Source organism: Pelophylax lessonae (genome assembly GCF_965119305.1).
Source record: "Pelophylax lessonae genome assembly, chromosome: 7".
In the NCBI taxonomy this organism is placed as follows: domain Eukaryota; kingdom Metazoa; phylum Chordata; class Amphibia; order Anura; family Ranidae; genus Pelophylax; species Pelophylax lessonae.
Genome location: NC_138774.1, coordinates 65579646 through 65699860, shown reverse-complemented (window position 1 = coordinate 65699860; position 120215 = coordinate 65579646). Strand labels below are relative to the sequence as shown.

The 120215-nt window shown below is 42.8% G+C and overlaps 2 protein-coding genes across 2 annotated transcripts; both read left to right on the top strand.

Annotated features, from left to right (window-relative positions):
- Positions 1-567: 567 nt before the first annotated feature.
- Positions 568-47843, top strand: LOC309560464 (cytochrome P450 2G1-like; the record flags this gene model as incomplete). Its single annotated transcript, XM_082264097.1, has 4 exons — positions 568-771; positions 11192-11354; positions 46024-46173; positions 47830-47843. Coding segments are annotated over exons 1-4 (498 nt in total), but the record flags the coding sequence as incomplete, so codon positions are not given.
- A 4-nt stretch (positions 47844-47847) lies between these two features.
- On the top strand, positions 47848-118315 carry LOC309559491 (cytochrome P450 2A13-like). Its single transcript, XM_082262765.1, has 6 exons — positions 47848-47991; positions 51757-51933; positions 74077-74218; positions 110446-110633; positions 115600-115741; positions 117918-118315. Exons 1-6 carry the CDS (start codon positions 47881-47883, stop codon positions 118097-118099), a joined length of 942 nt encoding a protein of 313 aa, XP_082118891.1. The 5' UTR covers positions 47848-47880; the 3' UTR covers positions 118100-118315.
- Positions 118316-120215: the final 1900 nt, after the last annotated feature.

Genomic DNA, 120215 nt, shown 5'->3' with positions numbered 1-120215 from the left:
TAGCACAGATATACTGTATATGTGCCCCTCCCCCATCAGCACAGCTATACTGTATATGTGCCCCTCCTCCAGCACAGCTATACTGTACATGTGCCCCCCCCCCCCCCGTGTCCTGTGTGGATGGGTCATTTTTTTATTTCTTAATTTTCTCCTGAATTACGATGTACAATGCATCCTTACTGATGGGAGAACACTGGGCGGGAACCTATGATCAGCCAGACTGTACACACCCACTGGCTACACAGGAAAAGTGCCCCTCCCTGGAAGTGATGTCACTGGCTTTCAGTAACCACACCCATTTGTGGCTCTTGGGCTCAGAAGGAATTGAAGTCATGTGACAGCACTGAAAACTGCAAAATAAAGGTAGAAAAACTGGGATTTTTTCATTTTGACACATAAGGCTAAACTCCGCTCACATTAATGATTGCAGGGGAGAATTTATGGTATTAGGCTGTACTTCCACTTTAAGTATGTTAACCAATCCTTTTGTCTAAATAGCTTTAGGGAAGTTTAATTATAAAAAAATAATTACATGCAGGATCTATTTCATCACCGTCACAAGACATTCACTGCACAGATCAGCAGTCTCATCGACTCAGGATGGAGCTTCTCACTCTGTTCCTGGTATTCTTGGTCTCTGCCATCCTGTGTCTTTACCCATGGAGGCACATGTACAAGAAAAGCAACCTACCTCCTGGACCTACCCCACTGCCTTTCTTTGGGAATCTTCTTCAACTTAAACCAGGGAAACTGATGGACTCCTTTAAGGAGGTAAGTGAAAGAAGCAAACAAACCATATGTTACCATCACAAACATTTATCTGTATCAAGCAGCATTTATTCCACAATAAAAGGTATGTAGCCCTGTTATGGGGGGGGGGGGTTATATGAAGTTGTCCTCTTCACACAGGCTATGGCGCTAACCTGAAGGTAACCAAATGAGCCAGAGCCTTCGCTAAGGGAAGAGTGGACTATGAATATATAATTGGCAGCGCCTCCACTTAGAACAGGGCTCCAACGTATGTAGAAGGGATCCCTTTCTAGGACTATAACTGTAATGAAAATACAGCGCAATCTCAACGGGGAGCACTAGATTTATTGTTTTTGTTCCCTATGGTGGACCATTATATATGAGGAAAAACTGGGATTCTGATACATCCATCCATTCAGAGTTTGATCATCCTTAATGGGGAACAGTGTTCTGTGACTGGTGAAACAGGAGTCAAAGCTGGAGGAAAAACTGGGATCCTGATACATCCAGAGACATTCATCCATTCATCCATCCATTCAGAGTTTCACCATCCCTAATGGGGAACAGCTGGAGGTGAGCAGCTAGGAATCACTGGTGGTGGAGTCTTTTTGAGGACCCATTTTTTAGTTGATGATCTCACACAGAGGTGGAAGGATTATCCGTTGATCCTTTGGACTGATTACGTTTATTATTCCTCACTAGGGATGATCGAAGGGTTCGGGTCGACCATCGGTTCGACCCGAACATTGGGTGTTCGAGGTTCGGCCGAATTTAGAACTTTTTGCTGAAAAAGTTTGGAATTCGGCAACCAGAACCGACCAAACTGCAATGGTTCAGGAAATGGGCTTTAAAAGCCCGTGATTGGACCAGAACCATTCGCAAAAGCCAATTGAGGGGGCAGGAGAATGCTAGGAATGTGATTGGAGTGACTAGGGGGTCCATAGTCCAATCATTAGTGAATACGCCCCCCAGTATATAAGATAGCCCCCGCCAAATTCCTAGCATTGTTATACAGGGACATGGAAGAGAGTGGAAGCAGTTCTGTTAATTTTACTTTAAAAGTGTAATTTAGCATTTATTAGTGTGAGGAAAGGGATATCTAGTGTAGTTAGGGTGCTCTTTTACACTTTAGTTAGATGCAAAAATTTAGTTTCTGTAGGGAAAGTGTGAAGTGTCAGGGTGACCGTAATGTAGTGTAGGGTGAACTGACTGCTATGGCAGAGTGACCAAACCCTTCCATTTCAGGGTGACCGTAATGTAGTGTAGGGTGAACTGACAGTGACTGCTATGGCAGGGTGACCAAACCCTTCCATATCACGGTGACCGCTATAGAGAAAAGATAGTTTCTCTCAAGTCACTTTCACTGCAGTAATATGGCTTCTCCCCTGTCAGCTTGCTTTTTGGCTGCAGGCGTCTATAGGGATTTTTTGAGCACATGTTTGGAGTCAGGCATGACATCTGAACATGTGTATAGGGGGTATATATACACACCCATGTATGTATATATACACCTGCACATATATAGGTGTGAAAGGAGCAGAAAACACTACTTGCGCTAATAAAATAATTAACACCAATATAGTTACGCTCCTATCACACCTATATATGTCTAGGTGTATATATACATATAAGTATGTGTGTATATATACCACTATACACAAGTTCAGATGTTTTGCCTGCCTCCAAAGAACCCAAGAAAATGCCCAAAAAAACGCTAGCGTCAAAATAAAAAAACGCCCAGGTGTGTGGTTGCAGGCATTTTTGGGGGGTTTTTGGAGGCAGGCAAAACATCTGAACTTGTGTATAGTGGTATATATACACACATACTTATATGTATTTTACACTTAGACATATATAGGTGTTATAGGAGCGGCGCCATATTAGTGTAAATGATTTCATTAGCGCAAGCATATATTTCTGCTACTATCACACCTATATATGTCTAGGTGTATATATACATATAAGTATGTGTGTATATATACCCGTATACACAAGTTCAGATGTTTTGCCTGCCTCAAAAAACCCCCAAAAAATGCCTGCAACAACACACCTGGGCGTTTTTTTTTTTGGCGCTAGCGTTTTTTTGACATTTTTTTGGGTTCTTTGAAGGAAGGCAAAACATCTGAACTTGTGTATACGGGTATATATACACACAAACTTATATATATATATATACACCTAGACATATATAGGTGTGATAGTAGCAGAAATATATGCTTGCGCTAATGAAATCATTTACACTAATATGGCTCCGCTCCTATAACACCTATATATGTCTAAGTGTAAAATACATATAAGTATGTGGGTATATATACCACTATACACAAGTTCAGATGTTTTGCCTGCCTCCAAAAACCCCCAAAAAAGGCCTGCAACAACACACCTGGGCGTTTTTTTTTTTTTTTTTTTTGGCGCTAGCGTTTTTTTGGGCATTTTTTTGGGTTCTTCACAGAGGTGGCAGGATTCATTTGTTTATTTATTTTTTGGATTGATTGAATATCACTGAAGCCTTTTTTCCTTTGAACATGTTGTAATAGATATGTTGCGTGTTCATTTAAATTGGATTTTTTTTGTATTTAGTCATTTTGTATCAATCCTTAGTGCTGGTTAACATATATGCGAGGCAGGAACTCAGCGAATCCACTGTGGGATCCCGCATCATATTCAAATCGCAGGCAGTTCACACTGCCATATGCAAATCGCTGGGGGTGTCAAAACAAAGTTAACGACACCCCCCGATCAGTTTGCTTATCGCAGTGTGAACTGTCAGTTCGGACAAGAATCGGATTGCATAGCTGTGAACACCCATGCGATCAGATTCTGCTGTGGACTCAAAAAAGGGTTCTGTGCTTGTTGTGTCCGAATGTGATGCAAATTCAGCCATACAATGTGTATGGCTGAATTCGCATCGCACAGACATGGCATCTGATTTGCAGAGCAGTGCGCTCCGATTCACATGCGATGTCTGTCATCACACTAATGTGAACCAGGACTGACTCACAATACTAAAAGTAATTTTTATGTAGAAACAATGTTGGTTATACACAGATGAGTTGAGATTGTGCTGTATTTTCATTATTTATATTTATTGGAGTGAAGTGAAAGCACTTTTTAATACGGTCGGCAACGAATTATTAATAATAATTTTTGCACTTGTGCACTAATATTGGGGTAGAGGATATTGTGTGGTTTATATTTTTTGGGTACGGTATTGCGCTGATTAAAAATTATTATAAAATAAGTAGTAACTCACCCAAAATAACTGACAGCAGTAGTACTAATACACCCAGCATAGATTTCTAACACATGCTGTCCGTTTGTCCGTTCTTCATCCATCCGTTGACGGATGAAAAACGGACACCAATGTATCTCTATGAAAAAATGGATGATCATCCGTTAACATCCGTTTTCATCCGCTTCTGTCAATGTCCGTTTTTTTTGAACACATGAATGCCCTATTTTTCATCCTTCAAAAAACGGATCGGATGAAAAACGGATGACAACGGATGAAAAACAGATAACAACTGATGAAAAACGGATGAAAAATGGATGACAATGGATAAAAAACAGATGACAACGGATGAAAAACAGATAACAACTGATGAAAAATGGATGAAAAATGGATGAAAAACGGATGGAAAACGGATACATTTTGACATGAGTCACGTGACTGAACTGATGAACTGAACGGACCGTATGTGTGAAAGGGGCCTAAAGATATGCAGACATACCAGCATGTGATTAGTGTAACTTTATACAGTATATGATGAGGTGAGGGCATTACATACAACCAAAGCAATAACAGGAAAAATGTACATATGTGTGAGAAGAACAGTGTGTGTGTGTGTATATATATATATATATATATATATATATATATATATATCCCCCTAAAGGCAATTAACACCAATACCTCCAATTAGGCACTGTGGCACAGTGCAGTTGCAGGGGCCCCTGATGAGCAGCTCACTTGTAAAGTGTAACATAATCCGGCTTGAGAGAACAAACACGGACTTATCTGTTGAGTTATGGCTTCCTGGGGACGCCTGTACAGATGAACACACCGATAGGGAAGAAGTCTGGAATGCACCACCCGCATGGCAAATCTCCTGGTCCCTAACCTGACTATAGGCTATCAATGCTACCAGGCGTTTACCCATCTAAATGGCCGCCGGAAGCCTATCCTGTCATTACACTGAGCTAAAAAGAGCTAGGACCCCCCCCCCCCCCCCCCAGAACAAAAAGGGACACTGTTGCTTTAACCACTTGCCGACCGCTTACTTTTTACATACGGCCGCAGAGTGGCTCCTACAGGCAAAACCACGTATCGGTACGCTGGTTGCCTGGTGGCAGCTAGGAGGCAAGCATGCGCCACTGCCGGCACGCTCCCGCCCCCGATCGTCAGCGGGGAAGCTGATGCGTGTGTCAGGTGGCTCTCTCACTCCCCACTGAGAGAAAGGGACGGTCGGCTGTTGTAAACACAGCCGACCGTCCTTCTCCCTGAAATGATCACAGAGCTTATGTGATCCTGCTATATAGGATCACATGTCTCTATGGTCATTTCAGAAGCCCCCCCCCACAGTTAGAATCACTCCCCTAGGGTCACATTTAACTCCTTGATCACCTATACTGTTAACCCCTTCCCTGCCAGTGTCATTATTACAGTAACAGTGCATATTTTTAGCACTGATTACTGTAGTAATGTCACTGGTCCCCCCAGAAGTGTCAAAAATGTCAGTTAGGGATCCGATCTGTCTGCCACAATGTCGCAGTCCCACTAAAAATCCCAGATCGCCGCCGTTACTAGCAAAAAAAAACAATAAAAATGACATAAATCTTTCCCGTAGTTAGTCCCGTAGTTAGTAGACGTGATAACTTTTGCGCAAACCGATCAAAATATGCTTATTGCAATTCTTTTTTACTAAATGTATGTAGCAGAAAACAAATTGGCCTAAAATGTTAAAAAAAATTGACTTTTTAATTTTTTTTTTTTGGACAATGTCATATAGCAGAATGTGAACAGCGTTGGGTTCAGCATTGCACGACCGCACAATTGTCCATTAAAGTAATGCAGTGCCGAATCACAAAATATGGCCTGGTCATTAAGGGGGCAAATCCTTCCGGTCTTAAAAGTGGTTAAATAATGAAGTGGCAGATATACACTTCAACACAAACCAGTCACTTGATGGGCTATTCTCAGGTATATGAGACCAAAGCTCATGTGATTATAACCTAAGTCTATTGCAGTATGCAAATAGAAAGAGAAGCCTGAGTCTAACAGATATCTCTGATTCCCACACAGGAGTGGTCACATGGGAGTGACAGTAATAAATCAATCAGTGAGCTACACAGTGCAGTAACACTTGTCTCTTTTCAATCTGGATGCATACAACACAAAATCAGCCTTCGGCACTTCTGGCTTGCACAGCATGGGGCTGCTCACACTCTCCTATCCACTCTCCTTATCGTAGATTCAATATTCGATATCGTAGTTAGAATCACATGGAGTAAAAAGTACTGTATCTGAAAGTCATAAGCATCATATAAAATGGAGCAGAATTACATAAAAGTAACAAAGCAGTGTAAACATAATAAATATATCCTCACTTTCTATTGGAAAAGGGTCAGAACAGAAAAGATTATTGTGTGGTAACCCATGTATCCCAGTTATTAGAGAAATTAGGCATTTTTTTGTGTAAAGTATAGAGAAGTCTTTCCATTAACATGATAGTGTCTATTAATAAATACAGAAAAAGAGATAACCGAAGATTACCAGTGTAAGGGTCCTTTCACACGAACGATCCAATCAGATCCGCCTGTCAGTTTTTTAGGCGGACCTGATCGGATCCTCCATGCATCCCTATGGGGCAGCGGATGTCAGCGGAGACACCTCCGCTGACACCCGCTGATATCCGATCCGATCCTGTCCGTGAAATCCGGAGGGATGGAAACATGCTAAGCAGATCCCCACTGAGCAGGCGGATGGCAGCTCCATCTCGACTCTGTGTGCGGAGATGGAGCTGACAGATCCCCGCTGTTCTCTATGGGGGAATCGGATGAGAATGGACCGACTGTCCGTTCTCATCAGATCCGATCTGATCCGATCCGCTGAATGGATGGAAAATAGGGTTTCCATCCATCCTGATTTCACGGACAGGATCGGATTGGATAGAAGCGGGTGTCAGCGGAGATGTTTCCGCTGACATCCGCTGCTCCATAGGGATGCATGGAGCATCCATCCCGGTCCGCCTAAAAAACTGACAGGCGGATCTGATCGGATCGTTCATTTGAAAGGACCCTTAGGCTATGGCCCTAAAGCCCCGTACACACACGCAGATCGTCGTCATACAAACGTCGGCGGACGAAAGATCTGCCGATTGTATGCGTGTTAGTATGGTGCCTCCGACAGCTGTCTGCACACAATCTGCGGACAAGAGTCTTTCTTGCAAACATGAAAATTTTTGTCTGCGGACACCAGAACTGACAATTGTTTGCCTGTCAGTACAGAAATCAGTCGACAGACCGCAGATTTGCAAGACTGGGCATGCTCAGAAAATAAAAAACACAGGGAAAGTTAACCATTACATGACATCACTTCTGCAGTCAGCTGAAGTCTGCGGACAAAATTCTTGTGCTGTCCTTGTGCTGTCTTTGCACTTTTCAACAGACACCGACATCCCGGGGAGAAAAGACGAACATTTGTATGACGACGATCTGCGTGTGTGTATGGGGCTTAAGAGTAGCAGTGCATATGTATGGATGAGTATGGTATGGATGAGTTTTTCTTCAGGACACAAAACCCCTAGAAAGGGTGCATATAAAAGGTACTTCAGAAGAATCAATTGCAGGAAACCACCTGATTTGTTTGAGGCAATATTGGAAATTTTCGTTTCAGTCTTTTTTTTTTTTTTAATCAAACGGTTCTTTATTGAACAAATAAGTGCAACAACCGTATCAGGGTAATGCAATAAGTCAGAAACAGTTAAGCAATCGATAAACAGTACAACTGAGCAAAAGGACATATTCGCAGAGACATTGTAATATACAACCTGAGCAAGCGTCATTGGCATGGAACAATTATGGATGTAACAGGTAGTTAGAGGATATCTCCCAAATAAGGAGAATTCCTGAGTGTTGCTAGATTCACTCACCCAAGGCACATGCCCCAGGTCTTCTCTTGGGTGCCCTGGATCTTCTTTGAGACATGGAGTTAATAGGACCGATCTATGCAGGTATACAGTTGAGACTCTGGTTGCTATAGGGTGGCCAAAAGTCACAGGACCCACTGTGCACTCTGCCATTGCTCAGCAGGGGAGAGACATGGTTGAACTATCTGTCCCTCTAATTTCCTGGGTTTTGGTTTTATATAATTATAAGGATAGGGTAAGGAAGTATTGAAACCCCTGGCAGTTTATTTTTTGCTGTGCTTTTTGTATACCATTGGGGAAATGTTCTTTTACTTCCAATCATATGGATGTAACAGGTAGTTAGAGGATATCTCCCAAATAAGGAGAATTCTCAAGTGTTGCTACATTCACTCACCCAAGGCACATGCCCCAGGTCTTCTCTTGGGTGCCCTGGATCTTCGTTGAGACATGGAGTTAATAGGATCTATGCAGGTATACAGTTTTGGCACATTGTATATGTTATCTATTTTTCAATCAATTATTTACTTTCCCATCGCATTATACCATCACATGTTTTAGACTATTTCATTTTTGTTCAGTTAAAAAAAATGTTGTTGTCTTGTATTTGATCCAAAGTATCCTATCAGCCCATCAACTTTTTAATCTGTGTGCCCAAAGATGCCCCTGGTCTATTTAGGACCCAAGAATTACCCCTGGATTTCCGCTGTTTGACAGTTGGCCCTGAAACAGGTGTTCCCACTGGAAGATTTTTCTTTTATCTCTTCTTCTGGAAACAAATTTTGGATTTCCCACTGCTTTCTTTCTCAGTGACCAGGACAAATAAAATGTTGAATCTCCAATGGACATAGACAGCAATGGGCTAATCTTTTCCTACCTTATCCAAAACTAAAATAAAAGGTTTTGCCAAGAGGCACACTTTCAATTTCACAATCTATCTAGTATTTTCAGTCACATAAAATTACTTTTATTTTAGATTATGCTTTTCATTAAATTTTTACATTGGAGAAAGAAATAGCATCCGTTATGGAACAGCGTAGATCAAAGATTCCATATAGAACACTTTACAAATTAAAAGTACATTTCATCAAAACAAAGGGAAACTTAAAGCGGAGTTCCGGCCTATTTTGCAACTTGCAAAATGCTTATCAACAATTGGGCATTTTCAATTTTTTTCGGGGGTCCCTTATCTTATTTTCAGGGCATTTTTGATTGTACTTCCTACTTCTCCCCCCTCTGTGGCCACGGCCACCGACATCACTTCCGCCTTTGCATTGCATCCTGGGAGCTGTTTGTCATCACTCCCAGGAGGCTGGAATCAGGAAGAACTCCCAGAACACTCCCTGGAATCAGGAAGAACTCCCAGAACACTCCCTGGAATCAGGAAGAAGGATGCAGCAGATTACACTGCGGCTTCAGATGCCCACATGCAACATGGCCGCGCCCAGACAGCGTAAGATTTTGAATAAAATCCAATACTGTACACCTTGTAAGTATGAGAATAACGCTTCTGTAAAGTGCGATGGATTAGTATTATAGAGGTATTTTTAGTTAAAAAAGGTATTTGAGGCCCGAACTCCACTTTCATACTTGAAATCTGTCACAAAAAAATGTTTTCCCTTGGGAAGAAATCCCTTTACCTCATATGCTGGTGATCGCAAAAAGGGCCCTTAGGCTGAAATCAGTAACCTGTACCTTTTCCAGAAGTGGCAACATTTCTAATAGCAGCAACAGCCTCAGTAAGTCTCTTAATGAGTTCCCATACTCTTTGTGAGTTCCTTGTCCTCAGGATCCCCAACAGCAGAGTCACCTCTGGTTCTCTATCCAGAGCATCATTTTTCCTCCTTAAAGGCTCATGCCCTCTGCAAACAAGGCTTTGAACCAAACACATACAAAGGACTCCTAGGCCCCAGGACTAGTCAAGTAGTCAAAGGAGAGGGGAGGGGGGAGATCAAAAGAGAGACGCACAAGGTCAACCCCATATAATCATGCTTTTCCCCCAATATGCACCACTGGCAATAAACCTAGTTGACCAGGGGTATAAAATATTCATAACCCAGCATTACAATGGCCTTTCCTTCCTAGAGGTACCAGTGACTCCTGTCTCTTTATTTCTAGAGGTACTAATGACACTATTCCTAGAGGTACCAGTGACACCTGTTTTAGATGGGCATCTTATTGAACGCAATATATAGGGATATGGTAAGTGGTAGAGACATAATACACACACACCCACACCTGTTGAACAAGATTGACCTTCTCAACTATGGACTGTAACTATGTAACCTACTGGCAGAAAGCAGACCCAATAGCAATACTGAGCTTATGGGAAGACCAACTGAGTACAGACTACAAATTACCTTGGGCTGTTTTCCAGTCAGCAAAACTAAATTTAGGGCTTAGGGCAGGGTAGCTACACATGGTTTCTGTAACAAAAAAGAATACAGTAATTTCAAGTGATTGCAGGGAAACAGGTTCTTCGTCTTGGTAGTCTCTCTGTCTTGTAAGGTTTTTAGTGTTCTCCCTTGGTAGAGTCCTTTTAGCTAGTGCTGCTTATTTATTACCTTGGAGAACTTAGTTCCATTTACCATTCCCACATGAGCGTACACCTTTCAAATTGGGTTTAAGCATCAGTTTCTATGAGGAATGCATTTCTGCCTACAAAACTCTAGATGGTAGTGTATTAACCTAAATACCATAAGTCAAAAGTCATATGTCAAAAGGTCAGGCGTCTGTTGATTCTTATTGACAGAACTACACTTAAGCTTGGGTCCAATGTTTGACAAGAGCTTCTCTAATAAAATGCTGAAAATGTGTACTTTCTATGTCAGTTGTTTATATTGCCCACATATACCATATTAGTATATATGTTCCCCATTGCATTAGAGGACAGAAAAACTAGTCTTGCCCAAACTCAATGTCATGTGACTGTTGGCAGAGAGATGCAAAGGAAGTCAAGACTGGAGGAATACAAAATTGTAAAATGTGTTTTGCTCATTTGATAAAGAAAGCTGAACAATATAGATTAATTGTGGTATGTTAGTGTTTTATATATTTTTTTTAGCATATTCATGTATACAATATATATGGTCCAATATACAATACATCCATGACACCAGTCATTGCAGCACCACAGCAGACTTTATGTAGCGCACTCTTATTAGCCCACATGAAATTGCCCCTACCATGAAAAGGCCATTCGGTTGCATTTGCTTTACAGGACAAAAGTTCTGTGTCCTCCCCTGATTTCACAATAAAATATCCAATTGGTATACTGTCACATTTTTGTGTTTTAGATCAAAGAGAAGTATGGTGACGTATATACCATATATCTTGGTCCACGGAGAGTCATTGTCCTGTGTGGCTACGATGCTGTAAAAGAAGCTCTAGTTGACCAAAGTGATGTGTTTGGAATGAGAGGACTAATGCCATCTGTAGAGCAATATTTCAAAAGTCAGGGTAAGTCATGTCACGGCTACTTTCAGCACTAACTGTTATGCCTTTTAGGTTAGACCATTTTATCAATTGTTTTTTTGAACAAAAGGTCTCATGACTAAGACACAACATATGTCATCAACCCCACATGATAACCACTATGCATACTTAACTACAATAAACACTAGGACACCATTTTGGAGTAACATTGGCCATAGTGGCCATTTAATAACAAATAACCAAATATAACAAAACATTCCTTTAAAACAGAAACATTAATAATAATACAGTAACCATAAGGCTAAGTTCACATGTAGGTGCCAGTGGTGCATATTTGGGGAGTTTTTCAGCTCTAGGATCAGCTCAAAAAACGCCCAACAAGACAAATCCTATTCATTTCAATGGCCCCTGTTCACATCTTAGCGTTTTGATGTTTTAAGCAAAACGCCCAACACTCAAAAAAGTACATGAGCTTCTTTTTGGGCAGATTACAGGCGTTTTTATTTTTTTCCATTGGTTACTAGTCAACCTAAAAACGCCTGCGTAAAAACGCCTGTAAAACGCCTGAAAAAATGCCCATAAAAACGCCTGAAAAAACGCCTAAAAAAAACCTTTAAATAGAAACGCCAAGATGTGAACGTAGCCTAAACAAAAGGTTGCCGATCGTTGGAGGCACACAGTATGAAACATCCACATTGTATCTGCGTAACTACTTACACGGTCCCCAGCCGCACCACACCGGCTCGGAGACAACCCCAACTCTCTGCAGATACCTCACAGTTCAACCTACCAGTTAAAACACCATTAACTGGTATTCCACATGGGACTCCATACCCTAGATGGGTCCCAATTATGATAATCACAGCAGATTTTACAATGCCTCCAAAGACCCCAACCGCCAAGCAACAAAAAGGGGGAGAAATCCAGAGTAGGGGTGGGAGGGTGGGAACTTTCTTCATCCACATTCTTCCTCCAATGCCTGAACTTTGATATCCTGCCTTGATGACCTCTTGGAGTCCCTCCTTCCACCATGTACCCTCCTATTACTGTACATGTATCCTTCTATCTTCATCTTATGACATTAATCCTTTCTATTACTGATTACCATGTTTGCTCAGTCATGTTAGCCCTTCACTCATTTTTTTTTTGTTTGCTTCGGGCTTCTCTTTATGATTAAAAAGCTCTACAAACCAATATTTTTTGGAGTAACCAGATTTTCCAAATGTTCAGATACAGATCCCTAGTTTAGGTCTGGTATCAAAATTGAGCATTTCATTCATTATAGTGTTTGTAAACCCAAAGAAGGAACTTCTCTTTTTTGGTTTCTTTTGGGTCTGGTAAATATATAATGGAAAATGTTCTATTATAATAGTTTGATAAGTTCAAAAAATGTTGATCTTGCTGGAGACTTTGGTAGCAGTGTTTTTATTCCTTTATTCTCTGCCTGTGCTGACTTTTATCAATTTAATTGTTCTTTGAGGAGTACAGAACCATGCCCCTCTATGCTATGGACAAAAGGGGAGGGGTGGGGTGGGTTTTCATAGTCCTATATTGTTTTTGTTGCCTTTATACAAAAGGGAGAGGGGACTTTGTTATCCTAGCACTGGGAGTATACTACGGGCCAGATCACTGGCTGAAGATAAAGTAAAATTGCTCTATCAAAGGAAAAAAAATGCAGACAGCACATCTAAGAACAGATTGGCTGCAATATATTATTTTTGGGTTAGATATGCTTTAAAGAATGTTAAGGAAACATTCAGAAACATGCTGAGATCTCAGTCCAGATTAAAAGCATGGGCTTACCACTTAGGAGGTGACCCAGGTGAATGAGTCACTCAGAGAATGATTATTGTTTTGTTTATGTTTTTTCTTTGGATAGTAGAAAAGGGTTAGACCATGGGTGCTCAACCTGTGGCCCTCCAGTTGTTGCAGAATTACAAGTCCTATGAGACATTGCAAAGCTGATTTATACAAGCATGACTCCCAAAGGCGGAGGCATGATGGAAATTGTAGTTTGGCAACATCTGGAGGGCCACAGGTTAATCACCCATAGGTTAAACTCTTCATCGGGTTTTCGTTGGTGTTTTTGTGCCCACTAGGTAGACTGACTTTTCTATTTGTCCTGATGACCACTGTCACCGAGACAGAAGGTACAAGGAAATCCAACATTTTACAACTGTTACCAGAGCAGGAAATGAGGTAAAATCCTCCAACTGTAAGATCTGCTCTTGTAAAAACTCTCCAAGATGGGATTTCTGTTCACTTTTGACAAATTTCTTGGTAATTTGTAATTTACCATTACACCTCCAGGACAGGAAGTGAAGGAAAATTTCCCCACTGGCACAGACAACACAAGAAATAACCTTCAAAGGGGTTGATAATTTAACTATTCATTGCCTTGCCTAAAACAAAACAAAAAAAAAGTGGGGAGGAGACCACGCTGTGTTGCTTAACTGTAGTTGAGAAAAATCTTCCTAGTAAGGCTGTAAATCTCAGGAATGGCTAGGCAGAAAAATATATTCTTTGGCACATAAAACAGGTCTTATATATGGATTGAAATACCTCCTTTAGACCTTGGTCCATAGTTTTATTTGTTAAAATGCAGAACATGGATGTTTGCTGGTCGAATCAAAATGTACGAGCCAATGATCTTAAATCCTTGTGCCATTTATAAAGGCTGGTAACTAACTGAGGCATAATGAGGAAGAAGGCAGGGGTGTATATAAGGACTAAACCAACTAGCCCCAACATACAGGTCAACTGGAATATGCCATTACAAACATAACATTCAGAGGTTGTAGTGAATTGACACTAAGGGGTAGATTTACTAAAACTGGTGCACTCAGAATCTGATGCAGCTGTGAGCCAATCAGTTTCTAACTACAGCTTGTTCAATTGAGCTTTGGCAATAAAACCTGGAAGCTGATTGGTTTCTATGCAAAAGTGAGCCGGATTTTGCACTCTCCAGCTTTAGTAAATAAACCCCTATATGTCAGCTAAAATATATTTATAGAGTACTGTACATAATTAAATGCAATGCAAAGGTGATGGGTACAGGATAAGTGTTCCATTACAGTGTATTTAGCTGCTTGCCTGTAGTTTGGCTTTTAAAAAAGAGCAATATTCCCAATGCACATGTTCCTGAGAGTGGCAGAAGAGTAGGTGGGTGCTGTAGCGACCACTGGCTGGAAATCGGAATGACTCACAGCAAGATATGTCACCAGAACACCAGGGACTCTATAAAAGGGTCCAATGCTTTACTAAATGATCATGTCAGAGCAAAGGATAGTGAGTGATGTTTCGGAGCCACCAGGACTTCATCACATGCCTGATGAAGGGGTCCTGCGTGACTCTGTAACAATGCTATCATTTGTTGTTATGTAATCATTCAGTAAAGTGTTGGACCCTTTAATGGAGTCCCTGGTGTGTTGCTGACATATATCTTGCTCTGGCTTTTAAAATAAATTCAAAAGTAAGGAAATGTGGTAGAAGCAGCAGCAAGCAAAGTTCACTAGACTGAACAGACAAATGAGCACAGTTTGTCCAACTTAATTTTGGGTGTGTGCTAAATTGAAAAATGAAATTTTAATTTAAAACATTTGGAAACAGTGCATTTAATTTTCAAAGCATGTTGTTTTTCGGCTATAAATCATAATACATATAATTATTTCTGTATGATGCAATATTTAATATGATGCAATATGTAATAATAATGTAATACAATTATTCCTCTAGCAATATAGAGCTTATATTTTGAAATTGTAAATTGGTAAGCCCGGTCTTTAACAGAAACCTAAAAAAAAATTGCTTTGCAGTCTTTCTTCTTTATCTATCTGCATATAATAGGGTTTGGCCTTTACTAGGGGGCAGGTGTATTTCTTTATAAAACATTGTGTGAGACATGAAATAGTAGTGACCTACTGTAAGTGTAGATTGGCCATTCTCAACCAGGGTTCTATAAAAGCCTAGGGTTCCTCCAGAGGATGCTATGGGTTTTGTGAGCTGTGGCTGATAAACTTCCTATCTTATGATGCCTGGATAGTTCCATGTCCAATGCCACTTGGCAGAGCCTGCAGCATGACACCAACAATCTTTTTAGCTTTAGGAAATTGGACATTGTGACCACAACTGTAAGGAGGGTCTTCTCCTCACTGACTACCAATGGAAGGGACATTCTTACCACTGTCCCCCAGTAAAAAGATTTTAGAAGGGGACCTCTGGGGTAAAAAGGTTGAGAAATCATGGTGTAAAAATTTTCTGTCGCAGAATACTGCAACATATTAACCACTTACGGACCGCCCACCATGTATTTCTTTTGATACTTTGAGGTTAAATAGCGGGGTTATGGCAGCAGATAGCTGCCATAATCCCAGTATTTTTTTTAAAGAGGGGGCAGTCCGCTTTAACATAAGGGTGGTACCAGCAGTGGATTCGCCGCGGGCAATGCTGTATCCTGGCCTAGGCCAACAAGGCCCAGGCCTAGGGAGGCACTTTTCAGGGGGGCAGAAAAAAAAATATTTCATTATTTGTATAATGACTATGGACTTCCTATTTATTATACAAATAAGTGAAATAATCCTATAATTACAATCAGTGGCAGCAAACACAAGTCCAAATATCCTAAAAGATCAATCTTACTAATCTTGTGACATATGGCTGTACTAATGGGCACTGATAAGACTGCACTGGTGGCCACTGATGAGGCCACACTGATATGCAGCACTGATAGGCAGAAAGAGGCGGCACTGATGAGGCTGAACTTATGGGAACGATGAAGCTATGCTGATGGACACTGATAGACTGTGGTTATGGTCTGTGGTTTACAGGTGACAGGGTGGGTCGTAAACAGGAAGGGGTGTGGCCTTTACAGGAAGGGGTGGGTCATATTTAAATTAGGGGGTGCACAAGTTTAGTCAGGCCTAGGGCAGCACAAAACCTAATTACACCACTGGCCGCGGGATCACCCTTATAGGCGGCAGGAGAGGTGCCCCCCCCTCAAGCCGCTTCCCAGTTGTTTTCCCCGCTTACCAGACCCGTTGGTAGCGGGGAAAACAATCCGGTCCGTTGTCCCCTGAGGCAGGAAGTCGAGTGGGGGCAAGATGGCCCTCACTCAACTCTATGGCCTTGGAGGACCAGAGCGACATCATACATCACTTCCTAACAACGGATTTAAAGAGCCCTTTTTTTTCATCATGAAAAAAAATAATCTTTTTTTTTAGATGTGAGTGTAGGGGTCTTTTTGACCCCAGATCTCCCATTAAGGAGGTCCTGTCATGCTTATTTCTATTACAAGGGATGTTTACATTCCATGTAATAGGAATAAAAGTGATCAAAAAATGAAAAAAAAAAAAAAAAACAGTGTAAAAATAAAAGATAAAATAAATAGTAAAAAAAAAAAATTAAAGCGCCCCATCCCTGTTAGCTCGTGCGCAGAAGCGAAAGCATACGCAAGTTGCGCCAAAATATATAAATGGTGTTCAAACCAAACATGTGAGGTATCTTGTGATCATTAGAGCAAGAGTAATAATTTGAGTCCTAGACCTCCTCTGTAACTCTAAACTGGTAACCTGTAGAAAATTGTCACCTATGGGGATTTTTAAGTACCAATGTTTGTCGCCATTCCACGAGCGTGCGCAATTTTGAAGTATGACATGTTGGGTATCTATTTACTCTGCGTAAAATTATTTTTCACATTATAGAAAAAAATTGGGCTAACTTTACTGTTTTTTTTTTCCAAAAAGTTTATTGAAGAATAATGAAGTATACAATTATTCAGTCAAACATTGAACATAATGTAACAGAATAACGTAGGTTTAGGGAACAAATCGACATTAATCGGTTGAGACAACAGTAATGTGAATTGTTAAATACATATAGTATTATCTAAGAAAAGATGTAAACGTTTAATTGGTCAGTAACATGAAGCGACATATGAATGTGGGATAGTTATCCGGTAGATGGTTGCAATCAAAGTAGAGTGAAGCCAGTGTCATTAGATAAATATAGTTGTATATATACCAATTATACTGGTGTAATAGGGGATTAATCATTATAAACCTAATGCTAAAGTGTTGATCGGGGTAGAGGGGGGTCCCTATGGCCAGCATGAGGACCAAGAAAGGAAGAAAGAGAGAAGAGACGAAAAGAGGAAGAGAGGATTGGGAAGGGGGGGAGAGGAGTCCGAGGGTAAAAGGGGTAAAGGGGGGGATCACCTGGTATAGGCGGTAGTAGTACGTGACAGGTAATCTGATGTATTCTATCGTCTAATCCTCGTTCCTGTTGGTGATATTGTTGTACTCTTGTGAGTATTTGAAGATTATCCAATCTTTCCAAATTTTTGTGTATCTGATTGGGGAATCATGTACTGTGGATATGAGCTCTTCCATCATTGAGATTTTGTCAATTTGGGTAAGCCAAGCACGGAGGGATGGGGTTTTAGAGGTGCCCCATAGCCTTGGTATGCAAAGTTTGGTTTTATCATGATCATAGGAAGAAATTTGAAATATCTGGGTGGAGAATTGGGGTGGTAATGGAGCAAAAATTGAGCTGGATGTAATTGTAGATCATGTGATGGGACTTTGAGTATATATTCTTTGACCACATTCCAAAAAGGCCATATCTGTGGGCATGACCACCATAGATGCAGCATGTCAGCCTAAGGTTGTTTGCACCTCCAACATTCATCTGGGATACATTTATTAAATTTGCTCAGCAATGAAGGGGTACGGTACCATTTGGTAAGTATTTTGTAGTTATTTTCTTGAATAGAAACATTAACTGATTCCTTCAAGACATTACGGAATATTTTTTCCCACTGAGGATCTCTTAAGGGGATTTCGGTGTCAGAGGACCAATCATCGGACAGTTTGTCCTATTTTTATTGGGCAATTTTCCCATAACAGGGAGTGTAACGTGGATAGCATGTGCTGTTTTGGTTGCTGGAGTGCACAAATTTGCTCAAATGTAGAGAGTAGGGTATTTTTAGAGTTCTTTTTCAAACGGGAAGAGACAAAATAATGGTGTTGAGTGTATTCCCATCTGGTCAAAGAGGAGGTATTTAGTTTTGTTTTTAGATCCTCAAAGTTGAGTAGTTTCCCGTTTTGAAGAAGGTGGAAGATGTGTAATCCTATTTCGTTATGTACTGTTTGTAAGGAGTGAGAAGATTGACCGGGAGGAAATTTAGGATTGTCTAGTATAGGTGTGAGAAGGCTGTTTTCTCTGATTAGCTCATGTTTAGCATTAGTGGCGTGAAAGCAACGGATAGTGGGGCCAATCAAGGGATGCTTTTTTAGAGAATCCTGTAGATTGGCGTATGTAAGCCAAGGGATACATTGGATAAGCCCATAGTGCATTATCTCCAAACCAGTTTATTGAAAATAAAAGACACAGATGTGCACTCACCCTTAAGGTGCTACAAACAAGCATGTAGTATCACAAATAGCAGCAAGCCAGAGATTGCCCAGCAGTGGTGTTCATTCCGCATAACCAACCAGAAAGATGGCCGCGCTCGGATGTCCGGGTGTGACGTATGATGCTCGGCTAGCTCCTCCTGACGTGTTTCGTCATTACAACGTTCTCAAAGGAGGGGGCGTAGCCGAGTGCCAGCGTCATCACCCTTAAATAGTCCATCTCAGCCCAATCCAGCTGAAACAAATGAATAATCAGTCCCGGCGCGACCGCCCCGGAACCGGAAATGACCCGTGCGTTCCACTACATGGAACCAGGAAGTCATCCAGTATCCGATCGGAACAGGAAATGTAGATTTACATAACGGGTTCACAGGGGACACAACCCCAAATGCCTAATGAGGCTAATTATAGACCAGACCTTATTTAAAAATAGATTTGATTAAAAAACACCACACTCGGATATCCAAGGGGAACACCGCTGCAAGCAAACCGTCATGCTTACCATAAAAAACACTAAATCCTTGTATGACAAAAAAAATAAAATAAAAATAGAAACCATACACAACAATACATACATGAAGCCATAAATACCATAAACTCTTTCCAAATCATTAAATGAGCTAAAGACATAGTGGAAGATCTAACTGTTATTGATGAACGTATTGACATCCCATTCCATGTTAAGGCCAAATGGTCTGTACACCTTTAACTGAAAAATCCATCTCGTCTCTAACCTCGATATCTCCCTCCTTATGTGACAGCCTCTCCAATAAGGTTGGAGGATGTCTATCACCATAAAGGAGGTACCCCTTGGATCCCTGTTATGCTTTTCATCATAATGTTTAGACAGGGAATGTTTAGGGAAGCCCTTTCTTATATTCACTACGTGCTCATTCATTCTTGTCTGGAAGGCACGAATGGTGCTGCCCATGTAATGTAGGCCGCAAGGGCAAGTAATGAGGTAAACTACATTTTTTGTGCAACATGTAGAAAAGTGCTCCACCTCATACCTTCTATTGGTAACATTAGATGAGAACTCAGTATATTTTCTGTTTTTAAGCTGGTTCAATTTACAAATCGAGCATTTTCTACATGGATAAAAGCCTTTCATTTGAAAGAAGGGACCAGGTTTCTTAGGGGGTTCAACAATATTTGGAGCAACAGTCAACCTTAACGGAGGAAGGCCCCTAAAGGTGACAGGGGGAACCTCAGGAAGGAGTGCTCCTAAAAGTCTATCACTCCTAAGGATCCCCCAATGTTTATTAAAGAGCTTCTTCACCAGATAATGTTGGGAAGAATATCCAGTGAAAAAAGTAAACTTAGGAGGAACCTTGGGGGTCCTCGTGGTCACCTCCAACGATAAAAGGTCTGCTGGAAGGGTCTAAGATTTGTTCCCTATCATAAGAGCCTACTTCCTCAGCGATCTTATCCAGTTCCTCCAAATTGTATCCCTTGGAGACAAATTTTTGTTTCAACATATCAGCCTCCGCCTGATAGTCCTCCAAATGGGAACAATTTCTCCTTAATCATCTGAACTGACTCTTGGGCACTCCCTTGAGCCAGGGACGGTGGTGACAGCTACTCGAATGGATATATCCATTACGGTCCGTCTCTTTGAAGTATGTAGATGTTATTAATTCACCCCCTTCCACTCTAATCTTTAGATCCAGGAAGTTGATTACAGAGTCACTAGCAACATATTTCAGTTCAATACCCCTGTCATTGGCATTTAGGGTCACCATAAAGGCATCCAACGATGTCCTATCGCCCTTCCATAGGAGGATGACGTCGTCTATATAGTGCCTCCATAGGAGGAGCTCCAGAACAGAGTCCGTATAGATGACGTCATCCTCCCACTTGGCCATAAACTAATTCACCATGGAGGGTGCAAATTTCGCGCCCATGGCGACTCCGCGTTGCTGAAGGTAATAGTTTCCACTATACCAAAAGTAATTATGCTCCATTGAAAATTCCAGGAGATTAAGAATAAATTCCTGTTGTCTCATATGTAAAGAGGAATCTTTGGCCAAAAGGAATTCCACTGCTTCCATACCATGAGAATGTGAAATTATCGTGTAGAGTGAGGTGACGTCCGCTGTAACCAGCAGACATCCCTCCTCCCACACGACATTTCTCAAGATATTAATGATTACCTGCGTGGTATCTTTGAGGTAAGAAGGTGTTGTGGACACAATCGGTTGCAGGAAGTTATCCACGTACTTTCCCACCCGAGACGTCACAGAGTCCAATCCACTAATAATTGGTCTCCCAGGGGGCCGAACCGGATCCTTGTGGATCTTTGGTAAAAAATAAATGATCAGAACCCTGGGAGCCACTGGAATCAGAAAGGATCTCTCCTTCTTACTCTAAATCCCTTTGCCATATCCATCCTCAATCAGTCTGGAGAGCAATTTTTTATACTTATTCGTGGGGTTACCCGATAGGAGACTATATGTACCAGCATCCGAAAGGATGTTCATCATTTCTTGGTCATATGCCTCCTTACTCAAGACTACAATGCCCCCGCCTTTATCGGCGGGGCGCACGACTATATCGTGACATCTTTTGAGTGCTTCCAATCCTTTCTTAAATTGATGATCCCGTGGGGCCCTAGGGATCTTCAATCTCTCCAATTCAGATGTCATGACCTCCTTGAACACACTCAAAGAGGGAGCCATGGTCCCTGGTGGATTGAAAAGAGAGAGATATTGGCTAGCGATGTGCGTTGGACTTCATTCGAATTAGGGAGTATATTACGAACAGGGTTTGAAATGAGGTATCTCTGGACATTAAACTTCCTCACAAATTTCTGAACGTCCATAAATACCTCAAACTTACTTAACCACTTGCCGACTGCCTAACGCAGATCTACGTCGGCAGTCAGCCCCTCACAGGCAAATCGACGTAGGTCTACGTCGCTAGCCTGTGAGGGTCTAGGGAGCGAGCGCGCGCCCCCGGAGGCGCGCTCCCGCTCCCGCGCGGTCATGCACCCCCCCGCGCATGTGACCGGCAGACCCGATGTCCGCCGGTCACTCTGCGATCGTCGGGGGAGAGGGAGAAAGTCAGGCGGCTTGTGTAAACAAGCTGCCTGTCATTCTCCCCAGTGTATGAAGGATGATCATACGGTTCTACTATGTAGAACCGTTGATCACTCTTCATACATCTGAAGCCACAGCCAATCACAGTAGAAAGCACGCCCCTAGGGACACACACAGCCCCTCCCTCTCAAATAAAGTTAACCCCTTCACTACCAGTGTATTTGTATAGCACTGATTACTGTAGTAATGTCACTGGTAACCCCAAAAGTGTCAAAAATGTCAGTCAAGGGTCCGATCTGTCCGCCGCAATGTCGCAGTACCGCAAAAAAAATCGCAGATCGCCGCCATTACGCGTTAAAAAAAAAAAAAAAATTACAAAAATCTTTCCCTTTGTTAGTAAACGCGATAACTTTTGTGCAAACCAATCAAAATACGCTTTTTGCGATTTTTTTTACCAAACATAGGTAGCATAAAACAAATTGGCCGAAAATGTTAAAAAATTTTGATTTTTACATTTTTTTGGGGGGGAATTTCATATAAAAAAATGTGAAAAATATTGCTATTTTTGCAAAATTGACGCTCTTTTTTTGTTTATAGCGCGTGATCAAAAAATAGCACAGGTGATCAAATACCACCAAAAGAAAGCTCTGTTTGTGGGGAAAAAAGGACGCCAAATTCGTTTAGATACAGCGTCGCACGACCACGCAATTGTCCATTAAAGTCACGCAGTGCCGAATCGCAAAATACCCCCTGGTCAGGAAGGGGGTAAAATCTTCCGGGGCTTAAGTGGTTAATGGACGAGGTGGAACATATTTGAGACCCTTGCTCAAAACCAACTTCTCCTCGTTGGAGAGGGGAGCACTGCTCAAATTGAAAATTCCCCCATCATCTACATTTTCTTTCTCCTTTTTAGATCGAGATTTCCTCCCCCCTCGGGACCCTCGTTTGGTTCGATAGCCCTTTTTGGTCTTGATTGGTCCCTTGGAAAAAAATGTCCATCCCCATTATTCTGACCATTCCTCATGGTACCCTCAACAGGGACCGGACCCCTATAGTCCCAGTGTGGGGAGTCCTGATATTCTGAATCTCTTCTAGAATGAGAAGTATTATTGTACCCTAGAGGAATGCTCTCTTGGGTGCTGTGTGATATACCTGCTTTCTTCATAATCCTCATAATCATACAAAGATTCATAATGATTATGAGTAGGCGGGTATGTTCTCTGGGGTTTACGACCCTCACCCCGCCTTCCCCATCCAGCCCTACCTCTACCAGACTTCCCCCTACCTCGGGGTCTAATATCTTGAAAAGCCCCAGGGTGGGTTACAAGGTTGTTAGGTCTGGGGGTTGGTGGGTGGGTATTATTCAAGTTTGGAAGGGCATGTTCATTGGCGGAGGGAGGTATACTCCTCGCTGCCTCCAATTTAGTCTGCCAATTAAAAACTTTCTGGGACTTGTAGTCCTTAAGATCCCTTAAAAATTTCTTTCGTTTTTTATTTCTTTGATCTGCTTCCTCTTTTTCCAGATTTTCTTTCAAATCCTCTGATTTGATCTTGTAGTTCTCTTGTTTGTTAAATGGTTCTAATTTGGTTTTGAGGGAATTAAACTCTCCATCTATGGTTTCAAGTTTCCTCTTTTTCTTTGAGGATAGAAATTTTAAAAGGGAAATACCGGCTTCATTAAAAAATGTGTACCATTCCCCCGTATCTGGGTCCTCATTATAGGGCGCCAATTCCCAACGGAGACTCCTAGGAACCATTTTTTCAGACATGTACTTTTCTAATAAAATCAGATCCCACTTTAAATGCATCTCCGTGGTCAGGACATTTTTCAGTCTAAGAAAGATGCCCTCCATGTTGTTCCTAGGTTCGCTAGTACTATAAATATGTCATCCGTTAAAATACTATGGGAGGCTCTGTACTCAAATATGTCCATGTTAAAAAACACAGACTCCCAGAGATATTAAATATTAAATATATAAATTCTATAAGTACCAAAAGGTAAGAATGGTAGATCATTTATTTTTTACCAAAGATCCACAAGGATCCGGTTCGGCCCCCTGGGAGACCAATTATTAGTGGATTGGACTCTGTGACGTCTCGGGTAGGAAAGTACGTGGATAACTTCCTGCAACCGATTGTGTCCACAACACCTTCTTACCTCAAAGACACCACGCAGGCAATCAATATCTTGAGAAATGTCATGTGGGAGGAGGGATGTCTGCTGGTTACAGCGGACGTCACCTCAATCTACACGATAATTTCACATTCTCATGGTATGGAAGCAGTGGAATTCTTTTTGGCCAAAGATTCCTCTTTACATAGGAGACAACAGGAATGTATTCTTAATCTCCTGGAATTTTCAATGGAGCATAATTACTTTTGGTATAGTGGAAACTATTACCTTCAGCAACGCGGAGTCGCCATGGGCGCGAAAGTTGCGCCCTCCATGGCAAATTTGTATATGGCCAAGTGGGAGGATGGCGTCGTCTATACGGACTCTGTTCCGGAGCTCCTCCTATGGAGGCGCTATTTAGACGACGTCATCCTCCTATGGAAGGGCGATAGGACATCGTTGGATGCCTTTATGGTGACCCTAAATGCCAATGACAGGGGTATTGAACTGAAATATGTTGCTAGTGACTCTGAAATCAACTTCCTGGATCTAAAGATTAGAGTGGAAGGGGGTGAATTAATAACATCTAGATACTTCAAAGAGACGGACCGTAATGGATATAACCATTTGAGTAGCTGTCACCACCGTCCCTGGCTCAAGGGAGTGCCCAAGAGTCAGTTAAGACGATTAAGGAGAAATTGTTCCCATTTGGAGGACTATCAGGTGGAGGCTAATATGTTGAAACAAAAATTTGTCTCCAAGGGATACAATTTGGAGGAACTGGATAAGATCGCTGAGGAAGTAGGCTCTTATGATAGGGAACAAATCTTAGACCCTTCCAGCAGACCTTTATCGTTGGAGGTGACCTCGAGGACCCCCAAGGTTCCTCCTAAGTTTACTTTTTTCACTGGATATTCTTCCCAACATTATCTGGTGAAGAAGCTCCTTAATAAACATTGGGGGATCCTTAGGTGTGATAGACTTTTGGGACCACTCCTTCCTGAGGTTCCCCCTGTCACCTTTAGGGGCCTTCCTCCGTTAAGGTTGACTGTTGCTCCAAATATTGTTGAACCCCCTAAGAAATCTGATCCCTTCTTTAAAATGAAAGGCTTTTATCCATGTAGAAAATGCTCGATTTGTAAATTGAACCAGCTTAAAAACAGAAAATATACTGAGTTCTCATCTAATGTTACCAATAGAAGGTATGAGGTGGAGCACTTTTCTACATGTTGCACAAAAAATGTAGTTTACCTCATTACTTGCCCTTGTGGCCTACATTACATGGGCAGCACCATTCGTGCCTTCCAGACAAGAATGAATGAGCACGTAGCGAATATAAGAAAGGGCTTCCCTAAACATTCCCTGTCTAAACATTATGATGAAAAGCATAACAGGGATCCAAGGGGTACCTCCTTTATGGTGATAGACGTCCTCCAACCTTATTGGAGAGGCTGTCACATAAGGAGGGAGATATTGAGGTTAGAGACGAGATGGATTTTTCAGTTAAAGGTGTACAGACCATTCGGCCTTAACATAGAATAGGGCGTCAATGCATTCATCAATAACAGTTAGATCTTCCACTATGTCTTTAGCTCATTTAATGATTTGGAAAGAGTTTTAAAATTTTAAAATCTTAAAAATAATTTTTTGTAATATTTTATCCTCTATTTTTTCCTCTGCTTATTCATTTATGGTATTTATGGCTTCATGTATGTATTGTTGTGTATGGTTTTTATTTTTTTTTTATTTTTTCGTCATACAAGGATTTTGTGTTTTTTATGGTAAGCATGGCGGTTTGCTTGCAGCGGTGTTTCCCTCGGATATCCGAGTGTGGTGTTTTTTAATCGAATCTATTTTTGAATAAGGTCCGGTCTATAATTAGCCTCATTAGGCATTCGGGGTTGTGTCCCCTGTGAACCCGTTATGTAAATCTACATTTCCTGTTCCGATCGGATACTGGATGACTTCCTAATTCCATGTAGTGGAACGCACAGGTCATTTCCGGTTCCGGGGCGGTCACGCCGGGACTGATTATTCATTTGTTTCAGCTGGATTGGGCTGAGATGGACTATTTAAGGGTGATGACGCTGGCACTTGGCTACGCCCCCTCCTTTGAGAATGTCGTAATGACGAAACGCGCCAGAGGTAGCTAGCCGAGTGTCATACGTCACACCCGGACATCCAAGCACGGCCATCTTTCTGGTTGGTTATGCGGAATGAACACCACTGCTGGGCAATCTCTGGCTTGCTGCTATTTGTGATACTACATGCTTGTTTGTAGCACCTTAAGGGTGAGTGGGCATTTTATCTTTTATAAGGGCGCGCGTTATTTATTGTGTTTTATATACATTGGATAGGTATAGAGGAGAATGATTCCTCTAATGCTACCCAATCCTTCCTGTGTTTTTGGGAATGCCAGTCTGGGATACGCAATAAGTGAGAAGCTTCGTAATGACGAAACGCGCCAGAGGTAGCTAGCCGAGTGTCATACGTCACACCAGGACATCCAAGTGCGGCCATCTTTCTGGTTGGTTATGCGGAATGAACACCACTGCTGGGCAATCTCTGGCTTGCTGCTATTTGTGATACTACATGCTTGTTTGTAGCACCTTAAGGGTGAGTGGGCATTTTATCTTTTATAAGGGCGCGTGTTATTTATTGTGTTTTATATACATTGGATAGGTATAGAGGAGAATGATTCCTCTAATGCTACCCAATCCTTCCTGTGTTTTTGGGAATGCCAGTCTGGGATACGCAATAAGTGAGAAACTTGGTAATATAGGTAAATATCTGGTATGCCCATGCCCCCCTTGGATTTGGGTCTCGAGAGTGTAGAGAACTTGATGCGTGGTGCTTTATGTTGCCAAACAAATAATTGAATCGCTTTCTTGAGTGAGGAGAAAAAGTGTTGCGGTAATTGTATTGGGAGTGTTTGAAGAAGATACAGTAGACATGGAAGAACATTCATTTTTATAATTGCTGCCCTGCCGAACCAAGAGAAATGGGCCTTGTTCCACTTCTTGAGATCTTGAAAAATTTTCTGGGATATGGGAAGGTAGTTTTTTGTGAAAATATCTTTGAGGTTAGTTAGGATTTAGATACCTAGATATGTAATGGCGTCAGGTTTCCATTCATAAGGGAAGGCTTGTTTACACTGCTCGACTATATTGTTGGGCAGTGATATGTTAAGTGCTTCTGATTTAGTTCTGTTGATTTTATAATTTGCGATATATTGAAATACCTTTAATTCTTTTTGCAAGTTGGTTAAGGAAATTAAGGGGTTGGAGATAAAGAGCAGAACATCGTCTGCATACGCCACTATTTTGTATTGTTTGGTGGCAGAAGAGACTCCAGTTATGTCTGGGTTCAGTCTAATACTTTTAAGGAGAGGTTCGAGTGTCAAGATAAATAGGAGAGGGGATAGGGGACAACCTTGGCGGGTCCCGTTACTGATGGAGAAGGCATTTGACAGGGAGCCATTGATGCGCTCCCTAATGGAAGGACTACAGTAAAGTTCTAATATGAAGGCCATTAGTCGTGGGCCCAAGCCTATCGAGTGTAGGACTGCTCACAGGTAGTCCCAGGCTAACCTGTCGAATGCCTTCTGAGCATCCAAAGACAACAATAGACCAGTTTGGGGTGTAGAGGACAGAATATGATGTATATTGATTGCTTTTAGCGTGTTGTCCTTGGCTTCCCTGACAGGTACAAAGCCGACTTGGCTTGAATGTTAAGAGACGGTTGGCCAGATTTTGGCAAAGATTTTGACGTCAACATTTAGTAAAGAGATTGGCCTATAATTTTGAACTTGTGTTGGGTCCTTACCTGGTTTCGATATAACCGATATGTGAGCTTCTAGTAGTTTGGAGTGATTGGAACTGGGATTATTGAGGCTGTTAAAGGTTTTCAAGAAGGGTGCTACTAAGATATCAGTAAAGGTTCTGTAGTAGGCCAGGGAAAATCCATCTGGGCCGGGACTTTTACCGGATTTCATTTGTTTAAGTACTAGTTTGAATTGGTCTAAAGTTAGTGGGACGTCAATGTTATCAGCTTGTTGTTTGTTGAGTGGTTTGAAACCATTTTGTTGAAGGTATTCTCTGATAATGTCTGTTCGTTGTCCATGCATTGTTTGTGGTTTTTGCTCAGGAGGTAGGTTGTATAAAGATGTGTAGTATTGAGTGAAAGCTTGGGCTATGTCTGTGTTAGAGTGCCTTTTTTTGCCTGTAGCATCCACTATAAGGTGGATAGTGTTCTGAGCTCTCTTCGCCGCCAAGGCCCTCGCAAGATATTTACTACTTTTGTTGCTAAATTCATAGACTAGTTTCTGTGATAATATAAAACGCTTTTTAATTTTAATGTTGAAAACATCTTTGATTTTGTCCCTTATCTTTTCTAGATCTTCAAGGTGGTTTAATGCGTGTTAGCGTTTATGAGAGAGCTTGAGTTTCCTGGCTTGCGAGAAGAGCTCAGATATGTTTTTCTGGGCCATTTTCTTCCTATGTGCTGCCATTTTTAGAAGAGTGCCTCTGATCACGCACTTGTGCGCTTCCCAAATTCTGGATGTTTCCACGTCAGGAGTGTCATTTATCTCAAAATAATTTTTGATTTGATTTCTAACTATTTCAGCGTTCTCGGAATGCATAATGATTGATTGATCTAGCTGCCAGATTTTTCCCTATCTATTGGCCTGGGGGATCGCCAGTGTTACTGAAACGGCACAATGGTCAGAGACACACATTGGCTCAATGGAAGTTTTCTTAATTAGGTGAATATCTTTTTTAGTAATGAAAAGGTAGTCTAACCTGGAGTACCTGTTGTGTGGGGAGGAAAAAAAGGAGTAATCCCTAATGGTGGGGTTTAATAGACGCCAAGAATCATGCAGTGTGAGGTCTTGCAATTGAATCCTAACCTGTTTAAGAGCCCTATAGGGAAGGGAAGAAGTCCCGGTGGATGTGTCCTCCACAGGCTTGAGGGCAAGGTTAAAATCTCCTCCGTAGATAACACAACCTTCTTGAAAGGATGTGATGACCGAGGTCATTTCCCTGAAGAAAGTGACCTGGGCAACGTTGGGGGCGTAGACGTTAACTAGAGTTATGGGCATATTCCAAATAGAGCCCTTAATGCAAACATATCTACCATTCTTATGAATCAAAGGGTCCGTGATCTCAAGAGGAACATGTTTTGCAATTAAAATTGAGGCTCCTTTGGTTTTGGCAAAACTGTTTGTGGCATGGAGCATTGTCGGGTAGTCTCTAGTGTGCCATCTAGGAATGTGGTCAGTCTTAAAGTGGGTTTCCTGAATGAATGCTATATCGGATTTAAGTGAGTGCAGGTATAGGAGTAGTTTAGATCTCCTTTCAGGAATATTCAAACCTTTGGCGTTTAATGAAACAATTTTCAGATTTTGGAGTGAAGGAGGAGGTGTGGGAGTATCCATATTGATCTTAAGGTTAAAGGATGGGAGGGGTTGAGGGAGAGAGTAGGGAGAGTAGGTTGAGGGGGGGGGGGGCAGAATGTGAGAAATAGAAGTGAGAAGAAAGAAGGAGAGAGAAGAAAAAACAAAACAAAAAAAAAAACTCCCTCTTTAGGGAATCGGGAGGTAAAACCAACTACAGTAAAAAGTCCTGCTTTTAACTGTTATGGGAGTGGGAGAAGTTGTTGTTGTCAGCTCAGAAATTGAGCTGTTTGGGGTAGTGGTAAGAAGTCTAAACTGTACTAAAAATACTAAGAAAAAGAAAAAAAACGTTAATCCAGAAATCGTGGTGAGGACCAAAATGCCTCCATCCATCCGCACAAATATAGATTTAGTATATGTACAAGAGGTAATATCTCATTATATGAGGTAAAGTCAATGGGGAAAATTCATGTAATCTAGGTTGTATAATGCAATAATTTTGAGAATGCACTGCATAACTCAGCGCCAGCCTAGAAAACATTAATCTGTACTCAATGTGGAGTGAGGTGAAAGTGAACCCAAACAAAAAGAGTCAGAAATCTCAGAATCTCAAAAATAGCAGATAAAAGAGAGAAATCTTGTAGATTTTAAAAACATACCTGAATCCCGAGGTGAATTCTGGAGCAGACCATATTCATACTTGAAAACATGTTCTGATTGCATAGGAAAGAATTAGTTTAGTGAAGAAAATACACCACGTCAGTATCAATGAAAGAGCACAGTCACATAAAAGGGGGAACATCGCCATCTAGTGACTTTTTTTGGGAGTGCTGAAACAGATTTTTTGTGGAATAAATTTAGTATAGGTGGACTTTGTGTGCTCCCAAATTCCCCCTCAGAACAAAACAAATAATCAATTTAATCTAGAGTGTGTTGCAAATTAATAAGGATATGTTCCAGAAAACACTTATTTTGTCTCCAGTCTCCAGCAGGCATATGATATTGAGGATATATATCAAAGCAGATCTGAGAGGAAATGTAAAGACTCATATATAGGTTATATGTAGGCAGTACTTTGAAAGACAAATAACAACTATTCAAAAGCTGATATAATAAAGCGTCATCTTTCAAGCGCATTTTGAGGCCAGGACAAAAATCCTTTGCCGCCAAGATGAGCTGGTCACAAAAAGGACAGAACAAGTGTTGTAGAGGTCTGAGGAAAGACTATTCACGGTCAGTTATCTGTTAAAAACTGTGTTCTTGCGAAGAATGCAATTCCTGAAAGACATCTATCAGAAAGGATCAGGGTTGGATGTGGTTGCTAGCAGTGTAGTCAGGGCCTTCTGATCTGAGAGTTGGCAGTCTTTAGCCTGTTCAGTATCTACGTGCTCTCCTGTGGGCAGGGGATGAGGGGACGCTACCCTGGCCAGGGTTGCGCCTGTGCGTGGGTGAAGTAGATGGATTTGGTGACAGCCGACGTCTCTTAAGAAAGGCTGAATCCTCACGATGTAGAGTGTCCATGTCCTCAGGTTGTTGATTAAAGTGTGGTCCACTCACATGTGACCATCCAGGGATTTCTATCTGGGGAATGCCTAGGGTGATGCAAAAATTTGCAGTGTCTTCAGGGTGCCTGAGTGATGCGAAGCATCCTCTGGAACCGGCGAATAGGAAAAATGGAAATTTCCATTTATATGGAATTTCTCTTTCCCGCAGGATGTTTAATAGTGGCCTTAAGTCTTTGCATTTTTGCAAAGTAATTGGGGAGAGGTCAGCTTTATTTCAGAGCCCTGAAAAGGTATGCGACCTCTAATCCTGGCATTGTGAAGTATCTCCTCTTTTAGTTTGAATTGGGCTAGACATCCAATTATGTCCCTTGGTGGGTCAGACTCCCTTCCCTTGGTTCTCAAAGCCCTATGAAGGCGCTCGATCTCTATTGGGGTGTCCGGTGGTCTTCCCAAAAGATCATTAAAGATTGTAAGGGCCACCTGTGTTATTTGTGCAGGTTCAACAGATTCTGGGAGCCCCCGAATACGGATGTTGTTCCGGCGCCCTCTATTCTCAAGATCCTCCAGGTGTCTGTGCAGGTCTCTGAGTTGTGTGGAGTGGTCTGATAAATCTCTCTGTGCACTTAGGATGTCTGTATCATGTCTGTCTGTTGTTTCTTCAACTTCCTCAGAGATGTTTTCTATTTCCTTCTTAAGATCAGCTATGGCTGCTGATAAAGTGGATTTGATGTCATCAGCTATGATTTTAAGTTCTTGTAAGGAAACGCAGTGTGAGGATGCTGAGTGTCCAGGGGTGTCAGAGGGCTTGCTGAGGGCAGGAGAGAGGAGTGTGGGGTCACTTGAGGTGGTGGGTTTTGTCCCCTGGGGGCTGTGTGTCTCACTCACCTCAATGCCGGCAGATGCGGCCTGTGCTGCAGCATGTGAGGCCTCTCCTGCCGGCCTCTTGAAAATGTCCAGAATCTGGACCCCTGATCGCAGATCTTGATCCCTGGGGGATTGAGAGCGTGTGAAGGATGATGATCGATCAATCATCCCCATTTTGGTGCTGAAGAAAGCCTAGGATTGAAGCGGATTCTGCAGATGGATGGCAGGAGCTCTCCCCTCACACGTCTGCTGCCATAGACGTCCAGGCCGCGCCCCCTGTTTTATTTTTTTATTCGAAAAAGTATATTTTTTCCCCAAAAATTGCGTTTGTAAGACTGCTGCGCAAATACGGTGTGATAAAAAAAAAATATTGCAACGATCTCCATTTTATTCTCTAGGATCTCTGCTAAATTATATATATATATATATATATATATATAAATATAAATGTTTGAGGGTACTAAGTAGTTTTCTAGCAAAAAAAACAACTGATTTTAACTTGTAAACGACAAGTGTTAGAAAAAGGCCCGGTCCAGAAGTGGTTAACAAATACCTAGCACATGCTGAGGATTGTATGACACACACCTACATATTGTTTCTATCAAAGCAAAGCTTGTGTTTTCCACAAATTAGAGAGCTCTGATTTAGCAGGGGTGTGTTGGATTCCTGCAGAGAGACCACTGCTTTTACACGGAGAGCAAGGTTTCTGCTCTACAGCATGCTGGCAAGGGACAGGCTTTTCTACCTAAAATGTAACCACTTTCTAAAGAAAGCAAACTGTAGATCCTTTTGCCTTGAGGCACTGGAATTTAATTTAGCTGATTTAAACTGATTTCAAAATGGGTTATTTTCATCTAGCAAACGACAAAATTACAGTTAAGTGCACATAATTTTAGACAGTGGTTAAAATAGGTAAATCGCAAAAAAAACTTTACAACAATAGTCCATAGGACCACAGGAAAAAGTTTCTAGCAGTCAGATTGCTTAACCACTTCAATACCGGGCACTTTTTTATTATGTTCCTGCCCAGGCCAATTTTAAGCTTTCAGTGCTTTCTCAATTTGAGTGACAATTGCGCAGTCATGCAACAGTGTACCCATATGACATTTTTATCATTTATTTGATACAGATAGAGATTTCTTTTTGTTGTATTTAATCACCACAAGGTTTTTTTTTTATTTTTTTGCTAAACAAACAAACAAAAAAAAATGTTTTTCTTCATTTCTGTTTTCAAATTTTGCAAATTAGTAATTTTTCTTCTTTACAGATGTGTGCTGATGAGGCTGCACTGATGAGCACTGCTAGGCTGCACTGATGGGCACTGCTAGGCTGCACTGATGGGCACTGATGATGTTGCACTAATGAACACGGATAGGCACTGATGAGGCTGCAGTGATGAGGCAATGATGGCCACTGATGGTCAATGATGAAGCAGTTCTGATGGGCACTGATGAGGCTGCACTTATGAGGTGGCATTGATAGGTAGCACTGTTGGGCACTGATGGTAAATTATAGGTGGCACTGATAGGCACTGATGGGGCTGCACTGATAATCAAGGCAAACAACATACACAATTCTCCTTAAAGCACTTAGGGTGTGGGCATTGCCCACAATGTCCTTTATAATTAAGTGTAACGCTCCTGCGTTTCTTATATGGTGTGGATTTTCAGCTGCAGAAATAGTTCCACGTCAGTAGTCATGTAAGAGATCTGCTGAGATACCATTCCCAACCTCAATGACTCATCATGTGTGGAAGGTCTTATTTCAGCCAGTAAATACACACAATTAGCAAGCTGGTTCCTAGGGTGACTTTATGTATGTGGTAACACAATGATGAAGGTTGAGGGATAGGTTGAGTGGAGGTGGTAGGTGATAGACACTTGAAGGTGAGACAGTAGCAGATGGATGCAGGAAGGTTTAGCAATGTTGTATGGTAGCAGATGACAGAATAGCAGGTGGACATACAAAAGAGATCAACCCAGTGCAGAAAAGTAGCAGTAGTCTCAAGAGCTAGCAATCTAGTTATGCAGATGTGATAAACAGTCTTTACTATGCAGAGCTAGATAGTGTAAGCTTAGTATAAGTTTATAGAGAATTCCCCTGCGGGGTACTTAGCACTATTAGCGATACAGCCGAAGGGTGGTTCAGGAGAGGCGGATGATCCAGTAGCGGGATACAGGGATCAGCGCAGCGAGGTTCCGTCAGCGAGGTAAGCTTGCAAGCATGGAAGCTTCAAGCAAGGTTAGCATCCAGGTAAGGGTGTTTGAACGAACACATGTGAGTGAGAACCGGCGATTTAAATAGCCATCTAGTCCAGCGCTGGGTGATGACAGCTCCAGTCTTAAAGGTGTATGCGCACCTTTCCAAAAGTAAATGGTGGGGCGCATACACTTGTGGAAAGTGTAATTTAGGGTACCAAAGGTACCGGAACATTACAATACCCCCCCCCCCTTAAGGCCTGCTCCTGAAGGCCTCTGAAGCTGGTTTGTCTGGGTATCTCGCATGAAAATTGCGGATTAATCTAGGGGCATGTATGTCAGAGGTGTTTAGCCAGGTGTCGTCTTGGGGCCCATAGTTCTTCCATCTAACCAAGTACTGAAGTCTTCTTCTGTAGATACGAGAATCCAGAATCTCTTTTATCTCATATTCTTCTCCACCTTCAACTTGTACAGGAGGGGGAGGTGGAATATTAGGCCTTATTCCTTGGTCCGGAACATGAGGTTTCAGTAGCGACACATGGAAAATGGGATGGATTTTTAGGTCCATTGGCAATGTAAGCTGCACTGCAGCTTTTCCAATAAGTTTCTTGATTGGGAAAGGTCCCAAGAACAGAGGTCCAAGCTTTTTGCTAGGGATCTTCAGTCTCAAGTTTTTTGTTGAGAGCCAAACGAGGTCCCCGATAGTATACTGTGGAGAAGGTCTTCTACGAAGATCATAGTACTTCTTTTGTTGACTGTGAGCGTGTGCAATGGTAGTATTTAGTAAACCCAGAGAATCCTTTATTTGGGTAAGATAGTCTGAGGCTACTGGGTTATTTGAAGGAAGGATGCGTGGAGGGAGAATAGAGGGATGGAACCCATAGTTCAAGTAGAACGGACTCTGCTTGGTCGTACTGTGGGTTGCGTTGTTGTAGGCAAATTCTGCCAGGGGGAGAAGATCCAACCAATCATCCTGTTGGTAAGAAGTGTAACAACGTAAATACTGCTCGATGCATTGGTTGACTCTTTCAGTCTGTCCGTTGGTCTGCGGATGGTAAGGAGAAGTGAGCTTCCGCTCAATCCGTAGTATGTGACATAGTTCTTGCCAGAATTTAGAAATAAATTGGGATCCACGGTCAGACAGAAGAGTTTTTGGGATACCATGTAATCTGAAGACATGTTTCATCAGGAGTTCTGCCGTTTGTTTGGACGAAGGTAGTCTGCGAATAGCAATGAAATGTGCCATCTTTGTCAGATGGTCCACTGACACCAAGATGGTATTAAATCCTTTGGAAGGAGGCAATTCTACGATGAAGTCCAATGACAAAACCTCCCATGGAGTTTGGGGTATTGGTAGACTGCATAGTAGACCGGATGGTCTCGTAGTGTCAATTTTGGACCTGGCACAGACATTGCATGAAGAGACGAATTTTTGTATAGATGTTTTCATGTCAGGCCACCAGAATTGCCGAGAAATCAAATTGAAAGTCTTTGTCATACCCATATGTCCTGCCATAGGCACATCATGCGATAATTCCAAGATCTTGGTGCGTAGGGTAGGTGGTATGTAAAGTTTGTCGTTGTAGTAGAGGAAGCCTTCTGCATCAGTATTTAGTTGTGGTGGGGGTGAATCCAAACTTATACCATGCAGAACCTCTTCCTTCAAGGAACGGACAACTCCAATAATGCGTTTGTGAGGTATTATAGGAACGGAAGGAATTTTCAAGTAGTTTTCTTCAGTTAGTCGTGATAGTGCATCCACCTTTTTGTTCTTATCTGCAGGTGTGTAGGTCACTAGGAAGTTAAACCTTAGAAAGAATAGTGACCGTCGTACCTGTCGATGCGAGAGAGTTTTGCTAGTCTGAAGATATTGGAGGTTTTTATGGTCCGTGTATATAATTATTGGTAATTGGGTGCCTTCGAGTAAATGTCGCCAATTCTCCAGAGCCAATTTTATAGCAAGCAGTTCCTTTTCACCCACGGGGTAATTTATCTCGGGACTGCTCAGGGATTTAGAAAAAAAAGCGACTGGATGAAGTGGTGAAGTGTGGGTAGGTCGTTGGGAGAGTATTGCTCCTACTGCCATGTTTGACGCATCTACCTCCAGAATGTATTGGAGGGATGGGTCTGGATGGCGTAATATGGGAGCGGAAGTAAACCTTGTCTTTAACAAGTGGAAAGCCTTATTTGCTTCTTCTGACCATTTAAATGGTATTTTTATGCTAGTGAGCTGTGTGAGGGGTCTCACAATAGCAGAAAAGTTTTTTATGAACTTCCTGTAGAAATTTGAAAATCCCAGGAATCACTGTAGCGCCTTGCGTGTAGTTGGTGTAGGCCAATCCTGAATGCAGGATATTTTACTCATGTCCATCTCGATTCCTGTTTTGGATATGATGTAGCCTAGAAAGAGTACCTCATCTTTATGGAACAAGCATTTCTTCAGCTTCACATAAAGATTATGTGCAAGCAATCTCGATAATACAAGTCTTACATGTCTTATGTGTTCAGACAGGGTCCGTGAATATATAAGTATATCGTCCAGATATACCACAACACAGACATCTAGTAAGTCTTTAAAAATATCATTTATAAATCGTTGGAAAACTGCAGGGGCATTGCATAGGCCGAATGGTATCACAAGATATTCGAAGAATCCGTATCTAGTTCTGAATGCAGTCTTCCACTCGTGTCCATCACGGATTCAAATGAGATTGTATGCTCCTTTCAGGTCTAATTTTGAAAAATAGGTAGCTCCACGCACCTGCTCAATAAGCTCAGGGATAAGCGGTAGAGGATAGCGATCTTTTATTGTGATAGCATTCAATTTCCTGTAGTCGATGATAGGTCTGAGACTTGAATCTTTATTGCGAACAAAAAAGAGTCCTGCTGCTGTGGAAGAAGTGGAAGGTCTAATAAACCCTTTTTCTAAGTTCTCATCCAAATAGGTTTTGAGATGGGCAAGTTCATCCTGTGAAAGAGGATAAACATGACCGAACGGCAATTTGCTATTTGGGAGTAGATCAATGCTACAATCATAGTCTCGATGAGGAGGTAATGCTTGAGCATTTTTCTCAAGAAAAACCTCAGAAAGATCCTGATAACATAGTGGTGCAATCTCATCTGTCACCACAGACAGAATCTTCCCGGAAAACGGGAGGTTACACGTATACTCGCAATAACAAGAAGGGAAGGTCAAGGACCGTTTCTTCCAATCTATGGTTGGTTGGTGTGTGTGTAACCAGGGAAGTCCCAACACAATGGGAAAGTGGGGTGAAGGTATTAAATCGAAGGTAGAAGTCTCCCTATGAGACTCGTTAATAGTGACTAGAAGTGCTTGTGTCTGATCGGTGATCGGACCAGAGGATAACGGAACACCGGTAATAAGACTTACTGAGACAGGTTTGAGTTTAGAAATAATAGGAATTTTATTTAAAGCAGCAAAACATATATCCATATAATTTCCACAAGATCCTGTGTCAATCATGGCCTTAGTAGTAATCCTGTTCTGGTCCCACTGTAATGTCAAAAAAACAGAAATGTAGGGGTTAGTGAATGAAGTTGTCAATCCTCCTAGAGAGACATGTGAACACTCACCCTTCCTTTTGTTGACTAGGGGACAGACGTTTATCTTGTGATCCGGGGATGCACAGTACAAGCAGAGATTTTCATTTCGTCTTTTGGCTTTTTCCATAGTTGATAGCGGTGGGCGTATGGTTCCTACCTCCATAGGAACGGCCAGACTCCGAGAGGAAACGGATAATGGCATTCCCATCTTTTCAGCCTTTCTTTCTCGTAGTCTTCTATCTATGGTAATACTGAGTTGTATTAATGCATCCAGGGTTTTTGGCAGATCCGCTCGGGCGAGCTCGTCCTTAACGGCTTCTGATAGGCCAAGCCTAAATTGGGTTTTCAGAGATGCATCATTCCATTCTGAATCAAGGGTCCATCTCTTGAACTCTGCGACAAAGTCTTCTACAGGCCTCCTTCCTTGCTTCAAGGATCTTAACTGAAGATCAGCAGTACTCTGCCTATTGGGGTCATCATATAGGCTAGTGAGCTCTGCCAGGAACAAGGCATAGGAGTTGAGAAGCTGGTCGTTTTTCTCAAAAAGAGAATCTGCCCAGGCTCGAGGATCGCTTGATAGGTAAGAAATAATAGTACAAACCTTAATGTGATCAGTAAGGTAGGTACGAGGTTTTAGCAAAAAAAGTAACTCACATGCGTTTTTAATTTCGCAAAATTTTTTGCGATCGCCTGTAAATACCAAAGGGGGATTTATCTTGGGTTCAGGGGACTGAGCAGAGGTAAGTTGTGTCAGTCTAATTACCTGCTGCGACAGAGCCTGATTGTCTTCTTTTAATTCAGCAAGTGCGTGTATTAACGCAGATACTTGCTGTTTTAATTGTGTCACCTGAGTGGTTATTTCTGCTGAATCCATTTTTGGGTTCGTTCAATCTGTAACGCTCCTGCGTTTCTTATATGGTGTGGATTTTCAGCTGCAGAAATAGTTCCACGTCAGTAGTCATGTAAGAGATCTGCTGAGATACCATTCCCAACCTCAATGACTCATCATGTGTGGAAGGTCTTATTTCAGCCAGTAAATACACACAATTAGCAAGCTGGTTCCTAGGGTGACTTTATGTATGTGGTAACACAATGATGAAGGTTGAGGGATAGGTTGAGTGGAGGTGGTAGGTGATAGACACTTGAAGGTGAGACAGTAGCAGATGGATGCAGGAAGGTTTAGCAATGTTGTATGGTAGCAGATGACAGAATAGCAGGTGGACATACAAAAGAGATCAACCCAGTGCAGAAAAGTAGCAGTAGTCTCAAGAGCTAGCAATCTAGTTATGCAGATGTGATAAACAGTCTTTACTATGCAGAGCTAGATAGTGTAAGCTTAGTATAAGTTTATAGAGAATTCCCCTGCGGGGTACTTAGCACTATTAGCGATACAGCCGAAGGGTGGTTCAGGAGAGGCGGATGATCCAGTAGCGGGATACAGGGATCAGCGCAGCGAGGTTCCGTCAGCGAGGTAAGCTTGCAAGCATGGAAGCTTCAAGCAAGGTTAGCATCCAGGTAAGGGTGTTTGAACGAACACATGTGAGTGAGAACCGGCGATTTAAATAGCCATCTAGTCCGGCGCTGGGTGATGACAGCTCCAGTCTTAAAGGTGTATGCGCACCTTTCCAAAAGTAAATGGTGGGGCGCATACACTTGTGGAAAGTGTAATTTAGGGTACCAAAGGTACCGGAACATTACATTAAGCAGTGTAGAGCAATGTCTATAGTTGGTAAAAATACCACCAATATCCATAGAAAATAGTAGAATTATAAAAGAGTTTATATGGCCTGCAAGGTCATATGAAAAAACAGCAAGTTTAGAGTTAATAAAAGAGCCTGGTAAGTTCCTTTATAAGACGTGTAAAAAAAAAAAAAAAAACACTTCCTCACGTTATAAAACCAGTAGCTGTGCCAGTCTACTTGCTATTGGATGGTGATGTGACAGGAAAATCAATTTCGGGTTGTAAAATTATGCATTCCAGCACTATCCTTTGATGGAACTGTTGATGGGATAGATGTTCCTCGGCTGGCGATGCAGTTCCCGCCTGCGGCTCCAATGGTGCAGGGATCCAGGGAAGGCTGTGTTGTAGGATGGATGGGGACACGGCCGTCAGAGCGAGCGGCTTGGGATGATGTCACAGACCTGTGGCAAAAGGCGGATGGCCACGAGGAGTGGAGCAGAGAGGGAGCACACCAGTGTGTTACTTGGTCACCATGACAATGCGTTTCACTCTTCAGAGCCTTGTCAAGTCTGCCCTAATTGTCAGTGTTAACAGTGTGTTGATAGCCTTGCTGGTTATCAGTACTCCTTTCCTTTCCAGACACAGCTCGTGAGGAAAGGACTGCCGATAACCGTCAAGTCTGCTTACATGTCATCAGCTGTGATTGGACACAGCTAAACACTTGGTAAAGGGCTGTTGTGATTAATTTACCCCAATCTCTGATCAGGTGTGTCCGAAGGGCAAAAAAGGCACGAGTGAAATAAAACAACACCTTCAATTTCAATAATAAAATGCATTAAAGTGGCTGCAAACTTTTTACTACCACTTGTACTACAGGTAAGCCTATATTAAGGCTTACCTGTAGGTACTTTAATATCTCCTAAACTTGCACAGTTTAGGAGATATTCAAAGTGCATGCAGCTGATGACATCATCGGTGTATGCGATCTGAAGGTCCGGTTTACAGTGCCAGACCTTCAGAGCCTGTGCCGGAAACAGCGGCTCCCATACGCATGTGCAGAAGTGACATCATTGCGGCTGCAGCCAATCACATAGCTAAAGCTCGCGAACCTGGAAGACAGACTGGGGAAACATGTCTGCCCTCTCAGCAGTGACTTTACAGTGCTGGAGGGTTTTGTTCCAAGGTAAGTATTTCATAATGTGCTAGTATGTGATGCATACTAGCACATTATGCCATTGCTGTGCAGGTTTTTTTTTTTTTAACATTGGCAGTTTACAACCGCTGAAAATATACTCCTGAATTCAATGTCCAATGTGTCTCAATAAATAAACATAAAGCTCATAAATAAAGAGAAAAACATGTCTCACCCACCGTGTCTAATCGATGATTAAATCTGTCAGTGCATATCCACACCACACCCTTTGAGTGAATTGCTAACTCACCAGAAAGTTTTGCTGCAATAAATACAGCACAGTCAGCTTAGGCAATAACACCCAGGTTGGCCTGTTCTTCCACTATCATCACCAGTTTTAAGCAAGGATACTGCCCTTTTAAGCTTCCAGATAATAGCCAGGAACACAGCAAGCCTACACAACACTATGTCAGGAAAAAAGCTTACCAAAGCTTACCAAACCAGCGAATAGAATAAATCCATAGTGTAGTATTTATTACAAATAGCGCAAGTATATGAACAAAGCATCCGAGTCCAAGAAAGAAAACCAGACCCGCTGCTCTGCATCCTTTCTCGGATTCGGATGTTTTTATTGGCAGTGCTACTTCAGGCTACAGAACGCCAGTCTCAGTTAGCAGAGAAAGCCAACACACAGATTAAAAGCAGGCTTCAGCGGTCAATGCGTTGTATAATTCTGACTCTGCCTCCTGAAACTCCTCCTCCTCAGCACCTCTGTAGTTCAGAAGGCAGGCTCTGTGAAATGCGTAACACAGCAGTGCCTACTCACAGGGCATAGTGACTACATATTGCCAAATTCAAGGAAGTAAATGTGTGGGGGTCATCAAAATCATTCAGATTAATGGGACTTGGCTAGAAATAATTAAAATACATGGCAGAAATAAACATATGCATTTTGACCATAGACCCGCTTGAAGGTTTTACTCCATTTTCCTTGGTTTGCTGTCACGTACCTGGTATGAGGCCAAAGTGCTGAAAGGGCTCACCTTGCGGCTAGGTGCAGTACACCCCTGAAGATGGTACAGGAGGTGCAGTGCCCAAAGAAGCACAGGTTGCCAGTAGAGTACAGAAGAACTGGACCAGTGATCACCTGACGAAATCCAAGCCAGATGCACAGTCAGGCAGATGTCTCTCAGGAACTCCAGAAGTACTGGGCAACGGTGCACACAGGAGGCAGTAGTGGAAGCCAGACCAGGAGTCATACACGGGTGTTCAGTCTGTAGTGGAGGTAAGTAGCAGGAACAAGAGCAAGCCAAGGTCATACACAGGAGGGCAGGTAAGTAGCAGAAACAAGAGCAAGCCAAGGTCATACACAGGAGGGCAGGTAAGTAGCAGGAACAAGAGCAAGCCAAGGTCATACACAGGAGGGCAGGTAAGTAGCAGGAACAAGAGCAAGCCAAGGTCATACACAGGAGGGCAGGTAAGTAGCAGGAACAAGAGCAAGCCAAGGTCATACACAGGAGGGCAGGTAAGTAGCAGGAACAAGAGCAAGCCAAGGTCATACACAGGAAGGCAGGTAAGTAGCAGGAACAAGAGCAAGCCAAGGTCATACACAGGAGGGCAGGTAAGTAGCAGGCAAATGGTAGCAAGTCCGTAATGTAAGCCGGGGTCATACATGAGTGATTAAGCAGCAGCAGAATTGGTAGAAGAAGCCAGGGGGTCAAAGCCAGGAGAAGAAATCAGACAGGTCACGGGCAAGCTGGGTCAACAACAGGAAATCCACAGTGATATGCACAAAGGCTCAGGAACACAGGGAAGGCTGATGACAATCCAGAAATCTGGTAAATGCAGTAACAGTCTTTTATAGGCCAGAGAGCGGCTGCATCTGTCACTCACTGCGGGCACTATTGTGCACATGTGTTCGCCAATCCGTGCCATCGCACGTTTGCCTATTCACCATTCTTGCGCTATAGGGATGCACCGGATGCGTCCATTTCTAGCATTGGCAACATTGCCAGTTCTCCTACGGCCATTTCCCTGACATTTTGCAGGGGCAAAATGGAGGGACTGTTCCTCATTGAGACCAAATCCCTCTGTCCGTCGTGCAGTCTCAGTTATCCCTCTTTTTGTTCTAATGTATACACTGCTATACAAAATGTATTATTTTATTACTAAAATTATTATGCCGCACTAAACGTTTTATCCAACCTCAATATTACTACATCTGTTATTTTGAAAAGCCAATATAAAGAAAAATAGAGGTTAACCACTTAAGGACCGCCCGCAGTATAACTACGGCAGGCTGGCCCTCCTACGAAAACCACCGTAGGTATACATTGGTCGCACGACTGCAGCTAGGGGGTGAGCGCGCACCACCGGCAGCGTGCTCCCACCCCCATTTGGCAGCGGGGACACCGATGTACGGGGCAATCGGCTCTGATTGCCGCCTGACACCTGTTATCGCTCCCCACTGAGAGAGAAGAACGGTCAGCTGTTGTAAACACAGCTGACCGTTCTTCTCTCTGGAATGATCAAGGAGCGCCTGTGATCCTTCTATATAGGATCACAGGTCTCTGTGATCATTTTACAAGCCTTGCCCCCACACAGTTAGAAACACGCCCCCTAGGTACACATTTAACACTTTGATCGTCCCTGGGTTAACCTCTTCCCTGCCAATTGCATTATTGCAGTAACAGTGCATATTTTTAGCGCTGATTACTGTAGTAATGTCACTGGTCCCCCCAAAAGTGTCAAAAATGTCAGTTAGGGGTCCGATATGTCCGCCGTCCCACCAAAAAATCTCAGATCGCCGCTATTACTAGTAGAAAAAAAAAACAATAAAAATTACATAAATCTTTCCCGTAGTTAATAGATGTGATAACTTTTGCGCAAACCAATCAAAATACGCTTATTGCGTTTTGTTTTTGTTTTTTTTTCCAAAAATATGTAGCAGACAACAAATTGGCCTAAAATGTTAAAACATTTTGATTTTTAAATTTTTTTTTTTTTTTTGGGAATGTTATATAGCAGAATGTGATTTTTTTTTCAGAATTGTCGCTCTATTTTTGTTTTGTGCAAACAATAAAAATAAAATCACAGAGGTGATCAAATGCCACCAAAAGAAAGCTGTGGGGAAAAAGAACATCAATTTTATTTACGTACAGGATTGCACGACCGTGCAATTGTCCATTAAAGTAACGCAGTGCCGAATCTCAAAAAATGGCCTGGTCATTAAGGGGGCAAATCCTTCCGGTCCAGAAGTGTTTAAAAAGTACTTGTGTGGTTTAATCCCTTTGCGCCTAAAGCCCCGTACACACGCTCAGATTGTTGGCCGTAAATTGTTGGCCAATGTCCGATCTGCCGATTGTAGGCTTGTTAGTATGATTCTTCCGACAACCAACTGCAAATTTTCGGCTGAAAAAAATCTGGTGTGCAGACTATAAAATTTTTGTTGGCCAACAAAGAACGGCCGATTGTTCCTCAGTCAGTATAGCTTTCGGCAGACAAAAATCAGATGAGCAAGACTGGGCATGCTCAGAGAAGAAAAAACACACGGAAAGTCAACCATCACATGACATCACTTCTGAAGTTGGTTTTTGTTGGCCAACAAAAGTCCAGTGCAAGTCTAGAGCACATTTCAACCAACAAACAACACTGGACAAAAGTTGGCCGATCAGTTGGCCAACAATCTGTGTGTGTGTACGGGGCTTAAGGGTAAAACAAATCTTAATGCCTAAGCCCAATTTTGCAACTTTGACATGTCTTAGTAAAACTTTACATATCATCACAACTGCTTTGTGCACCCAGGTAAATTATACCTTGTTTTTTCAGGACAAATTGGGCTTTTATTTGGTGGTAAATTGTAATGAATATTTACATTTTTTTTTATTCTAAAAGTAAAACTGGCCCAAAATAGTAAAAAAAAAAAAAAAATATATATATATATATATATATATATATATATATATATATATATATTATATCTGTATATTTCTTGTATCTTTCTTATCTAACCTCCCACCAAAGAACAATCCAAAACAAATTCTCTTGCTCCTGATGATGGCAGTGATACCACGTATGTGTATATCATTTGTTGTTTGTACCCATAGTAAAGCCTAGAAACAATAGTGCGCATCTTTCTTTTTTTTACTAGTTAAAACACACTGACACTAACACTAATTTAAAAACAAAAAAAAAAATTGACCCTGCCCCCAAAACTAACCCTGACACTGACCTAGATATTTATTTAAATTAATAAATATATATATGTGTGTGTGTGTGTGTGTGTGTGTGTGTGTGTGTGTGTGTGTGTGTGTGTGTGTGTGTGTGTGTGTGTGTTGTTTTTTTTTCTACACACACTTTTATCTTTCTGCAAGGACAGAGAAATATATAAATGACAAATCTTTTTTGGCCATTCAAGGAGACAGAAAACACGGGGGCGGGTGTTAGGAAAGACCAAATATACCCGGGCACATAGTTATGCGCGGACGGAAAATTCCTTTTAGCCACACCTATTGTCAGGAAAGACCCAATGTGCAAAGGCGCATAAATATGCATGAACAGCAAATTCCTGTTAGCCAGAGTCGTAGTAGTGGACCTGCGCTTGCGCGAATGCATGTGCGTGCCGATGTGCATGCCCGCCATGAGATTGGTGCCAAGTGGGCTATTTAAATATCTCATCTGCACTAGGACCTTGCCTTATGGTCTTCAACATTCTGCTACCTGTTCCTGTGCTTGGTTCTCTGTTGCCGTTCTGCTATTTATCTGACCACGCTTGAACTCTGCCTGAACCTATCCCTGGCTTGCCCTTTGACCACGTCCCTGCCTGATCCTTCTGCCTGTCTGCTTACCGTTGACGACTCTGCTCTGTGTCCTGCCCACGGAGGCCATCCTTACCCCTGCCGTCTGACAAGTACCCGCTGTCTGCCACCTGCTGGCCTGCCGAGTGTTTGCTGCCCGTGACCTGCCAGCCTGCCAAGTGCCTGCTGACTTTCTTCCAGCCTACTGCGTCTGCTGCCCTGCGTCACGTTCCAGCCTGCATCCAAGTGCACACTGTCCTCTCATCTGCAACCGCCATCACCAGAACTGCCAGGCACTCATGCCACTCTAGGCTCTTTTACCTCTTGTTACCTTATCAGGGGTACCGACCTAAAGGTGTAAGAGATCGCCTTCCTCTCCACATCAGGCTCCATTGCCAGGTATATGACAGCGTGCTTAACAGTGACTGATCACTGTGATAGCCAATCAGAAGCTATCACAGCGATCAGGTGACCCGGAATCTGGAGTTCTGGGTTGAGATCATTGGTACTGAGTTTGGGGCTCACGGTTAGACCCCATTGTCTGTGTTGGGAGCATGCACCGCAGCACACTCCCAGCAAAGAGAGAGAAATTTAAATATGCGGTCCCATGAAAAAAAAAAAAGCCCAGTCTAGTGGGGCCCCATATTTGTGTGACATCAACACGGGGATAATCAATAATTATCTGCATATCAGATCTTTGTGGTCTGTTTAACCAGGGCTGTGGAAGGGACATGTCCTTTGCCTACATACTATGTGCTAAAAGGTGTCCCTCTTTAGCTTTCCAGAAACTTGAGAGGTATGCTTGTTATACTGTCTATTTGAGGTCCATCACCTGTTCCCAAGTTCATTGAGAATCTAAACAACCTTGAGATCTAGTGCCATTCTTGATCCAACTTTCTCAATTAAAACACTGTCTCCAAACCCATTCTTTTTAAGTTTCCTTAGGCCAAGAAAACTGCCAAGAAACTTTTGGAACACCATTTTAATATTTCTTTCAGGCATAGTATTGAGTAATGGCGAGTGTTGGAAGCAGCTCCGTCGTTTCTCTGTTCAGACCCTGAGAACTTTTGGCGTGGGTAAAAGAAGCATTGAGGAACGAATTCAAGAGGAAGCTCAATATCTGGTGGAGGCCCTTAAAGGAACCCATGGTATGTGGATCTTAACATATAAACCAATAGATAAAATCTACACAGCTTGGTTACATTTACGGACTTTGGATAGAAAATAAAAATTTTACCAATTTTATTAATTTAACTTATTATATTCCTATTAACTAGAGTAGTCCTATAATACAAGGGCTGTACTGAAGGTAATGCAAAATCGGGTATGATTTTTTTTTATTATTATCTTACATAGGTCATTCAAATTTCACATGTTTGTAGAGTAACTCTTCCTCTATAGTAACTTTTTCATTGCAGGTAAATCATGGATTCCAAGCAGAAGCAATGTGCTATCATGGAGCTCTTAACAAAAAAGGGGTGCAAGCTGTACACTATCAACAGACGGCTACAGAATATTAAAAAATTACACTATTGACAGGAGCAATGTCTTGTCAATGGTGACTCTTGTCAGTTGTGTCATCTCCGTAAACATTCTGTGGATGTTGGACAGCCTGCACCCCTTCCTTCATTGAGAACTCAACAATGGCACATTGCTTCTGCTTAAAATCCATTATTTACCTTGTATAGTGTGAAAAAACAGTGCTAAAACAAAGTGAAATTCAAGTCAGGCAAGTTACAAGGCTGTAGATTGGATCTCTCTCTCTCTCCCCTCTCTCTCCCCCTCCCCTCTCTCTCTCTCTCTCTCCCTCTCTCTTCCTCTCTCTCTCTCTCCCCTCTCTCCCCCCTCTCTCTCTCTCCCTCTCTCTCTCCCTCTCTCCCTCTCTCTTCCTCTCTCTCTCTCTCCCCTCTCTCTCCCCCCTCCCCTCATCTCTCTCTCTCTCTCTCTCTCCCCCTCTCTCTCTCTCCCTCACTCTCCCCCTCTCTCTCTTCCTCTCTCTCTCTCTCTCTCTCTCTCTCTCCCTCTCTCCCTCCCCCTCTCTCTCCCCCTCTCTCTCTCTCTCTCCCTCACTCTCTCTCTCCCTCTCTCCCCCTCCATCTCTCTCCCTCTCTCCCTCCCCCTCTCTCTCCCTCTCTCCCCCTCCATCTCTCTCCCTCTCTCCCTCCCCCTGTCTCTCCCTCTCTCTCCCCCTCTCTCTCCCTCTCTCTCCCCTCTCTCCCCCCTCTCTCTCCCCTCTCCCTCCCTCTCTCTCTCTCTCTCTCTCTCTCTTGTTCTTTCTTTCTTTCTTTCTTTCTTTCTTTCTTTCTTTCTTTCTTTCTTTCTTTCTTTCTTTCTTTCTTTCTTTCTTTCTTTCTTTCTTTCTTTCTTTCTTTCTTTCTTTCTTTCTTTCTTTCTTTCTTTCTTTCTTTCTTTCTTTCTTTTTATTCTTTCTTTCTCTCTCTTTCTTTCTTTCTTTCTTTCTTTCTTTCTTTCTTTCTTTCTTTCTTTCTTTCTTTCTTTTTCTCTCTCTCATAAAATTGATCCAAAACCATTTATGTTTCCCTTTAATATTTTAAGCAAACTTAACACAGAGATAAATAACAGCACAGGGTAAAACTGTTCAGTTGACCACACAGTATACAATTACCTAATTAGGTTGTCAGATTACATAATTTTGGTTAATCTTAAAACAATTGTACAAAGATTATACAACTAGATTGCTTTACACCGGCAAGGTGACTGCTTGCTTTAGATTCATGACTAAGCACCTATGTTAGCATGTGTTAGCTGTGTTAACTGGTAGCTGTATTATTTTTCCTTTCCAGGTGTGCCCTTCGAACCCCACACTATATTGCAGCCAGGTGTCTGCTAATATCATGTGCTCCATAATCTTTGGTGACAGATACAGTTATGAAGACCCTGATTTCCAAAGGCTGCTTCAAATTGTGTATAACATTTTTGAAGCCATGTCCTCTTTCTGGGGTCAGGTAATTAGACAACTCCTTTTGTGTATTATCAGAATCCCAACTACATACTGAGGTGTATTTATACAAAAGACAAATCACTAGTAGTAGTAGTACACTGGATGTTCCAAATATCTATAAGAATGACGTGTGTAAAAAAACGATGGGGCTTCCGCTTACAGTGCCTAAATGTAGGTAACAACATCATTCTTCCAGCAAGATCCCGGGACATGATAAGTAACCCCAATCGCACTTCAGGAGTAATTTCTCATGAGATATTGGCTTTTTAGCATTACCCAGGATTTCACTGGAAGGATGGTCACATCACCCCCTGCACTTTTTTTTGTTTTTTGTCCACAGTATTTTATTTAACTTTTTAGCAGCATTTGGGCAGGTGTAAAAGAGATCTGGGTTCACAGTATTTACTTTAAAGAGGAGCTTCAGCCCCCCCCCCCCCAAAAAAAAAAATTAAAATCCTGTAGCTGCTGACTTTTAATTAAAAGAACACCTACCTTTCCTGGGATCCAGCACCATCCTCACCCGAGCCAGTTCTTCACCAGTCTCCAGGTCCCTGGCACCGGCCTGTTTATAGATGGCTTCCCACTGCACTTTGTGAGGAGCTCTATGCCTTTTGAATGGTCCCGCAGTCTCTCGGGACTTGTGACATGTCCCAGAAGGCTGCTGTTTGAACTTCGGGCAGAAGTGGGAGTGGATAACTGTCAAAACCAGGTACCCACTTCCCAAAAAAAATATGTGTCCAAAAGGGTAGAGGAGGTGGGAGGTGGTGAAAAAGTGAAACGTTCCCTTTTGAGTGCAGTTCTGCTTTAATTTAATTTATAACTATAACATTATAATAGCAATATAAACAATGCACTATGATTTTACTAGAGAAATTGGAGTTCTTCGTGTCTGCTGACCATCTCATTCATCAACTTCCCTCAATCCCTGCATGCTTTGCAGCATCTTCTTTGCTGTTTACTTTCCATTTCTAAGGACTACATATCCCATAGTAACTTGCTGCCTACAGGTAGTGATTCCTGTATTGAATCCGCCTCCTGAAACGCCTCCTCTCAGCACCTCTGTAGTACATAAGGCAGGCCCTGTTAAATGTGTGACACAGCAGTGCCTACTCACACGGCATAATAAAAACAGGTCACAGAATTCAAGGAAATAAATGTTTGGGGATCTTCACAAAGTAAGTTTACAAACTTTAAGATCATTCAGAACAATAGGAGTCGGCTGGGGATATTTGAAATACAATGTGGAAATTATTTTTAAAAAAAGCTTGCTAATAAGTGGACATTAACACAGAGCAACAATATGAATGGGCAATTAGGAGAACATAATCTCAAAAAGGACAACTAAGGGGTAACTGTAATTGATGTTTTATCTTTATCTCCCCTTGTCCATTTTACAGATAGATCCCAGAGCTCCTCTTTAAAAAAGAACTGAAGGCAAAACTTTTTTTTCACTTTGAATAGCATAAGAGAGGGTTATAACCCCTGTCTGTGTTTTTTTTTTTTTTGGTTGCTATTTGTGTCCCATTGGGAACATTTCTCCTCACTTCCTGTCCCATAGGCAAAACAGGAAGTGAGAGCAATCCCACCGGGGTTAACTACTAGTTTCCCCATTGGAAGATTGTCCCTCTTTTCGTATCTTGCGGAAGACCCCAAATTTTAGATTTCTTTTTGTTCACTTTTAATATTGATGATGACCTAATAAAACACAAATAGAGAAGATGTATCTCCCTAATGGGGGCACAGACCCCCCCCCCCCCAAGTTTTGCCTTTAGTAATACTTCAAAGCAAAACTGAACTCACCTAAACAGCAGTGTCTTACTTTGTCTCTCCCCCACAAATGCTAAAAAATTTATTTATTTTTCCTTTGACATTTTTCATTTTTTTGGGCAATTTTCCTTCATTCGGGGTTTCTGGTTTAGACTGGGCTCTGCTGCCACCTAGGATTGCTACGTCACAGCTATTGCAGGAGGCTGTGGGTTAGTAAGTCTCCTGTTTTTGGCACATGTGCACATGCCCCAAGGGGCATTACAGTGTTCCTCATCAGAAATTGGCAAGATTTGTGTGCATGTGTGGAAACCTGCCATATGTGTGCAGATGCACTACTGATCTCTAGCAACTCATAAGTGCCTGGGAGAGTTCCACTTTAAATCGGAACGCAATTACTTTTTTTTTACTTTTTTTGTTTTTTTCCTGTTAAATGTGTTTTTTAATGCATATTTGTAATAGGAACAATTCACGTACAGTGAATGATACATAAATAGACAAGTACTGGTCTGGCATTAGGTAGAGAGATCAAAAGTTACGAAGGTCAAGGTGAGACAGAATACTCGCTGTAGGCAGCAAACATAAAGCTGCTATTGACAAAACTGCTGGAGTGGCTATCTCCAAATAAAATAAAAGGTGAAATACTGTAAAGAACAAATGTATGCAATCTTTGCAATAGAGAAGGACCAGCTGTGACAAACTGGTGTAGTTAAAGATAAGGTCCTCAATTGAGAACCATACCATTACTGCGCCATGACAAAAGGTAAAGAGACAAAAAATAGGGAAGGAAGATTACAGGAGATGACCAGGGAAGAGGAAGAAAAGGAGGAGAAGTAGAGCAGTGAAGTGGATGAAGGTGAAGTAAAGGAAGAGGGATGTCTACCAATGTAACAATAGCGACTCGCTCAAATCAGGGGGTAGGCAATTCTTTACCCAGGGATTCCATGTTTTTTCAAATTTACAAATTGTGTCTTGACTGATGTCTTCCATTTTGGCATGGATCAGTGGCGTGATTCACTTTATTTTTGGCTTTGACTTTGGCTTTAGTGACTTCCAAGATTTAGCTACAGTTTGTTTTACGGCTGTTGTGAGCTGCAATACAAGTTTGAATTGCCTATGTGTTAGGTTGGCTGGTTTAAGGTTCAAAAGCACCACAGAAAGTTCAGGAAAAGATGGCAAATAGCTGTGAGGCCGAATCAAAGGTAGCCTTCCAGAATGGACACTACCACCATATATGAAAGCAGGGGGGTACCTACAGGGGTCGCAATCTTGGGCTGTGTCTTCAAACTCCTTTCTCTTTCTCAAAGGCTAAACATCAGTTTAGATCCCTGATATCTCACCAACCCCCCCCCCCTAAAAAATTGTATAAAATAACAAAAATAAAAAACTACTGACACCAGTGGTGGAGCTACCAGGGTCACAAAGATCACACTTGCGACCGAGCCCTGATGTTCCGCCATGAGGCTCGAAGAGAGGCGCGGTTAGGGTGGCCCTTCATGATTTCTTGCACCAGGGCCCTTAAGGTTCTAGTTACTCCACTGTATGAAAGTGGGTGCCTAGGCCAGAACAACCCCAAAACAACCCACAGAGTAGTTGGGGACAAACTAGAAATTTTTGATTTGAAGATAGTGGAACAGCTCAGAGCATGGTAGCCTTGGACTCTCACATAAGATAGGAAATTATTTATTCGACATAGCTGTTACCAATTAATGTAGTCAAATAGGTTAGCTGCAGTCCATGCCTGAAAGGAGATAGGAGAACTCCAGGCAGGGTAGAAGGAGAACTCCAGGCAGGGTAGAAGGAGGGATTTTTGAGGAACGAAAGGAAAGGTATGTGTGATGACTGAAGACAATGAGTCGACATGAACCTATCCTATGTAGCTAAAAAATGTTTAGTGATAGGATTAGAGAGTGCATTTCTCCTATACACATCTGTTAACATTTGGTTTTCGATTAAGTTAATTTTTCAAATGCATAATGCTAAATTTTTCTCTTTTGTCATACAGCTCTATGATATATATGATGTAATGATGAGATATGTGCCAGGGCCTCATCATAGGGCACACAAGTGTCTTCTGCAGCTGGAGCAGTTTGTGAAGCAGAAAATGGAAATCAGCAAAAACACCCTGAATCCGAGCAGTCCGCGTCACCTGATAGAGAGTTTCCTTATCCAAATGGAAAAGGTACGCTACTGTACATCATTATTTGGGTTATTTTTTAAAGGACAACCTCTGCCAGACAACCCAAACACGTGGGTGACAACACATTCTCTGTTAGAGTTAGAGAGAACTGGGTTGTCACCTCCCCTACAGTACTTTTCCAGACATATTGATTATATATTGATTATATTTCTTGAAAGTGCAGCAGAATTACCTGAAAGATGGAAGTTGATTGCCTGTTGATTGGCTTGACAGGTTCCTACTGTCAGCTCCTCTTTTCCCGATGAAAATACCTTGATGTGTTTGCAATACTTAGTAAATAAAGTGGAACTAAAAATACTTACCTTCATCTTCCATTGATGTGATAATTGTATCCCTCGCCACCTGCTGTCATCTTCTCCCCGAGCTACCTTCAGGTGCCTGATTTATAAGCCTTTTGATTGGTCAGTGGGGTTGACGACATCTTACATGTGCGCACAGGAGTCAGTCATTCCGGCAGGAGCTGGCAGAAAGATCCAGCTAAACCACCTGCCAACCTCTCACACTAAATATACTGCAAGCGGGCAGCAGGTACAGGCATGGTCTCGTACATGTACATTACTGGCCTTCCTACTGTGCGCCCCCTGCTGACCCATGCTTCGATTGAGTTTGGCAGCAGATTTCAGCCAATGATTTCAGCTGAAACTTGCTGAGCGGCTGTGTCCAATCACACACAGAGTTCTGTGTTTACAAACACATAGAACTCTGTATACATAGGATAGTGATCTGGCTGTTTCTTCTCCCTAAAAAGCAGGGAAAACAAATGTCCAGATTAGTAAGTATGAGTGGCACACATTACACTTTTAAAGTGTCATTATTTTTTTTTTTAAAGAGTCATTAATATCAAACATTACCTGCTCTGTGCAGTGGTTTTTGCACAGAGCAGCCCTGATCTTCCTCTTCTCGGGTCCCACGCCAGCGCTCCTGGCCCCTCTGTACTGTCGAGTTCCCGCATAGCAAGCAGCTTGAAATGGGGGCACCTGAACAGACGTGCTCCCAAGCTGCAGCTCTGCGTGTCCATTCACACACAGAGCTGTGGCTCGGCCCTGCCCCCCCTCTCTTGATTGGCTTAGTGGCAATGACTCCCGCTGCTGTCTCAGTGAATGAGAAGGCAGAGTCTCCGCAGAGCAGAGGCACTCATGCACATCACTGGATCCAGAGGGGGCTCAGGTAAGTATTGGGGGGGGGGGCTGCTGCACAGAATAAGGTTTTTACCTCTGTGCACAGAATGCATTAAGGTAAAAAAACTTGAGACAATAGAACCACTTTAATACAGCGCACATTACACAGTTAAAGGGGTTTTTAAAGGCAGAATGCTTTTTACCTTAATGCATTATATACATTAAGGTAAAAAACATCTTCTGGGACCCCCCAGCCCCAACCCCCCCCCCCCCCCCCTTACAGTTACCTAAACCCCATCTCGATCCAGCGATGTGCATGAGAGCAGGAGCTCTCCCAGGTCTCTCTCTCTCTTCATTGACACACACAGCAACGGGAGCCACTGATTTCTATCATCCACTCATGTGCAAACAAAAATGCTGTTTTTTACTTTCCCTGCATGTCTCCCTCTGATCTATAGTGACTGCACTTCCAAGTGCACTTTGTAGCGCACAGTGGATTTGCCTTTAGTAAATAGCATCTATGCGCAGTTACATGTAAAAAGCACAAATACGTTTCTCAGGGAGCGTGAGTTTGGAGCAATTTTTTACACCCCTGAACACACCACACAAATAAGAATTTGACGTTTGCTTGTTCATGAGCACCTTAGCTAACATACAGCTGTATTCGCCTCTGAACCTTTCGTTTTTTTACCCCTATGTGCATGGGGCCTTGGTGGAGACTTCCTTCAATGACACACAGCCAAAAAATAACCTGGCAGGGGTTTTAACCACTTAAGCCCTGGAAGATTTTACCCCCTTCCTGACCAGGCCCTATTTTGCAATTTGGCACTGCGTGACTTTAATGGACAATTGCGCGGTCGTGCGACGCTGTACCCAAATTAAATTGACGTCCTTTTTTCCCCACAAACAGAGCTTTCTTTTGGTGGTATTTGATCACCTGTGCGATTTTTTGATCATGCGCTATAAACAAAAAAAGAGCGTAAATTTTGCAAAAATAACAATATTTTTCAAATTTTTTTATATGAAATTCCTCCCCAAAAAAATGTAAAAATCTAAATTTTTTAACATTTTTGGCCAATTTGTTTTCTGCTACATATGTTTGGTAAAAAAAATGTAATAAGAATATTTTGATTGGTTTGCGCAAAAGTTATTGCGTTTACTAACTAAGGGAAAGATTTTTGTTATTTTTGTTGTTTTTTTTTTAACGAGTAATGGCGGCGATCTGCCATTTTCTTTGCGGGACTGCAACATTGCGGCGGACAGATCGGACCCTTGACTGACATTTTTGACACTTTTGGGGGTACCAGTGACATTACTACAGTAATCAGTGCTATACATATGCACTGTTACTGTAAAAATGACACTGGCAGGGAAGGGGTTAACTTTATTGGGGAAGGAGGGGTTAAGTGTGTCCCTAGGGGCGTGATTCTTACTGTGCAGGGATGTGGCTGTTTGTGTAACAGCAGAGATATACGATCCTACATAGCAGGACCTTATGATCTCTGCTGTTACACGGGGTAGAATGACAGGCAGCTTTGTTTATATTAGCCGCCTGCCTTTCTCCCTCTGTAACTGACGATCGCGAGTGACCGGCAGACATCGGGTCCGCTGGTCACTCGCGCTGAGGTGTCCGTGAACGAGCGGGGGCGGGAGCGCGCCTCCGGCGGAGCGCGCTCACCCCATATTCACTCACAGGCCTAGTACACACGCAACGATTTTTCGGCCAACCGGTCGTTCGTCTTTTGTCCAGAGTGGTGTCTGTTGGTTGGAATGTGCCTAGACTGCACATGAATTTTCCCGCCCGACAAAATTCTACTTCAGAAGTGATGTCATGTGTTGGTTTGCTTTCTTTGTGTTCTTTCTTCTCTGAGCATGCCCAGTCTTGCTCATAAGATTTTTCCCTGTCGAAATCTGTACTGACTGCACGAAAATCGGCCGTGTTTTGACAAAAATTTTATAGCCTGCACACCAGATTTTTTTTCGGCCGAAAAGTCGGTGTCGGTTGTCGGAAGCATCATACTAACAAGCCGAAAATCGGCAGATCGGGCTTTGGACGAAAATTCCCTGCCGGATTTTGACGCGTGTGTACGAGGCTTAAGGCTTTCCACCCTACAACATGCAAAAACAACCAAAAGCAAGCAGCGTTTTTTTGTGCTGGTGGCTAAAAGCATGAAATCATGCTGATTTTGGTATCCTTACCTTCTAGCTATCCTTCTAGGCTAGTTAGCCTTCTAGCAAGAGATTTAGGCTATACCTGTTTTTTTTGCAATTTGTATGAATGTCAATTTATTTGTTGTATCAAACAGTGGGAAAATATTCCCAGGGCAGAATGTATAAATTTGTTGCCTTTCTGCATGTGATTGTAGCATTTTCTAACATTCAATCCTAAGAAAGAAACAGCCATGAACATTCAACCCTAAGAATTAAAGACAGACATGAAATATGAACAAAGCATGTTCTCTATAGTGTGTGTGTCCCAATTAGGAGCACTAAGTGTCATTTCTGTCTGCTGCCTGTTTCCTCTTTCCTATCAGCATCAGTCACTTCGGACAAGTTTTCCTGACACCAAGAGAAAAATGGTGACTGGGAGGGACCTCCAGCAGATTGGCAGCTTCAGCTGCTCTGTTCCTGTATGCAGTGTGAAGGGAGGTTATGTCCCTTCCCTCCAATCAGCTCTCAAAGTTCTCCTCACTGATGTAACTTCAGCTCCCCACCCCCTGTTTTTTAGAGCTTTGAGATCCTGTGTGAATTCTACACTTTGAATGTATGTAGGGGAAAGACTTCTGCAGATAAACAGGTAGAACTTGTGTAGGAGGATTTGTTTCATTGTTGTGTATCACCTGAGGCCAGTCACTTCACTGGGTATATGTAAGGGTTTACAACCACTTTAAAGCAGAGCTCTACCCAAAAGGTGAAGTTCTTCCCCCATTCCCCCACCACATTTGGCAAATAATTTTTTTTTGGGGATGAGTGGGTACCTAGTTTTGACAGTTCTCCTTTCCAGCTCCCTCCCTTCAGTCTTCTGGGACACGTCACAGATCTCAAAAGACTGCCAGGCCATTCAGCAGGTGTGCATGACTCGCGCATGTACAGTGCACACCTGGCTGGGAGGTCGCAAGCTGTCAAAGCCGGGTGCCCACAGTAGGGATGATCGAACTTTTGAAAAGTTCGGTTCGGCCAGAACATCCGAACTTCCCGAAAGTTCGGCCCGGATTTCAGAACCCCATTGAAATCAATGGGACCCGAACTTCGGCAATCAAAAAACACAATTTTTAAGCCCTAAAACCAAATAAATGCCCCTAAAAAGTGCCTAGGGTTCTGGGTCATGCCCCATTAACTATTAATCACACAAAAAAAAGTTCTTAAAAAAAAAAAGAGAGATTTTTTTATTTTTTTATTTTGACTTTGGATTTAGTATCTGGGGGGTCTAAAAGGTGTACATGTGAAGTTTCAGCTCTGTAGCATGTCCAGAACCATGAAAAAAAAAAGATAATTTTTCATTAGAACAGGGATGTGGGACCCTCCTTTAACACCTATATGATCTTTTTTTCTGGTTCTGGACATGCTACAGAGCTGAAACTTCACAGGTACACCTTTTAGACCCTCCAGACACAAAATCACACAAAAAAAGTTCTTAAAAATTGTCATTTTTGATAAAAAAAGAGAGATTTTTTTACACAAGTTCAGATGTTTTGCCTGCCTCAAAAGAACCCAAAAAAATGCCAAAAAAACGCTAGCGTAAAAAAAAAATGCCCATGTGTGTTTTTGCTGGCATTTTTTGGGGGGTTTTGGAGGCAGGCAAAACATCAGAACTTGTGCACAGTACCACTATACACAAGTTCAGATGTTTTTCCTGACTGCAAAGAACCCAAAAAAATGCCTTCTATTAAACCGGCAAGGTGTGGAAACCGAGAAGCCATATTGGTGATCTGAAAGTTTTCTAATACAAATGATCTTTTTTTTATGGTTCTGGACATGCTACAGAGCTGAAACTTCACATGTACACATTTTAGACCCCCCAGATCTGAAATCCAAAGTAAAAAAATCAAAAAATCTCTTTTTTTTTTTTTCCAATAATTGGCTTTTTTTTATCAAAAATGACAATTTTTAAGAACTTTTTTTGTGTGATTTTGTGTCTGGGGGGTCTAAAAGGTGTACCTGTGAAGTTTCAGCTCTATAGCATGTCCAGAACCAGAAAAAAAAGGATTGTATGTATTAGAAAACTTTCAGCTCAGGGGGTTAGCTTCTCTCCTCGGTTTTCACACCTTGCCGGTTTCAAAGCAGGCATTTTTTTGGGTTCTTTGCAGTCAGGAAAAACATCTGAACTTGTGTATAGTGGTACTGTGCACAAGTTCAGATGTTTTGCCTGCCTCCAAAACCCCCCAAAAAATGCCAGCAAAAACACACCTGGGCATTTTTTTTTTTGACGCTAGCGTTTTTTGGCATTTTTTTGGGTTCTTTTGAGGCAGGCAAAACATCTGAACTTGTGTATAGTGGTATATATACACACATAATTATATGTATATAGACACCTAGCCATATATAGGTGTGATAGTAGCAGAAATATATTACTGTAAATGATTTCATTAGCGCAAGCATATATTTCTGCTACTATCACACCTATATATGTCTAGGTGTGTATATAAATATATGGATGTGTGTATATACACCACTATACACAAGTTCAGATGTTTTGCCTGCCTCCAAAACCCCCCAAAAATGCCAGCAAAAACACACCTGGGCATTTTTTTTTTTTTGACGCTAGCGTTTTTTTGGCATTTTTTTGGGTTCTTTTGAGGCAGGCAAAACATCTGAACTTGTGTATAGTGGTATATATACACACATAATTATATGTATATAGACACCTAGCCATATATAGGTGTGATAGTAGCAGAAATATATTACTGTAAATGATTTCATTAGCGCAAGCATTTATTTCTGCTACTATCACACCTATATATGTCTAGGGGTATATATACAGACATATATGTGTATATATACCCCCTATACACATGTTCAGATGTCATGTCTGACATTAAACATGTCCTCAAAAAAGCACTGGCAGTGGCAGCCCCTGCAGCATAAAAAATGCTTGGCTGGTGAGAAGCCATATGGGTGTGCTGAAGCAATTCAGAGAAATGATCATTTCTCTATAGCGGTCACCCTGCTATGGAAGGGTTTTGTCACCCTGCCATAGCAGTCGCTGCCAGTTAACCCTACACTACACTACGGTCCCCTTACACTTAACACTCTCCCTACAGGAACTAAATTTTTGAAGCTAACTTAAGTGTAAAGGAGCACTCTAACTACACTAGATATCCCTTTCCTCACACTAATAAATGCTAAATGACACTTTAAAAGTAAAATTAACAGAACTGCTTTCACTCTCTTCCATGTCCAGTATAACAATGCTAGGAATATGGCGGGGGCGATCTTATATACTGGGGGGCGTATTCACTAATGATTGGTCTAGGGACCCCCCAGTCACTCCAATCACATTCCTAGCATTCTCCTGCCCCCTCAATTGGCTTTTGCTAATGGTTCTGGTCCAATCACGGGCTTTTAAAGCCCATTTCCTGAAGCATTGCATTTTGGGCAGTTCTGGTTGCAGAATTCCGAACTTTTTGGGCAAAAAGTTCTAAATTCGGCCGAACCTCGAACACCCAATGTTCGGGCTGAACTGATGGTCGACCCGAACCGTTCGATCATCCCTAGCCCACAGTTGAAATGCCGGTGCCATGGAGAGGAAAGGGAGAGAAGTGATGGTTCGGGTGACCACATAGCTGGATCCTGAGACAGGTGAGTGTCTGTTTATTAAACGTCAGCAGCTACACTTTTTGTAGCTGCTGACTTTTAATAAACACAAAAACAACTGGAGCTCCTCTTTAAAGAACATTTACCAATAGAGAAAATAGTCTAACACTTTAGACTAAGAACATTCAACTAGCAAAGGAAATTATTTGAGGGAGACCTCAGCACTGAGTAAGCAGTCTATGGTAGCCTTCCTTAACCTTTTCAACACAGAGGAACCCCTAAAATTGCTTTCCGGTCTCAGGTAACCCCAGCTTAAAATGACTATATCTGCAACTCATGAAACATTAGTGTGATGGTCAATGGGAGGAATGTTGCTTACACTTGTGGTCATCTGAAAGAATTACCCTCTTACAGATGGCTAAAAAGATCAATGGTGTCAGTGGGAACCTATCTGGCATTGTCATGACCCATAACAGAGAAACAACCCCAAAGCATCGTATTTCCACCTCAGTGCTTGACTGTAGGGATGGTGTTCTTAGGGTCATAGTTAGCATTTTTCTTACTTCAAACACATCGAGTCAAATTAATGCCAAAGAGCTCAATTTTGGTCTAATCTGACAACAGCACTTTCTCCCAATCCTTCTCAGAATTATTTAGGCATTCATTTGGCATGACTGTACATGTGCCTTCTTGAGGAGAGTGACTTGCCATGTTTGGAAGAAGAAAAATGCTGACTATGGCCCTAAGAACACCATCCCTACAGTCAAGCACGGAGGTGGAAACATTATGCTTTAAAGGCTGTTTCTCTGCCGCATTGAGGGGCCAATGGATGGGGCCATGTAGTGTAAAATCTTGGATGAGAACCCTCAGCCAGAACACTGAAGATGGGTCTTTCAGCATGACAATGACCAAAAACATACCGCCAAGGCAACAAAGGAGTGTCTCAAGAAGAAGCGTACTAAGGTCATGGAGTGGCCCAGGCCTGAATCCTATAGAAAATGTATGGAGGGAACTGAAACTTCGAGTTGCCAAGCCACAGCCAAGAAACCCTTAAGGATTTATAGAAGATCTGTAAAGAAGAGTGGACCAAAATCCCTCCTGGGATGTGTGCAAACCTGGTCACCAACTACAAGAAACATCTTACCTCTGTGCTTGCCAACAAATACTCATTTTACTCATTGAACTGCAACTCAATTTATAACATTTATATCATGTGTTTTTTTCTGGATTTTTGGTTGATATTCTATCTTTATCATTTAAAATACACCTATGAAAAAAAATATAGACCCTTAATTTCTTTGCAAGTGGGCAAATGTACACAATCTGCAGGAGATCAAATATTTATTTTCCCCAATGTATAGACGTGTCCATTTTTGATCAACAATGTCCCCGTGATTGATGTGGACCTGCATTGCATTGATATGAATGTTAGTGGATTTACATTGTGGGACTTTTTTTGTTTTTCTTAATTTTTATTGTTTGTGCATGTTTTATTTACCATTGACATTTGTTTAATGAATGAGTAGGGGTACTATATACCCTTTACTTTTTGGGCTCCCCTTATTTTTAAAGGGGGCTTTTATATTCAGATAAGCCCACTGCCCACTGGGGCAGGGTTGTGGGGAAGAGACACTGTAAGGTATGCCCCCCTCATGTTGAGAGTATTTAGCCTGGTATGGTTCAGGGGTGGGGCACTCCCCCCCCCTTTCCTGGCCACCCAAGCTGCGTGCTTGGATAAGGGTCTGGTATAGATTTTAGGGGGACCCTACTTTTTTTTTTCAAGATATTTTGTGTGGGGTTCCCCTTTAAAACCCATGCCAGAGTTGAAGGGTCTAATATAAAATTTAGGGTTGACTCCATTTTTTTTTTTATATTATGACCCCCCTCCCCCTTCTTAAAAACATTCCCTTTGCAATTTTGCAATTCCTCTAGAGTTCAGCTGTAATATTTTGTGCTACGGGACAGAAGTATTTCAGTATGACAAACTGTAGAAATCTTCCTCAGCCTGGTGCCATCTACTGTTTTATTTTGTAATTGTTTGTGCAATTCATTCATACGTTTATGTATAACAGAGAATTATTTTTTTTTCCTTTTTTTTTATTCAGTCGTTATTATCCTTTCATTCAATTATATATATTTTTTCTATTTTTATATATTACATTTTTCCTCATATTTTTTGAATTTCGTTATTAAAATCTTTAATTTAGGTTTAAGATAAGTTATGATATGTTTTACATACAGTATATGTATGCATTTTTTACTTCTAATTTTAAATTATTATTACTTAATATAAATTTATTATAGACACAAAAGGTTCATACCAGGGTCTTTGCTCTAAAGAGGTGAGTGAATCTTTCGTCATAGAGGCGGAGGAGTATTTTAGTGTTTTATTCTGATCTGGACTGCCTAGCAATGATCTATCGGAGCATGTTCATGTATCCAGTGTGTGTTATATGTTCACATGCTGGAGTTGTCTGGACTGTTCTTGCTTTAAAGTTGAAGGGCTTCTCAACCCTCTCTTCAGAACCAAAAGGCAGCATTTTAATTAAAGGATATAATATAATTTTATTATACTTTAACCTATTATTCTATTTAATATACCGTAGGTTGTTTTCTGCTCTTATTTTGTATGTTCATTGATAAATGGACTTGAGATTACAACTCAGTGTGTATATATATACAATTATACCTATACAATACCATGAAATGGGAATGCTTAGGGTACCCCATCTCAATTAACTCCAGTGACTCACACTAAGAAGGCGCTGGCATGAAGAGAGCCCATCCCAGCTTGATACAGTATATGCACATGAAAAGATGAAAACCCAAAAACCACACTCCAGAAAGAGCCCAGATGTCAGACAAGTGAAAGTGGCTTCAGCCTGACCCCATCCAGGCCACGACCCCTGACACATTTCGCCCCACCCACAGGGCCAAATCATATAGGAGAAGGAGACGATTCTGCTATCCCGTGTCGAATGGCAGTTTACAATGGGATCAATGCTCCACAATGATGCAGATTCTGTTTCCTCTGACGTCACGTCACGTTCGGCTCAGCGGTGAAACGCACATGTAGGTTGCGTTCCATGCTTGCCTTGCATCACAATTCCAGATTGACTGATCGTACCACTTGTTCCTTTGTACCCGAATGCACATTGTTGCCTACGATATTGTAAGTGCAATTTTAATATTTTTATGAATAAACAAGGCTTTATTACACTATCCGAGTCTTCTCTTCTTCACTTATGAGTGACAAGCTTCAAGACATTTGTGAGCTGCTATCTTCCCAAACCATTCAGCATTGTAGACCCATATGCAATATTGCTAAGGGGTCCACATCCTTTGGTAAGTGCAAGCACAAGAGGGTGGTTGGCACATTCAATTGCGTGAGTTTGAGTTGTGAATAGGGTTGAGCGGACACCTAGATGTCCGTGTTCGACGGGTTCGGCCGAACTTTAAAAAAAAGTCCGGGTCCGTGTCCCGGACTTTTACCGAACTTTTCCCGGACACCGAACCCCATTGAAGTCAATGGGGACCCGAACTTTAAGGCACTAAAATGGCTCTAAAACACCAAAGGAAAGGGCTAGAGTGCTGCAAATGGCAGCAAAACGTAATTAAGAGCATGGCAAGTGCTCTGCAAACAAATGTGGATAGGGAAATAACTTAAAACAACAAAAAAAAACAGAAAAATAAAACAATGTTCTTCTTCATCTCTGAAGGACGAGGCCCATATGGAGTAGGAGGGAGGTTGAGGTGGTGGTGGATGTGGCGGTGACATAGGCGTGCGCACAGGGTGTGCTGGGTGTGCCTGGGCACACCCTAATCACCTAGGGCACATAGCATTGCCAGTGAGGAGATGGGAAAGATCTCCCTGGGACCTGCTCTGCTCTATTTCTCCTTGCCTACAGGTACATGGCCCCGATACATTACTCTCCCTGCTGGCAAACACATGCATGTGTATTTCAACTTTGGGGTGCACACCTTAATGCAATAGGCTGCGCACACCTATGGGCGGTGTAGGTGGAAGCGGCGGTGGAGGAGGACCAGGGCCGGATTAACAGCATCATGGGCTTGGTGCTGAGGATTTTGAAGGGCCTTAGGGCCGTGCCTTGCCATGCACCCAGAGGAGGAAGGGTGCAGCCATGCATGCCTAATTCAACATGGGATGCTGTCTCTGAAGCCCATAAACACATCCATGCATCGCCAACTGTCCCTCCTTGTCCGGCCTTCACGCTGTGTGGGGAGGTTCTGAGGGTGCTGCCTGGGGAAGCGAGCATAGAAGCCAGACTTCTGTGTTTACAAGTGACAGAAGAGCGGTAACAGTGAATATGGCCAACCCGGGGCCTATATAAAAGGTAGGGGCCTGGAGCTGCAGCTCCAATAGACCCTACATTAATCTGGCCCTGAGGAGGAGGACGAGGTAGCCAACACTGCTTCTTTTCACAAATTTTAAATGAGGGTACACCCCAAAAGAGTGAGAAAGAGCAAAAATGGAACAATGGGTGGGTAAGGTCGGTATCCATTGCTATTCTGCATAAGGTACGGAAAAGTCCCGTGGGATCCATGCCTGGTTCATTTTAATGAACGTGAGCTTGTCCACATTGTCTCTGGACAGGCGGCTGCGCTTGTCTGTTATAACGCCCCCAGCCGTGCTAAATACCCGTTCAGATAATACACTGGCTGCAGGGCACGCCAGCACCTCCAAGGCGTAAAGGGCAAGCTCAGGCCATGTGCCCAATTTGGAGACCCAGAAGTTGAAGGGGGCAGACCCGTCATTCACTACATGTAGGCGTGTGCACACATACTGCTCCACCATGTTGGTAAAATGCTGCCTCCTGCTAAGACGTTCCATCTGAGCTGCTGGTGCTGCTGTTTGTTGTGGCGTGCTGACAAAGCTTTTCCACATTTCGGCCATGCTAACCCTGCCTTCTGAGGTGCTGGCGGTGCCCTGGTTGCGTTGGCGACCTCCTCCTCCTCCTCCTCTGCCTTGTGCTTCCACTGTGGCCCCGCTGTCAGATGGGAATGCCAGCAGCATGGCGTCTACCAGCGTGCGCTTGTACTCGCGCATCTTGCGATCGCGCTCCAGTGAGTGAATTAAGGACGGTACGTTGTCCTTGTAACGGGGATCCAGCAGCGTGGCCACCCAGTAATCAGCACAAGTTAGAATGTGGGCAACTCGGCGGTCGTTGTGGAGACACTGCAGCATGTAATCGCTCATGTGTGCCAGGCTGCCCAGAGGCAACGAAAGGCTGTCCTCTGTGGGAGGTGTATGGTCCGTGTCCTCTGTATCCCCCCAGCCACGCACCAGTGATGGCCATGAGCTGGCCTGGGTGCCACCCTGCTGTGAACATGGTTCCATCTCCTCCTCCAGCTCCTCCTCCTCCTCATCCTCCTCATCCTCCAGAACTGTGCCCCTGCTGGACAATTGCGTCCCTGGCGTTTGCGTGTGCAGGAACCCACCCTCGGAGCCCCTTGCGAATGACTGCCCTGAAAGCCTTGGAAATGTTACCTCTTCATCCTCCTCCTCCTCCTCATCCTGTGCCACATCCTCTTCCATCATCGCCCGAATTGTTTTTTCAAGGAGGCATAGAAGTGGGATAGTTAAGCTGAGAACGGCGTCATTGCCACTGGCCATGTTGGTGGAGTACTCAAAACAGCGCAACAAGGCACACAGGTCTCGCATGGAGGCCCAGTTATTGGTGGTGAAGTGGTGCTGTTCCGCAGAGCGACTCACGCGTGCGTGCTGCAGCTGAAACTCCACTATGGCCTGCTGCTGCTCGCACAGTCTTTCCAGCATGTGCAAGGTGGAGTTCCACCTTGTGGGCACGTCACATATGAGGCGGTGAGCGGGAAGGCCGAAGTTACGCTGCAGCGCTGCCAGGCGAGCAGCAGCAGGGTGAGAACGCCGAAAGTGCGCACAAACGGCCCGCACTTTCTGCAGCAGCTCTGACATATCGGGGTAGTTTTTAAGGAACCTCTGCACCACCAAATTCAGCACATGCGCCAGGCAAGGGATGTGCGTCAAACCGGCTAGGCCCAGAGCTGCTATGAGATTTCGCCCGTTATCGCACACCACCAGGCCGGGCTTGAGGCTCGCTGGCAGCAACCACTCATTTGTCTGCTGTTCCATGCTCCTCCACAACTCCTGCGCGGTGTGTGGTTTGTCCCCCAAACAGGCAAGTTGTAAAACTGCCTGCTGTCGTTTACCCCTGGCCGTGCTGAAGTTGGTGGTGAAGGTGTTACGCTGTCCGGATGAGGAGGCGGTAGAGGATGAGGAAGCGGAGTAGGAGGAGTTAGGAACAGGAGGCAAACTGAAGCGCCCTGCAATCCTCGGTGGTGGAAGGACATGCGCCAAATTGCTATCCGCCTCAGGCCCATCCGCCACTGCATTTACCCAGTGTGCCGTTAGGGAGATATAACGCCCCTGACCGTGCTTACTGGTCCACGTATCCGTAGTTAGGTGGACCTTGGCACAGATGGCGTTGCGCAGTGCACACCTGATTTTTTCCCCCACTTGGTTGTGCAGGGAAGGGATGGCTTGCCTGGAAAAGTAGTGGCGGCTGGGCACGACGTACTGTGGGACAGCCACCGACATAAGGTTTTTAAAACTGTGCGTCTCCACCAGACGGAATGACAGCATTTCAAAGGCCAATAATTTTGAAATGCTGGCATTCAGGGCCAGGGATCGCGGGTGGGTAGGGGGGTACTTCCTCTTCCTCTCAAGTGTTTGGGAGATGGAAAGCTGAACGCTTCCACGGGACATTGTGGAGATGGTTGTTGGTGACCCAGGTGGTGGTGTTGCTGACAGATCGTCTGTTTGCGGGGTGGCAGGTGCCGGTATCACTACAGATGTGGCTGGAGCGGCCGAGACTGCAGCAGAAGAGGAAGCAGGATGAGCCAGAGACGTTTCTTGGTTTTGAAGGTGTGTACTCCACTGCAGCTCGTGCTTTGCACTTAGATGCCTGATCATGCAGGTTGTGCTCAGGTTGAGAAGGTTCATGCCTCGCTTCAAGCTCTGATTGCACAGGGTGCAAACCACTCGTGTCCTGTCATCAGCACATTTTCTAAAGAACTTCCACGCTAGAGAACTCCTTTGAGCTGACTTTGGTGCGCTCGTTCCCTTGCTGCGTTGGGCAGTAGCGGGCGTAGTGTCTAGGGCACGGCCGCTCCGCTTCTGCACCCTGCTCCCTCTTCTGCTGTGCTGGTGGCTCTGTGCGACCACCGCCTCTTCCTCCAAACTACTCAGTTCACCTGCATGACGTTCATTCCATGTGGGGTCGAGGACCTCATCGTCCTCCACATCATCTTCCACCCAGTCTTCACCCCTGCCCTCCTTGTCGGTCTCCACAATGCTGAACGCCGCAGCAGTTGGCACCTGCGTTTCGTCATCATCGGAGACGTGCTGCGATGATCCTTGCATGTACTCATCTTGAGGAATAAGTGGTTGGGCATCGCTGCACTCAATCTCTTCCACTTCTGGGGCAGGGCTAGGTGGATGGCCCTGGGAAACCCTGCTGACAGAGTCCTCAAAAAGAATAAGAGACTGCTGTATGGCTTGGGGCTCAGACTGCTGGCCTGATTTGCAAGGGGGTGAGGTGAAAGACGGTTGGACATTGGCTGCAGGTGCCAACTCTGACCTTTCTGCAGTAGACTGGGTGGGAGACAATGTGAAGGAACTGGAGGCACTGTCAGCAGCAAACCAATCTACTATCGCCTCAACTTGTTCTGGCCTCATCACTTCTAGGGGCGTTTGATGCCCTACCAAATACTGATGCAGGTTCTGTCGCCTACTCACACTTGAGGAAGGTGTTTCACTTGTGCGTGTAGCTGGCACAGATCGACCATGTCCTCTCCTTGCAACAGGAGCTCTACCAGCAGCACCACGACCCAGGCCACGGCCCTTATTTGACGGTCTCCTCATATTTCTGTAATTTAAGATCTTGCCCTAGAAAGGTTTTTATTGAATAGCGGAATAGAAAATATGATCCAAAAAAAGTGTATGTATATCACACGTACACAACCACACTAGGCCCCAATTACTATTGTTTGTACCCCTAAAAGGCTAGATGAGGAGTAGGGGGAGTATGGAACAGGCAGCACCCTCAAACCTTCAGAAGTATGAGATGAACCCCAACAACTTGGAAAGGTGGATCTCTCTCACACGTACCGACACAGACTATCCCGCAATTCAATTGATCCTCAAAGGTTTTTATTGAATAGCGGAATAGGAAATATGATCAAAAAAAGTGTATGTATCTCGCACGTACACAACCACACTAGGCCCCAATTACTATTGTTTGTACCCCTAAAAGGCTAGATGAGGAGTAGGGGGGGTATGGAACAGGCAGCACCCTCAAACCTTCAGAAGTATGAGATGAACCCCAACAACTTGGAAAGGTGGATCTCTCTCACACGTACCGACACAGACTATCCCGCAATTCAATTGATCCTCAAAGGTTTTTATTGAATAGCGGAATAGGAAATATGATCAAAAAAAGTGTATGTATCTCGCACGTACACAACCACACTAGGCCCCAATTACTATTGTTTGTACCCCTAAAAGGCTAGATGAGGAGTAGGGGGGGTATGGAACAGGCAGCACCCTCAAACCTTCAGAAGTATGAGATGAACCCCAACAACTTGGAAAGGTGGATCTCTCTCACACGTACCGACACAGACTATCCCGCAATTCAATTGATCCTCAAAGGTTTTTATTGAATAGCGGAATAGGAAATATGATCAAAAAAAGTTTATGTATCTCGCACGTACACAACCACACTAGGCCCCAATTACTATTGTTTGTACCCCTAAAAGGCTAGATGAGGAGTAGGGGGGGTATGGAACAGGCAGCACCCTCAAACCTTCAGAAGTATGAGATGAACCCCAACAACTTGGAAAGGTGGATCTCTCTCACACGTACCGACACAGACTATCCCGCAATTCAATTGATCCTCAAAGGTTTTTATTGAATAGCGGAATAGGAAATATGATCAAAAAAAGTGTATGTATCTCGCACGTACACAACCACACTAGGCCCCAATTACTATTGTTTGTACCCCTAAAAGGCTAGATGAGGAGTAGGGGGGGTATGGAACAGGCAGCACCCTCAAACCTTCAGAAGTATGAGATGAACCCCAACAACTTGGAAAGGTGGATCTCTCTCACACGTACCGACACAGACTATCCCGCAATTCAATTGATCCTCAAAGGTTTTTATTGAATAGCGGAATAGGAAATATGATCAAAAAAAGTGTATGTATCTCGCACGTACACAACCACACTAGGCCCCAATTACTATTGTTTGTACCCCTAAAAGGCTAGATGAGGAGTAGGGGGGGTATGGAACAGGCAGCACCCTCAAACCTTCAGAAGTATGAGATGAACCCCAACAACTTGGAAAGGTGGATCTCTCTCACACGTACCGACACAGACTATCCCGCAATTCAATTGATCCTCAAAGGTTTTTATTGAATAGCGGAATAGGAAATATGATCAAAAAAAGTGTATGTATCTCGCACGTACACAACCACACTAGGCCCCAATTACTATTGTTTGTACCCCTAAAAGGCTAGATGAGGAGTAGGGGGGGTATGGAACAGGCAGCACCCTCAAACCTTCAGAAGTATGAGATGAACCCCAACAACTTGGAAAGGTGGATCTCTCTCACACGTACCGACACAGACTATCCCGCAATTCAATTGATCCTCAAAGGTTTTTATTGAATAGCGGAATAGGAAATATGATCAAAAAAAGTGTATGTATCTCGCACGTACACAACCACACTAGGCCCCAATTACTATTGTTTGTACCCCTAAAAGGCTAGATGAGGAGTAGGGGGGGTATGGAACAGGCAGCACCCTCAAACCTTCAGAAGTATGAGATGAACCCCAACAACTTGGAAAGGTGGATCTCTCTCACACGTACCGACACAGACTATCCCGCAATTCAATTGATCCTCAAAGGTTTTTATTGAATAGCGGAATAGGAAATATGATCAAAAAAAGTGTATGTATCTCGCACGTACACAACCACACTAGGCCCCAATTACTATTGTTTGTACCCCTAAAAGGCTAGATGAGGAGTAGGGGGGGTATGGAACAGGCAGCACCCTCAAACCTTCAGAAGTATGAGATGAACCCCAACAACTTGGAAAGGTGGATCTCTCTCACACGTACCGACACAGACTATCCCGCAATTCAATTGATCCTCAAAGGTTTTTATTGAATAGCGGAATAGGAAATATGATCAAAAAAAGTGTATGTATCTCGCACGTACACAACCACACTAGGCCCCAATTACTATTGTTTGTACCCCTAAAAGGCTAGATGAGGAGTAGGGGGGGTATGGAACAGGCAGCACCCTCAAACCTTCAGAAGTATGAGATGAACCCCAACAACTTGGAAAGGTGGATCTCTCTCACACGTACCGACACAGACTATCCCGCAATTCAATTGATCCTCAAAGGTTTTTATTGAATAGCGGAATAGGAAATATGATCAAAAAAAGTGTATGTATCTCGCACGTACACAACCACACTAGGCCCCAATTACTATTGTTTGTACCCCTAAAAGGCTAGATGAGGAGTAGGGGGAGTATGGAACAGGCAGCACCCTCAAACCTTCAGAAGTATGAGATGAACCCCAACAACTTGGAAAGGTGGATCTCTCTCACACGTACCAACACAGACTATCCCCCAATTTAACTGATCCCCAGAGGTTTTTGATTAAATAGCGGAATAGAAAATATGATCCCAAAAAAGTGTATGTATATCACACGTACACAACCACACTAGGCCCCAATTACTATTGTTTGTACCCCTAAAAGGCTAGGAGTAGGGGGAGTATGGAACAGGCAGCACCCTCAAACCTTCAGAAGTATGAGATGAACCCCAACAACTTGGAAAGGTGGATCTCTCTCACACGTACCAACACAGACTATCCCCCAATTTAACTGATCCCCAAAGGTTTTTGATTAAATAGCGGAATAGAAAATATGATCCCAAAAAAGTGTATGTATATCACACGTACACAACCACACTAGGCCCCAATTACTATTGTTTGTACCCCTAAAAGGCTAGGAGTAGGGGGAGTATGGAACAGGCAGCACCCTCAAACCTTCAGAAGTATGAGATGAACCCCAACAACTTGGAAAGGTGGATCTCTCTCACACGTACCAACACAGACTATCCCCCAATTTAACTGATCCCCAAAGGTTTTTGATTAAATAGCGGAATAGAAAATATGATCCCAAAAAAGTGTATGTATATCACACGTACACAACCACACTAGGCCCCAATTACTATTGTTTGTACCCCTAAAAGGCTAGGAGTAGGGGGAGTATGGAACAGGCAGCACCCTCAAACCTTCAGAAGTATGAGATGAACCCCAACAACTTGGAAAGGTGGATCTCTCTCACACGTACCAACACAGACTATCCCCCAATTTAACTGATCCCCAGAGGTTTTTGATTAAATAGCGGAATAGAAAATATGATCCCAAAAAAGTGTATGTATATCACACGTACACAACCACACTAGGCCCCAATTACTATTGTTTGTACCCCTAAAAGGCTAGGAGTAGGGGGAGTATGGAACAGGCAGCACCCTCAAACCTTCAGAAGTATGAGATGAACCCCAACAACTTGGAAAGGTGGATCTCTCTCACACGTACCAACACAGACTATCCCCCAATTTAACTGATCCCCAAAGGTTTTTGATTAAATAGCGGAATAGAAAATATGATCCCAAAAAAGTGTATGTATATCACACGTACACAACCACACTAGGCCCCAATTACTATTGTTTGTACCCCTAAAAGGCTAGGAGTAGGGGGAGTATGGAACAGGCAGCACCCTCAAACCTTCAGAAGTATGAGATGAACCCCAACAACTTGGAAAGGTGGATCTCTCTCACACGTACCAACACAGACTATCCCCCAATTTAACTGATCCCCAAAGGTTTTTGATTAAATAGCGGAATAGAAAATATGATCCCAAAAAAGTGTATGTATATCACACGTACACAACCACACTAGGCCCCAATTACTATTGTTTGTACCCCTAAAAGGCTAGATGAGGAGTAGGGGGAGTATGGAACAGGCAGCACCCTCAAACCTTCAGTATGAGATTGTGTTCACTGTACCCCACAAAGATTGAGTTCACTGCACCCCACAATGATTGTGTTCACTGCACCCCACAAAGATTGTGTTCACTGCACCTCACAAAGATTGTGTTCACTGTACCCCCCAAAGATTGTGTTCACTGCACCCCACAAAGATTCTGTTCACTGTACCCCACAAAGATTGTGTTCACTGCACCCCAAAAAGATTGTGTTCACTGCACCCCAAAAAGGATGTTGTTCACTGCACCCCAAAAAGGATGTTGTTCACTCCACCCCAAAAAGATTGTGTTCACTGCACCCCACAAAGATTGTGTTCACTGCACCCCAAAAAGATTGTGTTCACTGCACCCCAAAAATGATTTTGTTCACTGCACCCCAAAAAGGATTTTGTTCACTGCACCCCAAAAAGGATGTTGTTCACTCCACCCCAAAAAGATTGTGTTCACTGCACCCCAAAAAGATTGTGTTCACTGCACCCCACAAAGGATTTTGTTCACTGCACCCCAAAAAGATTGTGTTCACTGCACCCCAAAAAGGATGTTGTTCACTGCACCCCAAAAAGGATTTTGTTCACTGCACCCCAAAAAGATTGTGTTCACTGCACCCCACAAAGGATTTTGTTCACTGCACCCCACAAAGATTGTGTTCACTGCACACCAAAAAGGATTGTGTTCACTGCACCCCAAAAAGATTTTGTTCACTGCACCCCAAAAAGATTGTGTTCACTGCAGCCCAAAAAGATTGTGTTCACTGCAGCCCAAAAAGATTGTGTTCACTGCAGCCCAAAAAGATTGTGTTCACTGCAGCCCAAAAAGATTGTGTTCACTGCAGCTCACACACAGAAAAATGGATGTGGATCACTGACACCTGCCTATCTCCAATCCCACACCACACAGCAATATCGATTGTAGTTTGTAGAACACAGTTTCCCTAAAATTCAGCAGACTCTGTCCCTAACAGGATTGAGAAGAGATCGTAGATCAGGATTGAGTGCAGATTCACCCCACCCCCCACACAGCAATATCGATTGTAGTTTGTAGAACACAGTTTCCCTAAAATTCAGCAGACTCTGTCCCTAACAGGATTGAGAAGAGATCGTAGATCAGGATTGAGTGCAGATTCACCCCACCCCCCACACAGCAATATCGATTGTAGTTTGTAGAACACAGTTTCCCTAAAATTCAGCAGACTCTGTCCCTAACAGGATTGAGAAGAGATCGTAGATCAGGATTGAGTGCAGATTCACCCCACCCCCCACACAGCAATATCGATTGTAGTTTGTAGAAGACACTGACCCTATATAATTCAGCAGACTCTATCCCTAAAATGCCTACAACTCGCCCTGCCTAAACACTCCGACCTGTCCCTCAATTCTATCCGGACACAAATGGTTTTTTCCTGCCTATCTTTCCCTAATCAGCAGCCAGCACGTTGATGTGTGCTCTGTCCCTGAATCTAAGCAGCATAATGACGCCGCTGCGGCTGCCTCGAACTTATAAAGACTTGGTCACATGCTTCAGACGGCCAATCACAGCTACTGAGACATTTGCAGGCATGGCTGGGATGGCTTAAGGCACACCAGTTAAACGATTGTTGATTGGCTGTTGAAAGCCCGCCATGAAAAGAGCGCCAAAGCATGCAAAACCCGGAAATAAAACGACCGAACACGGATTTTTACCCGAACATACAGTAAAGTGTCCGTGTCCGTGTTCGGGTACAAAAAATCCAATTATTCGGTACGAACACGAATAATACAGTCCGTGTTCGCTCAACACTAGTTGTGAAGCACTTCAGCACTTTTATTTGGATTAATTCTTTGGACTGTTCTCCGAACACTTTTTTGTATATTTTTTTATATGACTTTGGGCTTTTGCTTATCATTTATTTATATCACATTTATCAATTTAAATTTTATCACGTTTGCTTTATGATTCACTTCTTTGCACTGTATCTTATGATTAAGTATTAATGCTTTAAAACCTATTACAGGTTTTCAGTTTGGAGTTAAACAGAGAGTCTGGTACTAGCTCTTGCTCTGATGTTTGTGGCAATACCTCACGTGTGTGGTGTGATCGCTGTTTACATATGCATGCAGGACTCATGAGCATGGGGGGGACTGGGGTGCTTTAAACATTTTTATATTTTATTTACATTTATTTATTTTTTTTACAATGTACTGTTCCTTTTTTTTTTGGATCATCTTTATTGCTATCAGAAGGGATGAACAACATCCCTTGTGATAGCATGAGCGGTGACAGGTCCTCCTTATGGAGAGAGATGGTGTCTATTAGACTCCAGATATCTCCTCTGGCCTCCAAAGCATAGAAACTGCTTGTAAACAAAGAACCAAAAACCGTGACGAAATCCTAGTTGCTTCTGGTTTCTGACATCACAGAGGGAAAGGAACAATATCAGTTAATTTTGCTCTGTCTTGGGCGTCGCATGCGGCCATTACCGGGCTCCCCAATGGGACAAAAGTGCCCTGTGAGGGTGACAGCGGGGGCAGGAGGACCCTCTTCCGGCACCTGTAAAAGTTATCCAGCGGCTGTAAAGCCACTCAGATCTCTGGTACATTGTAGGAAATCACCAGCTGCAAAGGTTGATACCAGGATCATGGTTGTAGCTGCAACCACGATCCTGGTATAACCATGGAAGTGCACACAGGGTATGCCAGGTGTGCCTGTTCACATCCTAATCACCCCGTGTGGTGCAGAACGGGGCTCCTAATACATTAAAAAAAAAATGTAAAAAATAAAACTAAAAATATAATAAAAACTACTGATACCATCCACTGCTCTACTGACACCATCAATATAAATACACATACACACACACATATGTTTGAGCTTTGAGGTGCACACGCTAATGCAATAGGCTGTGCACACCTATGTGTATAACGACTTCAATCTGAGGCCGAATACGGCCTATGGATGGGAAGTGGTTAAACTTTGGTAAAGCTGCATTTATTAGGCTAAAACAAGTGGCACTGGACGGGTGGGACAGAAGGGTTGGGGGTTAGACGCAGTAGTCCTCTTCCATTACAGAGTGCTTTTTGTTTAATTTTTATTTTGACAGGGTCACTTTAATCTTCTAAAAACTATATAATGAGTGAAACTCCATGTTCCTTACTTACAGGAGAAGCATAATCCTTCCACACATTTCACCATGAAGAATTTCTACGGAACTGCTACATCACTATTTGTGGCCGGGACAGAGACAGTTAGCACCACCTTGAGACATGGATTCCTGCTTCTTCTCAAACACCCCAATGTTAAACGTAAGAGTCCAAGGCAGAGAGCTTCATCTTCATCTGTGGTGGGATGAGTATCTATTTTCTGTTTTTTATTTTTTTTTTATATGCAATTCATTTTTCTATAGCACTTTTCCCCCTGAGGACTCTGTTGGGCACTAGGGATGATTGAACGGTTCGGGTCGACCATCGGTTCGACCCGAACATTGGCTGTTCGAGGTTCGGCCGAATTTAGAACTTTTTGCTGAAAAAGTTCGGAATTCGGCAACCAGAACCAACCAAAATGCAATGGGACAGGAAATGGGCTTTAAAAGCCTGTGATTGGACCAGAACCATTAGTAAAAGCCAATTGAGGGGGCAGGAGAATGCTAGGGATGTGATTGGAGTGACTAGGGGGTCCCTAGGCCAATCATTAGTGAATACGCCCCCCAGTATATAAGATAGCCCCCGCCAAATTCCTAGCATTGTAATACAGGGACATGGAAGAGAGTGGAAGCAGTTCTGTTAATTTTGCTTCAAAAGTGTCATTTAGCATTTATTAGTGTGAGGAAAGGGATATCTAGTGTAGTTAGGGTGCTATTTTCTACTTTAGTTAGATGCAAAAATTTAGTTTCTGTAGGGAAAGTGTTAGGTGCCAGGGTGACCGTAATGTAGTGTAGGGTGAACTGACTCTGACTGCTATGGCAGGGTGACCAAACCCTTCCATGTCAGGGTGACCGCTATAGAGAAAAGATTGTTTCTCTTAGGTCACTTTCAGAGCAGCGATATGGCTTCTCACCTGTCAGCCTGCTTTTTGGCTGCAGGCGTTTATAGGGATTTTTTGAGGACAAGTTTGGAGTCAGGCATGACATCTGAACTTGTGTATAGGGGTATATATACACACACATGTCTTTATATATACACCTGCACATAGATAGGTGTGAAAGGAGCAGAACACTATACTTGCGCTAATTAACACCAATATGTCTCCGCTCCTATCACACCTATATATGTGTAAGTGTAAAATACATATAAGTGTGTGTGTATATATATACCCCTATAAAGAAGTTCAGATGTTTTGCCTGCCTCCAAAGAACCCATAAAAATGCCCAAAAAACGCCTGCGCCAAAAAAAAAACGCCCAGGTGTGTTTTTGCAGCAGGCGTTTTTTGTGCATTTTTTGGGGGTCTTTGGAGGCTTGCAAAACATCTGAACTTCAGTATAGGGGTATATATACACACACACTTATATGTATTTTACACTTACACATATATAGGTGTGATAGGAGCGGAGCCATATTGGTGTTAATTATTTCATTAGCGCAAGTATAGTGTTCTGCTACTTTCACACCAATATATGTGTATGGTTATATATACATATGTGTGTGTGTATATATACCCCTATACAGAAGTTCAGATATTTTGCCTGCCTCCAAAAAAATGCCCAAAGAAACGCCTGTGCCAAAAAAAACACACCCAGGTGTGTTATTGCAGGGTTTTTTTGGTCATTATTTTGGGTTCTTTGGAGGCAGGCATGACATCTGAACTTCTGTATAGGGGTATATATACACACACACTTATATGTATATATACCCATACACATATATAGGTGTGAAAGTAGCAGAACACTATACTTGCGCTAATGAAATAATTAACACCAATATGGCTCCGCTCCTATCACACCTATATATGTGTAAGTGTATAATACATATAAGTGTGTGTATATATATATATATATATACCCCTATACAGAAGTTCAGATGTTTTGCATGCCTCCAAAGACCCCAAAAAAACGCCCAAAAAAAAACGCCCACGCCAAAAAAAAACGCCCAGGTGTGTTATTGCAGGGTTTTTTTTTGGAAATTGTTTTGGGGTCTTTGGAGGCATGCAAAACATCTGAACTTCTGTATAGGGGTATATATACACACACACTTATATGTATTTTACACTTACACATATATAGGTGTGATAGGAGCGGAGCCATATTGGTGTTAATTATTTCATTAGCGCAAGTATAGCGTTCTGCTACTTTCACACCTATATATGTGTAGGTGTGTATATATACCCCTATACAGAAGTTCAGATGTCATGCCTGCCTCCAAAGAACCCAAAAAAATGCCCGAAAAAAAACCCTGCAATAACACACCTGGGCGTTTTTTTTTTTTTTGGCGCAGGCGTTTTTTTGGTCATTTTTTTGGAGGCAGGCAAAACATCTGAACTTCTGTATAGGGGTATATATACACACACACTTATATGTATATATACCCATACACATATATAGGTGTGAAAGTAGCAGAACACTATACTTGCGCTAATGAAATAATTAACACCAATATGGCTCCGCTCCTATCACACCTATATATGTGCAAGTGTAAAATACATATAAGTGTGTGTGTATATATACCCCTATACAGAAGTTCAGATGTTTTGCCTGCCTCCAAAGACCCCCAAAAAATGCCCAAAAAAACGCCTGCTGCAAAAACACACCTGGGCGTTTTTTTTTTTTGGCGCAAGCGTTTTTTTGGGCATTTTTTTGGGTTCTTTGGAGGCAGGCAAAACATCTGAACTTCTGTATAGGGGTATATATATACACACACACTTATATGTATTTTACACATACACATATATAGGTGTGATAGGAGCGGAGCCATATTGGTGTTAATTATTTCATTAGCGCAAGTATAGTGTTCTGCTACTTTCACACCTATATATGTGTATGGGTATATATACATATAAGTGTGTGTGTATATATACCCCTACACAGAAGTTCTGATGTTATGCCTGCCTCCAATAACCCCCAAAAAATGCCCAAAAAAAACGCTTGATACTAAACGGCAAGGTGTGAAAATAGCGGAGCCATATCCCTGTTCTATAAGTGACATAATACAAACAATCTTTTTTTTTTTTCTGGTTCTGGACATGCTACAGAGCTTAAACTTCACAGGTAGACTTTTTAGACCCCCCCAGAGACTAAATCCAAAGTCAAAATAAAAAAATCTAATTTTTTTTTTTTAATAATTGGCTCTCTATCAAAAATGACAATTTTTAAGAACTTTTTTTTGTGTGATTAATAGTCCCTGGGGCATGACCCAGAACCCTAGGCACCTTTTAGGGGCATTTATTGGGTTTTAGGGCTTCAAAATGGTGTTTTTTGATTACCGAAGTTCGGGTCCCATTGATTTCAATGGGGTTCTGAAATCCGGGCCGAACTTTTGGGAAGTTCGGGTGTTCTGGTCGAACCGAACTTTTCAAAAGTTCAATCATCCCTATTGGGCACATAATGAGACAGCCATCTTGGGTGCACCAAGTAGAATATCATACTAGGGCCAGTTTTAAGCAGGAGCCAATTAACCTACATGTCTTTGGAGTGAGGGAGGAAACTGGAGCACCTGGAGGGAACCCATACATGCCCAGGGAGAACATATAAACTCCATGCAGACAACGTCCTATCTCATACCTCCCAACTTTTTGAGATGGGAACGAGGGACACCTTTTAGCAAAGGTATGCAAGCATAGGACACACCTCCTGCCATGCCCCCTTAAAGGAGAATTATACAAAAAAATGATTGTATAAATCCAGAAGTGCTTTTTTTTTTTACCACTACTATTCCTTTATATTGGATTGAAATTTACAAGAGTAGCAATTTAGAAATTGGATGAAAGGTTTAGCACTGGGAAATACTTTTTGAAAGATAAAAAGTGAATTTCATATAGAACTATATAGATCAGATCAAAATGAAGGACAAATGAGGAGGACAGAGGGACATTGTTCCAAATAAGGGACAATCCCTCCAAATCGGGGACAGTGGGGAGCAATGCTACCAGCACTCGACCCCAGTGCTGCATGGTAGAAGTGCTAACTGCAAAGGAAAGAAATACACTGCTCAAGGTAATGGGAAGCTTGATGACCAACAGCGCCCTGACTCGCCTCCGTGAACAGTCAATAATGAAAAGAAATGGCTGCACTCAGATGTGGTCAAAATCCAGGTTTATTGCACATCTCAATGTGGCAAAAAAGTGGCAAAGTTAACTTTGCCACTTTTTTGCCACATTGGGATGTCCAATAAACCTGGATTTTGACCACATCTGAGTGCAGCAATTTCTTTTCATTAGAAGTGCTAACTGCTAAGCCTGAAAATTAGTATAAAGGTGACTTCATGTATGTAGTCTGTGATGGTGCTGAATCATTATGGGTAGGGTTGAGCGGACACCTAGATGTCCGTGTTCGACGGGTTCGGCCGAACTTTAAAAAAAAGTCCGGGTCCGTGTCCCGGACTTTTACCGAACTTTTCCCGGACACCGAACCCCATTGAAGTCAATGGGGACCCGAACTTTAAGGCACTAAAATGGCTCTAAAACACCAAAGGAAAGGGCTAGAGTGCTGCAAATGGCAGCAAAACGTAATTAAGAGCATGGCAAGTGCTCTGCAAACAAATGTGGATAGGGAAATAACTTAAAACAACAAAAAAAAACAGAAAAATAAAACAATGTTCTTCTTCATCTCTGAAGGACGAGGCCCATATGGAGTAGGAGGGAGGTTGAGGTGGTGGTGGATGTGGCGGTGACATAGGCGTGCGCACGGGGTGTGCTGGGTGTGCCTGGGCACACCCTAATCACCTAGGGCACATAGCATTGCCAGTGAGGAGATGGGAAAGATCTCCCTGGGACCTGCTCTGCTCTATTTCTCCTTGCCTACAGGTACATGGCCCCGATACATTACTCTCCCTGCTGGCAAACACATGCATGTGTATTTCAACTTTGGGGTGCACACCTTAATGCAATAGGCTGCGCACACCTATGGGCGGTGTAGGTGGAAGCGGCGGTGGAGGAGGACCAGGGCCGGATTAACAGCATCATGGGCTTGGTGCTGAGGATTTTGAAGGGCCTTAGGGCCGTGCCTTGCCATGCACCCAGAGGAGGAAGGGTGCAGCCATGCATGCCTAATTCAACATGGGATGCTGTCTCTGAAGCCCATAAACACATCCATGCATCGCCAACTGTCCCTCCTTGTCCGGCCTTCACGCTGTGTGGGGAGGTTCTGAGGGTGCTGCCTGGGGAAGCGAGCATAGAAGCCAGACTTCTGTGTTTACAAGTGACAGAAGAGCGGTAACAGTGAATATGGCCAACCCGGGGCCTATATAAAAGGTAGGGGCCTGGAGCTGCAGCTCCAATAGACCCTACATTAATCTGGCCCTGAGGAGGAGGACGAGGTAGCCAACACTGCTTCTTTTCACAAATTTTAAATGAGGGTACACCCCAAAAGAGTGAGAAAGAGCAAAAATGGAACAATGGGTGGGTAAGGTCGGTATCCATTGCTATTCTGCATAAGGTACGGAAAAGTCCCGTGGGATCCATGCCTGGTTCATTTTAATGAACGTGAGCTTGTCCACATTGTCTCTGGACAGGCGGCTGCGCTTGTCTGTTATAACGCCCCCAGCCGTGCTAAATACCCGTTCAGATAATACACTGGCTGCAGGGCACGCCAGCACCTCCAAGGCGTAAAGGGCAAGCTCAGGCCATGTGCCCAATTTGGAGACCCAGAAGTTGAAGGGGGCAGACCCGTCATTCACTACATGTAGGCGTGTGCACACATACTGCTCCACCATGTTGGTAAAATGCTGCCTCCTGCTAAGACGTTCCATCTGAGCTGCTGGTGCTGCTGTTTGTTGTGGCGTGCTGACAAAGCTTTTCCACATTTCGGCCATGCTAACCCTGCCTTCTGAGGTGCTGGCGGTGCCCTGGTTGCGTTGGCGACCTCCTCCTCCTCCTCCTCTGCCTTGTGCTTCCACTGTGGCCCCGCTGTCAGATGGGAATGCCAGCAGCATGGCGTCTACCAGCGTGCGCTTGTACTCGCGCATCTTGCGATCGCGCTCCAGTGAGTGAATTAAGGACGGTACGTTGTCCTTGTAACGGGGATCCAGCAGCGTGGCCACCCAGTAATCAGCACAAGTTAGAATGTGGGCAACTCGGCGGTCGTTGTGGAGACACTGCAGCATGTAATCGCTCATGTGTGCCAGGCTGCCCAGAGGCAACGAAAGGCTGTCCTCTGTGGGAGGTGTATGGTCCGTGTCCTCTGTATCCCCCCAGCCACGCACCAGTGATGGCCATGAGCTGGCCTGGGTGCCACCCTGCTGTGAACATGGTTCCATCTCCTCCTCCAGCTCCTCCTCCTCCTCATCCTCCTCATCCTCCAGAACTGTGCCCCTGCTGGACAATTGCGTCCCTGGCGTTTGCGTGTGCAGGAACCCACCCTCGGAGCCCCTTGCGAATGACTGCCCTGAAAGCCTTGGAAATGTTACCTCTTCATCCTCCTCCTCCTCCTCATCCTGTGCCACATCCTCTTCCATCATCGCCCGAATTGTTTTTTCAAGGAGGCATAGAAGTGGGATAGTTAAGCTGAGAACGGCGTCATTGCCACTGGCCATGTTGGTGGAGTACTCAAAACAGCGCAACAAGGCACACAGGTCTCGCATGGAGGCCCAGTTATTGGTGGTGAAGTGGTGCTGTTCCGCAGAGCGACTCACGCGTGCGTGCTGCAGCTGAAACTCCACTATGGCCTGCTGCTGCTCGCACAGTCTTTCCAGCATGTGCAAGGTGGAGTTCCACCTTGTGGGCACGTCACATATGAGGCGGTGAGCGGGAAGGCCGAAGTTACGCTGCAGCGCTGCCAGGCGAGCAGCAGCAGGGTGAGAACGCCGAAAGTGCGCACAAACGGCCCGCACTTTCTGCAGCAGCTCTGACATATCGGGGTAGTTTTTAAGGAACCTCTGCACCACCAAATTCAGCACATGCGCCAGGCAAGGGATGTGCGTCAAACCGGCTAGGCCCAGAGCTGCTATGAGATTTCGCCCGTTATCGCACACCACCAGGCCGGGCTTGAGGCTCGCTGGCAGCAACCACTCATTTGTCTGCTGTTCCATGCTCCTCCACAACTCCTGCGCGGTGTGTGGTTTGTCCCCCAAACAGGCAAGTTGTAAAACTGCCTGCTGTCGTTTACCCCTGGCCGTGCTGAAGTTGGTGGTGAAGGTGTTACGCTGTCCGGATGAGGAGGCGGTAGAGGATGAGGAAGCGGAGTAGGAGGAGTTAGGAACAGGAGGCAAACTGAAGCGCCCTGCAATCCTCGGTGGTGGAAGGACATGCGCCAAATTGCTATCCGCCTCAGGCCCATCCGCCACTGCATTTACCCAGTGTGCCGTTAGGGAGATATAACGCCCCTGACCGTGCTTACTGGTCCACGTATCCGTAGTTAGGTGGACCTTGGCACAGATGGCGTTGCGCAGTGCACACCTGATTTTTTCCCCCACTTGGTTGTGCAGGGAAGGGATGGCTTGCCTGGAAAAGTAGTGGCGGCTGGGCACGACGTACTGTGGGACAGCCACCGACATAAGGTTTTTAAAACTGTGCGTCTCCACCAGACGGAATGACAGCATTTCAAAGGCCAATAATTTTGAAATGCTGGCATTCAGGGCCAGGGATCGCGGGTGGGTAGGGGGGTACTTCCTCTTCCTCTCAAGTGTTTGGGAGATGGAAAGCTGAACGCTTCCACGGGACATTGTGGAGATGGTTGTTGGTGACCCAGGTGGTGGTGTTGCTGACAGATCGTCTGTTTGCGGGGTGGCAGGTGCCGGTATCACTACAGATGTGGCTGGAGCGGCCGAGACTGCAGCAGAAGAGGAAGCAGGATGAGCCAGAGACGTTTCTTGGTTTTGAAGGTGTGTACTCCACTGCAGCTCGTGCTTTGCACTTAGATGCCTGATCATGCAGGTTGTGCTCAGGTTGAGAAGGTTCATGCCTCGCTTCAAGCTCTGATTGCACAGGGTGCAAACCACTCGTGTCCTGTCATCAGCACATTTTCTAAAGAACTTCCACGCTAGAGAACTCCTTTGAGCTGACTTTGGTGCGCTCGTTCCCTTGCTGCGTTGGGCAGTAGCGGGCGTAGTGTCTAGGGCACGGCCGCTCCGCTTCTGCACCCTGCTCCCTCTTCTGCTGTGCTGGTGGCTCTGTGCGACCACCGCCTCTTCCTCCAAACTACTCAGTTCACCTGCATGACGTTCATTCCATGTGGGGTCGAGGACCTCATCGTCCTCCACATCATCTTCCACCCAGTCTTCACCCCTGCCCTCCTTGTCGGTCTCCACAATGCTGAACGCCGCAGCAGTTGGCACCTGCGTTTCGTCATCATCGGAGACGTGCTGCGATGATCCTTGCATGTACTCATCTTGAGGAATAAGTGGTTGGGCATCGCTGCACTCAATCTCTTCCACTTCTGGGGCAGGGCTAGGTGGATGGCCCTGGGAAACCCTGCTGACAGAGTCCTCAAAAAGAATAAGAGACTGCTGTATGGCTTGGGGCTCAGACTGCTGGCCTGATTTGCAAGGGGGTGAGGTGAAAGACGGTTGGACATTGGCTGCAGGTGCCAACTCTGACCTTTCTGCAGTAGACTGGGTGGGAGACAATGTGAAGGAACTGGAGGCACTGTCAGCAGCAAACCAATCTACTATCGCCTCAACTTGTTCTGGCCTCATCACTTCTAGGGGCGTTTGATGCCCTACCAAATACTGATGCAGGTTCTGTCGCCTACTCACACTTGAGGAAGGTGTTTCACTTGTGCGTGTAGCTGGCACAGATCGACCATGTCCTCTCCTTGCAACAGGAGCTCTACCAGCAGCACCACGACCCAGGCCACGGCCCTTATTTGACGGTCTCCTCATATTTCTGTAATTTAAGATCTTGCCCTAGAAAGGTTTTTATTGAATAGCGGAATAGAAAATATGATCCAAAAAAAGTGTATGTATATCACACGTACACAACCACACTAGGCCCCAATTACTATTGTTTGTACCCCTAAAAGGCTAGATGAGGAGTAGGGGGAGTATGGAACAGGCAGCACCCTCAAACCTTCAGAAGTATGAGATGAACCCCAACAACTTGGAAAGGTGGATCTCTCTCACACGTACCGACACAGACTATCCCGCAATTCAATTGATCCTCAAAGGTTTTTATTGAATAGCGGAATAGGAAATATGATCAAAAAAAGTGTATGTATCTCGCACGTACACAACCACACTAGGCCCCAATTACTATTGTTTGTACCCCTAAAAGGCTAGATGAGGAGTAGGGGGGGTATGGAACAGGCAGCACCCTCAAACCTTCAGAAGTATGAGATGAACCCCAACAACTTGGAAAGGTGGATCTCTCTCACACGTACCGACACAGACTATCCCGCAATTCAATTGATCCCCAAAGGTTTTTATTGAATAGCGGAATAGGAAATATGATCAAAAAAAGTGTATGTATCTCACACGTACAGAAACACACTAGGCCCCAATTACTATTGTTTGTACACCTAAAAGGATGGATGAGGAGGAGGAGGAGTATGGAACAGGCAGCACCCTCAAAGCTTCAGAAGTATGAGATGAACCCCAAAAACTTGGAAAGGTGGATCTCACACGTACCGACACAGACTATTCCGCAATTTAATTGATCCCCAAAGGTTTTTATTGAATAGCGGAATAGGAAATATGATCAAAAAATGTGTATGTATCTCACACGTACAGAAGCACACTAGGCCCCAATTACTATTGTTTGTACACCTAAAAGGATGGATGAGGAGGAGGAGGAGTATGGAACAGGCAGCACCCTCAAAGCTTCAGAAGTATGAGATGAACCCCAAAAACTTGGAAAGGTGGATCTCACACGTACCGACACAGACTATCCCGCAATTTAATTGATCCCCAAAGGTTTTTATTGAATAGCGGAATAGGAAATATGATCAAAAAATGTGTATGTATCTCACACGTACAGAAGCACACTAGGCCCCAATTACTATTGTTTGTACACCTAAAAGGATGGATGAGGAGGAGGAGGAGTATGGAACAGGCAGCACCCTCAAAGCTTCAGAAGTATGAGATGAACCCCAAAAACTTGGAAAGGTGGATCTCACACGTACCGACACAGACTATCCCGCAATTTAATTGATCCCCAAAGGTTTTTATTGAATAGCGGAATAGGAAATATGATCAAAAAATGTGTATGTATCTCACACGTACAGAAGCACACTAGGCCCCAATTACTATTGTTTGTACACCTAAAAGGATGGATGAGGAGGAGGAGGAGTATGGAACAGGCAGCACCCTCAAAGCTTCAGAAGTATGAGATGAACCCCAAAAACTTGGAAAGGTGGATCTCACACGTACCGACACAGACTATCCCGCAATTTAATTGATCCCCAAAGGTTTTTATTGAATAGCGGAATAGGAAATATGATCAAAAAATGTGTATGTATCTCACACGTACAGAAGCACACTAGGCCCCAATTACTATTGTTTGTACACCTAAAAGGATGGATGAGGAGGAGGAGGAGTATGGAACAGGCAGCACCCTCAAAGCTTCAGAAGTATGAGATGAACCCCAAAAACTTGGAAAGGTGGATCTCACACGTACCGACACAGACTATCCCGCAATTTAATTGATCCCCAAAGGTTTTTATTGAATAGCGGAATAGGAAATATGATCAAAAAAAGTGTATGTATCTCGCACGTACAGAAACACACTAGGCCCCAATTACTATTGTTTGTACACCTAAAAGGATGGATGAGGAGGAGGAGGAGTATGGAACAGGCAGCACCCTCAAAGCTTCAGAAGTATGAGATGAACCCCAAAAACTTGGAAAGGTGGATCTCACACGTACCGACACAGACTATTCCGCAATTTAATTGATCCCCAAAGGTTTTTATTGAATAGCGGAATAGGAAATATGATCAAAAAATGTGTATGTATCTCACACGTACAGAAGCACACTAGGCCCCAATTACTATTGTTTGTACACCTAAAAGGATGGATGAGGAGGAGGAGGAGTATGGAACAGGCAGCACCCTCAAAGCTTCAGAAGTATGAGATGAACCCCAAAAACTTGGAAAGGTGGATCTCACACGTACCGACACAGACTATCCCGCAATTTAATTGATCCCCAAAGGTTTTTATTGAATAGCGGAATAGGAAATATGATCAAAAAAAGTGTATGTATCTCGCACGTACACAACCACACTAGGCCCCAATTACTATTGTTTGTACCCCTAAAAGGCTAGATGAGGAGTAGGGGGGGTATGGAACAGGCAGCACCCTCAAACCTTCAGAAGTATGAGATGAACCCCAACAACTTGGAAAGGTGGATCTCTCTCACACGTACCGACACAGACTATCCCGCAATTCAATTGATCCTCAAAGGTTTTTATTGAATAGCGGAATAGGAAATATGATCAAAAAAAGTGTATGTATCTCGCACGTACACAACCACACTAGGCCCCAATTACTATTGTTTGTACCCCTAAAAGGCTAGATGAGGAGTAGGGGGGGTATGGAACAGGCAGCACCCTCAAACCTTCAGAAGTATGAGATGAACCCCAACAACTTGGAAAGGTGGATCTCTCTCACACGTACCGACACAGACTATCCCGCAATTCAATTGATCCTCAAAGGTTTTTATTGAATAGCGGAATAGGAAATATGATCAAAAAAAGTGTATGTATCTCGCACGTACACAACCACACTAGGCCCCAATTACTATTGTTTGTACCCCTAAAAGGCTAGATGAGGAGTAGGGGGAGTATGGAACAGGCAGCACCCTCAAACCTTCAGAAGTATGAGATGAACCCCAACAACTTGGAAAGGTGGATCTCTCTCACACGTACCAACACAGACTATCCCCCAATTTAACTGATCCCCAGAGGTTTTTGATTAAATAGCGGAATAGAAAATATGATCCCAAAAAAGTGTATGTATATCACACGTACACAACCACACTAGGCCCCAATTACTATTGTTTGTACCCCTAAAAGGCTAGGAGTAGGGGGAGTATGGAACAGGCAGCACCCTCAAACCTTCAGAAGTATGAGATGAACCCCAACAACTTGGAAAGGTGGATCTCTCTCACACGTACCAACACAGACTATCCCCCAATTTAACTGATCCCCAAAGGTTTTTGATTAAATAGCGGAATAGAAAATATGATCCCAAAAAAGTGTATGTATATCACACGTACACAACCACACTAGGCCCCAATTACTATTGTTTGTACCCCTAAAAGGCTAGGAGTAGGGGGAGTATGGAACAGGCAGCACCCTCAAACCTTCAGAAGTATGAGATGAACCCCAACAACTTGGAAAGGTGGATCTCTCTCACACGTACCAACACAGACTATCCCCCAATTTAACTGATCCCCAGAGGTTTTTGATTAAATAGCGGAATAGAAAATATGATCCCAAAAAAGTGTATGTATATCACACGTACACAACCACACTAGGCCCCAATTACTATTGTTTGTACCCCTAAAAGGCTAGGAGTAGGGGGGAGTATGGAACAGGCAGCACCCTCAAACCTTCAGAAGTATGAGATGAACCCCAACAACTTGGAAAGGTGGATCTCTCTCACACGTACCAACACAGACTATCCCCCAATTTAACTGATCCCCAGAGGTTTTTGATTAAATAGCGGAATAGAAAATATGATCCCAAAAAAGTGTATGTATATCACACGTACACAACCACACTAGGCCCCAATTACTATTGTTTGTACCCCTAAAAGGCTAGGAGTAGGGGGAGTATGGAACAGGCAGCACCCTCAAACCTTCAGAAGTATGAGATGAACCCCAACAACTTGGAAAGGTGGATCTCTCTCACACGTACCAACACAGACTATCCCCCAATTTAACTGATCCCCAAAGGTTTTTGATTAAATAGCGGAATAGAAAATATGATCCCAAAAAAGTGTATGTATATCACACGTACACAACCACACTAGGCCCCAATTACTATTGTTTGTACCCCTAAAAGGCTAGGAGTAGGGGGAGTATGGAACAGGCAGCACCCTCAAACCTTCAGAAGTATGAGATGAACCCCAACAACTTGGAAAGGTGGATCTCTCTCACACGTACCAACACAGACTATCCCCCAATTTAACTGATCCCCAGAGGTTTTTGATTAAATAGCGGAATAGAAAATATGATCCCAAAAAAGTGTATGTATATCACACGTACACAACCACACTAGGCCCCAATTACTATTGTTTGTACCCCTAAAAGGCTAGGAGTAGGGGGGAGTATGGAACAGGCAGCACCCTCAAACCTTCAGAAGTATGAGATGAACCCCAACAACTTGGAAAGGTGGATCTCTCTCACACGTACCAACACAGACTATCCCCCAATTTAACTGATCCCCAGAGGTTTTTGATTAAATAGCGGAATAGAAAATATGATCCCAAAAAAGTGTATGTATATCACACGTACACAACCACACTAGGCCCCAATTACTATTGTTTGTACCCCTAAAAGGCTAGGAGTAGGGGGGAGTATGGAACAGGCAGCACCCTCAAACCTTCAGAAGTATGAGATGAACCCCAACAACTTGGAAAGGTGGATCTCTCTCACACGTACCAACACAGACTATCCCCCAATTTAACTGATCCCCAGAGGTTTTTGATTAAATAGCGGAATAGAAAATATGATCCCAAAAAAGTGTATGTATATCACACGTACACAACCACACTAGGCCCCAATTACTATTGTTTGTACCCCTAAAAGGCTAGGAGTAGGGGGAGTATGGAACAGGCAGCACCCTCAAACCTTCAGAAGTATGAGATGAACCCCAACAACTTGGAAAGGTGGATCTCTCTCACACGTACCAACACAGACTATCCCCCAATTTAACTGATCCCCAAAGGTTTTTGATTAAATAGCGGAATAGAAAATATGATCCCAAAAAAGTGTATGTATATCACACGTACACAACCACACTAGGCCCCAATTACTATTGTTTGTACCCCTAAAAGGCTAGGAGTAGGGGGAGTATGGAACAGGCAGCACCCTCAAACCTTCAGAAGTATGAGATGAACCCCAACAACTTGGAAAGGTGGATCTCTCTCACACGTACCAACACAGACTATCCCCCAATTTAACTGATCCCCAGAGGTTTTTGATTAAATAGCGGAATAGAAAATATGATCCCAAAAAAGTGTATGTATATCACACGTACACAACCACACTAGGCCCCAATTACTATTGTTTGTACCCCTAAAAGGCTAGGAGTAGGGGGAGTATGGAACAGGCAGCACCCTCAAACCTTCAGAAGTATGAGATGAACCCCAACAACTTGGAAAGGTGGATCTCTCTCACACGTACCAACACAGACTATCCCCCAATTTAACTGATCCCCAGAGGTTTTTGATTAAATAGCGGAATAGAAAATATGATCCCAAAAAAGTGTATGTATATCACACGTACACAACCACACTAGGCCCCAATTACTATTGTTTGTACCCCTAAAAGGCTAGGAGTAGGGGGAGTATGGAACAGGCAGCACCCTCAAACCTTCAGAAGTATGAGATGAACCCCAACAACTTGGAAAGGTGGATCTCTCTCACACGTACCAACACAGACTATCCCCCAATTTAACTGATCCCCAGAGGTTTTTGATTAAATAGCGGAATAGAAAATATGATCCCAAAAAAGTGTATGTATATCACACGTACACAACCACACTAGGCCCCAATTACTATTGTTTGTACCCCTAAAAGGCTAGGAGTAGGGGGGAGTATGGAACAGGCAGCACCCTCAAACCTTCAGAAGTATGAGATGAACCCCAACAACTTGGAAAGGTGGATCTCTCTCACACGTACCAACACAGACTATCCCCCAATTTAACTGATCCCCAAAGGTTTTTGATTAAATAGCGGAATAGAAAATATGATCCCAAAAAAGTGTATGTATATCACACGTACACAACCACACTAGGCCCCAATTACTATTGTTTGTACCCCTAAAAGGCTAGATGAGGAGTAGGGGGAGTATGGAACAGGCAGCACCCTCAAACCTTCAGTATGAGATTGTGTTCACTGTACCCCACAAAGATTGAGTTCACTGCACCCCACAATGATTGTGTTCACTGCACCCCACAAAGATTGTGTTCACTGCACCTCACAAAGATTGTGTTCACTGTACCCCCCAAAGATTGTGTTCACTGCACCCCACAAAGATTCTGTTCACTGTACCCCACAAAGATTGTGTTCACTGCACCCCAAAAAGATTGTGTTCACTGCACCCCAAAAAGGATGTTGTTCACTGCACCCCAAAAAGGATGTTGTTCACTTCACCCCAAAAAGATTGTGTTCACTGCACCCCACAAAGATTGTGTTCACTGCACCCCAAAAAGATTGTGTTCACTGCACCCCAAAAATGATTTTGTTCACTGCACCCCAAAAAGGATTTTGTTCACTGCACCCCAAAAAGGATGTTGTTCACTCCACCCCAAAAAGATTGTGTTCACTGCACCCCAAAAAGATTGTGTTCACTGCACCCCACAAAGGATTTTGTTCACTGCACCCCAAAAAGATTGTGTTCACTGCACCCCAAAAAGGATGTTGTTCACTGCACCCCAAAAAGGATTTTGTTCACTGCACCCCAAAAAGATTGTGTTCACTGCACCCCACAAAGGATTTTGTTCACTGCACCCCACAAAGATTGTGTTCACTGCACACCAAAAAGGATTGTGTTCACTGCACCCCAAAAAGATTTTGTTCACTGCACCCCAAAAAGATTGTGTTCACTGCAGCCCAAAAAGATTGTGTTCACTGCAGCCCAAAAAGATTGTGTTCACTGCAGCCCAAAAAGATTGTGTTCACTGCAGCCCAAAAAGATTGTGTTCACTGCAGCTCACACACAGAAAAATGGATGTGGATCACTGACACCTGCCTATCTCCAATCCCACACCACACAGCAATATCGATTGTAGTTTGTAGAACACAGTTTCCCTAAAATTCAGCAGACTCTGTCCCTAACAGGATTGAGAAGAGATCGTAGATCAGGATTGAGTGCAGATTCACCCCACCCCCCACACAGCAATATCGATTGTAGTTTGTAGAACACAGTTTCCCTAAAATTCAGCAGACTCTGTCCCTAACAGGATTGAGAAGAGATCGTAGATCAGGATTGAGTGCAGATTCACCCCACCCCCCACACAGCAATATCGATTGTAGTTTGTAGAACACAGTTTCCCTAAAATTCAGCAGACTCTGTCCCTAACAGGATTGAGAAGAGATCGTAGATCAGGATTGAGTGCAGATTCACCCCACCCCCCACACAGCAATATCGATTGTAGTTTGTAGAAGACACTGACCCTATATAATTCAGCAGACTCTATCCCTAAAATGCCTACAACTCGCCCTGCCTAAACACTCCGACCTGTCCCTCAATTCTATCCGGACACAAATGGTTTTTTCCTGCCTATCTTTCCCTAATCAGCAGCCAGCACGTTGATGTGTGCTCTGTCCCTGAATCTAAGCAGCATAATGACGCCGCTGCGGCTGCCTCGAACTTATAAAGACTTGGTCACATGCTTCAGACGGCCAATCACAGCTACTGAGACATTTGCAGGCATGGCTGGGATGGCTTAAGGCACACCAGTTAAACGATTGTTGATTGGCTGTTGAAAGCCCGCCATGAAAAGAGCGCCAAAGCATGCAAAACCCGGAAATAAAACGACCGAACACGGATTTTTACCCGAACATACAGTAAAGTGTCCGTGTCCGTGTTCGGGTACAAAAAATCCAATTATTCGGTACGAACACGAATAATACAGTCCGTGTTCGCTCAACACTAATTATGGGTAAAAATAATAGCAATGCATGGACTGATTATTATGGTATATTACAGGCCAACAATTATTTATAAGCTGCTTAATTATGATGATAATTCCTAGCAGCACCATGGCTAGCAGGTCCACCCTCTCCTACATACAGTACATTCCTATTGGTCAACACAGCCTGTCTGCTGCTTCTAAAGCATTTAAAAAGAATGTGTGATGTTTGGTTTTTGATACTGTTGACAGTTTGAAACTGAATTAAACCTAAAAAAAATGCTGACAGTTAGAATTTTTATGACAAGAGACCCTGTTGGCCTTGCCAGTAAGTGTTTGTGTGCATAGCTCAGCGTACAATTACTGTATGGTTCTCTGCCTTGACAATGTGAATCCTGCCTGGAAGTGATGTAATCTGGCCCAGCCAATCAAGCAGTTGATACCCAGAAGGAAGACTGGGAGAAGATGGCAACACCCGTGAGCACCAGGAATGCAGACATCGCTGGAGGGGATTGCTAGCCAGGTAGGTCTGCTGTAATGAGCTAATATGCTGTGCTTACTAGCACACTATGGCTTAACGCTCCTGGAGCCCATTTAAAAAAAAATGTAGGGGGGCGCATGCGCGGCGCGATGCTGGACGGAAGCTAGGCATTTAGCTCCGCCGGAGGGGACAGGGAGAGACGGCTTCCACGGGGCTTTTTAATCCCAATTTTGATCCACAAACACCTTGCACCCCCGTAGGAGACAGTCGTGCATGCCGTCGACCGGGAAGAGACAGCGAGGCCGCCCTCCTAAGCATTCCCTGACCACGTACCTGATCCGGGCCAAGGAAACATCTAAGATGACCCAAGATGGCGCCGCACCATCTCCCGCGCCGGAGCCGGATCCTACCTCTCCATCACCCACGCCAGCCACATCGGAGACCCACACGACTAATCATGAGGCTAATCGTGAGTACTCTCCATCGGTCACAAAGGCCGACTTGGATGCAGGCTTCGCCTCGATTTATGAAAAGTTAGCAGAAAAGTTCCAGACAGCGATAGACAAATCCACAAACACATTAACTGCTGAGATAGCGTCTTTGGGGGGGCGCACCGATCTGCTTGAGGCCAAACATGACGAGCTTGCGATAGCCCACAACGATCTGCGGAAGGATTTTGAACAACTTTCCGATAACTACTCGATCTTACAATCCCAGGTCGAGGACCTAGACAATCGGAATCGCAGAAACAATCTGCGTCTCAGGGGTCTCCCTGAAACCATAACAGATTTAATGCCTGCAGTGCTCAAGTTGTTTGGAGACCTTCTGCCAGATAAACCAGCCTCAGCATTTACATGCGATAGAATCCACAGAGCTCTTCGGCCAAAACCTCCCCCGGATAAGCCACCAAGGGACGTTGTCATGTGCCTTAAGGATTTTCTGACAAAGGAAGACATCCTTCGAGCCTCTAGGAATACTCCTAACATAATCTATGAGGGCACAAGGATCCAGATATACCCGGACATTTCCCAAGCTACCTTGGATAAAAGACGCAGAATGAAAGAAGTCACGTCTGTCCTGCAGGCTGCCAGGATCCGTTACAGATGGGGGTTCCCATTTAAGTTATCAGTCCCACATAATGGCACGACCTATGTGGTCTTTAATCTTGCAGAGGGAAAGGAGCTTCTTATTAAACTGGGCCTCATCACGGCGGAGCCTGTGTCACACCAGCTTACTACTCCCAGGCCCTCACCTATCTGGTCTACTCCAGCCTCCAGAAGAGACAATCGCCGAAGTCGCAACCCTTTTAGAGATCCGTCTACCTGACCTAACCCCGTTGGAACAATTTAGTTCTGCTTGTCTTCTGATTTTTGAACGATCATAGAACTAGTTCTACTCCTGTTTTGGAAGATAGGGGAGGAAGGGAATTTTTTTTTTTTTTTTTTTTCCTTTTTTTCTTCCTTGGCTTCCCAGAAGAGTTTGCCTGCTGGTGGGCTCCTTTATGCTCAAGCTCGGCTTCTGTATTCTTGTTGGTCGTGCCCTATACGGATTTTGCACTAATGAGGCGTTTGGCTGACCTGCCCTGCCTTCCTTTAAAAAATTTTTTTTTTTTTTTTTTGCTAAAGAGATGCCCCATATTGAGATTTTAGAAAGGTCTGGTTTGCTATATGCTGTGGGCAAAGGCCTTCTCTGGTTGTATGGTACGATATATATTATGCTTTTATTGTATCTCTCTCTCTCCCCTATCGCTGGTTTGTCCCCACAAATCTGCCTGTGTCGACCCCCACTCCGACCCCACCCGTTCGCGCAATGCGTTCTGTGCGGATGGACGGTCTGGCTGTGGATCTCCATGGGCAGGAATTGGACGGTACAGTCCAAGGTTACTTAATTTTATGGATGGGTATATTTTTTCTTACCCATCCCCCAATTTTATTTAGTGAATATGTGTCACTTGTTCTTTCATATGTTTTTTATTTCGTTAAGCTGTTAATTCTGATTTGCACTAAAAAAGGAAAGTCTAATGATTTGATCAATATGTTTACTCTTGCGAGGTGGCTCCGCACAGTGTGGTCCTCCTTGTTTGGGAGGTCTCCTGTGCGGGGTGTCGACGCTTTAAACCTTCCACCAAGTACAGGTATATTATTACATTTCGATGAATCTTCAGTTGGTAAGAGATATTTGTTCAGGTTTTCTTTGTCACGACATGCTAGCCTGATTAATGCACTAGGCGATTTCTCAGGTATTTATCATGGGTCTTAAGGTGATATCACACAATGTGCAGGGTTTTAATTCTCCTAATAAGAGGCACAAGGCATTCAGTCATTACAAACGGTTGGGAGCAGATATTATTCTCCTGCAGGAGACACACTTTGCTGAATCCAATAGCCCGAAATATTTCCATAAAACGTATCAACAGTTCAGATGCTCTACTTATAGCAACAAAACCAGGGGGGTCGCCATCTTTGTTCGCAACAGTATAATGTTTGACGTCACCGTCTCTTTTTGCGACCCAGAGAGTAGATTCCTTATTTTGAAAGGTAATCTGAATGGGAAAAAAATCACCATAGCCTCAATTTATGCCCCAAACAACTCCCCTTCGGCTTTTTTCAAGTCATTTTTAGATACCCTAGCAAAATTCGAATCTCCACACATGATAGTTGGGGGAGATTTTAATTTAGTGGCACACCCATCATTGGACAGGAGCAAAATTTTACCATCCTCCAAAACATTCCCTAAATTTCTGACACGCTCGCTGAGTGACCTACAGTTAGTGGACGCATGGAGGGCGCACAATGTGGGTATCAAATCATACACTTTTTACTCGCACCCTCATGACAGCTCAGCAAGGCTTGATTACATTTTTTGTACTCCTGTTATTCTGGCAAGTTCTTCTAATGCTCAAATCCACCCATGCCCCTGGTCTGATCACCAAATAGTCTCCTTTGAAACAAGGTGTATTGGCCTTGTGGACTCTACTTACAATTGGAGATTAAACGATTCTTTGCTGAATGACCCCAATTTTGTTACCCAGATATCCACCTCCTTGGAAGAATATTTTTCCCTGAATGAGAATGGTGAGACTCCGATCTCCACTATTTGGACTGCCCATAAGGCGGTGATGAGAGGAAGAATCATTGCCCTGGCCTCGGCTCGTAACAAAGCTAGATTAGCGGACATTACACAACTGACAAAGGACCTAGACCGCTTGTACCTGCATTTCAATCAATCCCCTTCCCAAGCTCTAAGAGATCAAATTGATTCCAAAAGACAAGCTTTAAACATGATCCTAACCAATGATACAGAGAAATCTCTTAGATGGTCTAAGGCTAGATTCATTTTACATAGCAATTCTCCCTCATCCATGTTTGCCAGGAAACTGGCCCAGAACGTTAGGTCTACTCATGTTTACAAACTAAGGAGATCAGACGGCAAAGTAGTTTCTCATCCCAAAGAGGTACTTGATGTATTTACTAAATTTTACAAGAACCTTCTATCCAATCCTTCTTCATTCCCAACAAATAAATTTGAACCCTGGATCAACAAACTAGACCTCCCAGCCCTCTCTCAGACAGACAGAGATAGGATTGATGCCCCTTGTTCAGAGGAGGAGATATCACATATCATCAAATCCCTTAAATCCTCTACAGCCCCAGGTCCGGATGGTTTTTCAGCCACTTATTATAAAACCTTCGCCCAATATCTTACCCCCAGGCTGACCAATCTTTTTAATGATGTCCTTCAGGGTGGTAGCTTTCCAAGTGAGATGCTTCTAGCAAACATGTCCCTTATCCCAAAACCAGAAAAGGATCATACACTGCCACAGAACTTCCGACCCATATCGGTCATGAACAATGATCTCAAACTGTTTGGTAGACTCCTGGCCAATCGGCTGGCGGAACACATGACTAAATTGATAGCTCCTGACCAAACCGGTTTCATACCGGGAAGGCAACTGACGGATAACATAAGACTCACGGCCAACATTATACAAGATGCGAACCGTAATAAATCACCGACCTGCATGGTCAGCTTAGATATTCACAAAGCTTTTGATAATGTCAGCTGGGAATATATGGAACACCTTATGCCAAAATATGGATTGGGAGAAAATTTTATTAATGGCTTCAGGGCTTTGTATGATTCTCCCCAAACAAGAATCCGCATCCCGGGATGTAATTCTGACTTTTTCTCTATTAGCAGAGGCACGAGACAGGGGTGCCCCCTCTCCCCCCTTCTGTTTGCTCTTGCCATTGAGCCCTTGGCGTGTGCAATTAGAGGGAATCAAAAAATTAAAGGTTATAATATGGTAAATAAGGAGTATAAACTTAGTTTGTATGCGGATGATGTCCTATTATATCTGTCAGACCCACATGTCTCCCTACCACATGTTCTAATTGAATTAGCTGAATTTCAAACTTTCTCTGGTTTGGGCGTCAATATTTCTAAATGCTCTCTGATGCCACTGCATATGCCTCCTTGGATGCAGACATCCATCAGAGAGAGTTTTTCTTTCTCGTGGTGTTCTGGATCCTTTAGATACTTGGGCGTATTGATTACCCCCTATTTTGAATCCCTATACATTACTAACTTTCCCCCTATGTTTAAAAAACTAGGAGCTCTGCTTCAATTTTGGTCCTCTCATCACATCTCGCTGCTGGGCAGAGTGGCGGCGGTAAAGATGGTGATCATCCCGAAAATTCTTTTTCTCTTTAGAGCACTCCCAGTGTTGGTACCTAAATCACACATAATGAGATTTCAGAGGGAACTGTCTAGGTTTGTGTGGAATGGTAAAAAGCCTAGGCTTAGTAAACAAGTTTCTCATGCATCACAAGAACTGGGGGGGTTGGGTCTTCCTGACCTGTGGTCCTATTACTTGGCAACAAAGTATATACAGATTGCGCATTGGCACTACGATGGGAGTGATATACCCTGGCTTTCATTTGAGAGGTCTTCTGTTGCACCATACTCTTTGCAGGCTTGCCTCTGGTCAACACCCAATATTCTCAAAAAACTCCTTCAATCTAATAAACTCGTGCATAATCTCCTTCAATTGTGGCATAAATATAAAAATGCATGCTCCATGCTCTCACAAATTTCTCCATTGGCAACCTTTATGTCAGAAGTTGACTCACAGTCTTTCCCCTTGGACAGAGACCTTCTTAGACCATGGCTGCGGAAAGGCCTGGTCTCCCTGAGGGCTCTTTCTACGGGGAATGTATTTAACTCTTTTGATCAAATCCTAGCGATACATAAACTACCGGAATCCGAACGCGCCCACTATGAGATCATTAGAGATTTCTTCAACTCAAAACACTCCTTAACTTTATCCCCTCCCTTCACCCCCTTTGAAAATATGTGTTGCTCTTTCCCTAGAGGTAAGGGCTTAATTTCCTTGTTATATATACATATCAATAATTCCTTTATGCCGGAGAAGCACAAGTATATGCTTAAATGGGAGGAGGAATTGAATACCTCCTTTTCCATTTTGGACTGGAGGTGTATGATAAAAAATATGAGAGCAGGAACCAGATCTTCTACAAGCAGAGACTCTCCAATTAAGTTGATTACCAGGTGGTATCTTACTCCCTCTCTGCTACATTATTATTACGATTCGGTCTCTCCTAGGTGTTTCAGAGGGTGTTCCGAGGAAGGCACTCTTATGCATATATTTTGGGGGTGTAATCATCTCCAGCCTATCTGGAGAAACGTGAGTCGACTGTTATCAATCATTGCTGATTCAGTCATCCCCCTCACACCAAGCATGTGCATTTTGTATACTAACATCAGGGGAGTCCCCTCCCAAAAGTCCAAGTTATTCTACACCCTGTTGTCTTCTGTTCAATGGATGGTGGCTTCCAACTGGAGGTCCGATCTGATCTCCTGGAAACAGGTTGTCTCCAGAATGGAAAACATCAAAATGTCAGAAAAGGTACTACATTCAATTCAGGGAAGTATGTCGGTTTTCCATACTAAATGGGATGTTTGGGATAAATTTGCCTGTTAGCAGTTTCCACTTTTTCATTTCTAACACTCTGGTTGTTTACACTGTGTACGGAGATAATCTAATATACTTGACATGTCTTTTTTAAACTACATGGCTGCTTAATGTTATGTATTCTTTGTATAATCTACGCAAATTTGTTTTTGTATGCTGTTATTGTGCTACATTGATCTCTATACGGTTGTATTGATCTTCTTGTTGTTCAAATATGACTTTCCAATAAAAATATTTTGTAAACAAAAAAAAAAAAATGTAATATATTGCACCTTAGCAGACCTTAGTCATAGTGACTGCAAGAGATTTCTTTCTTCCGGCCTAGTACATTTTCAGTTAATACAGAAACGATGAGTAGAGGGGAGGTGTATAGTCTAAAATCAAAAAGCAGAGTGACAATGCTGCACCTCCATTTATACAAAGTGGCACATAATTGTGAAGTGGAAGGAAAATGATAAATGTTTTTCAAAATGTTTTACAAATAAATATGTGAAAAGTCAATACTTTGTAGAACCACCTTTCTCTGCAATTACAGCTGCAAGTCTTTTTGGGGATGTCTCTACCAACTTTGCACATCTAGAGTGAAATTTTTGCCCATTATTCTTTGCAAAATAGCTCAAGCTCTGTCAGATTGGAGGGAGAATGTCTGTGAACAGCAATTTTCAAGTCTTGCCACAGATTCTCAATTGGATTTAGGTCTGGACTTTGACTGGGCCATTCTAACACACGAATATGCTTTATTCTAACTATTTCATTGTAGATCTGGTTGTATGTTTAGGGTTGTTCTGCTGGAAAGTGAACCTCCGTCCAGTCTCAAGTCTTTGCAGATTCTCACAAGTTTTCTTCTAAGATTGCCCTGTATTTGGTTCCATCCATCTTCCTATCAACTCTGACCAGTTTCCCTGTTCCTGCTGAAGAAAAGCATCCACTCAACATTATGCTGCCACCACCATGTTTTACTGAGGGGATGATGTGCTCAGGGTGCTGTGCAGTGTTAGTTATTCGCCTCATGTAGCGTTTTGCTTTTAGGCCAAAAAGTTCAATTTTGGACTCATCTGACCAGAGCACCTTCTTCCACGTGTTTTGCTGTGTCCCCCACATGGCTTCTCGCAAACTGCAAACGGGACTTCTTATGGCTTTTTTTCAACAATGGCTTTCTTCTTGCCACTCTTCCATAAAGGCCAGATTTGTGGAGTGCACGACTAATAGTTGTCCTGTGGACAGATTCTCCCACCTGAGCTGTGGCTCTCTGCAGCTCCTCCAGAGTTAATATGGGCCACTTGGCTGCTTCACTTATTAATGCTCTCCTTGTCTGGCCTGTCAGTTTAGATGGACAGCCATGTCTTAGTAGCTTCGCAGTTGTGGCATACTCTTTCCATTTTCAGATTATGGATGGAACAGTGCTCTGTAAGATGTTCAAAGCCTGACATATTTATTTTATAACCCAACCCTTGCTTTAAACCTCTCCACAACTTTATCCCTGACCTGTCTGGTGTGTTCCTTGGCCTTCATGATGCTGTCAGTTTACTAAGGTTCTCTAACAAACCTCAGAGGGCCTCACAGAACAGCTGTATTTATACTGAAATTAAATTACACACAAGTGGACTCTATTTACTAATTAGGTGATGTCTGAAGGCAATTGGTTTCACTAGATTAAAGTAAAGTAGAGTAAAGGGGGCTGAATACAAATGTATGCAACAGTTTTCAGATATTTTTTTGTCAAAACATTTTGAAAACCATTGATCACTTTCCTTCCATTTTACAATTATGTGCCACTGTGTGTTGGTTTATTACATATAATCCCAATAAAATACATTTACATTTTTGTTTGTAACATGACAAAATGTGGAAAATTTCAGGGGGTGTGAATACTTTTTCAAGGCACTGTAACACCCCCCCCCCCCCCCCCGCAGACTGACAAGGCTGCTGTCCAAATATGACCCCTGTGCGCCTTCATCCAGAGTGAGGGCTACTGGTCAGATCACCAGGTGAAAACAGTGGGGAAAAAGCCTAAAAATTGAAAAGTAATGCAGCCACCACATCTAATGATTAGTAAAATGCAATATACTGGAACAAAGATCTCTGAATGGGTTGTAAATCCCATCCTAACCACTTCAGCCCCGGAAGGTTTTACCCCCTTAATGACCAGGCCAATTTTTGCGATACAGTACTGCGTTATTTTAACTGACAACTGCGCGGTCGTGCGGCTCTGTACCCAAATAAAATGTATGTCCTTTTTCCCCCACAAATAGAGCTTTCTTTTGATAGTATTTGATCACCTCTGCTTTTGTTTTGCACTACAAATAAAAAAAAGCGACAATTTTGAAAAAAAAATATATATTTTTTTTTTTACTTTCTGCTATAAAACATATCCAATAAAAAAAATGTAAAAAATCAAATGTATTTATCCATTTAGGCCAATATATATTCTGCTACATTATTTTGGTTAAAAAAAATCCCTATAAGCGTATATTGAATTGGTTTGCGCAAAAGTTATATACAAACAATGGAATATTTTTATGTAATTTCTTTTACATTTTTACTAGTAATGGCAGGTATCAGCGACTTATAATGGGACTGCGAAATAGCGGCGGACAAATCGGACACCTAACTGACACTTTTGGCACTTTTTTGGGGACCCATGACACTAATACAGTGATCAGTGCTAGAAAATATGCACTGTCACTGTACTAATGACACTGGCAGGTAAGGGGTTGACATCAATGATGATCAGTTGTTAAATGTGTTCCCAGGGAGTGCTTGCTAACTGTGTGGGGGAGGTGCTCTGACTGGGGGAAGACAGAGATTCATGTCCCTACTTAGCAAGAACACCAGATCTTTGTCTTCCTCCCTGTCAGAACAGCCTTGTTTACATAGGCAGACCACCGTTCTGTGTCTCTCAGGAATGATTGTGGGTGGCCAGTGGACATCGGGTTCACCGGACCCGCTGATAGGCTCCCTCTCTAGCCAATCACCATACGATCACGTCTCCGGCGGGGTGCGCGCGCCCCCCTGGAGCCCCTGCATGAAATGATGTAAAGGTACGTGATTTTGCGCAGGGAAGCTGACTTGCCACAGTAAAAGTACATTAGACAGTTCGCGAGTGGTTAGAAGAGAAGTTGGAGAATAAAAAAAACAAGACATTTATACTCACCTGGTGGATGTAGCATTAATCTGATGAACACCGAGAACAGAGCGATCAAAGACTGCTGATCAATCAGTTCTTGGTCTTCAGTGAGAAGAGAGCCGGTGAATGTCAGGAGGGGGCGGGAGTGGCTGGCTCAGGCTCTCAGAGGCTTGCTAAGAGGCTGGGCCAGCTGCCGGTCCAGGCATCTGGTTGTCTCCCAGCTTTAAAGTCAGGATCTCTCCAGAGTCTGAATCACTTCTATGACATCAGCCGACAGCGGACTTTAGCTGAATACGGGTCACGGGAGTGCACCTTGTTCCCCAGGAGCAAGTAGGGCCAAAAGATTTTTGGCCTTATTTGTCTTTTAACCACTTTAAGACCTAAAAGATTTGCCCCCCTCCTGACCAGGCCCTATTTTGCGATTCGGCACTGCGTTACTTTAATGGACAATTGCGTGGTCGTGCGACGCTGTACCCAAATAAAATTGATGTCCTTTTTTTCCCCATAAATAGAGCTTTCTTTTGGTGGTATTTGATCACCGCTACAATTGTTTACTAAATTTCCATTTATTTAACATTTTTTCCTTTTTTTTCCCATACAAAACAAAACCAAAGAAAAAGAAAATAATGAGAAACATATACATAAATATTCATCGCATACAATTTCATATCTTAATTTATACTATAGCAGGAACATATATTCATAGTTTTAATACTTTTTTCTCTCTTGGGTAGAAAACTCTAAGTATCTAGTATATAACTCTGAAAGACAAAAACTATTAACCAAGAATCTCAAATTCTCCTAGATTCCCCCAAGCTCTAAGCTATTCATGGTCCTGCTATGTTCTATTGTGCGAATAAGAAGAAGGAAAAAGAGAAAGAAGAAAAAAAAATTAATGTAATAGGGGTGGTGGAGACGGACAGTATTAATTTATAGCTTGTAACATTCCCATGAATATGCACCTTCTCCTGTCCTCTAGCTCCTCATTTTTATTCTTATCTTCTCGATTTGACAAATAAGTTCCATCTATCCCATATTAAATGATATTTTCCCATTTTATGGATTGCATTTAATATAAGATTTTCAAATTTATTTACCTCTTCCACTTTATTGATCCACATATTAATATCTGGAGGTTCCTCGTTTTTCCATTTTAAGGGAATGCACATTTTTGCTGCGTTAAGTAGGTACGGGGTTAATGAGTTCTTATATTGATTTCTTGAGATGTCGGATTTGTGGAGAAGGAATAGGGCTGGATCCTTTGTCACTGAATAATCTGTTAAAGATTGTATTATTTCATGAATCTGTTTCCAAAATGTTTCCAATTTGGGACACGACCAGAATATATGTAGCATTGTCCCCCTTCCCTCTCCACATCTCCAGCACTCATCCGTATTTGTTGGTGACATTTTATTCAGTTTTACCGGGGTTTGGTACCATCTCGATAATATTTTGTAATTTACCTCCTGCATTTTTGTGCATATGGATGTTGAGAAGGTCAGCTGGAATATTTGCCTTTTCTCTGGCTCTGAATAAGTTCTATTCAGTTCCCTCTCCCAATCAGTCATGAATGTCAATTGTTGATTTTCCCTCTGATTATTCAACATTGCATATATTTTAGATATGGAATGTGTTATTATCCTTTTTTGTACACACATCTCCTCGATTTTCATGTATGATAAGGTTATTTGATTAGGCCTTGGTAGGGTCCTGAGGAAATGCACCAACTGGAACGCTCTCCAGCGGTCCAGTCTAAATTCCCCCAGGGGGTCCACCAGCATCCTTTCTTTTATCCAGCCCTCTTGTGTTAGAAAATGGTCCATTTGAAAAATACCCTTATCTATTAGTTCTTTTTGTCTTTGTAACCTGGCGTAAAATTAGGGTTGAATTTCTGCCAATCAATTTATATTGTTGGAATGTTTTTGCGCAGATTTTAATTGTATGGCCTATGAGTGGATGTAGTTTCATTGTATTTGGCAAATTCTGCCAACAAAACGGAGCTCTTCTCAATGGGATTTCAAATTGCGCTTGTTCCATATTTGGCCATAATTTTATTTCCCTATGCCTGCACCAGTCCATAAATCTACCTAGATGTATAGTCTGGTAGTACCTCCTCATATCTGGGACAGACAACCCTCCTTCTTCTTTTCGTAATGTCATGACTGTCTTACTCACTCTTGGATGTTTGGCTGCCCATATAAATTCCTTCCATATAGTATCCATTTGCTTAAAAAATTTCTGTGGTATATATATCGGTAAAGTTTGGAGGAGATATAACCATGAAAACATTCCTTTTCCCCATTTTTGAAGCAGAATTCGAATAGATTTCAACAGCGCGAGAAAATTTTCATCATACAGCTGGGAGAACTCTGGCGTGATTTGCAAACCTAGATATTTTATTGCTCTCTTTGTCCATTTCAGGCCGAAGTTTAGTTTTAATTGTTGCAACAATTTTTCTTCTAGCCCTACTCCCATCGCTACCGATTTATTTACATTTATTTTAAGATTGGATATTTCTCCGTATACCTCAAACTCTCTCAAGAGGTTGGGGAGCGAGATTATCGGATTGGTGAGAGTGAACAGCATGTCGTCTGCGAAGGCAGATATCTTATGTTGGTGTTGACCAATTCTAATTCCTGTGATATCTGGATTTAATCTTATTTTACATAAGAATGGTTCCAATGTCAAAATAAATAGTAAAGGTGACAGGGGACATCCCTGCCTAGTTCCATTTTGGATCCATATGTCTTCCGACAAGGTGCTGTTCACTCTCACCTTCGCCGATGGGTTTGAATAGATCTGTGAGATTCAATTTAATACTGTTTCGTCCATGCCCACATATCTTAATGCCGCCATCATGAACTTCCAGCTTACTCTATCAAAAGCTTTCTCAGCATCTGTACTTAAAAATACACTTTTTAACTGTTTTTGCTGTGCTACATATAATACATTTAGTACTTTTGTAGTGTTGTCTCGTGCCTCTCTCAACGGTGTAAATCCTACTTGATCCAAATTTATTAGTTTTGCTATGTATTTTTGTATTCTAGTAGCTATAATTTTTGTAAAAATCTTCAAATCTGTATTTAATAATGATATGGGTCTGTAGCTGGCGCATGATGTTGGATCTTTATCTTCCTTAAGTAAAATCGTTATGTGGGCATGGAGTGTTTCCCTCAGAATTTTCTTGCCCTTGCCCCATGCGTTAAACATATCCACCATAATTTTTTTTAATTGTGTTGCAAATGTTTTATAGTATTGGATAGTATATCCGTCTGGGCCTGGTGCTTTCCCTACTTTAAGATCAGAAATTGCTGTTTCTATTTCATCTTCTGTAATCTCGGAGCCCAGGTCCTCTCTTTCACATTCTTCCAATTGGGGCATCAATGATGTCGCCAAGTATTCCTCTATTTGAGATGGTTTCAGGCTTCGAGGTTGCAGATTGTATAATGATGAATAATATGTTTTAAATTCCTGGGCTATTTGTTCTGTTAAGACCGCCTTCTGGCCGTTGCTCTTTATTGTTTGTGGGACATATGTATTTAATGTTTGTTCTCTCAAAGCGTTTGCCAGCGATCTCCCACATTTATCCCCCATTTCGTATGTTTTTTTTCTGACTAATCTGTAGTGCTGATCTTGCTTTGTAGAATAATATCTCATTAATTTCCACCCTAACTTTCATCAATTTATTTTTTGTCGTTATTGAGTTGTTGTGTTTGTGTGTTGCTTCCAGTTTTTGCAATTCTGAATATAAGATTTCTAATTTTGCCGTTCGTTTTTTCTTTATTCTTGAGCCGTTTTTAATCAAAATACCCCTTATTACCGCTTTGTGTGCCTCCCAGATAATACTTGGGTCGGTATCTATTGTTTTATTGTTCTGAAAGAATTCTTCTAACTCATTTTTAATATCCATTTTGACCATTTCATCTTGTAGCAGGCTTTCATTAAGCCTCCATGTTTGATGTCCGCCTCCTTGTGTTTTTTTTAGTTCATACTCCATAGTAATTGGAGCATGGTCTGACCATGTTATTGTCCCAATCTGTATATTCTTGATTGCATGTAATTGGTTATGTGGAATAAAAAAGTAATCAATCCTCGAATATTGTTGATAAACTGGCGAGAAGAACGTGTAATCACGTTCCTCCGGATGCATTATACGCCATGCATCTTTTAATTGCGCTTCATACAGAACTTTTGCTGTTTTTTCCTGATTCTGACGTGGAGATGAGTGGCCCACTGATGTGTCCTCAGATGGAATTAATGATATATTGAAGTCACCTCCAATTATTAAATGTCCTTCTTTATATTCCGAAAGTTCCCTAATTTTATTTTCAATAAATTTATCTTGCATATTATTAGGTGTATATAGTGAAGCTAGCGTGATTTTGACATTTCCTATAGTTCCCTTTAGGAATATTGATCTTCCAATTGAGTCTTTAACTATCTGTTCATACTTCCATGGGACGTTTTTAGCTGTAATAATCGACACCCCTTTAGATTTGGATTCCTTATTTGTTGCGTGGTATGCTGTCGGGTACCACCTATTTTTTAATATTGGTAGTTTATCATCTCGAAAATGCGTCTCTTGGATGAGAGCTATATCTACCCTTAATCTTCCTAAATCGTTTAACAAGACTTTCCTCTTTTCTGGTGTGTTCAATCCCTTCACATTTAATGCCAATATTCGTATTGTTTCCATTTTCCTCCACCCTCCAAAAAAAAAAAAAAAGAAGAAGAAAGAAAAAAAGAAAAAAAACAAAAAAAAAAAAACACTCAGAATTAAAATTCCACGAAGATCCCTGTCCTCAGGGATCTATCCCCTCTAATCCCTCCTAGAAAGAGGGAAAATTCCTCTTTGTTTAACTATTCGTTATTATGCTCTCTTTCTCCACTACCTCCTATACCTTAGAGCAATATTTCCTATTTGGGATTCGAGTCAGGAGTTAATGTTATGCTTCGCCCCGATCCCTCCCCCCACCTCACCCACCCCTATTCATTCCCATATCTAGTCCCTACACCTTTTTTATTTTCCCTCTTTATCTCATAATCCCCTACTTTCTCACTATCCCTTTAAGTATATTTCGGGGGAGGTAATTTTCCAAATAATTGTTACTAGTAATTCTATATCACCTTGTTATCTTTATCTTATATTTAAAGATCATTCCTCCACCTCCTATTTTAGTCATCGGAAGGGAGAATTATCTTTGTTTGTCTCTAGCCCAGAAAAATAATAATAAAAAAAAAAAAATGTTTGTATCATCACCAACATAGGTGTATAAGTGTCTCATAAATAATATAATCTGTGAGTCTTATTTCCTAAGAAACAAAGTTGTGTAAAAAAAAAAAAAAAAAAAACAACAAAAAAAAAAAAAAAAACATTTTAAATAAAAATAAGTGTATGAGTGTCTCAGGAATAATCTGTGAGTCTTATTTCCGAAAAAAAAAAAAAAAAAAAGGATCCCAGTAAACAGAAAGGAAAGGGAAGAAAAGGTGGAAGAGCCCTCCCTCTCTTCCCCCCCTCTTCCAGTGAGCATTTTATCTTCAAAATCATAGATACCATTGTCACCTACATAGTGTGATCTGTGAATAAACCTAGTGAGAATATTTGTAGCATCTAAAATACAAGTGTCGATCTTTTATACATAGTATAAAAAAAAAAAAAAAAAAAAAAAACCCTCCCCAATCCCTAAAGAAGTGTTATATCTTCAAAAATCATAATTTCAAGTGTCTCATGCATAATAAGATAATCTGTGAGTAAACCCAATACAATTGATGTAACATCTACCAACCCAAATATAAATACTCGTGATTCACACAATAATACAACCTGTGGATCCATATAGATCCAAAAAAAAAAAAAGGGGGGCCTTCTAACTACTTTAGTTTTCGTTCCTTCCATCGTCCCCAAACAGATAAGGTAATAACCTTACTTCATTAGAGGTGGATATGTTCCTTCCACCTTCCCCTAAAAAAAAAAAAAAAAAATTAAGAGGGAAAGAGGGGATAAAAAAAAAAGAAAAAATAGGACTCATATCCCGGGGCTTTCCCCCCAAAATGTGGTCTATAATTCTTAGGAGAAAGTCAAACTTTCAACATCTTTTTCCATCTTTCTTCTGTTTTCCTCCTATCGGCCCTATCTTCTCCCTCTGTCTGAAGTTGTCATTGGAGTGTATTGACCCAGAGGAATATCCACTAGCCAATTGGGTATATGCGTAGGTTCTATCTCCAAAAATGTAAAAAGCTCATTCAAGTCTTTTGGGGACCTTAATGTATGTGATCTAGGCCCCTTTCGAATAGTCACCGAAAATGGGTACCCCCATCGATACGTGAACCCTTTTGTTTTAACTATATCCAGCAGAGGGCGCAGAATATTTCTTCGTTGGAGGGTAGATCTTGATACATCTGGTAAGATCTTAATTTTACTTGTTTCATATTCAATAGTCCCCAGATCCCAAGTTCTCCGTAGTAGCTCCTCTTTTTGCTGATACCTCAACAATCGACATAAGACATCCCGGGGTCTTTTCCCCTCTGGATGTCTGGGCAAATTAATCCTATGTACTCTTTCAATGTCTATATTTACTGGCGGTTAACTCGGCAGCACTTTCATTATTAACTTCTTGACTTTTTCTCTTAAATTTTCCCCTTCCTCTTCCGTACTCTCAGGGAGTCCTCTTATCCTTATATTACTGCGCCTACTTCTATCCTCCATCTCTTCCAGTTGTAATTGCATTGAAACTGTCCTCTCCATGTATAGTTCTTTGGTTTCTTCCACATGCTCTAATCTCCTTGTTATATCCAATATATTATCTTCCCCTTTTTGTACTCTATTCGAAATATCTTTTACTTCCCCTTTCACTTCCTGTATCTCTTTATGATATTTCTCCTCCATTCTTGTGATTATAGACTCTATATCCATTTTGGTGGGGAGAGCTTTTATCAATTCTCTAAGGTCTCTGATTTCAGTGTTGACCATTGTATTTGGATTTGTTTCAACGATATTATTTATCGGGTGTATTTCTTCCACAGTGTTTGGTGTAGCTATGGTTTTTGTCGAGGTTGCCATTTCAATGCTGTTGATAATATGTTCCTTACTTATCACTATCTTCCCTGTGTGATGTTCAATTTTTTTTTTCCGTTTCCGTCTCCTTCCCTTGTACTGGGGGAAAGTATGATTGTAGTGTACTCCCTTGCATAGCTTCTGTGAGCACCTTGACTGTTGATCGGGTCTTAGGCTTTTTACTTATATTTTGCATCCCGTTCACATTATTCAATGGAGATACTTAATACTTATAAGAGAGCCTCTCTAGTCCTCTATTCAGTTTCCTTTTAAACTGACTTACTTCTCCTCCTGGCACGTTTGCTCGTTAGCTCGTTAGCTCGTTAGCTCGTTAGCTCTATCGTCTTAATGGTGAGATTCCCTCTCCATATGGACTAGGAATATCTTATTTAGTCCAGTTTACTAGTGCTCTCTTAACAATTGGGATGTTCAGTATTAAATCCACCTTTCTGACCTCCTCATTCAGCACAGTCGCTTTCAGGGGCTCCGGCTGTGCAACACCCCACTCTCCAAATTTTTATGCAAGGTATAGTGACTATATAATGCCTTATTGCATAGAAGAGTATATATTGCAGCCTTTTGATGTTCTCACTTTTACATTAATGTCATGCAGCATAGGTTTATAGCCATTTGTTTATTTATATCACAGGTTCATATGAATGAATTTATACAGAGAAGCCTCCTACCTCCACTTCTTGGGCTCGTTTTCTTACCAGGGTTTTGAACGTTGCCTCGCTTCTCCCCCGATGCTTGCCCAGCTGACAGCTCACAGTCTGTTCCTGACTGCTATTAAGGGGAGCCAGTCCTCGATTCAGACCCACTGTCTGCACCTGCTCCGGTGGCCAAGCCTCAGTGACGATCCCCAACACTACTCCTCCGGCTGCCGATCCACTCTATATATTGTATGCCGTGTTTTCAGCTTCCGGCATGTACTTAGGCTGCCAGCGGGGCCCCAACTCAACTCCATCCTAAGCCGCTTCGGTTCGGCTATATTTCGCTGAGCCGCGGGAGTTCCCTGTATCAGGGTTTCCCTTCCGAATTCCGTGTCCGAGGAGGTGGATACCCGTAGGTCGCTCACCAGGCTTCGGTTTGGCTATATTTCGCTGAGCCGCGGGAGTTCCTTGTGTAGAGCCTTCTCTACCAATTCCAGCGTGGGTGAGGTGAGAGGAGGAGGATCACCGCTAGGCGATCACATGATCACGCCGACCCGCCTACAATTGTTATTTTTTGCGCTACAAACAAAAAAAGAGCGACAATTTTGAAAAAACAAAAACAAATATTTTTCACATTCTGCTATATAACATTCTCAAAAAATAAAATTTAAAAATCAAAATTTTTTAACATTTTAGGCCAATTTGTTTTCTGCTACATATTTTTGGTAAAAAAAAAAAAAAATCACAATACGCATATTGCGTCTACAAACTAGGGGAAAGATTTATGTAATTTTTATTGTTTTTTTTTTTTTTTTTTTACTAGTAATGGCGGCGATCTGTGTTTTTTTGCAGGACTGCGACATTGCGGCGGACAGATCGGACCCCTAACTAAAATTTTTTGACACTTTTGTGGGTACCAGTGACATTACTACAGTAATCAGTGCTAAAAATATGCACTGTTACTGTATTAATGCCATGGGCAGGGAAGGGGTTAAATGTGAGCCTAGGGGAGTGATTCTAACTGTGGGGGGGGCGTGGCTTCTGAAATGACCATAGAGACATGTGATCCTATATAGAAGGATCACAGGAGCTATGTGACCATTTCAGGGAGAAGAATGGCCACTGTGTTTACAACAGCTGACCGTCTTTCTCTCTCAGCGGGGAGTGATCATGGGTGTTAGGCGGCACTTGGAGCCGCCTGACCCGTGCATCGGCTTCCCTGCTGCCAAGTGGGGGCAGGAGCGTGCCGCCGGCAGTACGTGCTCGCCCCCTACCTTCCTGCACGTGACCAACGTAGGTCTACGTTGGTTTGCACAGGAGAGCCACCCTGCCGCAGTAAAAAGGGGGCGGGTGGTCGGGAAGTGGTTAAGCAAAAAGTTTTTTTTTTTTTTTTTCATCCTCTAGATCCATCATATTTATTTTTATGGACAAATTGACATTTGGGGTTTTTCTTTTTATGTATATTACTAGAACTTTCTATAAAACTGCTCTTTAGGTAACAGAAAATGTGACGCATTGGGGTTTATTTATTAAAGTTAGAGAGGGCAAAGTTTGTCACAATTCTGCAGAGAAACCAATCAGCTTCTAACTTCAGCTTGTTTAATTAAACTTTAGCAATAAAACCTGTAATCTGATTGGTTTCTCTACAGAATCGTGACACATTTTGCCCTCTCTAGCTTTAGTAAATAAACCCCATTGCATCACAGAAACACTCTAGAAGAGATAAATACTGTAAGTATAATTTGTTGTTCATTTCCCAGCTGTGATTCTAAGAATATTTTTAGTTTATTAGTGAGTTTTTTAAAGTGGAGCTTCACTCTCCCAATAAACATTGATTATTTGTTAATCGTCATGCTGCTAGCATTAGTAAATAGATGGGAGGATATATCATATTTACTTGTTTTTACATTTTTCTTTCTTTTTTTTTACATTTCTTCAGGTACTTTCTGGTTTCTTATCTAGGCAAATTGTCATTCATCCCATGAGTCTCCCGGAGGGGAGGAGAGGAGGAGAGGTTATCTCAGCTAAGCACACTCTCCTAAATCTATGTTTGAGCTAAGGGCACATCAATTCCAGGAGTTAAATGCTGCATTAATCATTTGCCCTTACTTAAGATGGCCATGACCAGAAATGCTAGGGAGTATTTTTCAAAGGGATTTCTCAAAAAAATAAAGCATGGAGACATGGATGGTTTGGGGGAGGGTTGCTTTCAATATTAAAAATAAATTAAATTGTATTTTTTGGTTTCTGGTGATCAGATGCAGTGAAGATCTGCTTTAATATTCTAGCTAAAGGTTGATTTTTTTTTTTTTTTACTGATTTTGACCAAGTATCTATGTTAGTTAAGGTACAAGAGGAAATTGATCAAGTGATTGGAAGGATGCGATTACCAGTATCCCAAGACAGGGAATCTATGCCTTATACCGATGCCGTCCTTCATGAAATCCACAGATATGCTGATGTGCTGCCCATGAACCTGCCACATAAGGTCTCCAGGAGTACTCAGTTTCGTGGATTTACTATTCCCAAGGTAAATAGTTAATGCAGAGATAGCTTATTTGCCTAATTGTATCTCTAGGCAGAACGTATTTGTATTTTGGAGATTTTAGGACCCTTTCACACTGATCAGTCTTAAAAGAGTTTTCAGTTAAATAAAAAAAAAAAGTGGAAGATCCCTTTGAATCCTATGGAACTCTGGCTGCTTTCACACTTCTCTATTGTAAAAACCTGGTAAATATGCATAATCTTCTGCTTTTTTTAAGTGAAAACCTGATCAAAAACGTATTTGTGTGAAAGGACCCTATATAAGCTGGAATACACGCACCAAAAATGTATTAATGAAATGTATTAAGCAGGATTTTTAAAAACGCAACTGAAACACAACTAACCGGTGTAAATAGTTCCTCAGGAACTAAAGAGATGTGTTCTTCATGCATTTTTCTTCTCTTTCTTTAAAGTAGAACTATAGGCAAAACTTTTTTTTTTCATTTTGGCAAGAGCAAGGGAGGGTAATACCTAGTGATCGACTGATATCGTTTTTTTTTTTGTCAGGTACTGTTGTGGGGGGATCTGGGGGGTCTAAAAGACCCCAAACCCCTCCTCTGCACTTAAAAGCATTCAAAACACCAAGTTTGGCTGTTTTGAATGCTGTCGTTTTTTTTTTAATCTAGTGCCAGTACCCGGAAGTGATGTCATGACATCACTACAGGGTTTTGGCATGGAGACCCGATCAGAGCCGAATGTGGCTTTGATCGGGTCTTCGGCGGTCGTGCAGGATGGTTGCCCGGGTCTCCCAGTGGGACGGGAGACCCGGGCGAGCCGCAGAAGGTGGGAGGGGGGGCGTCCCCTCCTGTTCCTTGTAATGACAGCCGAGTGGCTTCTCAGCCGCATCAGTTGTCATTACAAGACAGCTGATCATCGGCTATGGACACCAGTACCGGGGTGATGCCTCTAGCTGCAGGCATCACTCCGGTACAAGCACTTTCCGAAATATCGGTAATATCGGCCACCTTGGTGAAAGTGCAAATCGGAGAAAGTGCAGATCGACCCCCGATATATCGGCTTTGCCAATAATCGGTCGATCTCTAGTAATAACCACTGTCAGATTTTTTTCACCATCTGTGTCCCATTACAGTGATTTCCATTCACTATGTGTCCTATAGCCAAACTGGAAGTGAGAGGAAATCCCTGCAAATTAAAGAAATTTCTTGGGGACCCCTAGGTCGCAATAACTAGTGTCCCCATTGGAAGATTTCCCTTATATTACTTTTCTGGGGACAACCCAAAATGTGGGATTTTGTTTACTTTCATTTTCAATGATAATAGTAAACAGGACCACTAGAGAGGGTGAATCTTCTTAACAGGGACACAGACAGGGGTTCCTATCTCCACTCTATCCTAAACTGAAAAAAGTATTGCCTTTAGCTATACTTTAACTGGAAAACTGAGCAGTGTGAAAGGGCCCTTTAGTTAGAGGTCAGAACCCCATCAACCTTTATTTTTTCTTTGCTGTCTGTATCCCATTGAGGACATTATCCTTCACTTTTTGTGAGCTTGCCCAAGTGAGATCTAATAGGATAAATGTGCACCAGGCAAATGCAGCTGCATGCAAACTGCCATGAAATCCCATAGTACCAATTAAGATTAAAACTGGCCATAGATGGATCAAGGATTGTCTGAGATTCGATCCATCTATGAGCCAGCTAATTGGGTACAACCAGCATGTCGGATTTTTAGCATGCAATTACTGCCTTCGGCTGTATCTGTTAGCAGTAATCATTGTGCTCTCCTGACAGGGACGGCTCTCCCCGCCAGGAGAACGCAATAGCTCCGCGGGAGGGATTCTCTCATCAACACTGACTGTGTTGATTAGGGAATCTCTTGCCTAACATTTATCCTGTAGATCATTTTGCCAGAAATAACTCCATGGTACTAAAACTGTGTTTATGCACAACACTTGAACGGTTGACTTAAAAACCTAAAGGGTAAATATTAATAAAATAGATGAAAAAAAAAATGTAATCAATGTGGGTTGTTTATATTTAGTTACTTTCACATGCAAGGTGGGCTAGTAAGAGATCTGAGAGACCCTAAAACCAGATCACAAATTAAGACCAACCACATATTTTCCTCCCATGTGGGGTGAGGTAAGTGGTTTAAAGTCTTCCCTTGACAGCATCCCTTCTGGCCACCAGGCATGTCAAAAAGCCCAGTACCCATACCATAAGCACCGGTCGCTGGTGCTTTGTGCGGAGGACCAGTATTTTTTGGTAGAAGCCCTTTCAAAGCAACCCCCTAATTCTGAAGGCCATGTGGGTTGGTGTCAACATAACAGGGGGATGCATGCACGAAGAGCCCTTGTTATGGGTTTACAATCATGCATGTCTGGCTTGATAGCTTCGGGAAGGGGTGCCAGGTCTTTTTGTTCAGCTTTCGAAAAGTCACATTTTTATAGGCAGTTTGGGGCACCCAGGGACAATCTGGAACAGGGGAGGTGCCCTAAAATATAAAATGTGGGGATTTTGCTTTTTGTACCAATAAAGTGTGTGATTATGTACAACATATTGAACCACTGGCAGATATGAAAAGCATACACATAAATCAGCGCTCACCATCAGCAACCCTAAAAGTAATCCTAAAAGTCCCAATCCATAAATATTTTCTTCCAAAAACTTCTCAATCTTTTCCAAGTCCAATGTAGACCAAACCGCTTCAGCAACATTGTCTATAGTTTGTATCCCTTGTAGTGTGCCACTCAAGAATTTGAAAAGAGCTCACAAAAAGAAATGCTATACAGTGTAGTATGTTTAATCCAATTGGTGTATTTAAAATAATGAGTTTATATTGCGCTTACATCAAAATCATAAAATCATTTCCACTGACTCCAAAGATGTGTTATGTACCCTTACCCTCATATTTTTCAAACATAACACTACATTGTGGCTGTTTCTCTGTGTCTCTATCTCCCCTCCAGAAGAATTCCTCCTCCCCTCTCTCCAGATTGAGGCTGTTAGCAAATGTAAAATTAATAATGTGCCATCAATTAATTCCTTTATCTTACATCCAGAAAAACACATAAAACCAGAATGCTATTCAGTAAACTCTGTTATCATAGATATAAATGTATCATCAACAAGCTCCAATGTTAGGATTCTCCCATGCAAGACATTAAAAAAGGGCCTATAGTGTAGCAGTGCAAGTTGAAATCCAATGTTTAATGTGCAAAAACCTACTTTCAAAATGGCCTCCACAGTACTTCCTGAGCGGAATTTCATCACTTCAGCCATCTGACGTCACTTCTGATGTGTTTCATCCAATTGACTTCTTCTCAGGAACCCACATCCTGGGAAGAAGTCCATTGGACAAAATGCATCGGAAAGGACGTCAAATGCGCAAGTGGCATATACATACACCGGAAGTGCCATGGCAGTCATCTTAAATGAGGTTTATAGGCATTTTTACAAGCTGCTGTTTGTAAGTAGGTTTTTGCATATTAAACATTGGATTTTACCTTGTACTCCTGCGCTATGGGCCCTTTTTAATGTTTTGCATGGGAGAGTCTTAAAATTGGAGTATGGAGGATCAGAAGGATTGTTGATGATGTAATTATATCCATGATAACAGCGCTTACTGAATAGCATTCTGGTTTTATGTGTCTTTCTGGATGTAAAAGCGAGGAATTCTCATCAGAGAGGACTAATTGATGGCGCATTATTAAACTTACATTTCTTTCCAACAACAATCTGGAGAGGGGAACAGGAATTCTCCTGGAGGGGAGATAGAGACACACAGAGAAACAGCCACATTGAAGTGTTATGGAAATCTCTGTTTGAGAAATATGAGGGTAAGGGTACATTATGTATACAAGAACACATCTTTGGAATCAGTGGAAATTATTTTATGATTTTGATGTAATCACAATAAAAACACATTATTTTAAACACATCAATTGGATTAGACATACTAACTACACTATATAGCATATTCTTTTTTCAGCTTCTTTTCACCTTCTTGAGTGGAGCACTACAAGGGATTCACAACCAGAGAGGATGTTGCTGAAGCTGTTTGGTCAACATTGGACTTGGAAAAGATTTAGAATTTTTTTGAAAGGACATCTTTACGGATTGGGACTTTTAGGATTTCATCCAGGATTGCTGATAGTGAGCACTGATTTTTTGTTTAGGTTTATCTTCCAACTGGGATTGTGGGGTTCTTTCAGCTGCTGCTATAATAGGAAGACATTGGATTAGCCCCTAGTGCACTAACGTGTACAACAGATTTGAAAAGCAGGCACCACATTTAGTTGCTTGTACTTTGACCTGCTTGGAAGGCCCTTGGGAGTTCTGGAGCCTCCCAACTTACAGGTCTCATTATTGGTCCAATGCCTGGATAGGTGGCTTCATTGACTAGTTGTGCTATAAAGTGGAACTTTACCCAAAAGGGAAAGTTCAAATTTTCTGCCTCCTCTTCCCTCCTCTACCATATTTGTTTTTTTTTTGGGCGTGACTACCTGGCTTTGACAGTTCTGAAGTTTGCCCCCCCCCCCCCCCGTCTCCCTGCCCACAGCTTTCTAAAACACGTCACAGATCCCAGAAAGCCTTAGAACCATTCACAAAGTGCAGTGCATCTCGCACATGCACAGTGGGAAGCCGGCTATGATGGAGTCACAACCAGCTTCCCACAATTAAGATGCTGGCTCCAGGCACCCAAAGACTAGTGAAGAACTAGCACGGGTGAGGATGGCACTGGATCCCTGGTAGTCCTTTTATTAAACATCAGCAGCTACAGTATTTGTAGCTGTTTTTCTTTTTTTTTTTAGACTAAAGAACCACTTGGAGGGCAATGGGCTTAGGTTTAGCTATTACCGATGTTTGCATTAGGAACTTTTAGGTTCTTCCTTGCGTACTGGGACTTATTTTGTCTGTTAGATTCCAAGTGCTTTTAACCTCACTTAACATTGCGGTACCCTGACTATTTCTGTTTGCTTTTCTATGCAGGGTACAGATGTATTTGTCCCCCTGTCCTTCATTCTACGTGATCCAAAGTACTTTTCCGATCCATTCGCTTTTACTCCAGAGCGGTTCTTAGATGAAAATGGGAGCTTTAAAAAGAATGAGGCCTTCCTAGTATTTTCTGCAGGTACAAGATAATCTTTCATTTCACAAAATTCACATAAATCAAACATGAAAGTGGTTGTAAAGGCATTCTATGCATTAAGATAAAAAGCCTTCTGTGTGCAGCAGCACCCCTCTCAGCCTCCCTAATAATTACCAACATCCAGTGATGTTGCAGGAGAGACTCGGCTGTCTGGGACTCTCTCTGCTCATTGGCTGAGACAGCAGCGAAGCGCCATTGGCTCCCGTGGCAAACCATTAAATTGAGGGGACGGGGCCGGGTCACACGGAGCTGCGGCTCAGCTCAGGTGACGCCATAGCAAGCTGCTTACTGTGGGGGCACTCAACAGGACGGAGAGGCCAGGATCCCCTAAGAGGGACCTGAGAAGAGGGGGATCTGGGCTGCTTTGTGCAAATCCAACTGCACAGAGCAGGTCAGTAGGACATGTTTTGTTATTTTTAACAAAAAAAAAGGGACTTTAGTACCACTTTCTCCCCCTTCCTGCCCAGGCAAATTTTCAGCTTTCAGCGCTGTCACACTTTAAATGACAATTAGTACAGCAGCACTGTACCCAAATTCCATTTTTAGCATTTTCTTTCACACAAATAGAACTTTTTGGGATTTTAATTTTTTGCTAAAAAAAAATGAAAAAAAAAAAAAAAAACGAAAACTTTGAAAAAAATTGTTTTTATTAGTTTCTGTCAGTAAATTTTGTAAATAAGTAATTTTTCCTTTTCACTGATATGCGCTGATGAGGTGGCACTGATAAGCGGCACTTATGGGCAATGATAGGCAGCACTGATGGGCGGCACTGATGGGCAGAACTTACTGAACAGGCACTGATGGGCACTAAACAGCAGCACTGATTGGTGTCACTGATGGACACTGATTGGTGTTGCTTATGGGCACTGATTGGTGTCACTGATGGGGGCTGCACTGATAATTAGGACACTGATGATCAGTGCCCTGATTATCTCTGTACAGTCTCCCCTGCGAGGAGATGCTGCTGAATTGCTCTCTTCGCATCACACTCTGTCAGTGTGATGCGAGGAGAGCGCATAAATGGCACTTCCATATTTACATGTGATTGGCTGTGATTGGACACAGCTGATCACACAGATAAGGAGCTGCGAGAGCGGGCACTGGGCGATGTCATGACAGCACCCCAGAATGAGAGGGAATTCAGCCCGCCGTCATTTCACTATACAGCAGGTGGAAGGTAGGTAAACTCTATTAAATATATATCACTCCTCTCATGTCTGCTTCAGTTGTAGGAGAGGTGTCACAGTGGGCTCCCATCTTTTCACCAATCAAAAATGTAAAAATGTGAGGACACAATCGCCAATAAAATTATTAACTTCATGCAAAATCTTCACACAAAATTAGGTGAACGTAGTGACTGTACAGTTTCAAGCATCCCTGCCCTTCCTCAAGCTGTGTGGCCTAGCTTTTTTTATTAAGTAATAAATTGCATTGGAGATTGTGTCTTTGCGTTTCTACATTTTTATATTTTATATATATATATATATATATATATATATATATATATATATATATTTTTTTTTTTTTTTTTTTTTTTTAATTTTTTAAAACAGGAGCCTGTAAAGAAATGCACCCACAATCAGAAGATCACAGGTGCAATGACTGGATCCTGCAGACTCTCGGCAAGTTGTCTGCCTGTACCTTGTATGTGCAGGTAGTCACTAAATGGCAGGAAGAATTAATAGACTACAAGAGTGCTCACCAGCTCCCTCACACTTCATTGAGAACTACGAGCTGAGGGCCTCGGAGGCCGGTTGTTGATGTAGTTAATTTATTCATAGAGCACTGTGAATGAATAATGCAGCTGTATGGGCAAAGCCCCGCATGGTGGCACTGTTTTTAAATTGTGACAGCAGGTGTGGGGAGAAGATCCCCCCGCCCGCTGTTACAGGGAGGGAGGATCGGGTAGCAGGGGAGGCAGGAGCTTGAACCCTAAATATAGGTGGAACATGTAACATGTTCCAAAGAAGAACTTATTCTTTAACACATTAATTTATGTTGTGCAACTACCCCTCCAAAAAAATAAATCTATTTAGCTTTGAAAATAAATAAAACTCCATATAAAATTGGGCTAGATTAGAATAGTCTTTACATGCCTCTTCCATCCATGGTCACCTTGTAAAATTGAAATGCTTTCATATCTTCTTCTCCCCCCCAGGGAAGCGAATGTGCTTAGGAGATGGACTGGCCCGTCAGGAAATTTTCCTCACTCTCACCACAATTCTGCAGAGCTTTGATATTACTTCACCAGTAGACATCAAAGAGTTGGACATCTCACCACAGATGGTTGGGTTTTCCAATTTTCCAAGACCTTTCAAGATAGGCTTTATCCCACGCTGAGCCTGAGCCAATGGAGGCATTTGTGTGATAAGAAAGTCACCCTGGAAATTATAAACTAAGACAAATAAATATTAGGATTTTGTAGGAACCCACCAACTGACAATCTAACGTATAAGCATAGCTGTGATAATAATGAGGTCTGATGAACCCCAAACTGTGTGGACTGAATAGTGAATCATACTGAACACAGCGGCACTCTCTTTTCTCCAAAATGTTTTGTTTTAAATCCAATGTCTATACTAGGCAACCATGTAAGGTGACACCTTTGACAAAAAGGCACAGCAATCTTAAAGTTGAAGTTTAGTATATTTTTTGGGGATACAGCACCAAACACATCATTAGAAATCAGACCAAAAAAAAAAGAAAATAGATCCTGACACCTACTTAGACAACCACTGTTCATCATTCAATAAAATAGATAATATCCTGAGTCTGGCTATTTTAACCCCTTTGTGTCGGCTCCTGTCAGCCCTTTAAGGGGTTTGGCACCCCAAGAGGCAGGGTGGGGTGGGGTTTGTGACCATATGACCGCCATGATTGGCTGTTATGGCGGTCACGTGATTGAAAAACTCCCAATCATAAGAAGTGATCGGGAGCCTTTTGTGAGCCGCCGGGAGCACGCAAGCCGTGCGCTCTCTGCACCGCTCTATCGGCGCTAATGCACGCAAATAAGTGGCCCCGATGTGCCATGGCCTGGCCGCCAGGAGGATGCATATTTGTGTGCGCTAGGCACCTAGGGGTTAAATATCTGAGTCAAAATGCTATCCATACTCAATAAGTACTGATGTCATGCAGTTACCATCATAAAAACTGGTAGAGATATGGTGGTATGGGAGATGCCAACCAGTTAGACATCAAACACGTCTATGCCACAAGGTCCAATAGGCTAAAAAAACACATCAGCCCTTCTAAGGTGAAATGTACAAAATATCCATATCTTATTTGATTAATGAATCATTATTTTAATTTGTTCAATTATATGTTGATTGTTGGGTTGTATGACCTTGTAAGATGGAAATAAAGATATATTTAGAAAAACTGGTGTAGCACTTTCCCCATAGGGCTTGCTGTCTGATGACTTCTTGGGCCTCCTTTACCTGAAGACAGTCACTTAGGGACAGTTCAGACATTCATCCTTACTCCCAATGGCTCGTTACTCAATACGCAGTCCAGGGGTTTTGGTTTTATATTTATTGTGGAACTTGGATGGGAGAAGGGAATGGTGGGATACTCCAACTTGAACGATTTACAGTTGACAGTTGATTTACAGTTGACAACTCTCACTTGGCCTCACCAGGTTACTTGGGGAAGCAGTCACACTGCTTTAACCATACTGCCACTTGTATGGAAGGGTTATGTCTTTTTGCTCTCTCGAGCAGCAGACTTGATGCAACTACATTATCTTCAGGACACTTTCTAGCACCCCTTTGACTGAGGGATGGCCCTCTCTGGACAGGCCCCTTGACACAGATCTTTACTCACTGTAGGCAGAATCAGATCCTTTCCAGTGTCTCCCTTTTAGTCAGCTCTGCAGAACATCCAAGTTTAGCTCCTCTCTGACTCTCAGGCCCTCAGGTCGACCACCTGAGGCCGCATGGCAACTTCTACAGAGGAGGAGCAGCCGCCCTTCCCTCCGGGACCCCGCTCTCCAGCTGAAATACCCATGTACCCTTGGGATTTATACAATATTCCAGCATGCACCAATGCACTTTCCTCTGCCAATCACCAGGGCTATACTAAATGCCTGTGCACTCATTTATCAGGTTTCCTCCCAGTGTCCAATATGCCTCCATATTGAACCAGTGTGAAACACTTCAGGCAAACTGAGCTGCACCTGAGCAGGCAGAGAACAATATAGATTTACCTGGCAATCTCTCTGGTAAGCAGAAAAGATCCAAAACTATACTCTCTCTCTAGCACCTATCTAGGAGGTTGCTACACTGACATTAAAACACCCCTTCAGCACACCTCTGAGACCCTTTGATTGGTTGTGTTTATTCTGTGAATGCCCTCGACATGGACCAGAAAAGATGGATGCATTTTCAGCTCTGAGCTTTCTTCTTTTAAAACAAAACTAAGGATAGTGAGATAGTCATGTTTCTGAAAGCTAGTGACA

Excerpts from the sequence above, each read along its gene's own strand:
- LOC309559491 (XM_082262765.1), top strand. The coding sequence starts at position 47,881 with ATGTGCTCCATAATCTTTGGTGACAGATACAGTTATGAAGACCCTGAT. Across the intron at positions 47,992-51,756 it reads TGTCCTCTTTCTGGGGTCAG|CTCTATGATATATATGATGT; the intron begins GTAATTAGACAA and ends TTTGTCATACAG. Across the intron at positions 74,219-110,445 it reads CAAACACCCCAATGTTAAAC|TTAAGGTACAAGAGGAAATT; the intron begins GTAAGAGTCCAA and ends TATCTATGTTAG.